The sequence below is a fragment of the Sinohyriopsis cumingii genome, chromosome 9 (assembly GCF_028554795.1).
Source record: "Sinohyriopsis cumingii isolate HCF-2022 chromosome 9, ASM2855479v2, whole genome shotgun sequence".
Lineage (NCBI taxonomy): Eukaryota > Metazoa > Mollusca > Bivalvia > Unionida > Unionidae > Sinohyriopsis > Sinohyriopsis cumingii.
In genome coordinates this window covers 93,845,099-93,950,684 of record NC_142969.1, presented here as the reverse complement: position 1 = coordinate 93,950,684, position 105,586 = coordinate 93,845,099, and the positions used below count along the sequence as shown (strand labels likewise).

The 105,586-nt window shown below is 36.9% G+C and overlaps 1 protein-coding gene across 2 annotated transcripts; it reads right to left on the bottom strand.

Moving 5' to 3' along the window:
- Positions 1-31,023: 31,023 nt before the first annotated feature.
- Positions 31,024-100,641, bottom strand: LOC149792268 (uncharacterized). Of its 2 annotated transcripts, none has more exons than XM_089970810.1 (3): positions 100,484-100,641; positions 38,418-39,302; positions 31,024-37,906 (listed from the first exon to the last, which is right to left on the bottom strand). In XM_089970810.1, exons 2-3 carry the CDS (start codon positions 39,285-39,287, stop codon positions 36,893-36,895), a joined length of 1,884 nt encoding a protein of 627 aa, XP_089826936.1. In that variant the 5' UTR covers positions 39,288-39,302; positions 100,484-100,641; the 3' UTR covers positions 31,024-36,892. The 2 variants fall into 2 exon arrangements, with proteins under 2 accessions (XP_089826936.1, XP_089826935.1); XM_089970809.1 differs by lacking the exon at positions 100,484-100,641 and adding an exon at positions 85,012-85,146.
- Between the last annotated feature and the right edge of the window lie 4,945 nt (positions 100,642-105,586).

Genomic DNA, 105,586 nt, shown 5'->3' with positions numbered 1-105,586 from the left:
GAACGCATTTACCGAGAGCTGGTCAAAATACAAGTGAAACGTAAAGAACAATTGCATCCGTTACGTCACCGGTGTTTGAACCACTGGTACCTGAATGCTATACAAGGACTGATTGAGTTGAAAGTGTTCCATTGGACAGACATTGATCAACGACCTCCTGGTTTTAAAAAGAATTGGTTTGGTATTGATAATTCTATCTACTACATTGTAAACTTACTTGATCCAATTCCAGAGGAAGAGTTAACGAACTACCAACATCTTTTACGCAATGTCGACTTAGTGAAAGAGGAAACTTCTGAACGAATTGTAATGTGTAAATTAGTGATTAAACGATTTAGATTCGACAATGAATTAAAACCATGTCTGTGCAAACAGTACATTTATTGTGTCAGACAAAAGAGGATTTAGTATGACCTATTCATGGATATTTTACAAGAGAATATTCGTGCTTTGCCTGTGGAGTTGAGAGAACACATTTACCGAGAGCTGGTCAAAATACAAGTCAAACGTAAAGAACAGTTGCATCCGTTACGTCACCAGATCTTTAACCACTGGTACCTGAATGGTATAAGAGAACTGATTCGTCAGAAATTGTTTCAGTGGTCAGACCTTGTTCAATACGTCCAGGGCCCCGATGATCCACGTGTTCATCATTTTGGTTACTTCGAGATTCACCTAGTGCAACGCATTGAGGAAGACAAGTTAAAGGATTACCAACATATTTTACGTGGAATCTACTTAGCGGAAGAGGACACTTCTAAACAAACTCTGACGTTTCGGTTACAGTATGCAAGATTTAGATTCCCCACTGGAGAACGAAGATCTCTGGCTAGAAAGTACGTGTATTGTTTCCGAAACAAAGAGACTATAAAAACAGGCTGCCATGCCACGACTTATGTCACATGTAATTGAACAGATTCCGTGGAAGGAACTCAATGACCATATTCAAACCGTGGATCATTACCATCGATTGTTAGAAGAACTGTATCCATTCAATTTGGGTCGACAAGTGGTGTGTGCCTTAGTGACTTGTTTTCTAGGATTTCGTTTACCAGCCGATTCCTTGTGGACTCTTTACGATCAGTACTTACCACCCAAATGGAAATAAATGGTCACGAAAGACTCCTTTTGCTCAAAGCCTTGAATTTTCATCTGGATACTTCTCGACCTCTACGGGAAAAAAAGATTCGTCAACTTTTAGCTACCCAAGACGTGTATGACGATGTGTGTGTGTAGTTTGTGACTTACACCCCCATTGGACAGATGTCCGTGCCTGGAAAGAATGGGATTTTGAGGCTTGAACCCAAGAAGTGGCGCAGTATGCACGAGAGTTGTTCAAGGAAAAAAGTTACTTTTCAACCAGTGTTAGTGACGGTGCCAGAAGAACCCGTCACCCAGGACAGGACTGTTGTGGACATGCCTGAAAGACCCTTTCGGGAGGACACTTGTGTGACCTTACACCCTATAGAACTGGTCAGAACATTACCCAAAACATGTTGTACAGACACTTGTTTCTATTCCACGTTGATGGTTATCATGTGCCTTTTATCGTTGTACTTAAGCCTTTGGCTTTTATGTATTTTTCTCTTTCGTGTTCATGTTTAAAACATTCAATAAACGTGTTCTGAAAAAAATATATAAACTCTTGTCTTGTCTGTTTTCGTGTCACAAGTGACATTCCTGACACTATGGCTACCTCTGCTGTCTCTGCTCCCTCTTCTTCTACTGTCAAAGTCATCGACGAACACTTAGATCGTGCCAGATGGGAGGCTTTGTATCTTCGCCATTCCTTTAACATGCTCATTGCTGGACCTAGCGGTTCAGGCGAAACCGAATTCGTCAAACGATTGATCGAACATAAACATCATTTGATCGATCGACCACCTCAGCGCATCGTGTGGTGTTACAAAGAGTGGCAACCGGCGTACAGCCTCTTGCGAGAAAGTCAAGGCGATTCCATCGTGTTTGTGGAAGGCATTCCTAAAGAAGACGACGGCATCGTCTCTGACTCCCGTCAAACCCATTTGGTCATTTTCGACGACATGTTGAGAGAAGACGAAGAAGAAATTAAACTATGGTTCACGCGCAAAGGGCATCGTCGTAATGCCAGTGTCGCTTACATCACTCAAAATTTGTTTCAAGAAAGTAAAGCCCATCGCACCATCAGTCTCAATGCGCATTACGTGGTCTTGTTTAAAAGCCCTCGAGATAAATCGCAAGTGCAAGTCTTAGCCAAACAGTTAGGAACGCCTTGGCTGACTCAGGCGTACGACGATGCCACTCAAACTCCACACGCCTATTTCCTCGTCGATTTGAAACCTACGACCCCCGATGATTTGCGATTTCGTACCCACTTGTTTCACCACTGGTGCCAAGACGGAGGGCCTGTCCTGTACACGTCTCCGTCCTCGACTTAACTTCATTCCACAAAAAAATCTATAAAAACCTCAGACACTTTTCGTCTGTCTCACACAACGTCAACATGACGTCCCTTCAGTCGCATCTTCCCGTCAAATTGATTCGTGCCTTGTATGGCATCAGTCGAGAAAAAAATCCACAAACACGAGCTCGTGTCTTAGAAGCTAGTCTCAAAGAAGTCTTACGATGGTTCACGGTGACAGCACGTCAATTACTACAAGGGATCATTCAGATTCCTCATCAAACCAAATGCTTTTTAGATCGAAACAAAGTCTCTTTGACCCAACTGGCCGATCCCCGCATCGACACTCAAACCAAAAAACAAATCATTTTGAAACCTGGAGGGAGCGGTACTCTAGGAGGGGTTATCATTCGCTCTCTCGTAAGATGGGATCCTAATGCCCCCAAAGTTCTCCCCAAGAAAAAAGTCAAACGAAGCTCCAAAAAGAAGAAAAGACCAGGACCCCAAGAACTTCTCCAGTGGCGGGACCCTCCTCTTACCAGACACCACCCCGGAAAAAGAAAAGAAGCCCCCAGAAAAAGAAACAGAGAAAAAGTCCCCAGAAAAAGAAAAGTCCACAGAAGAAAACTACTCGCAAGAGAGGCACTTCGGCCAGGACGCAACCTTACACTCGCAAACCACGACCTGCCACGACGGTGACTGCGTCTCCGGCAGCCTCAGTTCATCCACTTCTCCGTTGATGACACCAAGAACTGAAGAGTACTTGGAGACGTTGATCACACCAAGAACTTCTCCGTTGATGACCCCAAGAACTTCCCCAGTGGCAGGACCCTCCAATTTAGTGGCAGTGGCTGCTGCTCACAAAGTACCTTCTCCCAAAATCAAAGTCCAAGAAAGATCGGGCATGTTATAAAGTTTACTGGATTTGTCCAAGCAAGAACTGGCTCGATTTAGTCCGTTACGTACCCCTGCACGATGTGTCATGCCTGTCCTCAAACTGATACGACGTAAAGACAATCAGTGGCGACGCGTTCCAGTATAAAAAAGGTGTGTGACCAAGTAGGGTATCAGTGTTTTGGTGCTCCTGAAGATGTCACCCTCCAGAAAACATCCCTCTTCTAAACATCCCCAAGGAAAGAAAAGGAAATGACTGCCACCACGTTTAGTCAAACATGGGGACATGTTATCTGTCCTGTCCAAAGCTTCTCCACCCCTACGAAAAAAACTCATTCAATCAGCTTCCAAAGAGGTCATCGATACCGTGTGCGAATGTTGTTTGAACGTCTTGGAAGGTACGATCCCTTTGTCCAAACACCAGAAACAATGCTTAGGCAAACATCGTCACGTTCTTCGCCAAATGGTTCAAAAGAAAATCCCCCTTCGTCAAAAGAAGAACATGTTGGTCCAACGTGGAGGCATTTTACCCCTCTTGTTAGGCCCATTGCTGAAAGGAATCTTGGGAACCATGATGGGAGGACTGGTGGGAGCAAGATAAAAAGGCCCTCTGAAGTCCCAAGATCTCAGAATCGACCCCTGACAACCCCATGGAAGGACGAAAACTAGTTTTAGTGCCTTACAAACGATGGATGGAATACCATCGTTGGCAAGAACAAAGCACCCCGCATTTACCTCCCAATCCCCATTTGAGCGAGATGTCCCAGTTACAACACGAATTGCAGTCCTTGATGGATCGCCAAGATTTGTCCGAAACAGAAAAATCGCAAAAGTACGGTCAACTCTTGCAACGACTACAACTCTTTCACCAGAAAGCTTTAGACGAAACAGCTCTTCCCACACTGAAAGATTTTAAGACCTTGATGAAAAGTTCAGCACCATCACCAGTACCACCACTACCAGTGACCAAGACAGAAAAAGGAGAAGAAGAAGAAGGGTTTCAAACTCCACCAGAAAAAGTACGCAAGTTAACAACACCACCTACCTCCAGAATTGGATGGATTAAAAAGATGATGACCACCCATTCTTCATCACAAGAGAAAAAGAAAGTGAAGACAGAAGTGAAATAAGAACCGATATCCCCTGTTCTGACATCCTCCTCTTCGACACCTATTGCCGGTCGCACACGCAAAGCATTGTAATCCAAGAAAGCAATTCAAGAGAAAAAGAGTAGCATCTTCCAAGAGTGGGTGCCTTATTAACACACAAACACAAAATGGAAAAAGTGTTAGCCAGCATTTACTACGATCCCTCCCATCCTGCAGGTTACGCAGGAGTTCAAAAATTGTATCGTGCTGCCAAAACGCGACTGAAAAGTTTCCGTTTACCTCAAGTGCAACGATGGTTACAAGAACAAGCTACTTACACTTTACACAAACCCATTCGACGCAAGTTTTCCAGAAGTCGCACCCGAGTGGAAGGCATCGATCATCAATGGCAAGCCGATTTAGCCGATGTTTCTCATTTGGCCAGCCACAATCGCGGCTACAAATATTTGTTTTGTGTCATCGACGTCTTTTCCAAATTTGCCTGGGTCGTACCCTTGACTTCCAAATCGAGCAGCGAGTTAGTACGAGCCCTGCAACGAGTGTTGAAACAAAGCGGTTGTCACCCTCTTCGATGGCAAATGGACAAAGGCACCGAATTTCTGGACCAAGCTTTCCAAAAAGAATTAAAGAAACGTGACTTTCATTTTTTTACCACTGAGAATCCCGAAACCAAAGCCAGCATCGTGGAACGTTTTCAACGCACTTTGAAAGAACGTATGTGCAAATATTTTACGCATCACCACACTCTGAAGTACATCGACAACTTACCGCACCTGGTGCAAGCGTACAACCAATCTTACCATCGAAGCATCGGACGTGCCCCGCAAGACGTGACTCCCGAGAACGAAGTGCTGGTGTTTGAGCGCCTGTTTGGTACGTCCCCGACGAGGGCTGTCCCCAAGAAAAGTGGAGAGTTGGCCGTAGGAGATTGGGTGCGCATTGGCAAAACCAAACGCACTTTCGACAAAGGTTACTTACCTAACTGGACGACCGAATTGTTTCGTGTCACTGGACGAGTGCATGGCCGTCATCCTGCCGTCTATAAATTAGAAGACATGAACGGAGAAGTGCTCAAAGGAACGTTTTATTTGCCCGAGTTACAATGTGTCACCAAAAAAGAAGACGACGTGTACGACATCGAAAGCATTCTCGAACGCAGAACCCGTAAAGTGGGTAAACGACGTGTCAAAGAAGTCAAAGTACGTTGGAAAGGATATCCACCCAGTTTTTATTCTTGGATCGACGCTTCGCAAGTCATCGACTATAAAAAGAAGTTACCATCATGCCCTTTCACACAGACGCAGCTACGTCGACCACTCCTTCACCCAGTTCTCCTCTGCAAGATTTACAGAAACAACCCTTGTGGGTGTGGTGTGGATAACGTGTGCCTAAAACGCAAATCGTCTTTTTCTGCCAAATCTTCGTGGTGTATTGTGTCATCGGTGCAGCCATTGCCAATCTGAGTTTGCAACAAGGAGACAAACAATTGTGGACCATTTTATTGAGCAGTTGCATCGGTTACCTGCTTCCCAATCCCTCTCTGACATTCTCTTCCAACGGGAACCACGGGAACCTTGTGTCCAGTGCCAGTGTCAGTCACCACTCCAATAACAACCACAACCCTATTTTGGGCGGTAACCCCTCGGACAGCCACAGAACTCTGGAATTATGAGTCACCAAAACCAATTTTACTTAACCTTACCCAGTGACAGTTCCATGGAGGTGTTTCCCAACAACACGTTGTGCTGTTACACGGCCAAATTACCTCAGACCATCCCATTAGATCCCGAAGCCCATTGGGAAGTGGCTTTAGTAGAAATCATTCACCCGACCCAAGTCCTCAATGTCCTTCCCAATCAAAACTTTTTTGATGTGGAAGTTCATGACGAGCAAATGCAACAGTACTTGGATACCCATGGCAAATATAACATCAAAACCCCTGGCACACAAAATCAAAAGTACACCACCTATCACTTGTTCGTTCCCCCAGGCTATTATTTTAGTGGTCAACATTTGGTGAGCACCATAGCCTCCAGGCTTAATGTCGTGTTTCTGAAAGCTTTAGAAAGTGTCAAAAAAGTGTCACCCTGGAATACCACAAAGCAGCTCGTCGCTTCTTGATGAAATTTGACAGGAGTAAAATCGTGTCCATTTTATTTTGTCCTGAATTGTTTGACATGTTGGGTGGAGACATGGACATGAGAATGGCCATGCTCAAGAAAAACGAATTACCAATCATTTACGACAACGAGTCTTTTAGCAAGTTATTTCGTGTCCCGGTAGAACTGAACCAAGGACTGAATTTGATGTTTGTGTACTCCGATGTGGTGTAGTACAACGTGGTGGGACACACCTCTGTGCCGTTACTGCGTGTCATTACTTTCAAAGTGGATTCTGCCACGGTCGCTGACGAGGAAGGTGGAAACACTTACCACGTTCACCGCGAATTTGTACATCCTCACTATTTGCCTGTCAGCAAGTCATATTTGGACACGGTCAACATTGCTATAAAAGGAGATCTGGGACAAAATATTCCATTCACCAAAGGAAAAGTCACGGTGAAACTCCATTTTCGAAAACGGTTCTCTCACGACTCGTAAGTCATGTATCCAGTGTACCGAGGGGTTGCTCGACAGCGAGGACACGGTTTAGGAGATATGTTAAAATCGGCCTTTCGTTCGGTGGCCCCGGTGTTGAAACCGATGGTGACACGCGGATTGCACGCCTTGAAAGATGCGGCACTGACGCAAGGCAAAGAATTTCTCCAAAATGTCATCATCGACAAACAAAATCCTAAAGAAGCCTTCATGAGGGCAGGCTAAAATGTCTTGCTGCAAACGGGCAAAGACCTTTTGGGTCGACGAGACACACCTATAAATGCTCTGCACGCTACCGAGTCAGGCATTCAGCAAGGACAAGGCAGAAGGAGACGACGAAGAAAACACCCTTTCACCAGACTTCACACTTCTAAAGCTAGAAAGGCAAAGAAAAGAAGAACCGTCCGAGACTTAGACGTTTTCGATTATTGAGACACAGAGAAAAATGATGCACCGAGAGTCTTGCGCTTGTTCCAAGTCGGAACTGGATCTGTTTGCCATGCCCCCCACGATGATGACGATGCAAGAATCCCAGTGGGTGGAATTTCATCCCGTCTCCTCTTTGACGGATTCCGCTCCCATCGAGTTTGAAATCAAAGGACAGCCCGAAGATTACATCGATCTGAATAGCAGTTACCTGTATTTGAAAGTGAAAGTGATCAAAACGGACAACACCAATCCAGGAGGCGATGCTAGAGCAGCTCCTGTCAACAATTTCATGCATTCCTTGTTCAGCGAAGTGGACTTGTACTTGAATAGCAAACTGGTCAGCAGCAGCATGGATACTTACCCATATCGTGCCTACCTGGAAAATCTCTTGACTACGGAAAAGAAGCCAAGAATACTCATCTGGATGCTTGCGTGGTATGGAAACCTGACACGGCAGGTGTAGCCACGTTTAGCGACACAGCCCGGACAGAAGATGACAATCCTCACAATGTGGGGTTTAACGACTGTCGTAAGAAAATTCTGCAAGGGCGAAGTTTAGAACTGATGGATCGTTTGCATTTGGACATGTGGTTACAAGAAAAGTATTTGCTCAACGGGGTGGATATCCGTCTGAGACTGAATCGTAGCAGTGCCGCTTTCCATTTGATGGCCCATGCCAACGAATACAAAACTATCATTCAAGAAGCCCGACTTTACGTGCGTCGTGTGGAAGTGTTACCTAAAGTGGGAAACGACGTCAGTCAGACGTTGAGCAGAACGACCGCCAAGTATCCGCTACGACCCGTAGAAGTGAAAACGTTCACCATTCCCGCTGGACAGCGATCCATGATCGAAGATCATCTGTTCCAAGGACAGCTACCCAAGCGTTTGATTGTTGGTATCGTCAGGAATTCAGCCTTCAACGGAACCCACGATCAAAATCCTTTTGAGTTTCAACATTACAATGTGTCCAAGATCGAAGTCAGTCGCGACGGCAAGACCTTGTGTACCCGACCCTTTGAGCCTAACTTTGGTGTCGCGAAGAATTATTTGAGATCGTACTTGTCCCTGTACGAAGCCACGGGACAGTTAGGAACCAACACCAGTCACGGTATTTCGTACGACGATTATGCAGGAGGCTATGCTTTGTGGGGTTTTGATTTCACTCCAGACCAAGGCAGCGACGAGGGACATCTCCACCCTATAAAATCGGGTCAGATTCGTGTGGAACTTCAGTTTGCAAATCCACCTCCAGATCACACAGTGAACGTCCTCCTGTATGCAGAATTTAACAAGACCATAGAAATCAACAGTTTGAGAGAAGTCATTCTAGATTATTAGAAGCCATGGAAGACTGTTATCCCTCTTTACCTAGTGGAGAAATTTTGAAGATGGAATGTGAGGAGACTGTGGAAGAAGAAGAAGAAGAAGAAAAACATCCCAAGACGAAGAAGTTATCATGATGAAGTCAAGATGGCCAGAACAAGAAGCCCATTTAATCTCCTGTTTTGCTACATTCCTGACAGATATAATGAAAGAATTGATCAAGGAAGAGTGCTATGGATGTCACAACGATCATCCCAGTCAAATTCAACACGACAAATGTCTGATGTTGAGCCAAGAAGAAAAATTGGACGAATATCTGGACAAAGCTTGGCGTGTCATCGAGATAGAATTCGTGTTGAACGAGTGGTATAAAGGCTTGGATAAACATTCTTCTCCTCCATTAACGTCTCTGGAGCGCCGTCGCATCACATCTCTCTTTGACCAGAATAAAAAGTCGGAGCTAAACGCCTTTTACTTGTTAGACATTTTCAAGCAAAAGGTCAGGATCGAATTGATCACTTATCATTACCTGTGAAGAAAAAAACCACACAAATCAATGGATACCTGGGAACTTTATTATCTTTTGAACCACAGCTCGTACACAGCTTCTTGGAATCCTGTCGTCTTTGCTAAAGATGAACCCCCTCATCGCAAACCTCAAGACCATCTAGCTTATGTGATCAACACGGACGACAGTCATCTCCCAGGAACCCACTGGGTAGCCGTCTACTTTCCTCAAGAAGGATGTGTGGAATATTTCGATTCGTACGGATTGCCTCCTTTGGAAGACGATATCATTGACTTTATGAGAAGAAATGCTCAGACCACCCTATTCAATAATGTGAAATTACAAGGTACAGATTCCTTGGTGTGTGGACAATATTGTGTGTATTTTCTGCATCATCGCAGCCTGGGTTATTCCTTAGAACATTTAGTGACTCATTTTGATCCTCGTTCTTCTTCTAGAAACGATGTGAAAGTAGATCAATGGTTTTGTGACCATTATGCTTATCTTTTGTCTCAAGCTAGGAAACGTAGTGTCCATCAATGGCCTAATGACTTCCAACAGTGGAAATCACAATTTCATTCACAACGTTGTCAGCCTTGTCCAAAATAATGTGTGAGTTGGAAAAAAAATGTTTGTCATTTGAAACAAAATGTTTGATGTTATATTGTTTAATTATTGTTAAAAATGTTAGAGTTGCTTGTTAGTGTTAAGTGATTTTGAATAAAAAAATGTTGTGTTTTGAAAAGAAATGCCTTTGCGTTTTGTTTGACTATAGAAACCTTGATTCATGCTCTTTGATTTCTTACTATCCCTCTCATAACACTCATAGAACGTTTCGGCTCGAAAACCGTGGAGGGATGTTTTCCTTCACGTCCGCGCTTTGACTTTAAAGCCGGGGTAGCCTCCAGTCTATCCATCCATTGTCGACTCATCCTCCTACGAAGATGTGCTCCAAACTAGCTAAGCTAAACGAAGCCTACGGGAATTTGCACAGGGTCAGACACAGTCTGATACCGAAGCCAGAAGAGATAGAGAACGTGAGAATGCTAAAAGTCACTGAAGACCTGATAGAAGAGCTCTTCAGAGAAGAAGTGAACAGGGAGAAAGAAGAATGGACAGAGAAGTACAGACTTCAGAAACAGCAGAGAGAGCAGCAACAGCAGCAGCAGCAGCAACCTGAACCTGACAGAGGCTTTGTCGATTGTCGTATCGACACCAAAGAATTCTTCTTCTCTGTCCGAAGAAGCAGACCTGTCGCCAGAAAGTCTAAATGATTGCCATAGCAAACAAAAAAACAGCCCTTTTCAGGGCTACCCAATACTCTAGAAAAGAAATAGTAATCCATTTGCCAATGTGTGTATGTAGAGTATTGTGAATATAAACACTGACTCTTTTGTGGTGTGAGTGTATGTGTTTGTGTATATGATTGTGTGTTTGTAAGCACTCACGTACGTTTCTGTGGATAGTAGATTATGATCATGTTTTTTTGCTGTTTGACGTGAGTGGAGAGTAGATTTGGGATTTGATTTGATTGCTTTGCGTATGTGGATAGTATATTGAAGTGATTAATGAAAATTTTTAAATTAGTAATGGGTAAAATAAAAAAGTGAGTGAGTGTTTCTTTTAGGTCCGCGCATTTGTTTGGTCATGATCTAGGTAAGATCAATTTTGTTTTGGGGGGATGTTTTCCTTCACGTCCGCGCTTTTAGTATAAATTGAAACTCGCTCGGCAGTCTAGCTACCCTTGTTGATTGATCAGCACTTGAGAATGAGCAGAAGGCTAGCAAAACTGTTGGAACTTCATGTGCACCTGGAATATGCCAGGCACATACTAAATGAACTGGCCGCGGAAGCCATTGTAGAAGAGGGAAGGATGAAAGAGGAGGAGAGAAGAAACAAAGAAGAGGAGGAGAGAAAAAAAAAGAAGAGGAGGAAAAGGAGAGAGGAATGGCTGTACCACAACCACAAGAAGAAAATTTCAGAATCCCAGAAACAGAAAATTGGGATTCTGAAGCCACTTATCCCGCCTCTGCTCTCCCCCAAAAAAGAGTGAAAAGAGACTGGGGAAGAAGATGTGTGTGTGGTGCCAGGCCTGGAAGGTGCCATCATTAACCAGGTGCCATGGAGTTCAAAAAAACAGCCCTTTTCAGGGCAACCCAAACCATTAGAAAAGAAATAGTAATCGATTTGCCAATGTGTGTATGTAGAGTAGTGGAATATAAACACTGACTCTTTTTTCCTTGTGTGTGTGCGTGTGTGTGTGTGTGTGTGTGTGTGTGTGTGTGTGTGTGTGTGTGTGTGTGTGTGTGTGTGTGTGTGTTTGTAAGCGCTCACGTTCGTTTGTGTGGATAGTAGATTTGGGGTTTCATTTTAATGCTTTGCGTGTGTGGATAGTAGATTTGGGGTTTGTTTATTGCTGCTTCACGTATGTGAATAGCAGATCATATGAAATGAGAAAAGTAGGGGATGTTTTCCTTCACGTCCGCGCGTTTTAAGTTAGTTAGTTAGTTAGTTAGTTGGATTATAGTGGTTTTCGTTCTTTTGAACATGTACCACTTTTTTATTCACGCACTGCGTGATTTTTAATTACTCCTGGGGGAAGGAAAAGGAGCCTCATCCCCCAGGCTTTTATGTACTCAAAGAGTACTTTTTAATTTAGCCTCTCAGGTGTAGGACTAACTAGTCCTTAACAACCTGACTGAAAGGCTAATAGACATGAGTGGGAATAGTCACACCACACACTCGTGTTTCTTAGTTGGATTGAAATGCCCCAGGTGTCAAACCAAGCAGTATGTGACTCCCGCCACGATTGGTCGGCAGCGATGACGTCACATCAGGACACCTGATCTTGTGGCATTGACGAAGTGGCCCGCTCTTTTGATATCATCAATTGCCTTTCCCAGTCCGATATTCCGGTAGACAGAGCCTTCCTTTTTTCCACTTTGTTTAGGTGGTGCAGGTTCATCAGCTTCATCGCCGCTAGATGATGATACTTCCAGGGCCGCTGCCAGCGTGGAAGTCCCAGAAGACATAGAGCATATTTTTAACAACTGCCATACACTTGAAAAAGAAAGGGCTAAGTTTAAAGTTAAACAGCATAAAATTGGATCCCCTACAACATACCCAGAATTCTTGATGAACACAAACCCCAATATTAATCTAACATTCAAAAATATCATAAGTTTTATACACGAATCCAATCTACTCAAAAAAATCTAAGAAAGTAAATCAAAGACCAGTTAAAAATATAACAAATCACTGTTTGGGAATTATGACGGCCGGCTCGGTCTCGTGGGTTCACAGACTGACACAGCCGTTCATAGCCCGAATAATAAAAACCAGTTAAGGACGAATATTACAAAATCACTTTTTGGGAATTATGACGGCCTGCTAGGTCTCGTAGGTTCACAAACTGACACAGCCGTTCATACCCCGAATAATAAAAACCAATTAAGGCCACAAAAAATTAAAATAGGAAAATAGGAATTAATTAAAACAGGACTCCATAATAACATACAAACAACCATAAAACAAGTTTTCATTCCAAACCAATAAGATAGGGAATCAAAATAAATAAGGAATTCATGAATAAAAAAAAAAAGAAAAAGAAAAAAAAAAAAAAAAAAAAAAAAAATACTCCTAACCGTCTCCTTGTCTCTTAAACAACATCTGGCTGAACTTTTAAATCAAGCTTCCACAGCTATTTCTACTAACATACTCAGCCAAATCCAGGCAATGTTGGCAGACGACACTGAAGAATTTGAAACTTCCACGCGTTTTAAGTAATTATCTTGGTAATATAAATGTTGTGCCTTAGGGGATGTTTTCCTTCACGTCCGTGCTTCTCGTATAAGAACCCACAGTGTTCGTCGTTCGCACCATTCTGCGGAATAACGGAAAGAAAATGGTAGCTGTATCTGACCTGTTCAACAACTTGGTACATATATACTATTGGATAATGGATGGTATATATGTAGTGGAGAGACTAGAAAAAGAATGGAAGATAGCAGAGTACCTGGACTACGCTAAATGCCTAAACGTAGCGAAAGAAGTGGTAGCAGGAATGATAGAAGAGGAGGAAAAGAGATTGAGAGGTATGATGAATCATGTCTATGTCAGAGTGGGAAGCCTAAAGGAAGAACTTGACAATGCAAGGAAAGTCAGGTGCTTTCTTGAAAATATGTCGCATGGGACCGAGTGCTCTTTTGTGGAGAGAGGTCTGGACAGACTGAAGAAAGGAGAGGAGTTAATGAGAAAAGTGATGGAGGTAGAGGTAAAGAAGATTAAAAAGAGATGGAATAAAGAAAGAAAAGATCAGGAAAACAAAAAGAAACAGGCAGAGTTTGAGAGACTCAATCAGAATTGGATCAAAGTCTAGGAAAAGTTCAGAGCCATGGGCCATCCGGACTGGATGCCAGAGGAGGAGGAGGAGGAGAAGAAGAAGAAGAAAAAAGGAATGATGGAAAAAGTGAGAACTTGGTGGAAGAAGTGGAGGAAATAAAAGAAGAAGATAATGATAAAATCCAAAGGCCCTTTTCAGGGCCACCCACATCTCTCGAAAAGAGATAGACTTTCAATCGCCTTGCCCATTTTTTAATTTTTTTTTGTTTAAAAAATAAAAAAATAGAGACCCTCCCTGTTTCAATTTCCCATGTTAATTTCCCTTGTCCCTAGACAGACCCAAACTATAGTTCCATGTTAAATTCCCCTTGTCCCTAGACAGACCCACACTATAGTCCCATGTTCAATTCCCATTGTCCCTAGAGTGACCCAGCAATTTTCCCCATGTTAAATTTACATAGTCCCCAGAGTGACCCAGGGGTGTTTTTAATGGTAATTCCCATTGTCCCTAGGGTGACCCCATTCACTACTCACGGAGGCAGAACTAACTAAAGATACATTACATTCATGAATATAAATGATGCAAATTATATTTTTAAGAATCGTATACCAGGACTTACAAAAACATAGCTATACATAACACCTACCCTCTTACGGAAAAGAAAGATTTATGCAATAAAGCATTCTTTTTCGATATCAATCAAACACTCAAATGATAATAATAATTAAATTACACCAGAAGAGATATAATGAAGGTATAAAATGTATATAAAATAAATCAATTTAAATCGCGTATACAGGTGAAAGTCCATCTGCGATTAACTTTTCTTTTCCATTGATCTGCCGCAAATCGATCTTTTATGCTCGCAACATCAAACTCCATCAGGACAACCTCTGATTTTTATGTTTCAGAATGTAAGCGGCTTGCGATCACTTAATACAACAATCTGAGAAGGAGCATACATAATATAACCCCAAAGTGTTCTAAAGCCAAAATTAAAGCCAACACTCATTTTCAATACAGAAATTATTTATCTGGTGCTTATTTAAACTTTTTGAGAAATAGCATACTGAATCATTAACGCCATTTTTATTTTCCTGAATTAATACCAACATATTCATCACTTGCATCAATACAAGTTTTAAATGATTGATTGAAATGTGGACATAAAGAACTGGTGCACTCTTAAGAATGGCCTTTAATTTGTCAGACCAATAAAACGTGGTCTTCTTACTTAGCAAATTGGTCAGGTGCTCAGCAATTTTGGAGAACAAATAAGAGCAAACTTTCGGGAAATATATATATATATATATATATATATATATATATATATATATATATATATATATATATATATATATATATATATATATATATATATCCTTACCCAAAAATTGCATCAGTTGCTTTTTTATTAATAAACAAAGGGAATTCAAAGATAGCCTTGACCTTAGCATCTATAGGTTTAACTTTTCCATGTCCCACAATATGTCCTAAAAATGTAATGGGCAAGAGAGCCAAAATACTTTCACCATCTGAAAACTCCTTTCGTGTGTATTTTGGAAATACCTTAATTTCATGTCTGACTGAGTAGAGTGCAAAATAGTTCTTGCAACAACACAAGTCGTCGACATCTGATATTTAAAATTAGAAACATAATCGAGAAGATTAATTTCTGTAATTCATTTACAAGAAGTTTCTCTTATAACAACTTCAGACAGTCAGTCCAAAAATTAAACCGTAACAATTCTTGAACTGATTCCCTCACAGTAAACAACAGTAAATTAACACTGTCATCCCAATCTTCTACAGTATAAAAGCAATTGACCGAATAATATTTTTAAAGTTTAATATATATTTCTAAAGCCTCTTGCCTTTAAGGGTGATAAGCATAAGACTTGAATTGCAATATGTCTAATTCTTGTATAAGCTGCTGGAGAATTCCAGACATAAAATTTTACCCTTGATCAGATTGGACAGATTTGGGAACGCCAAATTAAGTATAAACCTTTATCAAAGCTTTTACTATTGTTTAAGTTTTAATATTCCTCAAAGGAATTGCCTCTGTGAATCTTGTAGACGCACACATTATGGTCAGCAAATAGTAGTTGTCCGACTTAGTCTTAGGTAAGGGACCGACACAGTCTACCATTATTCGGCTAAATGGTCCGTCAAATACTAGAATAGGTTGCAGATGAGCCTTAGGTATCCTCTGATTGGGTATTCCTATCATTTGATAAGTGTGACAAGATCTTCAATATTTACATCTTCAATATTTACAAGCATCACTTTTAATTTTTGGTCAATAAAAGTGATTAAATATCTTGTGACAAGTCTTTTTGATCCCTAAATGACCAGATAAAGGATTTTCATGGACCAGACTAAGAATTTCCTGTCTATATGGCTTTGGAACTACAAGTGTATTAGTTCAGAGACCACTAGTCAGTAGCAGGTACCTCAGGTGGCCTCCATTTTCCCATAAGGGCCCCATTTGCAACAAGTTAACAAACAGGTACTTATATGACTTCAGTTCGCTAATAGCCCCCTGAAACAAATAGGAGATCTCAGATCATTTTCCTGTTCAACGTTAAGTGATTTTTGTTTGTCACCCTGATTAGAATAAAGAGAATGAGTAGTTACATGTACATGTTTAGAGTTTTGGGTGAATTTCTGTTGGGATGATTGAGTTGTATTACGACATAGGACAACATTATATGCCAAGTAAGGATGTATTGCGACGTAGAGTTTTGGGGTTGCATATATTTTGGAAGATGTAACATTTATTCATTCCTATTCCTACTCCTATTTTAATTTCCGTCTGCAGAAGGATCTACTTTTGAGTTTAGATTTAATTTGAGACAAATCATGTATTTAAATTATTTATCGGAATTACAATGTGCTTATAGACTTCTATAATGAATTGCTACCTGTTACAGCCATTTAGAGTCAACGTAACTAACAATATATACCCTTTTTTTTAGCTTATTTCTCCTTAGCTTTCGACCTTATCACAATACCTTCATCAGAGGAATGACCTCTATACTAGAGTCACGTGATCAACTAAATGTTGACCACTTGACAAAATCCTTCTGTACAACGGCGGAAGTTCAAATCCGAAATCACGATGTTGGTGTAACCGGAGAGAGAACGGAAAATGGAGGAACTACTGAGGGAGGAAGGAGACAGATGTGAACTATCCATTTACCATATATTCATGGACTCTTTGAAAGATTACAACAGATCTTCCGAAAGCATGGAGCTAATGTGATCCGCAAACCCTTAACACCATCCGCTCAGTCTTGATATATCCAAAAGACCAAACTCTTTTGAATAAGAAGTACTTATATAAACTCCAGCGTGATAATTGTGGAAAGACTACATCGAGGAAACCGCTAGAAGCCTTGAAAGAAGACTTAAAGAGGACTTACACACGAGCAGAAAACATTGCAAAGAATCAAGGCTTATCATTTCTTGGGATAACATCAGAGTACTCGGTACAGAGAGCAATAAGAGAAGCTATTAAATCAGTCAGATGGAGCCAGTGTTGAACCGTTATTCTGGATTGCAACTTCCGCTCTTCAACAGAAGACTTTGCCACGTGGTCAACATTTAGTTGACCACGTGACTCAAGTCATTGAGAACGCATATCTTCCTCATCTATGTAAGCAATATCATTCCATTTAAAAGGTAAATCAGTAGACTCAAACGGAGCAGGCCGCATCAGGTTCTATTATCATCACTTTGTCAAAAAAACACAGTTCTGCTAATATAACATTTTTATTTATCAGTACTGTAACCAAATACCTCCACGCTTCCACGCATTAAAATATAAAGTCTGTGTTTGTTAACAATTTCAGGCATTCAAACACATAGAGAGACATAATTTGTTATTACAATGCCATTGTCGTGCTCACAATATTTATGAAAACATGGTTTATTACTGATTAATTCATTTAATTGTCTAATAATCCAACATCCAGAGAGACGTTTACAGGCATTACTTAATAATGGTGCTCATCGATGTGTGAAAATATTTTTTAATGTATGTTAAATTTAACCAATCATTTATTGTACTATATAGAGAATTTGGTTTTGTGTCGAAATATACATATTGAGAAAAAAAACAAGCGAACAAGTGACAATAAAACAAAAAATACAAAATAATGTACACTCACACTTCCTCTCTATCACACACACACACACACACACACACATAATGAATTCTTATTAATAATGTATCCTTTAAAAAGGCTTTGTACTGCTAAAATACAGAAACAATAGAGCACTTATAACAGAATATAACTTACCGGTCTAACAATAAACATACGACTATGAAATTAGGTACAAATACAAATTATTGATGGTAAAGTTGTTGTACTACCCACCACGTCGGCATCTTCGTGGAATCATGACACTTGGTGAAGGGATGCATCTTGATGACTATATTCTATTCAAAAATGTTGATCATAGTGACCTATCTTACACACTTCACTGACTTGAAGGAGATTTTTAGTCTCACTTTCTTTCCCAAACTCTGTTAATTATACCATCATGAAACTATATGACTGTTTACATCTCTATTAGTGCCACACTGTTACCAGAAAAGCATGTCATTATGACCTATATTTCACATTGCATCTCTATTAGTAGCACACTGTTACCAGAAAAGCGTGTCATTATGACCTATATTTCACATTGCATCTCTATTAGGACCACACCCATACCAGAAACGCGTGTCATTATGACCGATATTTCACACTAGGCTAGCATGGGTTCATTTGTTATATTTAGCTCATGACCAAATAGGATTTTACCACCTAGATATTATATACCTAGACTCATGAAAGTTAGTGAGGTTATACATCATGATGAGTAATATACTCTCATCACAGAAGAAGTTCACTGATATCAATAATAATAATAATAATAATAATAATAATAACTTTATTTAGCGAAGGTAACTGATTTAGTTTCAGGGTCTAATCTCCTTCTATTATACTTAGAGTATATACGGCATAATGTGATAAAATGTGGCCTAACACATAAGATTTGTTTTTCTGAAAACCAGTAGTTCAAACAACAGTGAGCTCATAAATATATGCATAATATATTGGATTAAAAAATCGGAGAACAATGCGTAAAAGCAAAGAAAAGCCGTATGTATTTATATTACTTTGAACTGTCAGACTATCTTAAGATTTCATCTATTTGAGACATTGATTACAAAAAAAAAGGAATGTCACTACTCTGCCTTATGTCACAGGAAATGTTGTTCCGTATCAATAGACCAGTATACTGAAAGTTTGTTTTAAATAATTCTTTCTTTGACTTTCGTATAATGTTATATTTGCATCTGACAGACCATAACGTCGGAATACTATAAGAATCTCTTTGGTTACATACATTGTTTAGGTGGACAGGAATCAGTTTTTCATGGCACTTTACTCAAAATCTGGACTTTTGAAAGAATATTCTTTCATGTATTGGTAAATGTTTATGTAATTCACTGCATCCTGAAAATTCAGTGACATACCCTCTTTTTGAGTTTTAACAGTTTAATTTCCTTGAATTAAAAGCATTATCCTAAATTACATCAGTATAGTCCAAATATGGCTGAATGTAACTTTTATAAAGTATGACAAACTGTTTATATCACTTTAAATAGGAATAAGTTATTTTATGGTATGAATTTGTCAATGAAAGTTAGAAATAATCTTACAAATATAACTCTTTAGATATGTCTGATATTATCCACACCGTAAAAGTTTCCTTTAATAGACATGTCAGAATTGTTATTGGATTATGCGCCTTTGTACAATTACTGAACAACGTTTTTAAGATTTTAAAAACGTATAATGTCAGATTAAAAAATTTCGGAAATAAATTAAAATTATTTGCATTATCTTTAAAAGCAACACCATGGAAAGGATGGTACAATTTAAATTGAACATTACTTTTGTATTGATATTTTTGCTCAGTTTGATACAAAATAAAAAATGTTTGTTAAAAATATTTCAGTTCCATTCTTATAGGTCAGGCAGTTTTAATGAAATATACAATGATATACGTAAAGATTACAGGATAGGGACCTGTGGTTTTCCACAATTAATATTTTTACTTTCATAAATGTGACCATTTCAATGTGCTTTTAGCACTCTATCAGTCCAGTAGTTAATCAACCACAGTAGCGCCAATCATTTCTCCATTATCCAATACATTCAGTCATTTATCAGTCATAAATGAAAGTGCTATTTCACACAAGTGATTTAGTTGAAGACATGACGGAATATCACGAGTAAGATTATAAGTGTTCAGATATATCATAAAAGAATCGTGTACATGTGTTACTTTTTTCTACCAATTTGGAAAGATGGCTCTATATATGTTTGTACTTATATGCATTATCGTTTGTTACAGCTTCATCGACAGTTTTCCACATCTGTTAAGTATATTGGATATTGGACCTACTACTTTGATTCCAATTAAAAGTTATAATTTCTACTAAGGCATGTGCAGACGCCTTTCATAGCCTTAGTTCAATTATATCAAGTCCTGAGACTTTTACAGTCATCCAGTTTTTAACATACTGTGATACAACTTTGGGAATTATTGCATGAATTTCAAATTTTATATTATTAGGGAGTTTTCAAATCGACTGACTTTGGTAAAACTATTGATTAAATTTATTTTTGAAGTATTTTTATGCTAGAATCATGATACTGAAAAACGTCACTGTGGACTACATTGCACATTGTATTGTTTTGTGATAAGATTTCGCGTATTGCTCAAAAAATAGATTTACAGCTTTCTGTATAAATACTGTTTTTCCAAGATTGATGAAATCTAATGATGGGATGTATCTTAATGAACACTGCAACCACATCTCAAATATAGGTCACTGTTACTGATTTGTGTCAGTCTCAATCACTGTTTATGCTTTAATCATCAAACTTGGTGATTGTATCCATCCATATTAGTACCACCTATTTACAGCAAAAGAGGGTCATTATGACCTACATTTAACATTATATTGGCTTTTAGTCTTGCAGCTAGCTCATGGAAACCTTGGACTTTTATCAACTGTTTAATACAGTTATGCTAGTCCGATAAATCAACCCCCCAGATTTGTGTTAGTATTGATGGACGATATGTCGATTTAATGTCACTTATTCAGTAAAATCTACACTTTTGCTGCATGCAATCTTTCCGGAACAAAGCTGCGTACAGTTTAGATACATACCGATAATTGGTGATAGCCATATCTAGCACGAAATTTAAAAAATGGCCACAGGCCAATTGGCTGAGCTATACTTCGTGGATTTACAAGTCACCAAACATAGGATTTGCTCCGGAAACATAATGCACATATCACAAAAAAGACCTTTTAGCCTATCGTAGAATTACAGCCGCGAGAAATGTCGTAGAGTGCAGCCAAAATTGACTGCAATTTTTTACAGCTTTTAATTAATCCTATCTTTATGTATAATCCTCTAAACCGCCAATTAATATCATCACGGGTGAAAGGCCGCTTTATAGGCCTAGAGACATGCGAGAGGATGCACCATGATAAGTACTATGCCCTCATTTGAAAGTTGGTTACTGTGATCCTTATTTAACATTACATGCACTCAAATCAGTTTGAAATTTTAATGTTCTTGGACACTCCTTAAAAAGAGTGATCTTATACATCGAAGTATCATGCTCATCCCAAGGAAAGTTTTTTAGTTTGCTTATTATTCACCCTATAACCTACAACTACTAACAAAACAATGAAATATCCAGAATATAATTTTACATGAAAAACAAATGGCGATAAGGCTCATCGATTTCTCGGTCAATATATAATATGTTTCAGCATCAGCATCAAATTGAAACCGACCACCTGAAACATCAAAAGTTTCAAGATTTTATTCCTGTAGAAATATTCATGCAAAATTTTGTAGCATCAACCCTTTTTATGTTTTCTGTTTGTCTCTTCTGTGTTTTGTATTTGCCTTTGAAAAAGACTCATTTAGAGTAGAAAGAGCTTATGCTACTTAGAAGCTAGTTTTGTACTGACCATTGTAAGTTTATTGCAATTTTATTAATCCATGACGCACGCGATCTGTTGCTGGAGCTGGTATAACGGTACAAATTTCTGTTCTGTCACTTGTATTATGTATTTTATTCTGGTACGAGTAATTTTATGTAATTTATTAAATATATGGTATTCCTTTCCACTTTGATTTTAATTGTCTTGCTCTAATTATCCATTTTTGTACACTTTAAATTGTTCATACAGTTTATTTAGTTAAGGTCTCTGTCACGGAATGGTGTAAATGTTATTCATTTAATACATGTACTCGGGTTTCGTTTTTTACGCTGTACAACGATACCCGAGGGTGATTATGTATATGGTCTATTGTATTTCGAAATCTTGAGTACGATTCGTCCTATGCCACACGTGCAAGGTGCTTTTGATACGGCAAAACGAAAAGTCTAAACGTATAAATACTTTACTGTATGTAAAGGGTCTTTACAAAACTAATGGTTTTGTCAACAAGCGGCCTGCTTAAAGCATTCGCACAACTCCAGCTGTAGGGGTAGGTAATTTTTTGGTCTTAAGTGATAACTAGTGTATTACCATATTTACCTTTGCATGTTTGTTATATAGTTTTCTTTATACAGCATAATGCGTGCATTTTTTTTATTCTTGTTGCGACGTAGTACAGGATTTATATTGATAATGTAAAGCTACATTTTTTTTAAAGAATTGTTTACTATAGTCTTATCGAGCAGGGTTAGGTTTTACTATTGAACCTGTCATTTTGTAGTTGCCATAATAATATAATCTTTATAACTTGCCATGTATGACGTTCTTACGTTATTATGTCTGTATCAAGTTTAGTACACTGTATCGGGTATATTTTCAGCTGTCTGAGGGTAGGAATATCCGGGGTGTCCGGTGTTGTCTGAGGGTAGGAATATCCGGGGTGTCCGGTGTTGTCTGAGGGTAGGAATATCCGGGGTGTCCGGTGTTGTCTGAGGGTAGGAATATCCGGGGTGTCCGGTGTTGTCCGAGTGTAGAAACGTCCGTTTGTCCGGAGCGTTTTAGGTGCCGGAGTGTCTAATGTCAAGAGTGAATAAGGTGACCCAGCTGTAGAGCCGTCAAAGGACCAGGGTGTCCGGAGGGTCTAATATTTGGAAGTGTCCGGAGGGTCTTAATGTTCCGAGTGATCATAGTATTCCGAGGGTCCGGAGTCTGTAGCAGTTGTGAAATTGATTCGTAGGAGCTGTGGAGCGGATATGGTGCACGGGTAACGGAGTGTATCTCCATACATGTATTTTATTAGCTGTTAGCTAATTTTCGGTTCGTAAGACCCAGTGTATCATTCAGGACTGGAAAGATAGATGGTATATCCGTTCTTGTGTTTAGCAACATAATTTCGCTACCTGAGCGAATACATTTTTACTATGAGTAAAAAGCTTACATCGTTTACTATTTGAGTGAACTATATTCATCTTTCCATTATTGAATCATTTATCCTGTTTTTTTTTTTGTTACTGAACTAATTTATTCGTATTTTTTTTTTCCATCTTTGAATCTGTGCGTTTTATGTTAAATAAGTCCAATATTTGGATTATAAATTCGCACACATCTTCATAATCTACTGCTCATATAAATCACCACATTAAACCATATCTGTGTCGTCAAAACGTGTTCTGTTGTCAATCCGAAATATCCCACCCTGTTATCTTGTTACAGTCTCTTGATTTCCCTTTTGTTGAAGTAGCAGGAAATACCAACTAACAAGAGCAGTTTCTTTAAGTCAGCATTTCCCATTGAACCTTGTATAAACCCAGATATAATCTACTATTGATTTCTAATTAATTATATTTATTTCTGTCCAGCCGTTCTTGTGGATTTTCCATATTAGGTCCAACATTACTGAGTGATAACCATTTAGTCACATATTGCCTATTCCTTCCATTCAAGTCCACACTGTTCTTCAAACTTTGCATGCCATTACAAGAATCTTAAGTTGGCATGGGATCATACCTGCATGGTTATGGAAGGCTGCACTCCACATGCCGGCATTGTAGAGAACATGAACTATGTGATATAAAACAGCCGCCTCATCTAAGAAAACAAAATTACATCACTCTTGAGGTCTCCACTACATATCACTACATATAGAAGTCTGAATGTTAGATTCTTACTGTATCAATAATGTATTTTTGGATAATTTAATTGCATTGAAGTTAATACATGTCGTTCATCAACTAGTCTATACTACATGGATAGTAGTATTGAAGGAAATAAAAATACCACATCTTAAGTATATAATTCAGTTATCTCCCTTACACCAGGCATAACATTTCAAGAAATAAAAATTAGTAAAGTATTATATTATACCTTAATCTTGATGCAAATGTAAATAGAAACAATTTAATAATTTCTCACATTAAAGTTTACAAGTTTAAAAACTGATATTTATTGTTTGGTTTAGGTTTTTTCTGCCTGAAATAAGCCCATTATTCTTGATTTCGTATGTAGAAGAAATTTACATTATATGTACCTATATTATCTAAATTAGTATCCCTTTTATATTAGATGGGAATGAACACAACTTCACCTGAAATATGGGTGCGTGTAAGGGATTTCATAACAGTTACCGTAGAAAAGTCCTTGGACCTATGGGGGTCATGCCCCATATATTTGTCCAAGGTAAGGTCATCAAACTTTCACTTCTCATTTTTTCTCATTGCTGCTTTTGCCTCCTTTAATTCCTTTGCCATTAGCTACTTTTCCGTTTTAGATACACCCTTTCCTCCTGTTTTTAAATCCATTTGACTCACTATACTTATTGTTTAAATTTGTCACTTTTCTGTATTTTATTCCCCAAATGTCACCCCCAATCCAACATAACCACTTAGAAGCTGTGAACTACTATATTTTGTGACTGATTGGATTACTGCATCAATTTTATTCACAACATAAAGGATGGAAGCTTTCTATTTGTGTTACAAAGAGGATTGGTAGGTAGACCTTTGTGTGAGGACTGGGGGTTAGTGACCTCATGTATCTGCAGACAGTATAAAGTGTTCAAAGCTTATACTTTATAATAAGGTTGGGTCATGTCCACCTGACTCTGATAAGTTCTGCATCTACCAAACAAATATAAAGTCCTTTATTTTAGACGAACTGGACTTTTCGAAGTAGGAGAGGTACATACTAGTTGGTACATTGACCTTTGACCTAGTTATTATATAATATGATATAATGTGATTTATTCCATATCACCCATGTGAAGTTCAGTAAGTGCTGATATGAATAAAACACAGCTCATTGTTCTCATTGTTCAAAGAATTCATTTTATTCCAAAAATGTAGTTTGGTACTACAGCACAAATATGAAAACAACAGCTGAAATAGTTCAAAGACCATTACTTACACATTAATATAAGACACAGATTGGTACCTCATAAAATTGTTTCTGACAAGCGAGAAAAAGTACACTTGTTACTTGTATAGTTCCAAGCTATATCACAGATTATTGACAAAATTAAGGCCGGCTATAGGTATAACGGTACCAATTGTGCAACCCCAAGTGGGCGGAGCTTACGGTGTAGGTAACATTGTATTCAGAAATAAACAACACTAGCTGTGATTGGTGCATTATGTAAGAGTTGTACTTTCTGTTAGGCTTAAAAAAAGTTGAGCCTCTTGGTAATATGTGAAATTATGTTAATTCATATCTTGATCACATTTTGCATTTTTTATGATTTTTTTAAAATGTGCTACTTATGACTGAAAATGTGTTGTGACTAGGTGACTCTTACCCTTGTCTAGTTCCAGTAGAGTTATCTCTGTTAAGCGCAATGGAGTACCTGGTTTTGTCCTTGTCAAATTAACAATCTAACATTGTTCTCTATGAGAGTCTGTGACATGCATGCTGATGTAGGACAAAAAGGATAATTATTTCACAAAACATTAGCATTGAGGTCTATGAAAAAACGATGGTACCGTTTTACCAGCCAGTGTACTGTAAAGGGTGTTATTCGCCATATGATCTGTATTCTTTCGAGCCGAGTCCTCTAGGCTCAATAAAAGAAAGCAAGTTCATAAAAAAGGAAAAAGGAAAAGATGAAAGATCAAAATACAACGAATAATACAATTGTGCGACGTTAAATTAAACATTCTAAGTAATTTGCTTCAACAACTAGTCTTGTTAGACGATTAAAACATACCATTAACAGCATGCAGTGCTTGATTGTTTTTCTCTATTTGTATACTATTTAATGTTTTTTAAAACTTGGGGGGGGGGATTTTTAATTATTTCGTTTTATAACATCAGTGGACGATATCTAAGAGTGACTACGGTTATTGTTTCGACTCAACGCATAGTGGTGAAAAGAATTCTCATTCAAATGTATATTATTCATAAAACGATATCGAGTGTATATTCCTATTCAATACATAATATCAACGAACAGAAATAATTGCTCACAGTCAGGTAGAAATGTTTGCAAAGAGAGTGACATCAGAATTTAATACAAATCAAAACTAAAGAAAGTAAGATTTGAGTGTTTTGTTAGAGCTAGTCTATTACCGATGACGTCAGTTCACGTGCAGTCTAACTTTAACGTGAGCGTGTATGAGATAGAAATTGCGTTTAAACTACCATGAGAGCAATACAATGAAGATATCATTTAAATCGTAAAACTTGTCCGGTGTGGTTGAGTGCAACAGTGCAATGGACGTTTATTACTGAAGCTACCTTTGACACGTGGAAGGGAATGTATGTTGTTGCAAACAAGTCGACTCAAAAGATGGTCGCATGTTGGCAGATAGATTCTCATGTCTTATGAGAGCAAAAGCAAAATTTTAAAAATTTCATGTCGATTAGTTGATCTGACAATTTAACTTTTCATCACTTCAACATACATATATGACGAGCAACACGACACCATCGATTGATGTTGCCGAGCAAGAGATGGAATCACTTCTTCTGACTGGTTTAAAGGCATATGGAGCTAAGAGACCACAAGGTCTATACACGTGAAAGAAACTCATCTGGGCTGATTAAAAAGATCTCATTATCAATACTTTGAACAGGCAATGCGGAAATTATATTTCTGCCTTAGACAGGTAAATAGGGTAAGACTTTATTGTGTGTGTTAGTAGCGAACCATATAAACGGTGGTTTAATATTTCAGTACGAACAATTTTGATGTAATCTATGGAATTCAAGTTAAGTTCAGTAGGTTCATTCTCTGTCTCACTCTCTCTCTCTCTCTCTCTCTCTCTCTCTCTCTCGTAGAAATTAAAAAAGTTACTAGGAAAGTTACTGCAGTAGATATACAGAAACAAAACTATTGTTATTAAATAACAAACTAATTACAGAATAAATAAAGTAGTTATTTTGGAAATATTTTGAAAATTGGCGCACTAACAAATTACGCGAAGGAACATTGTCAGAATTTTAAAAGCTTGTCATTCATATTTGAAAACAAAATATAATATAGCAAATAACATGCCTGTGTGTGAGAATTACCACATGCCAGACTATTCTTCCTATGAAACGAATTGTATATGAAATAAATAGTAAAGAATACACAACTTTTCTGGCATACTGAAAGAGTTCAAAACGTACAAGTTGTATCACCATGGCTGGAAAGTAAACTTCGATGCGGGCTACTGTGGACTTCGGGCCTTTGGAAGGTGTCGCTGTCGGACTCATGGAAATCTCAGTTTATGGCATGGATAGATTTATCTCAGCCAGAATTGCAGGGAACTCGATGGTAATGTATGCATTCGATATGCCGGAAATGTTTTGTTACTGCAGGATGAATTCTTACCGGTGATGTATAAATTGCTGCTGAAAATCGTCGCAGTGGTAAAATAGTATTGTTTCTCGAAATAACTGACAATTCTTGTGGGCGAAAGGTAGGAAAATCACAGAAGAGTTGTTCAGTCTTTGCAGAGTAACACCTTGCTTCATGGTATTCGTCCACCGCTTGTTATGAGATTTTTTTTCTCCACTTGGTATGAGAGGATTACTCATACAATTTTACGAAATGAGGAAATTGCTGATCAAAGAATCGTTGTATAAATGTTTTGCTGACGTAGAATATAGGAAGAAATGTATAATGCATCGGATTCTGCAATTCTTACATAAAAACTATAACTCTTATTTAAATAAAACATATATGAATTACAAGAATAAAGAAATTGCTTTTAATGCCATTTCCAACAAAGAATCAATCATGACAATTTTATCACAAAATAATGATACATGTGGGTGCATCTTTATGAGCACTGCTTTCTCATTTCAGTAGTTGGTCAATAGCGACTACATTTTATACTTTACTGACTGTGGTTAAATTTATGGTTGATGTTCATCTCGAGTTTGTTCATTACACTTGATTACTGGACGCATCGCTGCTACAACAGTGCTCTTAAAACCATAGAAAGTCACTGTGGTCCATTTTATGCTTTACTCAATGGCGTTACAAAGGGTGAGTTGGGAAGGTGCAATTGCCCCTTTGGCTAGGGGAATGGGATGCCGTCCGGAGATTTTAATGCAGCTGAAATTGTCAAAGTAAGTGCATTTCACGTGACCATAGTGTAACGTGGGCAATTCTTCTAAAATTATCTTTAGAATGCCGCGGAAGGAGTCTGGTAACGAATTTAACTGTTCTCCGTACCAAGGCAGGGACGCCACTAAACAATTTTGTCCCCTCCCGGCACCTTGGTTTGGGAGGGGGCATTAAAAATATTTGTTGCTGTAATTCTTTTTCCTATCATCCAACTTGAAAGATGTCACAGGTATATAATCATCAGAAGCACATTTTATTTCCAGTCCTGTACCTTTCATTTTTATCTAAGTGGTATTTTTCGACAATGTTCTAGTGTGTTTCCAATAAAGCACGTATTTTTTTAATTTATATAATTCAAGTTGAAACATGTTGATGTGCCACGGTCTTTCGCAGGAATAATTGTAAATATTTTTTTTATTTTATCTTTATCTGTATCCACTAATTGTGATCGCATAGCTAAATTAGTCAGAAATGGTACTGGTGTCCAAAGTCTGGTCCATATCACATTATTATGGAGGGGTCCATGATATGTAGCAGAGACAATGCTGGGGATGGTAATGTTTTTGGTGACCGTAAACCTTGTATCATTTGGAATTTTATGCCACTATTGTTTTCATTTGTCTGTCTCTTCCATTTTCTTAAGCTGACCTATATCCAATGGTTCTATGACTTAACACTGAAACTCATATTTACCTATTTGGTCTTAAAATTTTGATGCTACATTTTCTTCCTGTTTTAAACCATTTTTAAACTCTCTCTCTCTCTCTCTCTCTCTCTCTCGAGGTCGTGGGTTCGATCCCCGGCTGAGTCATACCAAAGACTTACAAAAATGGTACTAACAGCTGCCTCGCTTGGCGCTCAGCATTAAGAGGTTAGTGTTAGGACTGATCGGCCCGGTGTCAGGATAATGTGACTGGGTGGGACATCATGCTACATGTCTGCGGCATGATGCCCCAGTGCTAGACATCACTATAAACTGCCACACTGCAGACATCGTAGCGATATGACTGAAAAATTGTTAAAGCTACGTTAAAAATCAAAATCAAAATCAAAACTCTCTCTCTCGCGCTCTCTCTCTCTCTGCTTACTTGTACCCTGTTCAAGGCTCAGTGTCTATACCGTTATAGAATATTTTTCCAACATAATGCAAAATGATGTAAAATAAGTGTGTAATGATGTTATTATAATATTATGAAAAACAGTCTTATGCCGTATTTAGTCATTGGAACCACGAATATAAAAATGTTTGAAACCAATGCAATATCTTTCAAGGACGTTTATGGATGTTTTATCCAAAAAGAAACTGTGGATTGTGTGCTGTTTCTTTGTGTATATTGATAAATCATTATCTGTCAACATCACCAGAACATTGATCATCTGAAATTTTGTTGTATGCCTTTACTTTCCAGTCCGTTTAAAGTACCAAACGTCATTTCATGACGGCGTTGAGTATCTACAATTGCAATTTTTGTTACAACAACAAATGTCATCGCCATCAAAAATGTGCCATCTGTTAGTGTCTGTTCTTAAAACAAGATCACCAGTCATTCTTTACCGGTCATATATATAATTTTGTTATAGGGATTAGCACAAGAATATTGAATGTTTTCTATATGTGTTATTGTTAAAGCGATTAGCACAAGAATATCGAATGTTTTCTATATGTGTTATTGTTATAGCGATTAGCACAAGAATATTGAATGTTTTCTATATGTGTTATTGTTATAGCGATTAGCACAAGAATATTGAATGTTTTCTATATGTGTTATTGTTATAGCGATTAGCACAAGAATATTGAATGTTTTCTATATGTGTTATTGTTATAGCGATTAGCACAAGAATATTGAATGTTTTCTATATGTGTTATTGTTATAGCGATTAGCACAAGAATATCGAATGTTTTCTATATGTGTTATTGTTATAGCGATTAGCACAAGAATATTGAATGTTTTCTATATGTGTTATTGTTATTGCATCACTTGCACTAGCAGGCTGTCCTAAATGTACAATCTTATTACTATTCAAATTTAGATTTTGTAATGTTTTCGATGATGCTAGTTGAATTCCAGCACCATGGTGAACGTATTCTTCTCTCTCATTTTAATTTTTATAACTTTGTTTCAATAAACCTGATGACAAGCATGGGGTAATTTCCCATTGGATGCTGAGCCAGGTAGCTTCTATTACGACGCGAGTTCTTGTGAAATACGTCACGTAGGAGGAATGGGATCGGAGATCGTGTAGTCGAATATTGCGATGTAGAGCCATAGTGCATATATGAGACGAAGAAGTGGACAGTTCAATTATTCTTATTTTCCTATGTTCTTGTTTTAATATCAGCCTCCAGATGTATTTAATATTATGTCTAGATATAATTTGAAAGAAATCATTTGTTTGGACTATTCCATGTAGTTAGAGTGTGATCATTGACTCTGGACTAAAATATTATTTGGGGATTATTGTGAAATCATTCGAAGACGTTTGGACAATGCCATTGTGAAACATCAAGACCGTTGGCAATAAAAACATTCGAAGGTATTGGTACATCAGCACATTCGAGGACCCGAAATTAATTGAGAACACTCTATTCTTTTGGATTTGTGATTAAACGTTTTATATTATTCTGGATTCATAATACTGCAAGCTGCTCTTAAGTTTTTATTTATAATTTAGAGAATTCAATTATTTAAATTGTATGCATTCTGTTGGCTTTTCTTCTTTCTGTTATTTAACTTAAAAGCATATGGAGTCGTAATAATAATATAAACAGAACCAATATTCATTACACATAGGGTGTCCATTTACATCAGATGTTTTGCAACGAGCCAGATAAAGACCACAAAATAATATTAATGATGAATAGGATCAGAAAAAACATTTTATTAACCCAAACAGATATTAGTAAACCGAAAACGACAGGTGAAAACAAAATCAAATATAATAATATTGGCATACTGCACAAGCATGTATCTTATTGTGTTTATAGAAAAACATTACAACATTTGAAAAAAGGCCTTAAGTTAGCTTTCAATTTTATCCCAGAATGACTTGTTTTATTTTTTATTTCGTTTTTATCTGATGTTTGTCAATATAAAATTAGAAACTTTAAAGAAGATTGAAAAGACAGAATCAATTTGTATTGTACCTATTGATGTTGTAAATGAGTATCAATTATGAAAACTTTCTTGTATTTTCTCTCTTATGTTGTGGACTAAATTATTATATTTTACGTTCATCATTCTGTTATAAATTTGTATAGGATATTATTTGATTTGATCTAGTTTTAAGCTGATACTTCTGTGTACAATAATGAACATATATTGGGTCCTTGGTAGAATCACATATAAAATTGTATATATATATATATATATATATATATATATATATATATATATATATATATATATATATCTGCTTGTTACTGTAGATGAAGACAACCAGAATTCATACCAATGTATCCACCTTCAGTATGTAATATAATGTATCAGGTATGAAGTAATTAATTTTTATTTTAAATTTATTTCCGGTTTTGTACTTTTCCCAATTAAATTAGACTAGGAAACACTTGTTCCCACTAAATTTATAAATGTGTGACCTTACACTCTTTACCAGGTCCTGTCAATCATCCCACCCACTAAATATATGTGATCTTAAAACTCTTGACCAGCTCTTGTCAATTATCCAAACCACTAAATATGTGATCTTAAAACTCTCGACTAAATCCTGTCAATCATTGCCTATATCTATCTCCCGTCGGTACTTACTATTTTAGAAACAGTTTCGACTGTCGTGAATTGATTAAGTAGCTTTATGGTTGGTGGTGTTTCGTTAAATTTTGTGTCCTTTGAATTTGTTTTATTTAAACTAATTATCTGACCGATCGTCTGTTAAATTGTTAATTAAAAAAAACTTAAGTTCTTGTAAACTTATTACGTTGACTGTGACTGGTGGTATTTTTTATATTTTATTACTTCTAAAATCATGTTCTTTTAAACTTATCTAGTGACCTTTAAATTTTTAAATGTGAAATCCATTTTTATAATTTATAATTATTTCTCTAAGTTCTTGGTTGAGTTTTGTAAAATGGTTAAAATTCCAAACAAAATATCCTGCGCTTAAATAAATCATTTACATATATATTTTATTTTTTCCTAACGCAATAAGAATTTTCAAAATGTTTTAAGAAGAATCAGTATAATAAATCAATATGAAATTGTTTACAGAACTGCAGTATAAAACATTCAGTCTACCATAAGACAATATACTTATGAGTTACGGTTTGTTGTTGTTGTTGTTGTTGTTGGGTTTAACGCCATTCTTCAGCACATGATAGGCTATAAGCCGAGTCAAACTACAAAGATCATGATCAGCCATTGAATAATGCGCCTGCAGACCAGGGTATATGTTGCCTGTTATATTGAGTACACCTAACAAGCTGCACAGTCCCAGACCTGCCAGCGCATAATTCGAAGGCAGTTCTGGGTCTGTGCGATTTTCATTGGAAAACACTGATAAGTGAGTACGTACGGTATGTTTCGTAAACATGTTCTTGAAATGCCATTAAAATTATGCCATTTAGGACAGCATCATGATAAAAAGTATAAAATATATAGATGAATACAAATTGAATTATGTAAAACTAATATCATATCAAAATAAAATAATACTTAGGCTGGTAACAAATCGACATAATAAAACCAGCACAAATAATTAAATACCAACAACATGACCAGCATCAAGAATAAATATTAAACACCAAAAGGGCCTTTAGTACCAACACACAAAAAAGTATTAAACATCAAAACCAGCATCAGATGATCATTAGAATCAACAGCAGCAACCACTAAATTTGTATAAAACCTAAATGTTATAAGACCTCTGTTCACTGAACATATTTCTATGACATATAAAAGCTACCATTGTAATCATCTAAAAACCATTTTTCTGGACAAAAGAAACATATCACCTAAAACCCAGATGAATCAATTAAGTCACATGAACTTGCACATTTCAATAATGCGTCCATTCAACTTGGAACATAAGATATTGTTAATAGTTTGCATATGTTATTCTCCTAATTAAAAGTATCTGCCAAAAACATAAATTTGGTCTCTAACTGGGTCCTTGGTAGAATCAGATATAAAACTGTAGAGGGAATAAAGCATACTCAGTATAAAAGGGATGTATCAATGTTAAATGGTGATACTTCATTTCCTGCATCATTACAATAAATATCTGTTAATTCTTTAGGTTGAAGAAAATGCATGACATATGCAAAAATATCTCTAAATAAAAAAATAAATTTATCAGAAAATAAAGAAAATTAATCATTGTGTTAATTAGAATAATCTCTCGGTCAGTTTGTAACAGTTGCAAATATAAACATCAAAAATATAGATTAGGAAATGTCGGCATATTATTGCAGTCAAAACCTTGTAGAAGAACATAGTATCGATTGAGAAGAGATCGAATGTGAAGGACCGCTAATATTACCAGAAAAAGGAACAAACATTTTAATGTTCCAATTTATAAAAACCTGATTATTGGCTCAGTTGTACCTTATGCTGACTTTAAAACAGTAAATATATACTAAGGGTACAATACGGAACAAGGCACACCACAACCACCATGTAGTTATTCATATATTGGTGTTCGATGTGACGGTGAAAAAATGAATTAAGTACTATACTGTGGGAGTGCGCTTAGTAGTTTAAACGACGAAATGGAGATGAAGAAAATAGTTTGCTTGAAATATCCAAGTAGTACTAAAGTGTCAGATGAAAATAAAACTAATTTAACTGTTGCAACAGTTTCCCATAAATGTTTCATGGAATCAGCCGATGAAAAGATTAAAGTGCACTGCCGTATAGTCTACGACTTAAACGGTCTCCAAAAGGAACTAAAGTTCAAGCAGCGATCTTAAAGGATATGATGGACAATGAGATTTACAGCTATCGGAAAATCAACAACAAATGGAAAACAGCATGTATATGAAATAATATGGAAAACAGATATTATTTAGTACTGGCCAGCTACACTTTATTGACTCGTTACAACAACCTAATCGCAGTTTGGATGAACTGTCATTCAGTCTGTATAAGGGGCATTTTAGGAAGTAAATTTAATGACCAAGATAAACTTGAATTATTAACTAAGAAAAATCTTTATACATCGGATCATGTAATTATCGTTATGGTTCGGAAATGATTCAGTTTTGACCACTTTCTAAATTTAAGTGGATTTCAGGAGATAAATTGCTAGATTACGTTTCTGATTATTCTTAACAAATCTATCTATTAGAGGCTGATTTGGATTACCCTGGGGATCTACAAGATGCACATAACAGCTGTTCATTAGCTATTGAAGCACCGCTAATGAGTAATGGTTAAGTACTAAATTAGAAAAAGATCTAAAGAGTAAATGCATTGATTGTGATAAAATAGTACTAAATTTACTAAATAAACATAAATACATACCGGGTAGTTATTTACAGAAATTAAAACGTATACACAAGCATTTGCATGCAAGTAGCAAAGATGTTGATGGTAACAGGGATTTAAACAAGAAAAATTGATTACTAATTATAGTTAATTAAAAGCTAATCAAAGGTCAGAATTTGAGAGAGATCTTCATGCTATTCAGTAACTCAGTATTTGGGAAAACAATGGAGAACCTAAGAAAAAGCATTAATGTTGAGCAAGATTGGTCTAATGAAACTGATAAAAGTGTGCGACTAGTAGCAAATCCTGGATTTATCTCAAATTATTATAATAACAAAATGAACTTAAAGAAATAATGTTCTATTATTGTATACTGTATGATACAACTGATTATCAGAGTTATCATCCTTTACAGAGTACATTATATGATACAATTATCCTTTAATAGTACATTATATCATACAACTGATTATCAGAGCTATCATCCTTTACAGAGTACATTATATGTTACAATTATCCTTTACATAGTACATTATATCATACAACTGATTATCAGAGCTATCATCCTTTACAGAGTACATTATATGAAACTAGTGGTTATCAGAGTCATCATGTTATACACAATACAACAAATTAAAACGTTGTAGGAAAATTTACAGTTGAATGTATTCGAAAACAGTAATATAATTTACTGATTTTAAACCTAAAATGTATTCATTTAGTCGGTGAAAAACAAAATAATAAAGCCAAATGTGTTTCAAGACCAATTGTTAAAATAAATAATTGAATCATGCACGCTGGCGGAAAAAAATCACGATTTCAAAAAGTAGATTTGGAATACATTATGTATACTATTAAAAATGTTAGATATAACATGGGTTTACACAGGCTAAACAAAGCAAGTTTGTTGCCCTTGGATACAACACAGATTTATCAGAGAAGACTACTACTAATTCTTATGGAAACAAAAGAAAGTGTTTGCTAAGTAAGTAGTTTGTTAGAATCACTTTATGAGTAAGATAAATCTATGCAATTGTGACTTTATTTATAATATGAGTAACATTAATATATTTAGTTTCAACTTGCCATATAAGATTCTTTCTTGCTAGTAATATGAGTACCATTATTCTATGGAAAATAAATTGGACTCACAATTTAAACATACAGCAAATTTTGTGTTAACTCTATATATAATTACCAAGATAAAAGTTTTTAATTTAATGTTACATAAACTGAAATATGGCATCCTAAAAATTCATCATATTCTTTGATTCTGAAAAGTGTTTAAAAGCCTTTCATTGCTACAAGTACCTGTATAATGTGCTCTTAAAAGCAACTATCCTTATCTGTTAATAACAAATCCGAAAAAATGAAAACTATATACAGAAAATAAAAAATAAAAATATTAAAAACAAATATAAATTCATCCCCCAAAAAAATAATAAAACTTATGGGTATCTTAAATAAACAAAACCTAACAAACATAAAAGAATCTAAAAATGAAACGTCTTAAAATTCTTCAAAATATACGCGATTCCAAAATCCAAAATGACAGTATTCCATACTCCAGAAATAATAACTATATTTAGAAGAAGAAAAAGAAATTCCAAAACTTAGATTTATTTCATGGTGTTTATTGTAATCATGTCCTTACGTGTTGTCCAATGGTGTAAAGCACTTAGAGGTTCGAAACATTAGGTTCCATACAAAGTTCTCAATATTATAGTTATTATTATTATTATTATTATTATTATTATTATTATTTTAATAATTACCCAACAATCAAACAAATATAGAAACTCCAAAGATATAAAATCCATAAAACTGAAAATATAAAAAAAACCAAAATATAAAAATTGTAAATGTGAAAAATATTAACTCCAAAACTGAAAATGTATAATCTGAAAATGACAAATAAGCAATCCAAATGTGAAAAAACAACAATAATCCAACGACGAAAATTATTAAATCCAAAAATATGAAGTAGCGATAAAATATACATGTGCTATCACTCTTATTTTACAACTACTTGCACCTCAGACCCCACATTGTCTACCATTTCTACTAACCGGGATTGTCTAAAATTAAATTGGCTGCAAGTTTACCCATGTAAGGCATTCATACTATCCAAAAAAGATAGCCCAACAATATAATGAAGCAGTCATATGAACCAAATTCATACATGTAAAGCTGAAAGTGATTATATTGCGAGAAATTCAACTACAAGCACATTTTAAGGGTTTCACGTTGTACGAAAGAATATCGAAATAAAATCACATTCCAAATTATTGGATGTGAACATTATGCTGCTTCTTGAAGAAGATATCGATATCTTTGGCAATCGGACGTTCTCTTGGATTGAAGCTCCAGCACAATCGTATCATCTTTTGAACCGCACGATCGATTTTTATGTTGATAGGAAACTCGGGAACTTCTCCATATTCGCCGACGTGCTTTCGCAGTTGGGCATAAGTAAAGTCGTAAAAGGGTTCTTCTTCACAGATAACTTCATAAATGATCAGGGACAAGGAGTAGGCATCGGCACGCATCATACCTCTTGCCGACAACCGCTCTCCACGCAGTACTTCTGGGGCAGAATATCTTGGTGTGCCAACATTACGTGCAAGCTCTTCGGAACCAGACACAGACGTTTCTGTGTTAGCTTTAATCATGCTGAGGCCAAAATCAGTGATTTTAGCTACACATGTTTCCCCAGACACGAAGTCCAACAATACATTCTGAGATTTCAAATCACAGTGGGCAATGTCATGCTCGTGGAGATATTCAAGACCGCTGCAGGTTTGCCTAATTATCTCCAAACGCTCTTCCTCTGAGAAATCTATTTCCTCATTCATGTGCAGTGCATCAAACAAGCTCATTGGCATGTACTCCATGACAATGCTGAGGTTTGGGGTCTTGGTGCAAGCACCGATGAACTTAACAATGCATGGATGATCCAACCCACAAAAAATAGTGATCTCATCCATAAATTCTTGTAACCTTCTTTTGGACACCCGCTGAAGTCGAAGCTTTTTCACAGCTACAACTGATCCTTCCCATTGGGCAAAGTAGACATCACCGAACCCGCCTTGACCAATCTTTCGTCCCAATTCAATGTCCTCAAATTGGATCACAACTCCAGAATATTCCTCCAGAATTTCAGCTTTAGTTTTGGGAGGTTTGTTCTCATTTTGTTCTTGTGCCCACGTCATTTCTTCCAGCTTCCGATTAATCAGGCTCAAGGCAATCTCCAGAGCATATGGATCTGTGTCATAACCTTCCTCATAGTCCTCATCGTACTGGAATTTTAAAAAAAATGTAAATGAAAGCATGGTGAATATGATGCTTTTACGGAACCTTACAATGTTGATTTAGTCAGCATTCTAAATTAGTGTACATTTGTCTCTCTGACACAGTCTGTCCATGTTATTAAACAGGAACCATTCTAAAACCAGACACATGAATAATCTATGCATATCGCTGTCTCGCGACCACAGTAATCTTCCACTGATACAGCCACAGTTCTTTCGCTAATAAGACCAACACGTGCTAAAAATACTGGTTGCCAAAACCTGGTCATTGGTCTTTCCAGCTTTTCCACTTCATTTAAAAATGAAGTCATTAAATATATGATTAAGTGTACAAACACTTACTGTACTTCTTGAGTTGTCAAAGAAACAAATTATTGCAGCTGTATTTATGTCATTAGACCCTGACATTAAGCCAAGCAAAGCATTATTATTATTATTATTATTATTATTATTATTATTATTATTATTATTTGCTACCAATAGATAATTGTAAACATACCGTGTCATTCTGATAGTGCCTCATGATTTCCTGTGCAGCTTGGACCTTTTTACTCTTCCTTGATGAGGGCATGCTGCCACGTGGTTTGCCAACCCGTCCGTGGGATCGATTGAAAGAGTTATCAACATACACCTTGTTTTGTATGGAGACTCCAGATTCTGATTTTGCTCCGCTAAAAGAAAGGACAGCCGTCCCTAAAGGCTTCCCAACCCTGCCAAGTCTCCTGTTTAATTTATTATCCTTGTATAACCTTACATGGGGAGATATGGCTATGGAACTGTTTCCGATACCAGAATCTTTTTTGTTGGATCGGGAAGTGCCTCTCTTGGAAACAACCATAGAGCCTTTCTCCAGACCAGCTCTGCCAATTCGGCGATTGTAGGCATTGTCAGCATATGTTTCTGTTGAAGGTTGTACATCTTTGGTTCGTGAAGAGTCACTCTTAGAAACCACCATGGTACCATGCTCCATCCCAACTCTACCATGTCGACGGTTATAAGCATTATCTACATATTCTTTAGTGGAACCTCCACCACTCGAGTGCCTGGATGTGCTATCTGAGGTTCCTCTGCTATAAGAAGTCCTCCCACCACTGGAACTACCATTCGAAACAACCATGCTTCCATGTTCCATCCCAACTCTACCCAGGCTCCTGTTGTAGGAATTGTCCACGTAGGTTTTTGGACTGCTCACGCCAAATGATGAGGAAGCTCCACCACCAGAGGACCCAGATGCCCCACTGGATGAACCGACTCCACCAAAACTACTTCCACCACCAGAACTACTTCTTGAAACTACCATGCTACCATGATCCATCCCAACTCTACCCAGGCTCCTGTTGTACGAATTGTCTACGTATTGTTTTGACATTTTGACAGATTATACCTAGAGAAAGAAAGAAAGGCTGTAAGCACATGACCTTCGTGACCTTCATATTATACCTGCCTACTTTTAATTCTTATTATGTTTATTCTACTGATGAAGTCAGGTAAATATCATAAATCCTGTTCTGCAAGTCAGGTTGGTGTCGTCAAATATTGGTCTATCCTGTCCACAGTTTGGACCATGTTATATATTAGCCTATGTGGTGAAGTCTCATAAATTCAGACAAATTTAAAGCTATTTGGTTTGAAAAGGATTGTATTGTGCTAAAGACCTAATATCTAGATGGTATACAGTTGGAGTAGGAATGGATTTAAGAGCCATATGATCTACACAATGCATTCCACCTCTTTGAAGTATTGGAAAGGAATGCAGTAGTTTACTTGTCTAAGTTAATCAGTATCAGAAACAACATTTAGAACAATCTCCACGGCAAATCCCTATACAATTAACTATATGTACCCATTCCTTCTGTTCTAGACCTAGGTCCCGTGTTAATAACCATAAATTTGAAGCATATATAATCTGAGTTTCGTCTCATCTGTCAGCAGATTAAATATATAAGGAATTATATACTTATGATTTCTGAGAAAACAAATCATATTCCTAACAATTACATGAAGGTATTTCTCGATGAAAGGTCGTTCAAGTTTGCTAAGCCAGATAGTAAACAGTTATCCTATGCCAACACCAACTAGTTTCGGTGAATTCCAATATTTCAATAGGCAATGGACTCTGACACTACACCCAACCATAGAAGTCCAAATATTTAAATAATGGGGTGGGAAGCGTGTGATGAAACTCAGATTATAACATGTGCTATGCGTTCTCCTGTTAGATAAAGACACGAAAAGTTTGGTTCAAAACATTTTCAAAAATGTCACGGTAATATAAATTCTTGATCCTGACCTAAAAGAAACCCATATGCCAACTGTTTTGTGAATTCCATCTAACTGAAAACGACAATTATAGACAGGTGGGCATACATAGCCGATTAGTAATCGATTTAAAGCATCTTATAACCTCATATTATCATCATTCATATTGTAACGTGGCTCTAAACAACGATGAGTAAAACAGTAAGTAAATACTTCACCTGACATGCTAATTTTGATAGTTCCAGGTATGTACTTATTCTGATAGTCACTGATGTGTACTAATTCTAACAGTCTCAGGTATGTACTTATTATAACGGTTACAGGTATGTATTTATTCTGATAGTCACTGACATGTCGCTGATATGTACTGATTCTAAAGTCACATGTATGTATTTATTCTGATAGTGGCATGCATGTACCTATTCTGACAGTTATAGGTATGTCCGTATTCTGACAATCACTGGTATATAACAAATATATACATTAATAACACCGCTTCAGCTCTAGACTCATACGAATCTATATCAGATGGGATAAGGCAGGTCATTTACAATCGAAACTCTAACTCTAAAAAATAAATCAGTATCAGGTGGCTTAAACCCCAGTCATCATGCCATCCCGCACCAGGTAGGCATGATTAGTGCTTATCGTCAATAAGAAACAGCCATTTCTAGACTCAAAATTAGATAAATAAGGTGGTCAAAGCTCCCAAAACTATCCGCTGCACATTGCGTTATATCTAACCAAAATACTAGAACATTATGACTCAATTTAGTTACTGAAAGGTGGCAAATACCCAAGCCATTAGCCCTCACCGTCCCCATCGACCGCACAAAGAGGAACTAAAATTAATTACAAAAGTACAGGACCCTAATTATTAACAGACATCGCTTACCTGCTTTGACCCGGATGAATCATATCAAAGACTTTTAAAAAAATAGCACTAACAGCTAAAATCCAAATCACACACACACAGTCGGAAAAATCAACCCCACAAATATGTGTTGTTACTGATATACGATGTTGTGGGTCTGATGTCACCTGTTCACTAAAATGTGCAATTTTGCTCATGCAAATAGCAGCAGAGAGGGTGAACAGACCTTTCGCTAGAACGTCATTTTTGAAAAAATAAAGCTTCTTACCAAAAATGAAAATATAAAGTCAATAACGCCAAACCTAAGCTTCTAACAAACCGAGAGTTTCTCTAATTGGGTTAGTTTATTTTGTTACTAAAATTTTATTGTTGGTTTTCTTTATTTTTAAGTATGCGCGCATGTTTACCTGCCGGAAGCTGCTTCAATTAAATAATTATTATATCAACGGAATATATTATCAAAACTTATACGATTTATTGTTATAAAGTCATGTGGAGTAGATTCTATTTTTGAAAAGAAGTTTTTAAATCTGATTATTTCCATATCTCCGCTGCACCAAGTCTGATGAATATTTCTTAGTGTATGTGTGTCGCTTCCGTTAAATACAACTAAATTTTTGCAATTATCTCTGATCACGTTAGGTATTTGTGTATATCGCTGAGTAACATAAATCACATCAGTATTGTTATGTCTTCCTCGAGAAAATATCCGAGTTGGATTTGATTGTTTGTCCAGCATCACGTCATCGTATACAACTAAATTATCACTAAATCCATCGTCATCTACAGATGGGGCTTCATCAATATCGGTGATAAAATTAATAATATCATTACCATCTTCGTCCAACAAGTTTGCATTTTCATTAAAATCTTTAAGTACAATGTAGCATCTCTGATCATCTACAGATGGAACTACCACAACTACCTTATCCCACTTGAGCATCTCATTATCAATTTAATTAATAATTGCGTTTTTCTAGACCCGGATGGACCTCTTAAGCAGCAGGGAAGTTCTACAGACCAGACGGTTCCGCCAAAATAAAGCCTCCTACGAGAACTTTCTCCGTAGAAGCCTCAGAAAGCAGAAATAAAGCTTCCTACGAAAATTAATTTGCGTAAAATCCCCCCAGAGTGCAATTTTTGTGTGCAAATTCTATCATCACGGACAAGGAAAAAACATAACTTTTCGGGGGGGGGGGAATTTATTCTGGTGTCAGTGGAGTTTGCAAAGATTTGGCTGCGGATCCTAATTTTACCTCGCATTAAAACAATATAGTTGAAAATAATATGAGTCGGAAAGCTAGTAGAGTTGGAGAACCTCATTCTGCCAGATTAGCGCGAGAAGAATTAGCGGCAGTAAAGAAGCTCATCCCGGCAAAACAATTATTTAAGAAAAAAGTTCGTGATTACGAAGATTCTCAATATCATCTTGGTGAGATATCGTCAAAGTTGTTGAGTCCAGTCACTGGAGCAATCGAACAGGTCGCATACGGTGACGAAAAGAAAGATAAGGAACTTAGGAAGCGGGGGCTTATTCCTATGACGAGAGACATCGAGCAACACACTCGATTGTTGCCGGAACGAATAGTACAAACACGAGCACAAGCACGAGCACAAGCACAAGCATAACGAGAACAAGCACGAGCACAACGAGAACAAGAACAACTAGAACAAGCACAACGAGAACAAGAACTAGCACAAGCACAACTAGAACAAGAACAAGCACAAGCACCAGAAGATAGGATGGAGCGGTATTTGGAGGAATTAAGGGAAGAACAACAAGCGCAACAGGCACAACGAGAACGAATAAAAGAGGAGGAGGAAGAACAACTAAAAGAGGAGGAAGAAGAAGAACAACTAAAAGAGGAAGATGAAAAACAACTAAAAAAAGAAGAAAAAGAGGCGAAGAAAACCGATCCTATCGCGAATATAAAGGATAAATTTAAGGACGTTGGCTTTTTAACCATAAAAATGGAAATAGACAAAATTGATTTTAAGGATACTGAAGATCTTGCGTATTTTGCAAAACGTAGCTTCGATAATAGAAATAAATATTTGACTAACGAAGGACAAAATTATTATAATTCACGAGAAAAATGGTTCAAAGCAATATACCGAATAAAGTATAATTTAGCCCAGGCCAGGGGGGCACCATTTTACCAGTTTGAAACTTATGCAAAAGAGGCGATTACGGGAGAATTGGAGGAAACTTCTAGAATTTATAGGACAAAACCCGAGGATGATTTTACACTACCCGGGCTTAAAAAATTAAGTGAAGGCAACCTATTTGAAATTGCCAAATACGGTTACAGCGAAAGGGGTAAATATTTGGCCCCCAGATTTAAATATACCGCCGAGGAATGGGTTCCAGCTGTGTTTTTTGCTGTGAGGGGGGATAATGTCGATCCATATCTTCCAAGTTACCAAAAATTCAAAAAGGCGGTGAGAGAATTAGGCGAAGAAAAAGAAGAACCAGAAGAAGAGGAAGATATATTTCAGGGGTGGGAAAGTAGTCCAGAACCAAAGACAGGAACCGGATATACCATTTGCCCTGACAGCGTTGTCAACGACGTGTCTCGCCTCGAAGTATTAATCGGAGGAAAACGAGCCGGAAATAACTCCCGTGAAATAATCAACGAGGCCTCAGATATTTGTCAGCGATTATTCCGTGGTGGCATCATCGACTCTCACATTTACAAAGAACTTGTCGATGAGCTCATCGATTAAAATAACACAATTGAAATAACATGATTGTTCACAAACATCAGCGCAGACCCAAGCAGGTCCGCGTAGTTAACTCTCGATTACCCGTATACAAATATATTCACGGCAATGGACTCGGCGATATCATTGGAAGTCTCGTTACACGAGTAATACCTAAAATCGGACCCACGATCAAACAGTTCGCGTCAAAAGCAATAGGAAAAATCGGCGAGACTGTCGTTTCTGGTATCGGTAATTTGGCCAGCAAAGGCTTCAATGTTGTCAAAAGTAAAATATCAAATTTAATGCGTAAAAAACAGCCCGTCAAATTACCTAGCACTAGAGAAATGCCACCAGAAATTAGCAAAACCATAAACGACGCGGCAAATAAAAAAATAAACGACCTAGCAAGGGAAGTTGCTAAGACAAATCTAGCGCAGGAAGTTGCTAAGACAAATCTAGCAAATGAAGTTGCTAATACAAGTTTTATTTCAGGCAGTGGTCTTCGTTTTAGATGATATTCTTAATAATAAATGTTCGCACAAGTGTCAAATGAAGTATTTGACATGGACGAGCCTGTAGGCAGGGATACATCAGTACGAGATTTCCAGTATTTCTCATATTCTGCAGTTGAACCAAATACAAATAATCGCTTGGAAATTCAAGTCCACGATACAACACGATATTTTCTTCCATCTGAGGCATATTTCGAAGTTATCGGGGAAATCGTTAAAACGGATAATACCGCCTATGGAGAAGAATTTAGAGTTGGATTTGTTAACAACGGTATTATGGCATTATTCAAGAACGCTACTTACATGATCGACGGAAGAGAGATTGAGTCAATTACCAATGATGTTGACTTAGCAACAACGATAATAGGCCTAGCGAGATACTCGGATGATTTTACTAGATCAGCTGGCCCTAGCATGATGTTTGCCAAGGATAATACTGATCGTCCTGAAAGTAGGCCGTTCCTTATCAGACAACCCAACAATCGCGACGCTCCTAATCCTGCTCCCGCTGCTATCGAAAATATGATCATTAAAACTTACCCTGATTATAATCTCGGATTTACCACGCGAAAGTCTATGCTATCACCAGGTAGAAGAAGATTTTCTTGTGCTATTCCGTTATCTCATATATTCGGATTTTGCAGGCATTTCAGGAAAATTATCTACGGAGCAAAACATACCGTTTCGTTTGTTAGAAAGGAAAATAGCAACGATGCTATCTGGCGAGAAGGTGCCGTCGATTATGATACCGGTGTGATAGGTCCCAATGACGCCGCGAATAATAACGGCCAGGTAATATTACTAAGATTTACCTTGTGGATGCCAGCGATAACTCCGTCAATAATCGAGGAAGAAAAATTATTATCATTCATGAATCAAGGTGGTAAATCTGTCATGTCATGGCTGACAACAACAACAGATTCCACAACTACCAATATTAACGGTGATTATACCTGGCGCATTGCATCGCAGCAAGGTACCTCTGCACCTAGGCATATCTTTATCGCGTTTTTGCGTACCGAAAGATATCATCAACTATACAGTCACATGATATTTGATCGCATTGGAGCAACAAATGTGTCGTTGAGAGTAAACGGCCAACAAGAACCATCCGAGGAAATATCAATTGATTTTGAAAATCATTCGACGGCCCGTGCGTATCATCGATTGCTAAGTTTCATGGGTCGCGATCAAAATATCGATACCGGATTGCAAATATCACAGTTGGATTTTAATAAATTTTATCCTATCTATTACTTTTCCTTGGAACATCTCGACTTGGTAAAACAATCAGTTGTCGATATCCATTTCAAAGCCAGAATTAACACAGGCGGAATTAATCACAAGGTAGTCGCGGTGATCCTCAGCGATAGAACAATGATATTGGAAGGCATCAGTGGTAGAATGAGAGTCATCGATGCTCCTGTAGAGAAAATGTGACAAATTCTAAATTTAGATTAAGCGGTTATTAATATGCCATACGAGCACGTCAGCGTAACTCTGACCCCAGGTCAGATAAAAAAGCTCCAAACAGCAACAGCAAAGCGAAGTGGTATGAAATTAACCTTGAAAAACGATCAAATTCACGGTGGGCCTAACAAACTATCGCTAACTAGAGGTCAACGTGAACGATTTACCAGAGCCAAATCAGCGAATTCCGGTGTTCATGTGAGTCTCTCCATAGGCGCAATCAGAGATATGGTCAAAACAGGCGGATTTCTTCCTTTAATATTACCTTTATTAGGCGGTCTAGTATCAGCCTTGGGTGGATTCGCAGGCAAAAAAATAATAGAAAAAGTTACAGGAGGACGATACGGTAAAAAAAAATATCATCGGGGATCCGGCCTAAGATTAGGACGACCTCCCATGTACGGATCCGGCCTAAGATTAACACGCCCCTATCAAATTTAGATCTAATCAACGAAGCAAAGAAAAAAAAAATAAGGTTTTTCAGAGGCGTGTTTATGCGAGATCAACTACCAGAAAAACCAAACCCTACCGAAACAGGAATAATTAACCTCGATGAAAATACCGGCCCTGGTACGCACTGGGTTGCCTACGCGATTAATCCTCGCGAGGTTATTTATTTTGACTCGTATGGATTAGCACCACCAAACGAATTTATCAAATACGTGTCTTTGTTGAAACTTCCGATTTGGTATTCGACGCTTCCTACGCAGACATTAACAGATCCACCAATATGCGGCCCAGAGTCAATTAACGTCCTCGATGCAATTTCAAAATCATCCGGTCCTTATCACAAAATTTTATTTGAATATACCGTAGATAAATATCATGGTTGACATTTACGGCAGATCCCTCTTCAGGAAGGAAAAGGAAAAGGAAATAGATGGCGTCGATGTATCAAAATTCGCAACCAAGAGCGATATTAACAATCTCCTATCGTTGTCAGAGATAGATCCTGGCGAAATTGCTATTTTTCAAAATACCGAAGGGCGATTACAAACTAGCAATGTCAAAATAGCTGATATTATCAAGCGAGATGAATATAACGAACGCATCGAGCAGTTTACTCGCTTGTCAGATTCGGTAACAAAATCCATCGCTGACGTCACTGATCTTATCGCGAAGTTACCATCGAAGGCCAATATCGAAGATGTAGAAAAATCCGACAAAGAACTATCAGCGGCGTTGCTTCTAAAGGTCGATAAGGCAGCCTACGACGATGCTCAAGACAAATTGACAAAACGACTCAACAAGCTAAATAATGATCTTAAAAAACTCGACGATGCCTTGAGTAAACTTAGCAAAAAAGTTGACGAGAATATAAAAAAATCCACTGACACTTCATTCGTCGCGGATCAACTAGTAAAGAAAAAAGTTGATCAAGAATTGCACGATGACCTCAGCGATAAGGTAGGAAAAATCAGCGAGGATATCACCAAGATTTTTGCTGATGTTACCGAAATAAAAACCACAATGGAACAGAAAGGCGATAAAGTACTATATGACGATCTTAGCAGGAAAACAAAGAAAATAAACGAGGATATTGCCAAAATCAACAAAGATATTGAAGCGGTACGTGGATTATCGCGTCAAGGTGCCTACGACGATCTTACCGAGAAAACAAAATCCATCAACGAGGATATCGCCCAAATCAACAAAGATATTGAAGCTGTACGTGTATTAACATATCAAAAAGTCGATAAAACATCACATAACGACCTCAGCGAGAAAACAAGAAAAATCGACGAGGATATTACTAAAATCAGCGTAGATATTGACGTGATGCGTGAATTAGTGAGTCAAAAAGTCGATAAAACATCACACGACGAGAAAACAAAAAAAATTAGCGATGATATTAACGCGGTACGCCAAATCGTAAACGAAAAAGTCGATAAAACATCACACGATGACCTCCACGAGAAAACAAAAAAAATCAGCGAGGATGTTACTAAAATATCCGAGGAAACCTCCACGGTGCGCCAAATCGCAAATGAAAAAGTTGATAAAACATTACACGACGACCTCTACGAGAAAACAAAATCCATCAACGACGATATTGCTAAAATTAAAGAACATATTAACGTTGAACTCGAACTAGCACGTCAAAATGCCGATAAAAAATCTAACGACATCATCAATGAAATAAAAAGAGTCGTCGAGCTTGTTAACAGTATCGACGATAGAAACACCTTGACATACAACCTGGCGAATAAAAAAGTCGATACATCAGTGTACGACGGAGAAATTCGGGATTTGCGCGCGAAACTTCTTGACGCAGACGCAAAAATTTACAACAAGGTCGATTTCCAATTTTTCATCACAAGAGTTACCGAAATCGAAACAAAAATATCACCGTTGAATCTTCCAAAATTGACTCGGTTTTATGTGCCGGATCAGGTGGTAACAAAGAATCTTCCTTGTTGTTTAACATTTGTGTTGCGGTCAGAGAATATCACCTGGACACCCGAGAACGACACTTTTAACTTTACTTCGCCAATTCAGGGTGTATACCGAGTATATATTATTTCGGGGGCAACAAAATTTAACGTGACGGCCGATCATCATGAAATTTATGAATACCATCCTGGATTTTTCGTTATTTCCATAGGCGAAAATAACACTGAAACTTTTAAACTAACGCCACCGGATAGAACCACCACCGGACCAGTGTATTATTTTGTAATTTTCGAATATTTATCCACGTGGACTGCGGTTAGTCAATATAAACCAGCTGTTGATCAATCCGAACAAAACGAAGACGATCAACCCGGACCAGTCGCAGTTGCCGAGGTAGAAAAACCCCAACCAGCTAAAGTTGGAAAACCAATTGTCAGGGCTCCAATTTCAATTGGCTAGATAAATAACTAATAAATGACCGCATCGGATTACCGTTACAATCAGGCGCGATCATGGCAGGATTCGCTAAAAAAACTCCTTGACGATTATCAGATAAAAATAAAGAAATACCAGCGTAGATTAGTTACCATTGATGTTGCTGTGTACGCCGTATCCGCGGTAGTTGCCGGCGCGGGAATAATTTTATCCGCGGTAACAACAATCGCGCCAATCGTAGCAACAATAATAATCTCGTCAACAACGACAATCGCTGGTGTTCTCAATATCATTGCGAAAAAGATATCCTCATGCACGAGTGAGAAATTATCTTTGTACAAGAATAAACTATCCCAGGTCAACGACGCGTATTCAAAATTATCATCGCTGCTTTCGGAGAGTCTCAACGATGGCGTTATCTCCGATCTAGAATTTTCTTCGATGATCAGCATCTACTCGGAGATTGAACAAATGAATATTAATAATGTCCGAACTAACTCAGATCGTGACAAACACGACTCCGCCGACAACAACGTTAATATCGCTAAGTTCAACCAATCCAGAATTTAACGTCGATTTTCCAACACCAATTAGCGTCAAGGAAGTGGCATTAATACAACTACGCGTTTACAACAGCTGGCCTAATATCAGATCAAAATCATTCGGTAGATTATTGTCAAATAATTCACTTGTTATCGCTAATAAAAAACGCGCCGATGGAACTCCCGATTGGTTCACTGTTAGTATACCAACAGGCAGTTACGAAATTGAGCAGCTGGATAAGGAGTTTACCAACAGGATATCGAATATAACAGGCGATGCTACTCCAGGAATAAAGATATCTGCGCATGAACCAACGCTATCGTCGATCATAGAAGTGAAATCGCCGTATATGGTAGATATTTATCATTCGTCGATTAGGACCGTATTGGGTTGGCCTGAAATTCCACCTGGGGAGATAATAACACCAGAACCAAAAAAAGAAGATTTTATCAGCGACAAAAAAGACTATCACGGAACCAGCTTAAACTACATCGACAAATATAAAAAAACAGAAGGAAGCCTCGATTTTTCTTCAGGATCCGTGTATATGCTGGATTTGTTCGAGGATAGTATTAAATTATTGTTTGGTGAAATTATTAACGAATACGAGAAACAAAAAAATTTATTAGATCATTTTTTCCAGGAGTGCATATTTAACGTACAAACCTCATGTAACGAAATTACCATAACAGTAGAGCGAATAAATAAATTAGCCGCTCATATGGAACTCATTAACAAACTAGCGACGGAAAATATACAAAACAGCGCGGTTTTTGGTATTGGTTATATTATTACGGCATTCATGCAAAGACATAACTTAACCGAGAGGACACTGCTAAATTACAAATTTCCCGGTTATAACGTTGATGGAATGAGAAAGTTTGTCACTGATACCACTGATAAGTTATTTCCTAAATTGCATGATGCGTGGACTCAGAAAAAATTACAAGCAGAATCGGTCCTGAAGCATGACAACGACGGAGTTGGGCAAGGACGTCATATTTCGCCTGGTATCGTTAATATAACGGAAGTAATTGCGGTTTATCTTCATGCGGATGTTGTCGAGGGCAGCTACAATGTTGATCCGGCCGTGTCGAAGGCGCAGCAGGGATTTATCTTGTATTCGTTTTCTCCTAGCGTCTCTCCGGGATATTTGATAATAAAAGAGCCAGTGAATCCGTTTTATCTGCGATGTCATAATCGATTATTATCAAGGATAAATTTCAAACTAACGAATCAAAATGGACATTTACTTGATATACGCGGAGAAACATTAAGTATCAGTCTCCTGGTAAGATCGTGAGAATCGTAGATTCTTGAATCTGTCTGCCAGGGAAAAATGACCCAAAAAAATAAATAAAAACCAGGGAAAATTTCAAAATTAATATATTTGGTTTTTTTTGTGGAAATCTTCAAGAATCAGAGATTTTTGCTTTTTCATCAACAAGCCTTTTCAGCTGCCTGACACGCGAGCTTGTAATTTTTCTCGATTCGTATGCTTCTGATAAAATCAATCTAGCTTTTTCCACTAGCGTAGATAATTTAACGAAATCCTCGATTTGACCATCGCTGACTGTAGCTAGCGATTGATACATCGCGATTTGGATTTTCTTTATTAATTTGTATTCTGATGGTAGCGTGTATTTATATTCGAGTTTTCCTTGAGCAATCGTCTCGAATTCGGATCGAATTTTATTCGTGTCTAGATCCGATGGGAGATTTATTTTTTTCCTCAGATCATCGATGGCTTCGATGATATTGTTTATGGTTTCCTCATTCATTATATTTTTTGTGAATATTTAATTATTCTTCAAAATCCTCGTCCTCACTCTCCGAATCGAATATTATCGGAATATAGGAAAATTTGATCCAAGTGCCGAGATTATATGAAAATGTTGCTTTATATTTATTTTCTGCCGCTCGCCACACTGATACCGTATTAATATCATAATATTTCGCAGCTGCATTCATCGACTCGAACATTAGTTCCTCGCCTGTTGCTTGATTTATCGATTTGACGGCTTTAGCTAGTCGCAAACCACCGGTATTACCGGATCTACAATTTTCACTCTGAGTCACCGCGCGTAGATTAGATAATTTATTGTTAAGTTTATTTCCGTCGATGTGATCGATAACAAGTCCAATCTCTATTGGTCCGTGAAAACACTCGTATACGAATCTATGATTGTAATAATTTGTTTCTCTTCTTTTTTTGTTTTTGTGGGCGGTGAACATAAGATACCCCGAATTACGAATATTACCGACGGGATACTTTGTTCTGGCATTTCTGACGGTACCATCCGATGACGCCTCGTATCCCTCAATGGTTGGGTGTGATTTGAACTCGTATGTGATTGTTGCTGTAGGAATCGTTGATTTCAGATCCATTATATAATAATTATATGTCTAAATCATAATTTGCCTTGAATCGATTAATATAATCTTCTTCGCATGTTATTATCGAGGAAGATTTCTTTTCGTAATATCTCCGTAACTCACGATAATTTTTCCCTCCACAGGACAAACACAACCGTGTCTTTCCTCGCGTGCCAACTTGACAAATTAAGCATCGCTGTGGTCCTTTACTGCCTCGTCGAATCGCATATACGTGAGCGCCACAATAATCACCTCTGCAGGATTTGTCACATGATTTTGTTGATCCGATTGGTATCCATTTGCATTGCATTATATAATTTAAACATTTGTCTAAAATATAATAATGGATGCATTTGATCTTGATGAGGCAGAATATATTATACCCGAGATTGATCGTGCCAAAAAAGAATTTTTCGACGATGGAGCGATTCACACTTGGTCGACATGGAAAACTAACTCTGTTGATGCTACGATGAATATAGAGCGAGCGAAGAAAATAATCGAGCACATAAAAAACTCGCATAAGGAGGAGCGATTTATCTTCGGGATAAAATTTATCGCACAAATGCCGGACGACACTTGGATCATTCGCGATAAACGGGATCCAGTACGTGGCGGTAAGAAAAATGTTGTTCTCGATAAAAATTCGAAGCCAGGATTGTTATTAGGAATTGACGGTCCCTATTATGCTAGGGCGTACCCTTCTAGCGCTGTTGTTTATGGAATTTATCGGCTGAATAATAATCCTGACATGAAAAATCTATCTGCGATGAAAGAATCACCAATGATAAATTGTGTTGCTGAGCGTGTTATCGAGCACATGAAAAACGCTCGACGTGGATCTGGTCTAACCCAGTTGAGGTTGAGTAAAATTAACTCATGGGCAATGACTGTTGTTGATGGTGCATCGATTGACGATGTTGCTGTGTTGAGTAAAAAACTTAAATTTCCAATCACGGTAAAAACGCTATCGGGAGAAATATTATATTCGTCGCCGTACAGATCTCGAGGAGTACCAATCGAGATTGTTGATCATAATTCACATGCGTGGTCGCAGTCGGTAATGATATTTCCGCGGGATCGTGCTGTTAAATTTTATCCCGTGGGAAATTCTGCAAAGGACAATTCCGATGCCATGTTCAGATATATCAAAATATTAGCCGCGTCCGATCCAATATCAGTTTGGTTATTTTCGAGCGAAGAAAAATATGATCAGTTTATCTTACCACGCGGAGATATTTACCGTGATGAAAAATTACATGAATCGATGAAAAATATCGCGGTGAAATATTCGTCAAATCCTGATCAGTTACTGACAAATTGCTTTACGGTTCCATCTGTTGCTGCTCACGCCGCCAGAGAGAGAAACTCATGGAAACCCACGAGGAATGAATTTCTCGCTGATATTCAACTTAGCTGTATCGAATACGGCCATGGCGGATTGTGGAATACCAAGTATTATTTCGAAGATATGATCTCCGTTGACATGAGCGCGTGCTATCCTGGAAGTTTCCTTGGATATGGCGATTGTGCGGATTATTTTGCTAAATTTGGCCATCCCACCAACGAGATGACAAGAGTTGCAATTAACGGACCGTTGCCTGATTTTGTCATGACAGGATTCGCTTATGTTACTTCATTCGAGTTTGCTGAAAATTTACATAAAATTTGTTATATTTGGTTCGGTCGGCATTTATCGCAGCGTCGTTGGGTCCCTACGGTGTTGTTGAGATATATGCTGGATTCGTCAATGTTAATATCGTTGACGGTGAGCGAGGCGATTATATCATACAGGAAACAAACTGAGGTGTGGTTGCCGACAGACTGTGAAAACGCGAAAGATATAGGAAGAAAAATAATTGGCAAATTTACTCAAGGAGGATCCGTTGATCATAAACATCGTCACGCTAGGTTGTTTATCAATGATGCCGAGATGGATTTTATTATCGCCGATACGGTATCGCGAGGAATATTCTGCAACAGAGAGAATATTATCATTGATGGAGTAAAGTTAGGTACTGTAATTAGCTACCTCGATGGAGAATCAGCGCAGTATACGCATTTGCGGTCGTCGATGCTAGCTTATGTTAGTATAAATTTGCTGTCGATGATAAACAAATTTTCTGATATCGCGGTAAGGGTTGCGACGGATTCGTTTTATATCGATAAGAAATACCAATACAGGCTAGAAAATTTAATCGCCGATGGCTCTTGGGGGACATGGAGGATAAAAAACGAAGATATCCTAGATTATTGTGAGGACGCCGATGTCGAAGATTGCGATAAATTTCATCGAGATAAATATGAAGAATCTTCGACGGCTGCATCTGCATTTGACCCAATTTCGCGTAACAAATTCGTCTACATGAATGGTCCTGGTGGTAGCGGTAAAACAACGCGAGCGATAAATTTATTTTCAAATTCTGATATGATCGTGTTGACTCCAACTCACAGATTAGCGCGAGAAATAAGGCAACGCGAGGTTAGTTCTTGTACATATCACAGTTATTTCAAATACAGCGGTGGATTGTGGGATTCGGCTCGCATGGGAAATAAATATATTAACAAGATCATAATATTTGATGAAATTTGCACAGTAAATTTAATCACGCTAAAATCATTCCTGGCCTGGCTGGAGGGAAAAAATACAGCCGTGATAATGTGCGGTGATCATGGCCAGCCCGATCCTATTGATGGTGAATCTCCTCACGAATGGCTCAGAAACTTCGTTGACTATTACGAGGAAATCGACGCCGATTACAGATCCGATGATATTTTACTGACCGAATTTAAGAAAATAATTCGATTACAACCGAATAAATTTCAATGTGACGTGATGAGAAGAATAATCGACGAGACTCCGATGGATATTTTTCTAAATTTGTGGCGTCCAGATCATTTGATTGTTGCTAGTAGGAAAATTGTTCGTGATGTTATTCAGGAAATGTTATTTAAGTTGCATTGCGAGAAATTTCCAACGTTGCAGGTGCCGTTATGTTACAGGCCCGCTGATACCAGAAAACAAAATATTAGTGTTACTTTACCCTGCGGAGAGGAAAAGATATTAGTACTGAACGATATTATTCTTGTTGATATTAATCTTGTCAATGACGCGATAAACGCAGAAAGATCGCCATGGAAACTAGGATATGCAACAACGATACATTCGTCGCAGGGATTGACCGTAGATGGTAAAGTTTGGATCGTCGATGATAGAATTTCCTGGTCAAATTTAGTGTATCTGGCCGTGTCGAGAGTAAGAAAATTATCTCAGTTAGGTAGAATTCGAGTAAATCACATTAATGACGCTGGCGGTAGTTGAGTATCTTTCGGTATTATTTGTAATTCCTCCTTGGTAAATCCGCGTTGTGGCGCTAGCGAATCTAGGAAATAAATTGCTGGTCTCCCTGACGATCTTGTTACGGAGGATATTTTGTGTGTTGTAACGCTCCAGTTTGGATCGGTTGCTCTTTTTCTCCCTCCTTCGGCTTCTCCTTCCTTATATAAATATTTGACCGTGACGCTACCTAGCACAGGTGGAATAGTAGAATCTCGCTTTAGTGGTATATTCGGTTTTGCAATTGCAATTGCAGGCTTCATTGCTATTGTTCTTGTTGTCTCGTTATTTAGCGCGTTAATCACATTAGGCAATCTCGATACCCAATCATGAGATCGATTATCTTGGATGAATTCACGCGCGTACTGATATCCGAATAATCTTTCCGCGAGAGTTTTATTGAATCTTTCAACGATAGCTTGATTGTGATGAACACCAACTATACCACGTCGGATTTTAACATTATTCTTTTTCATCAATGCAGTAACCGCGCCAAGGAATTCTCGTCCTGGATCAATCTGGAGAAGCTTCGGCCAGGTCAACGGAGATCGTGAGTAAATTTTCTCAAACGCCTTTGCAATTTCTGTTGCTGTTTTATTCGATAATGGTTCCGCTTCCTTGTATCTGCTAGCAATATCAACAACCGTCAACACGTATTTGTATGTGACTCCGTCAACGGTATCATGAGGAAGAAACATTAAATCAGCCTGATGAACTTCATTAGGTACGCTGACAGAGAAACTCGCATATGGTATTTTTTTAGGCGGAGGAAGATATATTTGCCAGACCGACTGTTTCGATAGCCACGATTCAGCAACGGATTGTTTTACTTTTGCTGCCTTGGCGAGTTTGACTATTGCTGATTTTCCTCGCCAAAAACCTCGCGGAGAATAATATATCTGCTCCATTATAATTTACCAGCACCAAGTACTAATTTACCTTTCATCGCGCCTTTTACCAGCCAAGTCGCTAATTTCTCTTTGAAATTTTTATTAGGAATTGCGTCTATTGCGTGAATTAGCCTAATATCAGCGAGATGTCGTTGTTGTAAATCCCCGCTACGATACGCAAGATCGTGATAGTAACACGCGCTATCGATGGCGTTTACTGGATCTTCGCCAGGATTTGGTTGATTATTATTGTTGAGTCTTATATCAAGCCTCGTGCCGGGTCCGCAGTAATTGTATCCTGGTAGATGCTTCTCTCCGGGATATTTCGCCCAAGGAGCTCCAGGTAGATTTGTCAAGGAGGCTGCGATATCTCCTCCGGTTCTATTTTTTTTTTTTACAAATTTAAACTTGCTTGTCTTGCAAACTTCGCATTCACCCTTGATTGCGTTTCTGTTGTTGCGTGTGACGATTTCGATTGGATTTATCGTAGCAGTGCGAGTGCGACACTTAATACAATATAGATCCATGTATTCTAGTAACATGAATGTAATTGATTTTTCCGCCACGAAGAAACGCGAGCAAATAAAACACAACGCGGTGTTACCAAATTCGATAAGAATGATAATTATTGGCCCATCTGGTTCTGGAAAGACACAGTTGTTGCTAAATTTAATAATGCGATGGCTAAAATGGGACAAATTGTATTTGGTTGCACCATCCGTTGATGATCAGCGTTGTTATCAGGTGCTAAAAGAATTCAGCGACAATACCGACGAAGGCACGATAGAATTTATCACAGACATCAATGAAGCTCCATCCGTGGAAAATCTAGATGGCGACGTTAATAATCTTGTCGTTTTCGATGATGTCATGCTGGATAAGCAGACCAACCCGGCTAGGATATTTTCGCGTGGCCGACACAAGAATACCGATGTGATTTACGTGACGCAGCGATATACGCAGATTCCAAAGGTAATTAGGGACAATTGCAATATCTTATCAGTTTTCAATGGCGTCGATACCCACACGCTGAGAAATATTCATCAGACCTGGTGTAACGGCGATATGGACATAAACAAATTTAAAAATTTCTTCAGCCGCGCTCAAGCAACACCGCACGGTTTTATTACGATTAATCTTCATGATCCGCGTAGTAGATATCGAATCGGTCTTGATCAAATTTATTCATAAATTTGCAGCCAAATCTTTGCAAACTCCACTGACACCAGAATAAATTCCCCCCCCCCCCCCGAAAAGTTATGTTTTTTCCTTGTCCGTGATGATAGAATTTGCACACAAAAATTGCACTCGGTGGGGAATTTACGCAAATTAATTTTCGTAGGAAGGTTTATTTTTGAAATCTGAGGCTTCTACGGAGAAAGTTCTCGTAGGAGGCTTTATTTGGTCTGGAACGTCTGGTCTGTAGAACTTCCCTGCTGCTACCTCTTATTATCATTCTGATAAAATAAAAGAAATTGGTAGCGCTGGATGATGTTTGACTGGTTCATGTTTTCGTGTCGCTGTGAAATCAATAACATCCATGTTATACAAATATAATAAATAATATGGATCTATATTGTGTCCGATGTAGACCATCCACCCCCACAAGTGGATTAACAACAATAATAACAAAAAATAAAAAGCGTGTACTTACAGGTAAATGTGTAAAATGTTGTACAAACAAATATAAATTTAGCTCTCTGACACAGTTAGGACACAAAGTGTCTGGTGGTGATATCGCTGCTTCGTTAGGAAAATTACCAGGAGCTCCATGGGCTAAATACCCAGGAGATAAACATCTTCCAGGATATAATTATTGCAGTCCTGGATCTCGACTTGATATTCGACATCACGAGCGAGATCAACCAAGATCTGGTGAATATTTTTTTAAACTATTGATAAAGCATGTCATATTCATGATGTATCTTATAAAAGTAACAATCTGCAACAAAGACATATTGCAGATGTGAAGCTGATTTATGTATTAAATTCCATTAAAAAAATCTTTCAAAGAATCATTATCTAATTGGTTGATAAGATCTGCGATGAAAGGTAAATTATTATTCGGAGCCGCTAATTAATCAACTGATTATTAAAATAATGGAATTCATGTATTATTGCCCAATGGGATATTGGAAAGGTAGAGCAGCTATTAGTAAACTCGCTGATGCAGCAAATGTTACACGTTATGTTGCTGCAAAATGGTAAGCACGACAGGCAACATGGCAAATTTACCTATCACCACCTCAAACAATTCCACATGCACATTTTGATGTCGGCACTCCAAATGAAGTTCATCAAGCAAATAAATTATTTTTTTCACATGATAATATTAAAAGTGGAAGACTCGATTAAAATACGAATACGTGTTAACTGTGGTTAACGTTGCATGTAGATATAAGGAAGCAGAGCAGTTATCAACTAAAACAGAAACTAAAATTTCTTCTACTTTTGAACGAATTTATCAACGAGCACCCTTACGATGGCCACAACTATTACAAGTTGAACCTTGCAAGGAATTTCTTGGTGCAGTATCGTCGCTGATGAATAAACATAACGTCAAAATCCGACGAAGACATACTGCAATTCATCGTAATCAGGAAATTGTTGATCGATTTAATCGAACACTTGCTGAACGGTTATTTGGATATCAATATGCGAAGGAAATAATTCAGAAAGATACGAGATTTCGCGAGTGGGTTGCAAGATTTCCAAGTGTGATAGGTGCGCTAAATAATGAAATTACTCCAATAACTGCTATGAAACCTATTAATGCGATCACAGAAAAATAACAACATGTAACAATGCAACAACATGAATTTTAAAACAACCAGTACTAGGTAATGTTAATGTAAAATATTTACATGAACCCGGTGAACTTGAAGGTGAATAAAAAAGAGCGACTGATCCTATTTGGAGTACCAAAACACATAAAATTTCCAGCGTGGTTACATCTACGGGTAAACCTGCAATCTACGGATTAGATTCAACTGCTCCTCAACGTGGATTTGTACGCGAGCAATTACAAGTAATTCCCGAAGACACACAAATACCACAGCATTCAATCCTCTGAACTAGCGTCAGGGTGCCAGCACCCTTACGTCGATTACATGCAAGACAGGTCAGCATCACATTTTCACGTGTATGACCAAGACTACAATTAATTCAGCCTACGGTAAATTGTCTTGGATTATTTTTTGAAGATTGCCACAACATTACTATGTTACAGATCGCACAATGATTATTCTGTCGTTGTTTCGATATCATGATAAATTCATCATCGAGATCAAAGTTTTTCTTCTTTTGGTCACATTTTATAACTAATAGTTTTATCTATATCACTGCCAACACCTTCGGTGTTGCCAGCAGTTTCTGATAAGTCTATGACAATTCTCTGTAGCTGAGATATTCTTCTGACTCGAGACACTGCGATATAAACTAAATTTGACCATTCGATTAGATCATTGACTATTCAAACATTTGTATCAGAGATGGTTAATCCTTGTGATGAATGAATTGTCATTGTGTATCCTAGCGTCCGTGGAGTTTTTTTCCATGGTTAACGCGCTCTCAACAACATTAACAGAACTAAGACAATATCATTTGATACAAGATTTTGTTTTTTTCTGATGATCCTGGTTTATCAACGTCAACATTCTGTCGTCGTGTATCTGTTGGTCGATAACATAATGTTACGGATAGGTTTGAAAAAATTTATTTATGTAACACAAATAATTGTTGTTGAAGTGTATCGAGAACTACATTTGTACTGACCACTATCAAACCATTTGGTCTCCATAAATTCCAAAAATTGTTAATAGGAGTTTCTGAAATTATCTTAACACTGAATTTTATTCGGTTGTAGTCTGATTAATATCTTAAACTCTCTTAATTCTGGATCAAGTGCTATATGATCATCATTTATTTCTTCATGATAATCTACAAAATTCCTCAGCCATCTATGTGGAGACAGTCCAACAAAAGGCGGTTGTTGACCATGATCGCCACACATTATTACAGCAGTATCTTTGGTCACTAACCAAACAATAAATATTTTTAATATTTCTAATGAAACAGTGGATATTTCATCCCAAACAACTATCCATGGGATAAATTTTTCTCCCCTTAGTTCAAGAGTCCGTTTATCTCCCTTCCATCGAAAGAATTTATGATACGTGCATGATTTAATATTTCTTTCTCTCATTTCTCTTGCGAGTCTGTGTAGGTTCTGGTACAACTATTTCGGATCAACTGTTCAAGAATAATTCAATCACACGAGTTGTTTTATCAAAACTCCAGACCCACTGAGATAAACTGTTTTACAGCTAGCTACAGGATCATATACAGATGGTACAGATGACAATTTTGATATTTGATTTTTTGGGGTAATAAATACCCTTGATTTCAACGTCGGCGGATTCAGAATAATTAAGTATATTTTCTTGTTTTATCCTCCATTCATACCATGAAGCACAAGTGCCGATATGTAACTGTTCTAGCAATCCTGTTTTCTTGTTGATATAAAATGAATCCGTAGCGACTCTGACAGCAGACTTTATCATCGATAAGAGATTTATTGAAACTTATGCGAGGACTGAAGATCTTAAAGGGGACAAACATGCAAAACTGAAATTCGCGCAAACCTCATATATAATTTGCTATATGTATAAGGTTAATTTTCAGAAAATTTGTACCTTTTACTCTTACTCGTTACGAAGGAATTTATGAAAAACCGATCATCTCTCCCGATCCGTCTTGAATAGAACAACGCGCTTCCCTCTCCCCGTAAAAATAGCACGTGTGACGTCATTTGAGACACTGCGTAAATACTGGCATTGTTGATAATGAATTATGGAGAACTCGCCCTGGGAAAACTCATCCCAGGTGTTAGAAGTCGCCCCGCTGCGCCTTGAGAAGTCGCCTCAAGGATCATATATACTTATTCTGAGATGTCGCCACGTGGTTGTTAAGGCTTTATTTATTGTTGTTTTTCTTCAACTTAATAACTTATTAAATCTATAAAAATTTGCAACTTTTCACCTTTTCCATTTGATCAACTCCGCTTCTGTACTTAACGAAAAGGAAGTGGTATCTATCCCTTTTGCTCAGCTCTTCAAATCATTAAATGCATTTTAATTGGAAAAATAAAGCGGGTTTAAGCATGATGTGACATCTGCAGTTTTATACATGAAAGGGCTCCAACCTAATAACTAAAATCATTCGGAGACGACTTCATGGCATGGACCTCCTGAACCCGAAATCGACTGAATTCTTGCTGACCGTCAATAATTCAAAGGGTTATAGTATCATCTCTCTGACTGAACAATTTAATGTGATTTTTCACTGAAATTTGCTAACCACTGACGAATGATACTTGAACTCGATACAATGCATCATTGATGCCTATTTAGGAAATGCGGTCGCTACTGAGTTCAACATCATGGCTAATGCACAGAATTCGGACTGTTTCTGAAAGCTCACATGTACTATGCCCATCAGTGCTTGTAATTTTAGTATTTCTCAATAAAACAAACTATTTAAAGTTGAACAAGAAGTTTCAAAAATATTTCACTACTAAATTGCCGATGCATAATAAACATGATTACGTTATTTTATTATATATAACAATACCATGATCACGCGTACTAACGGGATTTTGTTACTTTAAATGCATATTTGAACTGCTCAACGTACTTGGGACATAATGAGAAGATCATCTTTAAAAACAAATTTACATGTCACTTTAAATCCTGGACTAAACTGAATAACATTTCATATGGTCCGAATCAGCTTGAAAGTTTGGAGAATCAGCCAGATATATGGGTCGAATCAGTCAGCGATTTGTACCGAATCAGCCTGGTCCGAGTCTGCAAGTAATTACCACGTTAATGAATAATGTTAGTATAATAGATCTATCAATCAAGAAAGTTAAAAGTAGCATTTGTTTACAAAACTGTATCGTGGTGCTCCGGTGTGTGTAGTTATGAAAAAAACTAACGAGTTTATACACATACTTTCAATTATAGATGATTTCTTTTTCTATTATCGACATTACACAAACAAGATGAATCCAGAATGGGAAGGAAGGGTTTATTATACAACGAGTGGAAAACAGTCTAGAACGTAAGTGTGGAAGAAAATGCATATTCATCCGATGCAGTTACACACAAAATCAAACGTGCATAATAAATTGATGTTGGAAACATTGAATTAAAAAGCGTAAGCACTTCTTTAATGTTATTTCATTTGGTAGATAATTTCTTACTTTTCGAATATGGAGGGGATAAATGATTAAACTGCGGTGACTCACCATCAATATAACTCACAATTGTACCTAATTTAGTTCCATTTGGCAAGAAAACTGTTTCTCGACTTACAAACGTATTTCTGTTCGTTGTATCAGCAATTATAAAATCTAATTCAGCATCATCTATAATCAGTCTTGTGCAATGGCATTTATGATCATATGCTCCTCCCTGGGTGAATTTACTGAAATTTTTCTACCAAGATCTTTTGTGATTTTATTCTCACAATAGTTATATCAGGATTTTCATCATCAGAATATTTTTATGCTGTGGTAACCAAATGTCTTTCTGCGGATGATGTGATATAATTGATCAACTCACTGTTAACAATAATAATATTTTTACATCGACCATATATCGTAATAAAACTATTGGTAAATATGCTAAGCTGTAAATAGCTTAATACAATATATGTAAATATTGTTTTAGTTTAAAAATACAATTTATTAAATAATGAACTATGAAAATAGTAATGCTATTATTTCTGAAATAATATAAAATTTAAAATATGACGTTAAAAAAAAATATATCTTGAAATAAATCCTGAAAAAATAATTTGTGATTTTGAATCAGTACAACAACAATTTGAAAATAAATACCACTATCCACAGAATACAGATTAATGAAGCTGATTCAGCAAGCTATGTTTCAATTTTTGGCTGCGGTGGAGGAAACGGATTCGTCTCGCTTTCATGCGCGATCGAAAAAATTAGGTCAGAATTGCCTCACGAATACGAAAGGAAAAAGATTATAAACACACGTGTTAGACAATTAGGAAAGATTATGTCAGATCGTGAAAACGAAAGTGCTGTCAGTGACTGTAGCGATTGTGTCTAAGAGAATCAGTATTTTAAAAATTCTGGATTTTGTCTGCATTTTTTATCCTATGATATTGTCATCAATCTGAGGATTTAGATATTATTTTAATTTGATCAAATTCAATTAAATAATGCGCATAATTCATGATCTGAATATCACATGTAATCATAAGAATATGTTCTAGCTGCATTTCAATAACTGATCCTGCGTCAATAAAAAAAATATTCGCTACCGTATTAGTCAATAATTAAATTTACATTAAATTGTTCTGCCCCGACTTGGGGGGGTGTCATTATTGTTCAGATGGCGTTTTCAAGCACATCTTTTCGTATATAAAAGCTCTCACATTATATAATACCTCTTGATTAAATAATTAATTGTAAAACACTTTTCATGATCAAAAATCGATTGACTACAATCGTTGATATTATATTAACAATTCGCGGCGAAATATGTCTGCCGCCATGGTACGGATCATTGTTGTGACTAGGTATATCCGCGGGGAGGGCTATATTTTTCCATGACTCGGTGATTTCAGGGAAAAACTCATTGATAAGATCGTTGAATGATTTTCTTTTAGTTCATTGATGTTAGATATTGGTTTTACAAATTTTTATAATTCCTCTTCGGTTATTTTATAAGGATTAAAAAACAATTGTTTTAATGTAATTGGTTTAGGATCTCGAAAAAAATATGCTGGGACTAAAATTTTTATCAACACTAGCAAGTACTGTTTCGACGTTAATTTTAATAAATTCGAGATCTGATCTAAGCTGTTTTAGATGCTGTACTGACTCGATGATCTGTTGTTTTACATCATCATAGTACTGAGATAGAGAAGAAAACAAATTTCGTCAAGATTTAAGCTGTACCAAAAATGTTACATTAAGATATTCTTCGTCGATATTCGGATTATGCTTATTTTCATGGTCAATATTATATATAACACTTCTCAATTTAGGAAGCCTCATACCATCAGACGCAATAAAATATTCCTCATTATGATGTTTCCAAGGAAACCAAGTTCAATTTTCTGGATGTTTCATAAATACATTTTTGTCTGCGAGAAATTCAGTCAACTTTGGTTCTGGTGTTCCATAATACTCTGGTGGGACTTCAGGCCAGCCTAGCACGGACCGGATCGATGATTGATAAATATCTACAACGTAATCGGGCGAATATATTTCAATCGCGGATGAAAATGTCGGTTCTTGGACTGTTGTAGCTATTTTGGATTCTCTTCCCATTACAGATTTTATTCTGCGTTGGAGTTCATCACTGATTTTTTCTATTTGATAACGACCTGTATGTATGCCGAGAGACAACTTACCATTCTGGAGTTCCATCGGGTTGATTTTTATTTGCAAATAAAACGAATTATTTGCTGGTAATCCACCGAATGACTTTGATCTGATATTTGTCCAGTTATGATATACTCGTAATTGTGCAAGCACTATTTCTTTTGCTGCAATTGCACTTGGAACGTTAATATTAAATTCTGGATTAGTTGAACTTAACCGATATCATCGTAGTTTTTGACGGAGTTGTGTTAACGACAATTTGTTGCAGTAATTCCTTTGGCGTTGATATTCTTATTATTATTATTATTATTATTATTATTATTATTATTATTATTATTTTCTAAATCCTGATTATTCGGATCTTGTATAGTGCCTTCACGGTAGATTTCAATCATCTCTGCAAACCCGGCGTCTGAAATTATTCCACCATTAAGGCGTGAAGATATTAACAAAGACAATTTAGAATACGCTGTTGCTGCTGTATGTAGCTTTTTATCTATTCATGCTATTCTGTATTTGTTCATGTTGATATTTTTGCGTTGATATTCAGAATACCAGCAATTGTTGTTGCAGATAAAACACAAATTAATATAACTGCTGGTGATGCCATTATTATTGTTGATCACAATACGCTGGTTCCAGCAATAGCAGCAGACGCCGAATAAACAATTATATCAATAGCAATTATGCGCCTATTGTATTATATATATATATATATATATATATATATATATATATATATATATATATATATATATATATATATATATGATATCCACACAAAACATTGCCATTAAAGTACTTGATTATATCTGTAGTGTTGTTCCGCAACATCACTTGAATGTTTATCAGAAGGTGGGAATTTTGCGACTAATTCAACACACAATAATAAATAAAGTCGAGCTTTATTTCTTCTTTCTGGTTCCACAGTACATATTTCCTCATCATTTAGATCTAACATCACTAACATAGATCCAGGAGATCCACCTGACGGAGTCAGTGGATAACGCCGTGAAATTGTGGTAGATATTATAAACGTTACAACACCAAGTACTGCAAGCCTGTATATACCGGTAACCTCAGCGCGATGTTTAATAGTTTTCTTGAGTGGTGACCATAATGCTTGGTCAGACGCTACTGTATATACCACGTTTATAATCTGCTTCTGGGGAATTTTAATCAGATTAATTTTTTTAATGATATCGAGAATTTCTCTAAGAACATATTTTAGTTGTTTGTTTTTTTAAATAGCATCTGTATCACTGTTTTAATATCGCCGAATTTGTGTTAACATCAACGAGTTTCACGCCAACAGTCAACGGACTTCCAAAGAATTCCTCTGCGATTTAATTAATGTTTCTAACATTTATACGAAGATTTGAAAACATATTTACTTTAACGTCGTACTCAGCTTGTAGCGTAGATTATTTAGTATCTACTGTATTAGAGTTATTGTCTACATATTATTTTGCTGCAGCGTCTTCATCAGATGTTGGATCTCTAAAACCAAATATTTTATTTCCGTTTATGCTGATTTCACCTTTCATTGTATCACCGGCAGATCGTAAACGATTGGCAACATTGTTTGCAATTTCATTTCTAATAGTTGCGAGTGATATATTTGAGTCTCTGATTCTACCGCCGTCAGTAAATACTGAAATGTTATCCGTAGTAGCACCGAGAACTCTACGAACCATATCATTTCATTTGATATTACTCGTCTTTAAAACACCGTAAGTTTCTTGAAAAACAACAACTGCATATCGGTCAACTCCAGAGAGGCGCATAGCATCAGCAAGTTCATCTTGAGTCGCGTAATTTTACAAATCAATATCATCGTTTATTTTTTCCTTGTCCTTGATAGAAGTAGACCTTCTGTAAATATCAGCCATTATATTTACTGCTAGTGTATAAATTAACAATTTTATCTGGAGGAAGAACAGATCTTGAAACAGCATTTAATACATTAATTACTTCACGACCGCATATTAGCGGATCGGCTTTTGTTTGTGTTGGTAATGTTGAATACCAGACTGGAGTTTTTCTTGTGTTTTTATTGTGTTTACTTGATTGATAAATTCTTTTGGTGGAGCCAACGCATACGAATTAAAATAAACACGTGGATCAATTGCGTATGCCACCCAGTGAGTGCCAGGACCAGAACAGTTATCAAGATTAATGATACCGGTTTAAATACTATTTGGTCGTTTTGGTAATTCATCACGCATAAAACATCTGTGAAAACATTATATTTAATTTTTAGCAGCAACAAGTAAATCAAAATTTGACATTGGAAAGATTAACGAAGTGTTCCTGGAAGTCTCAGACCTTTTCCGTATCGACAAAATTCGACATGGGAAAGATTAACGAAGTGTTCCTGATAATCTTAGACCTTTTCCTCTTTTTAAAATTCTTTTCCTGTTGCTTTCTTTAATGCCATTCCAGCAGCGATTGCAACAACACCAAGCGCAGCTGCTTTTTCTACAGTTGGGGCATCAGCAGCTATTAATGCTGGTATAGCTGCAAGAAGTGGAAATATGCCACCTGTTTTAATCGAGTCTTTAATCGCACTTGCAGAAAGATTGAGTTTAACGCTGGTTTTTGATGTTTGGAGTTATTGAAATGCCTGAGTTGAGGTTCTGACAATGATAGTTTATTTTGACCACCTACGAGTTGATGTCGCTTTAATGATATTTTCATTCCACAGATCTTTGCTGAATTTGATTGAAGGTTTTTAATCTGACCAGGAGTCTTACTGACACTAACGTGATGATATGACATTATAAATATCGTCAGTGATTGAATTACATGATTTAATTACATGTTTGGAAAACATTACATGTTTTCTACTGGAGTGTCAGTGACTCTCATTTGTCCACCAACACCTTCAAGTAACATGGCTTTGTCGCTGAGTGTAACCGCGATTTCTCTATAAGCACCATGAACAATTGGTGAACCAACTACAGCAACAGGAGGTTGTGTTACAGGAGACCGGAAATGAATATCAACGACGGATTGTCTAGATCAATCAAGATGCATCAACGAAAAGGAATAGATCTGATACAGACTTGCAAAATCAAATTGTGATATTGGCAACTCCGTATCTATGTTTTGATCGCGTCCCATAAATGTCATTAATCGATTATATGCACGCGCTACATGATTTTGGTTAAAATTCAACAATATATCCCCAGCTGGTTCTTAATGTCCGCTTATCCGTAAAGGAACTTCACTTACTCCAAGTTTGTCAAATATCATATGACTATGATTTTGTGAATTTAATCGCGCAATATCCTGAAAAGCAACAAATTTATGTCGTGGTGCAGAAACACCTTGCTATGATGCTATATGCCATGTAAATAGAAAACATTAACGCTAGTTTTAACACTGTCTGTGGTCACTGTCAACCATGATAACAATGATTTACCACCCTGATCCATAAAAGAGAGTCATATTTGTTCTTCGGCGATCGTTGGAGTCATCACCGGCATCCACAACGAAAGTTTTGTAAGTATTACCTACCCAAAATCACGAACAGGTCGCCACATTGCATCATCGTCGGTAACAATTCTTACAAGTGTAACTGTGTGTCTCTCCCCAAAGATAACTTTTCTAACGTTTCTACAAAATCCAAAGATATGGAATAGTGGAATTGCGCATGAAACTCTTCCACGAACTTCTTTTAAGATTGATTATCGTGATAAAAATCCTATGTTGTGATCTGAATTAGCACCATGACCCACCGGACACACATCAGCCGCTGTCGGCAGCGTTTCTTGGTCGTTTCATATTATACGGTCTGCTGTCAGGGTGGTCAGTACCATCTTTGAAGAACATCAATGTCGGGCAGGCAGATTTTGTATAATCATCTGAATATCTTGCTAGACCTATTATCGTCGTGGCAACGTCGACGTCCTTCTGAATTGATTCAATATTTCTTCCGTGGATAATATACGTGGCAATGTCAAATAACGCCATCATACCGATGTTGACAAAACCAATTCCAACATCAGCTGCGTATTCATGTCATCTGTTTTTATAACTTCACCTACTACTTCATTGAATGCTTCAGCAAGTAAGAAATATCTGCTTTTATCTTGAACTTGTAATTCAACTCGTCCACGTTGATTTGGTTGTCGTGCGTCTTAAGAATAATACTGATAATCGCGCACAGATTCATTATTGAGAACTGGCGCATCCATGTAAAATGCTGAATCGGATACAGGTTTGAACATTTTGTTATAATTGTTATCGTTTAACACGAAGACTAGAAGTTATTTTTTCTTCTGCTTCACCAGCCAACTCTTATAGTTTTTAATTTGCAACTTGGTTTATTATCTTACTGACATTTGCAGACATAACTACAGTGTTGGCCAGTTTCACTGGTGGTTGAGATTTTCGTTGTATTAATCGTGTTAGTCTATCCTTGATCGCCGAAAATACTTTACCGGCAACATTAACAACTGCGCTGTGAATTTTTTTCACGAACAAAATCAATGGATTTCATTCCTATTTGTTTAGCAATCGGTATTGCTTTTGGAGCTATCCTCGCATATAAACCATGAACATCACAGAGTCCATCCCCGTAAGTTGTTTTATAAGTAGGCAATCGCGAATTTAGAACTGTGACCATGATCGATCCACGTTGAGCATTGTGTATAATTATCTTATGTGTTATTCATTTATCGAATCACTGTAATAATAATCAACGATTTCATCAATGAGAGATCGATAAACATTGATATCCATGATACCGCCTGTAAATAACCTTCGACAAATATCAGAGATTTCAATAAATATTTCTGGAGAATTATTTCCAGCACGTTTTCTTCCAATCAGAATTTCTAATCTATCTACGTCAGAAAGAAAACTCTCAGGACATGTTCCTAATCCACTTCCTTGAATAGAAATAACCCTTCCAAAAAAAACAGAAGGTATGTCAGATTCTACATCATGAAATTTTTCAGCAGCAGCAGATGATGATGCCAATGAGTTATAAAAATCTGAATTTTTTTTATCTCTTACTTTTTGTTGAAATTTAATAAAGTCTGGGTCGTTCCTATTGGCAGATTGTTTATTCTTAGCAGAAAGATATATCTCGAAAACCCAATTTTCAGGTTTTCGAGTTTCAATAAATTTAGGTTTCAAAGTTTTTTCTATTTTATCCAATCCATATGCGGCAACATCTATTACTTTGTTCGGATCATCGATTTCGGCAAGACCTTCAGGAATAAATTTATTTCTAAAACTCGACGATTTTTTTTGGATGTCGAGGAGATTTTTGTTGTCGTCGTTCTATGTGTTGCTGCGGTGGAGGAAATGTATAGGAAGGTTCTTGCTAGGAAGGTTACGGCGGTGAAGAATTTTGCATAGCATTTTGTTCCAGTGCCTCATTATAAAGTCTTTTTATTTCTTTAACAAAACTTTTATATTTTAGATCATTATATCTAGCTTGTCTTTTGTCGTAATATACGCGATATACCCACCTGATGAAATTATCACCAGTTATAGTAGCATAATCAGGTTTTAACAAATTTAGTCTTTTCAAAAATACCCTCCAATGTCGTCTAGGTCAAATATTTTTCTTTAATATTTTTAAGTTCTTCAATAAAGTCGTCTCTAATAGTTTTAATCAATTCAGTATTTTCTTTTTTTACTTTAGGTTTGGGTGTAAGATCTTTCTTAATTTCACTAATACCTTCAAATATTTCTTCACCTACAGGACGACGCTGAGCAGCAATTTTTTCAATTGGAAGATCTCTTAAAATATTTTTTGTTTGTTTAGTTCTTCTTGCTATCTTTTCAGTCTGCTCATCAGTTTGTTTTAACGTTGGAAGAAGACCTCCAGTATCTCCTGCAACTCTCTCAGCAACTTTTGTAACAGGTTTAAATAATTGTTCTGTACTTCTACATATTCAACTTGCGCTTCTTGACGTTCTTGCATTTTCTGTTTGACAGAATCACGGACGAGAAGAAATTTTTTTGATTGCTTCTGATCTCTCTCGAGCTAATCTAGCTGTATAAGACTCCATAGCTGGTACCATTATGTTATCAGCAATGATTTAATTGTCACACGAATTTATACCAATATATTGACACGATCCTCGATCACGATATCGTACCGGACTTGATAAAATATTCGGTTGATATAATAATGATTTAATTATAGCAGCAGAGAGGGTGCGACCTCAATGAAACGTTCGGCGGGTAAACATGCGCGCATACTTTTTAAAAATCACTAACGACAAAAATCAAGTAACAAAATAAACTAACCCAATTAGAGAAACTCTCGGTTAGTTAGACGCTTCGGTTTGGTGTTACTGACCTTATATTTTCAAATTTCGTAGGAAGCTTTATTTTTTCAAAATTTACGTTCTAGCAAGAGGTCTGTTCACCCTCTCTGCTGCAAACCCAAGATTTGCTCAGGAAATATAATCTACATGTCACCAAAAGAACCCTTCAGCCGACAGTAGCTGCACAGCCACGAGAAATAAGCGTATAACGTACACCAATGTGTGCAGCCAAATTTAGATGCAGATAATTGCATTTTTTAATGAATATGTGATATTAGGCCCTCACCCAAAAATCAATATAATCATGGATGAAGGGCTGATTTATCGGCCAAAGACACACACACACGTTTCGACACTGAACCGGTCTAAAATGTATAGCCTATGATGCCTTAGCCATTTCAAATTTCTTACGTCTTCTTCTATAAAAGAAAGGAACAGAGCCTACTCATTTTAAATTGTGCAAGACGGCCTTATAGTCTGGACCCATTGGGATTTGTTTTAGAACCCTGAAGTTGGGGTGTGGTCTCGTTGATGCATGTGCGGTTCTCCTGTTTCCTCCCTTCCTTGCCTCGGCCGGACATCACAATTAATCAGTGTGCTTTGAACACATCAACGCATGTCGGGGGAGGCTTTAATTCCACACCAAACGATTGAAAGTCATAAACCAACTTTGTGGGAATATACAAGAAGTACTTGTCCAGGGGGCAAACACATCTGTAAGATCGTATCCTATCGTCACAGGTTCTGACATTTACGGGTTTGTACTTATTCTATCATTTATAGGTATATAATTATTATGACAGTAACAGGTATGTACCACATACACTTGATTCCGGGGTAAACTAATGTGTACACTCACCAGTTAACACACAGGCACTTGATTCAGAGGTACATTAATCTGTACACTCTCCAATGAACACACAGACACTTGAGTCAGGGGTGAACTAATGTGTACACTCTTCAATTAAAACAGTACGTACTGATCCTGACAGTTATATGTATGTACTTATTCTGACAGTCACGGGGGTGTTTGGAGGGTTAGTTCTGTTTCCTCTCCGCTCGATCAATTAATAAACAACATTTGTAGGAATAAACAAGACGTACACGCATAGTGGGTGCATACGTCTTTAATTTAAGATCGTATCTTATCTTCATAGTTACAGGTAGGTTCTTATTCTCAGTCAAGGTATGTGTATCTATGTTATTTGTAACTCCTGGTACATGAATTGATGTAATTTTTATATTTTTTCTTCTTGGTTGTAGTTTGTACAAAATATCTTTAGCTGAATTTTGCATACGTGACCGGGATCTCTTAAGAGCATTGTATTTACATAGGCCAGTGCTGAATCAATGCCTTCCAGGGCCCTAAGCACTGAAAATGTTATGGTCCCCTAAGCAGGCCCGGCACTGGGATGTGCGGAGCCCAAGGCAGCAAGCGATGAGCGCGGGGCCCCAAGCAAAATAATTGCAATGCGGAGTAGTGCAGGGACCCAAGGCGGTTGCCTCGTTCGCCTTGACCAAGGGCTGGCCATGCCCCTACCCCCTACAAAATGTGAAATGTTAAAACAAATATTAAAAGCGTAAAAGATGGGAAAAGACCAGTGTTGCCATCATTTCGAATCAAACTACTAGTACACGCAGATCGAAATGGTCATATTTAGTTTATTCAATTTTATCATCAACAATTAATTTGAATTGTTTCTGGTGCCCTAAGCACGTACTTAGTGTGCTTAATGGTTAATCCGTCAACAAATAGATCTATACATAGATGTTTATGTAGGTGTTGATAATTATTAATATTATCTTAATAATGAGACCGAATGGCGCATATGGCTTAGTTTCTTATTGGCTGATGGAGTTTCGACGATTTTAGGAGGATTCATTAACTTCCCATTCTTTGGACTATGTGACACGAATAGTCCTATTCGACGCCAAATCAGTAGCCACAATAGACGGTGTATATAAAGGGAGAATTGAGCAATCAGTTTGATTCCGATAATGGAGTCATTCATATTTCTTGTGTTTCTATTGTAATTCTGCAGACGTGTTTCATGCTGTACTTAGACTATTCAGTGGAAATAGAAAGTGCTCATTATTTGGACTATAATATTATTCTGGAACTTTTATAACTTATTCAAAGGAATTCTGAACAGCGCCATCTTGACAACGTCACGGTTATTGGACAAGCAATAGATTTCCAGTTTTTAAATTTATAATGAATTTTTTTATTCATTTAGGACTTTCATAGACCTTCAAGAATTAGTTTGGATTCACTTCATAATATTGTAAGTTCCTGCCACAATTTCATTTATAACTTTGATAATTAAATTCTTTGTTAAGTTTTAAAAAATATTGTTGGCTTGTTTCTATTACTTAATGTATGACCACAGACGTTACATAACTTATTCTGACAGTTGAAGATATATACCTATTCTGACAGTGACAGGTATGTACTTACTCGGACAGTCACAGGTATGTACTTATTCTGACAGTGACATGTATGTCCTTATTCTGACATTCACGGGTATGTACTTATTATGACAGTCACAGGTATGTACTTATTCTGACAGTGACAGGGATGTACTTATTCTGACAGTGACAGATATGTACTTATTCGGATAGTCAGAGATATATACTTTTTCTGTCTGTCACGGGTATATACATTTTCTGACAGTAACGGGTATGTACTTATTCTGACAGTCACATGTATATACTTATTCTGACAGTGACAGGTATGTACTCATTCTGACAGTCACAAATATATACTTATTCCGACAGTAACAGGTATATACTTATTCTGACAGTGACAGGTATGTATTTATTCTGACAGTGACAGATATGTACTTATTCTGACAGTGACATGTATGTACTTATTCTGACAGTCTGAGGTATGTACTTATTCTGACAGTGACATGTATGTCCTTATTCTGACAGTCACGGGTATTTACTTATGACCATCACTGGTATGTACTTATTTTGACAGTGACAGGTATGTACTTATTCTGATAGTGACATATATGTACTTATTCGGACAGTCACATATTTATACTTTTTCTGACTGTCACAGATATATACTTAATCTGACACTCACGGGTATGTACTTATTCTGACAGTCACAGGTATGTAATTATTCTAACAGTGACAGGTATGTACTCATTCTGATAGTCACATATATATACTTATTCCGACAGTCACGGGTATATACTTATTCTGACAGTGACAGGTATGTTCTTATTCTGACAGTGACAGATATGTACTTATTCTGACAGTGACATGTAAGTACTTATTCTGAAAGTCAGCGGTATGTACTTATTATGACAGTCACAGGTATGTACTTATTCGGACAGTGACAGGTATGTACTTATTCGGACAGTCACATGTATGTACTTATTCAGACAGTCACAGATATATACTTTTCTGATAGTCACGGGTATATACTTATTATGACAGTAACACGTATGTACTTATTCTGACAGTCACAGATATCTACTTATTCGGACAGTCACGGGTATATACTTATTTAGATAGTAACACGAATGTACTTATTCTGACAGTCACATATATATACTTATTCTGATAGTCACGGGTATAGACTTATTCTGATACTCACAGCTATATACTTACTCTGACAATCACAAATATGTACTTATTCTGACAGTCACAAATATGTACTTATTCTGACAGTCACATATATATACTTATTCTGACAGTCACAGGTATATACTTATTCTGATACTCACAGCTATATACTTACTCTGACAGTCACAAATATGTACTTATTCTGACAGTGGCAGTTTTGTACTTATTCTGACAGTCACAAGTATGCACTTATTTTGACAGTCATATGTATGTACTTATTCTGACAGGTACAGATATATACTTATTCTGACAGTCACGGGTATAGACTTATTCTGACAGTGACATGTATATACTTATTCTGACAGCGACAGGTATCTACTTATTATGACAGTCACATATATATACTTATTCTGACAGTCACAGCTCTATACTTATTCTGACAGTCACAAGTATGTACTTATTCTGACAGTGACAGGTATGTACGTATTCTAACAGTCACAGGTATATACTTATTCTGACAGTCACAGGTATGTACTTATTCTGACAGGTACAGGTATGTACTTGCTCTGATAGTTAAATTCATGTACTTATTCTGACAGTCACAGATATATTCTTATTCTGACAGGCACATGTATATAAATCATCTGACAGTCACAGGTATGTACCTATTCTGATAGTTAAATTAATGTACTTATTCTGACAGTCACAGATATATTCTTATTCTGATAGTCACAGCTATACACTTATTCTGACAGTCACAGGTATGTACTTATTCTGATAGTGACAGGTATGGACTTATTCTGACAGTCACAGGTATGCACTTATTTTGACAGTGACAGGTATGGACTTATTCTGACAGTCACAAGTATGCACTTATTTTGACAGTGACAGGTATGTACTAATTCTGACAGTTAGATTAATGTACTTATTCTGACAAGTTTCATGTCTGTACTTGTACAGAGACATAGCTTAATGTTACGTGCTGACGATCATCCGTTAGATATTGATTATTGATTTTGTATTTTATATCGTATCCATTAGTTGAACTATTGTTAAAAGCAAGGATATCTGTAAAATGTAACTTGTGTTTAAACAACGTTGTGAAAAGAACTACGCAAAGCATCGGTCAGCAAGTAAATAAACCTGAACAATGTTTGAATACTTCCAGATGCTCGCTCTCTCTCTCTCTCTCTCTCTCTCTCTCTCTCTCTATATATATATATATATATATATATATATATATATATATATATATATATATATATATGCACCTATGTATGTTTTTAGGTAGGTATATAATTATCTATGTAGGTTGCACAGACACAATCACCCCAAGCCCGCCATAAAATAGTGCATTCAGTTTTCATAAATGCACTGAAATAGTCTTTTGTCAATGTTTTAATACATGTCCGACTATATTGATTTACATGAATGTTTGCATTTTGTCAGTGTATGTACTATGTTAATTCATGCACAGCTCTTTAAATTTACTTATACCTGCGAGGATTCCATATAATGCATGTTTGTAATTCCTTTTGTGTATAAATACTCCTGAATGTTACTGAAATTGTTTTAAACAATATGCAGTACAACTACAACAGAGCTTGTGTTTTCTATGTTGTACGCGTATATGCGTATTAAAGTTTAATGAAAATTTGTTTCACAATTTACATAAATTTCAATCGGTAAGCCGACACCCGAAAAGAACGTTGCGAATTTGCAGAATATTGTGTCACAAAAGTAACGCGGTTTAAGAAAGGAGGACTCAATAATGAATATCTATACACGCTTGGATTAATAGATTTCGTCAGAGACAGTGTTTTGATAATCGTTCTTGCTTTAAATTGGGCTCCCTTTCTCAATTCTAAATATTTCAGAATAATGCATAAGCTTAGTAAAGTTGCTCCAAACTGAAAATCTGTTCTTGATGTAATTCCCATTACCACCCACCCCACATCAAAACTTTTGATCCAGTTCTTATTTCCAAAATCATCAGTCCATCAAATCAAGTCTTTGATGCTTTTACAGAAAAGTTTTACTCCAGCAAAAGTATCATTATAGGGGTTTTGCCTTTTTTTAATTCCTGATATAAGTCACAGCCACTATACCCCATGTCTTTGACTTATTTTGGCAAGCATTCCAAATAATATGTACAACCCGTGGATTAATAATAATTCACGAAAGTGATGTGACCACAAAACAACCAGCCAATGTTCAGAGTAATGCAAGAGTGACACTACGGTAAATACACCACTGACATTGCAGACACGTCTTTAAGACTGTATATATGTCCATGAGGCTGTACACGGTATAATTATACGCAGTGGCAAGCAGTTTTAGTACAGAGCCTTTCGATTGATAATCAGACCTTAATCAGTTCTGTGCTGTGATAGAATAGCAAGTTCCTACCAGGACAGAAAATAATTAAAACAGCTCATTTTAGCGTGGTAACTCAGAGAGAACAAATTATTTTGATTTAATTAAGCAATGTATTAATAATAATCGGCATGTTTAGAAATGAGAGAAAAATACCGGCAATATTTACTGGCGATCACGCGTGTAAATTTCTGGTATCTCGACTGGTGATCGTTACAAATCCTGTATATGATGCTCTTAACAGACCTGGCAACTGGAAAATTACATGTCAAAAATACCATCAATGACACATGATAAACGATGAATGGCCCAACATTAGTTTACTGGAAAAATTGGTGGAATCATTTGGTAAAAATGTTTAATGCATTTACGAAAGGAAGAACCGAAGAAGTTGAAACTTTATGGAGAGAAATATATCGAACTGTACGTACCTCAGCAAGTAATGCAATTACAAGCACGACAAAAATTGCCAAGACAAGCACAACAAGAATTACCAAGCCAACAAGAAGAATGTTTACAACAACAACGGCTACAACAACAAAAGCACCAAAAAAAATAAAAATTTCTAATACGTGTCGCACGTATACCTCAAAACGAAAAGTTAGATGTGATGCTACGATGAAAAACACAAGAATACAAAAAACGTACAGAAATGGATAGGTAAGAACCTAGATCCGAATTTGACGCAGATGAAGGTCTATGCAAAGAGATAGATTTCCCTGAATAAAAAGTGAAAACAATGAGAGGTAAAATTACGGTATTGCGAATTAAATCCAAAAATAATCCAAGAATTAAAACACAAGTCCTATCAATGAAAAATCCTAAGTGAATCACGGTTCAAATCTCGATGAGAATCCAAAACTGAAGGCAATGATGTCTGTAATAGTCAGCGTTGTACTGATGTGTCAACAGTCTCTTGTTGAATCACAGAAAATAGTACTCCAGTTTGTTTTTGAATTCCTTATAAATATCTGTAAATGTCTTTGTCCAAGAATTAACAGAACACTTTTATTTTCAGGGAAAGTAATCACTTGAAATTCAATAATTTGAAGAACTTACAAATTCAGCCCCGAACTCGGCACAAAATTAAACAACTTGACATCTCAAGTGTTAAGGCGCGACTGATAAAATTCTTAACATAACATTAGTTATAAGACTAACTAAAACGCAAAACAGATTCCCGGATGGGGTCAAGAGTTTATACTTCTAGAACAATAAAAGCTTGTTTATCAATTAACAAATGCTTGATGTCACGTAGTCTATGTATGACCTTGACTCAACTTAATGATTCTTACTCTGAGAAAGATAATACAAAATAAAAAATGTTGTTTACCAAACCAGTCACTGAGTGTGAAACAAGGTCAGCAACTAGATACAATGTTTCTATTATTAGTTGTTTACATCGAAAATAAAAATTAAAAATTAAAAATCAGTCAGGACGAAAAGAACTTAAAACTATTCTGAACAATATCAAATCCAGTAATAAATATTACATTACAATAGCATGTAATGGAATGTTTGTTTAAAAAAATTAAAACAAACAAACAGACAATTAAATTACATATACATAACAGTACTGTGGCTGAAATTTCTTAGGATATTGTACTTGTGAAAATTTTGCATGATCTAAGCACACTGCTAACAATAATGACTGTTTCCTTTTGCTAAAACTCAGACTGAATTAGTCTAAAGTACACTATCTTTAGAAGTTATTGAAATAAGGAAAATGAATTATGCCAGGCTATATAATACCAGCTTCTGAAAGTGCAATAAATGAAGTGAAAAAAATTAAGTGGATCTAGCAGTTTTCGGGAGGTGCACATATAAAATAAGGCCTAGCTGTATACTCTATAATCCATATTACACCCATCAAACACAGACCAAAATAAGAGAAATTAAATGTTCTTTGTAGGATGCCTAACATATACAATTTTTTTTAATAGCCAGTATAAACAGTGTGGAAACCCTTTAAAATTGTAACCCTTATGCAAAACACGAAAATGATGAGCGTCACTTCATTTTTTTTTTTATCGCGAGCTGGTTACAAGATCAGAGATTGCAAGCGGTTTGATCGATTCGAGACTGATTTCCGCAATTAGTAACTCGACAAAGACGGTCCCAGTTACATTATTATTAACGGTAACAATGCCAGCTCCGATTAGTGAAATTATTAATGAAGCCGCTCAACTAACAACTATCAGATTCGGGGATTGAAAATGTGGCAATGGAGAGTGGATTAGAATTGCATTTCCTAAGGTATTAGACAAAGCTAATAATGTACAAACAGTGGCTTAATTCAAAGGCATATCAAGTTCCACTCATGACATGGGCGTGTCTTTGTTTGTTGACGGCTTGAAGCAAGAGAGAATTTCAGTATTACTCAAAGGGACCCCAGTGAACTAAAAATAGAATTACAAGTGCAGGATAGTCGAGAGCTGTTCTTTCATGCGAGGAATTCTTGGAAAGTGAGAGAAAATTTGTACGTGACAATGGTATCAATTACGTGCGATTTTCGCGAATTTTTTCATTGTGGACAAGTCCGTGCTCCTATGATAATAAGTATAACTTTTTGAGCCAATCATATTTCGGCGTTGACGTTAGTGTCGCATAATTTGCCTATTTTGAAAATAGAGATGCATGTATACCATGTGTTGTGCAGTGAAGAAGACAATGCATAATTCTTGCATGGAACAGGATTCTTAAAGTTGAATCGAGTTAATGACAAGTAAAAAACTTACTTTTGTATCTACCACTGTTCTGTAATTCAAGAAGGGATGCACCATAGAGTTTAAAACATTGTCCATATAACTCTTGTCACCGGTTTTCACATGTGCACGAACTTGTCCACAATGAATAAATTCGCGAAAATCGCACGTTCCGGAGCCCGTAACTTTAGCTTGGTACAACGCAGAAAAGTCAATGATGGCTTGATGGATAGCAAAATATCTCAAGAGTAAAACAACCGTATAGTATGGTCGTGTGCCTTTAAAGACGGAAATAGCAGAAGGAAATCGAGGGTCATGGGTGGAGCGAAGTATTTGGAAGTTCCGTACCGTCTCTCTTATATATTATAATAGAGAGGGTCCTATGTCAGAACGGGTCATGGGGTAATCTAAGGTATTTTTGTCACTCTGTATGATTTTTTCCTTTAGATGATAGTTTTTTTTTTTCTTAACATCAAGCTCGCGTCGAACACCTGTGCCAATGGTATACCCACGGTGTTCACTACTTTGATTCCAAGAAAAATGATGCCACTCCATACACCAGTTGGTTTGATAATATATCTCCCAAATGTCGGTGTTATGTTTAATCAATACAACACTGAAACTTTAATATTATATATTTCAAAGTTTTGAAATGATTTAATCTGGGACCGTTTTATTTTTATAGGCACAACTAAGAGACTTACCATTTTCTTTACGACTTCCATTGCATAACCTTACAAGAAGAGTTACATATACATGGTTTAATGCTAGAACTAAGTTTGTGAAGAATAAATGTACCTGCGCACAATATGAGACATGTCTGCGCAAGTACATTAGACGAAGCGTCTTGGTATTAGTGACCCCATTATACTGTTACCTTAACTTGAAAATCCAAGTAAATCAGTTAATCATTACTTTTTCCCGAAAAATTAGCTATTATTTGATACACATGTTTAAAACGTGCATATATATGAGCTGCCCCTCTCCGTCATATAAACAATTGTTTTCACTCTACTATACAATCAAGACTGTATAATGTACACAGGGGCTCTTATCGTTCCTTAAAATTAACCTATCATACATGTACTATATAATAACTACAAGGGAGGACACTTCTCTCCTTTCTCGCGCGACTCATTTAAGAATAAACGCTAATAACTTTGGTACCGATGTATGACGGATCAATTTTAAGCAACGACACGAGCGCGTGTGATAATGAACAAATTTTATTGCTTTTGCAACACAACATTTATACGGCGGCCTTTTTTTGTGTTAACTACGTGTGTGTGTGTGTGAATCTAACATGTATATATGTACAATGTACATGTATGTGTGTAGGTATATATGTAGCTATGTATGTTGCATGCATAACCCACTAAATGATTGTGCGACCGCTCCGGTGGCCTAGTGGTTAGAGCGTCCGCCTCGGATGCGGGAGTTCGTGGGTTCAATCCCCGGCCGAGTCATATCAAAGACTTACAAAAATGGTACTAACAGCTGCCTCGCTTGGCTCTCAGCATTAAGGGGCTAGTGTTAGGGCTGGTCGGCCTGGTGTCAGGCTAATGTGACTGGGTGAGACATCATGCTACATGTCTGCGGCATGATGCCCCAGTTCTAGACATTACTATTGTAGCGATATGCCTGAAAAATTGTTAAAGCTACGTTAAAAATCCAAATCACATCACATCACTTCACTAAATGATTGTGTATTTATGAATGCATATTGATACACGCAATGAGGTCTTAATACTAAGCCTGTCGAACAACTCGTGCCACCTGAATGGTTCTTAAATGCGCAAATACTTCAAATAATATTCCACTCGGCTGCACGAAACACGTCCAAACACATAATTTAAAAAATATATTATATATTTCTGCTGGAGTTGACTAGCTACAAAAACCATGTCCGTGGTCCCTCGTCCTCTTCTAAAGCCACAATGGCTCTCTGGCAGTAGCCCTTGTATGATGTGAGCACAAGACGATTCATCAGAATTTCTGGCAAGTATATTGCCAGCTACTGACAACAAGAAGATGGATTATCTGTTGCCTTTCATCTTGCACAAGAGACCGATGGAGGTATCCTTGTACTCTTGGGGTATAGTTCTCCGAATTTTCATAGTCTGCATGAATTTAGTCTATGACCTTGAACTAAGTAACAGAAAGAAGAAAAACCAATAAGAATTCAGTCCAAAACCATCTTAAAGATTTAGAAGAATAGTGTTCCTAATGAATTCCAGGCCCTGAACTGATCGATGTACCAATAGTCTTGAATGTGCTAACGTGCCAACAGTCTTGACATATCGAAACTGCATTGTTCAGAACCCGTTTGAATGAATTCATAATAATCCCTAAATTTTGCTTTACTCTAGGCCGCATTATGAGCACTTTGTAACTCCAGTGATTATCCCAAACAAAAAATTCCTTTCAAGTTAAATCTAAACACAGCCTTAAATATATCTGTAGACTGGTTTCAACGCGTGAGAAATGCTTGGAAACAGGAATAATAATAATAGTCCAATTCCCTTTTTATATACACTCCACGGCTACATTACGACTCTAAGTTGCAATTCACCCCTACGTGACATTTCACAATTCATCGCCTTGTGACATATTCACAATACATCCCCACGTGACATACGTCGCAATACTCATTCACCCAGTAAGAATATTATTTCAAATTGTAATTATGTCCTTGTTTACAAACTTTTACGGTCATAATTTAGAACTCAGCTTTCAAGGAAAAAAACTTCTATCTAAAATAGAATCTACAGTCAAAGACCAAAAGTCAAACACAATACAGATATGCATCATAGTACCATGTGTGATTCTCTGGCTTTGTTGACTTCTGTTGGTATAGTATCTGATCCAGGTGTTTTGCCATTAGACAGCAGATCAATTGCTTTCACAGTTTCGGTCAGTGTTGGAGGATCAGCAAGTGTCATGTTGATTTACACTTGGGACAGACCATCATTTGCCTCCTCTCCGATAGACGACTGTTGATTTAGGATGCTGTTGAAGTGTTCTGCCCATCTTTGTGGTATCTTATATTTGTCACTGATCAGCTTGGCTCTGTTAGCACTCAGTAATTAATGGAGATGTTCCTTTGGACTGGCCCGTAGACTGTCTTCAAAGCGTCGGAGATTTAATTCATGTCATTCCTCTCTACGTGGGACTGAACATCTGCCGTATTGCGTCTTGCAATGGCGGCGAAATAATGCAGCGATTAACCGCATTGGCACAGAATGAAGAAAATCCATGAAAACTGACAGCTTTTGATTGAAAAGATATATAATAAACTGAAAATCTATTTTTTCTGAGTTGATGTCCTCTGAGTAGTATTATAACATATGCCACAAAGTATGCCTCGAACCCCTAATAAAAAGAATTATTCCTATCTCAATTAACTCGAATTACGAAACACTAATGCGTTAAATATCGTGAGAATTTACTATGTTAAGAAACCAGGTAGAATTCATTTTAGGAAATGTGAATGTTGTACATTATGACATCTGATCCCAAAAATTGTCTACTTATTCGATTTGAGAACTAGCTTCCCAACATGGACTCCACAAAATCGAGCAAATAATAACTAAAAAACAAAGCCATAACCAGATACGTCATTACAAATAGAAAATAACCTATGTTTATTAGAGTGTATTTACTTATTTGTGTCTTGTGTAACTATGTGTCAAAGTCTAAAATACTGTACTGATTTCCATGAATGTTTGTAATTTATCCATGTATTTACTCTCAAGTCATGTACTGTTGTGTGTAAATGTATGTATTACTGTCAGGTTTGATTATAATTTGTGTTGTGCATCAATCATCCTGAATGTTATTAGACTTATCTTTTAAACAGTTTGTAATAATATCTCAACAGAGCTTGTCTTTTTATTTGTTGTAAGCATGCACCGATTTGAAACTAAAGATTACCTGAACATAATCTTGAAAATAGGAAGGAACTCCCTTTCCAGTCAGACAAAATGAAAGTAGTGACACGACCAAACAATAACATATCAGTGTTTCCGTTAAAGCTATGTTCGGTCTTGTTAACAAAGTATGGTGTGACGAGCGGCACCAATTACATTAGGGTCAAGTTTTCAGTCTAAGGGACATGTTCTTAAAACAATAGGGGTAGTTTTGCGACCTTCGCGCAGCAGGGGGGGGGGGCTATTACGGGCATGGTGACGAATACCCCTTCATTTCTCTACAAGCGGAGTACTGAAAACTATTAATTCCATATGACAAAAGCTTTAGTGAGTGCATCAAAAACGAATAAACCCCCATAATGAATAATATTGCACAAATGAAAATATACCAGCACATACCACAATCTGCCGACAGAGCCAACGTTAAACTTTGGGACTGAAAATTTACTCTTTGGACTGGGATATTATTTTGAACCGGGATAATTTATTTTTTACCGCAATATAATGTATCTACAAATCAGAGCAAGAATCTTTTCAGGCTATCTTGGGGCCGCAAACTTGTTCTCACAAAAATTCAAACCCATCTCCCACCCATCCCCAAATATTAAGAGCCCAGTCATTTGATTCAACATTTGATTTAAATAAATCTAAATCTACAGCCATAGGCATTATGCATTTGTGCAATCAGAGTTTTACTCATTTAAATTTACAGTCATGGCGTTATGAATTTGTGCAATGAGTGTTTTACTCATTTAAATATACAGCCATCGGCGTTATGCATTTGTGCAATCAGTGTTTTACTTATTGAACTCTACATTCACAGGTTTAGGAATTTGTGTAATCGGTATTGTTCCCATTAAACTGTACAAGCATAGGCGTTAGGCATTTGTGAAATCGGTACTGTACACATTGACATTTACAAGCACATGTGTTAGGAATTTCTGTAATTGGTGTTGTATCCATTGAACACAGGAATAGAGCGTTTATGAAATAAATAAATCGGCCAAGAGGTGCAGTGGCATAATCAGTTGTACGTCTTGCTTCAAAGGAAGCTGATGGCACTCAATAAATTTCGTTGACCAATTTCCCTCCAAATTGTCGGTGTTATTACAACTTGATACAGCTCTATAACTTCATCATACTTATAACTATAAACCTTGTATATGAGGTCATCATTTTAGTAGGCTCAACATACAACCTTACTCTTCTGTTTACGCATGGCAATATTTTTTTAGGAAGAGTTACATTTACGTGGTTGCCTATCAGAACTAATTTTGTGAAGAATAAATGTATCTATACACTATTTGAGACATATCAGCGCATGTGCATTACATGAAATACTAGTCTGGTTCCCTGCTTAGTATGCTCCCTGCATTGCCCTCCGCTTTAGTATAGCGGAGGGCAACGCATGGAGCATACTAAGCAGGGAACCAGACTAATGAAACACCTTCATCTAGTCCATTTGATATTGTATTACGTTAAATGGAAAATTTGAAGATGTATGGGAATCATAATTTAAAATATCTTTCCGAAAGGATATCTATTATTTGATATACATATTTATGTCCAAGTTGCAACTGATTTGAGCATACATTTCAGTCAAAATCTTTTATTGTACAAAATGTTAATGCATTTTCACCTCTGGGTGTAAGGTGTTTAAAAAATTAATAAAGCTGTATCACTTATGGAATCTATGCTGCTTTCATCGATATCTTCAAAATGTCAAATTATAAAATTCGATATCTTTGGCATTTCTGTTTAATGTAATATGTGTGATGCCTTACGACGTACATTCATATGATTCCGAGTATTTGTGGACACTGAACTCTTAATAGATAGATAGATAGATACTGTACAGGCAATGTATTAACGGATCTAAAAATAGCTGTCCTCGCTAAAACATAATATTGTCTATTATTTGGACCCATTTCCGAATCAAGCTTGGGTCTGATACCTGTGCATGAAGCAATGATGGAGCAATCAAACTTACCCAGCAGCTAACTATCAGACTCCACAGAACTGAATTTGACGCTCACAACAGTATAGAGATGTTCTACTGCACAAATGCGTACAAACTAAAATAACCGATATGCGGAATTTAACCATGTCAACAACCAAGACTGTGTTTATTGTAAACTGATACATGTGAGTTTGCTGTACTCATGCTACACATAACACGTGACATGTTTCACTGGTGGTTATTTCAACCAATCAGACGCATCGAATCACGTGCTTTCTGTAATATTTCATATCACAAATGCATGCAAACGACAAGAACATGTGCATCAGTTACATGTAGTATTCCTACTAAAAACAAACATAAATGACAAGAAAAATAATAGGTGATAATATCATTTATTTATCAGCCAAAAACAAGTCATTATACAAGAACTTGAATTTACATTAAGGAATTGAATTTCTAATATAAATTGTAGTAGTATTCCAAAAGTGTGGACTAAATTCAGCGATCGAAATAGATAGGGCCAGATCGTGCTATAAATAAATACTGTCGCGGGAAAAGAAGAAAGGCAAGTAAAAGATATAACCTTATTAGCCCATGGGTGAAATACGAGCCCGATCATATATTAACGGTTCTGGTGAGCTAAGACAGATAATCAGGTAATAAAACATTAACCAATTCGTACGTCATGTAACCTTTGTGCAATGCAATACGTACTCAAACTGCTAAGCAATTTAATATCGAAATCTTTTCAACTCTTTTCAACCGATGGTGTAAAAATATCAGCTTTAAGAATTAATATTTAACTTTTATATTTCGCCTTGTACAGTTCTGAGCCCATAAGGGACCAGCCGCCTAAAATTTGTCTTTGGAATGTTGTTATAACGTATTGCACTAGTTTCTTAATTATGTTGACCCTGGGTTTTTCTAGAACGGATTGTTTTTTTTAGAAAGAGGTGGATCATTTTGCGGAAAATGGAGAGCTTTCTCTAAATTTCATTGAAGATTATACTTTCTAAATTGAAAACAGATGGCTTGACTCAACGCTGCCCCACCCCACCCCCTTAAAGGGTCAAAAGAAGACCAGAAAGGTCTTTGAGGTCGGCGGAGATTTAATTTCGACCCCGCGATGAAACCAATGCCTAATGATATTCAGCATTGAAAGCTGAATGCAACAGCTGTTAAAAATTCATCATAATTTTCAACATCTCCTTTGGATTCACTATTTAGTGTTGAATAATGAAGAATTTTTATTTATCATGGATTTCGTTTTGCAGGTGTGGAACCTAGTACTAATAATAGTACCCTTACTCGTACCTCGTGGACAGGGTACTAACATGAAACTATACGTGTCAATGGAGCAAGCCGGGTGTGATTCACACCCGGCGCTCTTTTAGCCTAATATCAACAATTTTGACCATGTTCCTTGAATATAATGAAATAAATTGAGCAGTCCTCTTATTTAATATCGGAATTATCGCAAATCATTTGTAAAATCTCGTTTACCTTTCTTATCCGATATTTTCGTTTAGATCGTCCGCCATATTAGTTCAAATAATGACTACTTCCATTCTCAGCCTCTTTTGTTTGTGTGCCATATAAGGACATTAATGCCTTATTTGGAAACGTAAACAGATCGTAGTAAAAAATATGGCGCGGTTTGAGTTGGAAATTCTACGCATTAAAAGTAAATATTATGTACTGGTGACTTTGAAATTTTACCAAGAAGCCATTATTCGCCACTTGATTGATAAAAAGGATGCATTTGTCCTGCTACCCATTGGATTTGGAAAGTTATTGACCTACATACTCGTGCCATTACTCTTAGATGAGGTAAGTAAATCAACAGCTGGTAAATTGTTAAACTGCAACACAATCTGAGAATAAATTACATTAATTTAGATTGATTTTGTTAAGTTATTGTTCATAAATATTGTGATATTTGCCAAGATACAAATAATCACATATGTCACTGGATTATAAAAAGACATTACATACACAAAAAAATGTAAAAATAGTGTAATTAAGATCCTTATGATAAAAATGATAAAACAACAATTCACTTGCACATATTTTTTAAAATACATAATGTGAATATACTAACATATTATGTTTTCACAGTTACAACCTAGACAGGTGCATGCAGTTGTGGATGTAAATTTTCGGAGGAGTCATGGTATAACACCAGTGGCCATAACATAAGAAACATCAATAAAAGGTAGGTGTGTGTGTGTGTGTGTGTGTGTGTGTGTGTGTGTGTTACATGAGACACAACTTTGTCTAAAACAAATGCAAAAATCTACAGAAACCAAAACCAGCTTTGCTTGCACAACCAGGTCCAGCTACCTTGTGTACTTGCTTATAAGTCGAATCAACTGCAAACAGTGAAGCACCTGGTCTTCCATAGCATAATGTGCCTGTAGACAAGGATTTATGTTGCTTGTTCTACTGATCACTCTTAACAAACTGAGCAGACCCATTATGCAATGGCAGATATGAGTTTGTGCAGTTGGCAGTTGGGCTCAGCTTATAAGTGAGTATTGACAGTGCCATACAAACTGCCTGTTTCTACTCTGCTGTTTTAGTAAGGGTTAGAGATAAGTGATTTCAATTAATTTAACATTTATGCCTGATCCAAAGCCAAGATCTGGTCCAGGCTAGCTTTGGTAAGATAAACAACAGAACTCTGCCTGTTGACAGTATCTGGTATCAAATATCAAGAATGCTGTGATTAATATTCTAGTCAACTGTCATTAGTAACAGGGAATCATAGAATCCTATATGCACTAAGTGAAAGTATGCTATCTATCTATCTGGCTGTCTGTCTATCTATATGTATGGGAATCTGGATACTATAAAGATAATTAATGTTCCTAAAATTTCATTAATGTCATAATACTGTATGCACATGTATGGCAGGCAATTAATGAAGTTATATTTCAGGGACCAAAATGATGAGAAATTAAGCTAGAAAATTACTGTTTGGACTGATCTTTTCACACCGAACTCATGTACTCCATAATTTTGTCAGTACTAGTTTATAATTGGATGTATTCATTACTTATTCACCATTTTGATGTTTCCTATTATCTATTCACAAAAAAAGAATTCATTTTATTGTCTTTTTAGACATCAGTTACAACCAAGTCAGTGCATTATATACCTCACCAGAAGCAGCCATTCAACGGAAGTGGATGACAATTATTAAAGAACAGTTTAAGGACAACATCTGTATTCTGGTTTTTGATGAGGCCCATTGTATTTCATCTTGGTATGAAATATACAATGTGCACAAATGAAATAAACTAAGGGAGGGAAAGATTTAAATATGAATTTGAAGAAGTTATTATTTTTCAAAATTGAACTGCAATTAGATAAATTCCATTACCTTATTCATTCAGATCCCATTCGCAAATCACAAATTTATCTACACTGCCAAAATGACCCTTCTCTCTCCAAGTAACTAGAGCCACGTAACTCTATGTATGCAGAGTTTTAAACCTTTGCGTAGTTTGTAAATTTGAGGAATAGATTTATGTTTCCTGATATCAGGGCTAAAGTAATAAAGAAGTGTGTGTGTGTGTGTGTGTGTGTGTGTGTGTGTCTATTAAATAAAAGAACAGCTATAATTATAATTTCCTATAGAGCACTATGTTATTTCTTACAGTGAGATTAATATATACTCACACACTATATACTTATATAATAACTATCAATAATGGACCTTGCCACACTATAAAAAAGAAAAGATTATTGTGAGGGCAGAGATATTATAGATACATTTTATCACACATCATCACCATATTCCATAGCTTTTTCATTAGCAGGCTTGAGTCATGAAGATAACATAGTAGCATATCTTATAATAATTGGCCATAAGTTGCTCTAAAATGTCAGACATCAGTAATGGTATCACGGTACTAATTGTTTTTCCATATACCTCAATGCTAATGTTTTGTGAAATAAATATACTTTCTGTCCTACTTGGGCATGCATGTCACACACTGTCATATAGAACAATGCTAGATTGTCAATTTGACAATGACATAACCAGGTACTCCATTGCATTTAAGAGAGATAACTCTACTGGAACTAGACAGGGGTAAGAGTTATCTAGTCACAACAAGCACATTTTCAGCCATGTGTACCATATTTTAAAAAAAATCATAAAAAATACAAAATATGATCTAGATAGAAATTAACACAAACTCACATGTTGCCAAGAGGCTCAACATATTTTTAAGCCAAACAGAAAGTACAACTCATACATAATGCACCAATCACAGCTAGTGTTGTTCTTTAATTCTGAATACAATGTTCCATACACCTTAAGCTCCGCCCACCTGGACTTGCGCAATTGGTACCGTTATACCTAATAGCTAATTTATTGACCTGGCTACAAGAAATATGTATTTCATTTGGTACTGATAAATTCTATAATTCAATTTATTAATACCTATCATTTTAGATAGTTTTTCTTTGAATGAATTGGAGATTTTGAGAAACAATTCCATATATGCTTCAAAAAGATTATGCTTGCTCTCTCTCTCTCTCTCTCTCGTTCCTTATATAGTCATAAGGCTATTGTATGCTTCTCCATTTTATATGCAAGAAATATTTGCTTTCGAGTAACATAATCAGGTAACATAAAAGAAGATTTGGTACTATTGAGAATACAGTTATGTATGTAAGAAAATGATTAACATTGAAAACATTGGAAGTTATTATATATGTAGAACTGATTTTAAAGAAGTAAGTGATGACCATTTACTCTACAATTTGTTCTGACTGTAGGGGCCTCGATTTTAGACCAGGATACAGGTAGGTGTCAGTTGTACTGTTTGATGTTCCTGATCTTGTTCTGACAGCTACTGCGAGCAAGGAAATACAAAGAGACATTTATGATGTTCTTGGGTTTCATAGCGAAACAACACTTGTGGTGTCAGACTTACCCGACAGGTTTGAAAACTTCATAAAATTTCAGGCACAACACTCTTTCAGTTTCCTCCATATAGGAACTGAAACAGGTATAGACCTGAGACAAAAACATTGCCACCTGTATAGCAGATTTGTATTTGTGTCTTTTTGGATTTTTAACATAGCCTTAATAATCTTAGTCATATCGCTACCATGTTTACAGTATGGCAGTTTGTAGTGATGTCTAGCATTAGGCATCATGCCACAGACATGTTAGCATCATATCCTGCCCAGTCACATTATCCTGACACCAGGCAAATCAGTCCTAACACTAACTTATTAATGCTGAGCGTCAAGCAAGGCAGCTGTTAGTACTATTCTTAAGTCTTTGGTATGACTGGCCGGGGTTTCAACCCACGACCTCCCACATCCAAGGCGGATGCTCTAACCACTAGGCCACCGGGGTGGTCAGCAGATTTATGTAAATGAAGTCTTGGCAAATTTGGTCACAAACAAGTTGATTTACTACATTTATGCCATTCTTGTCACATACTTTTGTGAACCATACTTGATATTCATAGAGAAATGTTCCAAATGTTTGAATTTTTTAACCAATCGTTTGCATACATCTAGCAGCAATTGACTTGATTTCATGTTATTTGATAACCAGTATGCTTTATGTATAGAGCTCAGAACAGCTTGACATATGTCAGCAATGTGTACAAGGGTTTAATAATTGATAAGGCAAGTATAAAATCCCACAGCAACAACCCAACATTTTAAACTTGTTACTATATGCATGTCATATCAATAATTAATTCTTAATTTAGACGGGCAGAAATATTGGCACAAATGTGCACACATGCATTTAATTAATTAATGCCTAGTAAGTTTCACTCAATGTGATTATGCTGAAGCTGGATACAACTATGAGCAATTATATAAATGGTATTATGTAGGCACCTACATAAAAACTGAAAATCCAGTCAGTGATAAAGATTTGTGTCATAACTTTCGTACAAATAAAGAAGAATCCCAACATTGAATGTAAAAACTAAAAAACTAACTAGCAATCATGGTTAAATGTTTCCTTACCAATATGGACAAACTGCATACATATGTATTTAGTTACCAGTATGTGCTAAAATTTACACTTTTAAAGAACTTGCCTTCATATATATTGAAACTGTATGTGTATTCATAATCTATCTGCAACTAAATATGAAGTTTTACTTAAGTTCACAATTTATTGTTGATCATTAAAAAGTTATTGCTATGAATATGTGAATGTTAATAGGATGCGAAATTTTGGCACTTAAAGAGTAACCTAAACCATGTTGGATACATGGATTTAAAGTTGTATCTAATTATTCTCGATATAGTATTGAGATAAAGAATAAATGAAAGCTGAATGAATACTATTAGCCTATTATGTGTCTGGTTCAACCAGTGTAGTATAGGACATATTATTGTTTTCAATTGCAGTATATTATCTTTGATTTAACTATAACAATCGTATCATGTCAGTAATTACATTTTGAGTACATTTCTCTTTTTCAGACCGAACATCTTTATGGATTTGATGGAGTGTACTGAGAGGTATGAAATCGAGCTTAAATGGTTATTAGATCTGCTATTTAAATGTGACCTTCGAAAGAAGATTATTGTTTACATCCGGTCAATAAATATGTGATCCCGTAACGAGATATAAAACTTTTTATTTAAATTGTCCGGCATTTTCTTGTAAAACAACATGTGTGATTGAATTATTTCATGGACTTGATACAGTTCTGTTAACACCTACACACAGGCTTGCCAGAGAAATGAACGAACGAGGAGTCAAATCTCATATTTATCACAGCTTCTTTCGGTGGAACTGTGATACATGGACTCCTGAACAAATGAGTGAAAGATATATTCCAAGGATTATTATTTGGGATGAAATATGTACAGTGCCGCTGGAACACTAAAAATATTTCTTGATTACCTGTTGACAAAATATACTGCTGTAATGTGCGGCGGTCATGGTTAACCACCACCTTATGTTGGATTGTCTCCACACGAATGGTTAAAGAATTTTGTTGATTATTATGAGGAAACAAATGATGATCATAGAGCACATGATCCAGAATTAAGAGAGTTTAAGAAATTAATCAGACTAGAACCAAATAAAATTCAGTGTGACATAATGAGTGAGATAATTTCAGAAACTCCTATTAACAATTTTTGGAATTTATGGAGACCAGATGATTTGATAGTTGCAAGTACAAAGATAGTTCGTGATACACTTCAACAACAATTATTTATGCTACATAAAGAAACAATTTCAAATCTACCTGTACCATTGTGTAATCGACCAACAGATACTCGACGGCAAAATATCGACGTTGAAATTCCAGGTTGTGGTAGTAAACAAAATCTTGTGTTAAATGATATTGTTTTAGTTCCTGTTAGTGTTGTTCAGAACGCGTTAAGGATGGACAAAATTCAATGGACACTAGGATACGATATAACGATTCATTCGTCAAAAGGATTAACTATTTCGGATACTAATATTTGGATTGTTGATGACCGTACTGAATGGTCAAATTTAGTTTATCTAGCAGTGCCTCAAGTCAGAAGAATATCTCAGCTGCGGAGGGTTATCATAGACTTCACAGAAAATAATAATCAAACTGCTAGCAGTGGCGGCGATGTAATAAGAAATACATTAACAACTGGCTATAAGCAGTTTGACGAAAAAAGATAATCGCGACTTTGATCTCGACGCTGAATTTATCATCACATTGAAACGACAACAGAATAATCATTGTGTGAGCTGTAATACAGTAATGTTGTGGCAGTATTCAAATAATAATCCAAGACAGTTTATCGTAGATAGAAGTAATAGTAGTCTTGGTCACACACGCGAAAATATGATGCTGACCTGTCTTGACTGTAATTGACGTCGAGGCGTCAGTTCACAAAAGTGAACGCGGTGGTAATTGTGTGTCTTCAGGAATTACTTGTAAGTGTTTACATACAAATCCACGTTGAGGAGCAGCTGAATCTAGTCCGTCGATTGCAGGTCTACCTGTGGATCTTACCACGCTGGAAACTGTTTGTGTCGTAACACTCCAAATTGGATCAGTTGCTCTTTTTTGCCACCTTCTATTTCACCAGGTTTATATAAATACTTCGCAGTCACATTACCTAGTACTGTTTGTTTTGAGAAGTAGTCCTGTCGTTGTACAGGTATATTTTTGTGATCGCATTAATAGGTTTCATAGAAATTGCACGAGTAATTTCATTATTTAACACAGTTATTACACTTGGTAGTCTTGCAACCAATTCATGAGATCTCACATCTTTTTGAACTTTGTTCGGGGATCTTTCCTGCGCATGCTGATATCTAAATAACCGCTCAGCAAGTGTTCGATTAAATCATTCAACAATTGCCTGATCGCGATGAATTGCGGTATGTCCTCGTCTGATTTTGACGTTATGTTTCTTCATCAAAGACATTCCTTGCAAAGATCATCCTGTAGCAACTAAGGCCATCGTAGACCACTACGTTGATAAATTCGTTTAAACGCAGATGCAACTTCAGTTGCTGTTTTAGGTGATATTGGTTCTGCTTCTCTATACGTACTTGCAACGTCAACGACAGTCAACGCGTATTTGTATGTGCGTGATTGACGTCTACAAATTTTAATAATATCATGTGGTAAAAACAAAATGTCTGCTTTATAAATTTCCTTTGGAGAGCTGACATCAAAATGTGCATGCTGAATTTGTTTAGGTGGTGGTAGTTAATTTGCAATGTTGTCTGCCGTGCTAACCGATTTGCAGCAACAGAACGTGTGACATTTGCTGCATCAGCAAGTTTACCAATCGCTGATCTACCCCTCGAATATCCTTTTGGGCTATATTAAATCGATTCTATTATTATCATAATAATCGACCGACTAATTACCAGCCCCTAGGACTAGTTTACCTTTCATCGCAGATTTTACTAAGAAGCTAGCATGTTTTTCCCTGAGAGACTTTTTTAATGGAATTTAATTAGTGAATCAACTTCACATCTGCAATATGTCGTTGTTGTAAATCCTTATTTTTATACGCTACATCATGAACGTGACATACTTGATCAGTCGCATTTATTCGATACTCTCCAGGTCTTGGTTGATCTCGCTCATCAAGTCGGATATCAAGTCGGGTTCTAGGACCACAATAATTATATCCAGGAAGATGTTTTTGCCCTGGATACTAAGCCCAAGGAGCTCCTGGTAATTGTCCTAATGACGCAGCGATATCAACACCTGTTTTACCTGACTTGTCAAGGGAGATAAATTTGTATTTGCTTGTACCACATTTCACATGCTTACATGTAAGTGCACGCTTTTTATTATTATTTTTAATTATTGTTGTTAATCTACTTGTGGAGGTGGATGCTCTGCATCGAAAACAATATAAATCCATATTATTTATTACATATGTACAACATGGATATCATTGATTTCTCAGCGACGCGAAAGCAAGAGCTAGTCAAGAAACATCCAGCGCTACCAAATTCTATCAGAGCAATTATCATAGGTCCAGCTGGGTCTGGTAAGACACAATTGTTGCTTAATCTGATAATGAGATGGCTCAAGTGGGATAAGTTACATTTAGTGGCACCATCTGTAGATGATCAGAGATGCTACGATGTGTTTAAAGATTTTAATGAAAATGTAAAATTATTGGATGAGGACGGCTATGATATTATTAATTTTATCACCGATATTGATGAAGCCCCATCTGTACATGACCTCGATCGATTTATTAATAATCTCGTAGTATACGATGATGTGATGCTGGACAAACAAGCAAATCCACCTCGAAAATGTTCTCGAGGCACGCAAAAAACACAGACGTGATTTATGTTACTCAGCGATATACACAAATACCTAAAGGGATCAGAGACAACTATAATATTTTAGTTGTGTTTAATGGAGTCGATACACATACTCTGCGATATATTCATCAGACTTAGATATGATTAAGTTCAGAAACTTCTTTTCCCGTGCACAAGCTACCCCCACACGGATTTATCACGATAAATTTACATAAAATCCTTGATATTGTGTTGGTCTTGATAAACATTTTGGTTGAGAGACAGCAGCAGGGAGGGTGACGACCAACAATGAGTGCCCGGGTGGGTAAACAAACACACAAAAACACAAGCGTCAAAAATAAAGTAACAAAATGAGCTAACCCAATTAGAGAAAATCTCGATCGGTTAGAGGTTTTGGTTTGGCGTTATTGACCTTGTATATTTCATTTTCGTAGGAAGCTTTATTTTCCTGAATGAACTTGTCTAAAAAGTGGTATGTTCACCCTCCCTGCTGCTGAAGATGAAAAATTAAAAATATGGAAATATATGTATGAATAATATACATAATGCCAGATATGCCTCCTAAATGATAAAAGTATTTCACAAAGTCATACCGCCAGTGTGGCGATATCATTTTTCTTCCACAGATATATATATATATATATATATATATATATATATATATATATATATATATATATATATATATATATATATATGTCTGTCTGTGTGTGTGTCAATCTAACATGTATATATGCACAATGTACATGTATGTGTGTAGGTATATATGTAGCTATGTATCTTACATGCATACCCCTCAGAAACATTGTGTATTTATGAATGCATATTGTTACACGCAATGAGGTCTTACTACCAAGCCTGTCGAACAACTCCTGCCAACAGAATGGTTCTTAAATGCACAAATACTTCAAATAATATTCCACTCGGCAGCACGAAACACGTCCAAACACCTAGTACAAAAAATATATTATATATTTATAATGAGATATTGAAACAGATGAGTGGGAGAAAATTTCATCGCCACAGCAGCAAAATAACTTTTGGAACTACTTTGTTTCCCATTTAGAAAATATATATGACCTTATGTATCTTATAAAATTTCCATATCAAGCTTTTTCATCTCTCTCTCTCTCTCTCTCTCTCTCTCTCTCTCTCTCTCTCTCCATAACAGGATTGACAGATCAGAATATGTTTCAACTGGAGACCCTCTAGTTTGCATTCAGGAGTCAATGAGAAGCCATAAAGAAATGCCTAGAAGCAAACTCCAAACAGTACAAAGTAGACTTCCAGTATTACCATTTTATAATTGGTTTTCTATATGAATCTTAATACTCAACCACAAACGGTATAAATTTTTTAGAGAAACGTCTTGATTTAATATAGTACTACACTTCCCAAAGGAGCCATTTTAACTCGCATCGCTGTGTTGCATGTCAGACTCAGATGTGGCATTCAGTGAACAGTTGTCAGCAAATAGAATATGACGAACAGCCACTTCTTGTAGTATCCTCAGATTGAAGAGCATGCCGTCAGTCTGGTATCTAATGTCGATCCCAGTGTTATAGTCACGAAAGGCATCAGTTAGCATGGCAGAGAGCAAGGACGGTTGTGGTAAATAGACAGCCCTGTTAGACTCCTCTCGTGACTGAGAATGGATCAGATGACTCACTGTCATCCACGACACGGAAGAGCATGTCATCATGGAATCGCCGAATCTCAGTCATGAATTTTTCTAGGCAGACAAATTTTGCCATCACCTTCCAAAGGCCTCACGACTGACTGTGTCACACGTTTTTTCAGGTCGATGAATGTCGTGTGCAGGTTGGAGTTCTGTTCCTGGCATTTCTGCTGGAACTGACTAGCTACAAACACCATGTCCGTGGTCTCTCGTCCTCTTCTAAAGCCACACTGGCTCTCTGGCAGTAGCCCTTGTATGATGTGAGCACAAGACGATTCATCAGAATTTCTGGCAAGTATATTGCCAGCTACTGACAGCAAGGAGATGCCCCGATATTTGTCAAAGGATTAACTGTTGCCTTTCTTCTTGCACAAGTGGACGATGGAGGTATCCTTGTACTCTTGGGGTATAGTTCCCCGAGTTTTCATAGTCTGCATGAGTTTAGTCTATGATTTTAAACTAAGTAACAGAAAGAAGCAAAACCAATAAGAATTAAATCCAAAACCATCTTAAAGATTTAGAAGAATAATGTTTCGAATGAATTCCAGGCCCTGAATGGATTGATGTACCAATAGTCTTGAATGTGCTAAAGTGCCAACAGTCTTGATATATCACAATGATATTGTTCAGAACTCGTTTGAATGAATTCATAATAATCCCTAAATTTTGTTTTACTCTAGGCCGCATTATGAGCACTTTGTAACTCCAGTGATTATCCCAAACAAAAAATTCCTTTCAAGTTAAATCTAGACACAACCTTAAATATATCTGTAGACTGGTTTCAACGCGTGAGCAAAGCTAGGAAATAGGAATAATAATAATAGTCCAATTCTCTTTTTATATACATCTCCACGACTACATTACGACTCTAAGTTGCAATTCACCCCTACGTAACATTTCACAATTCATCGCCACGTGACATATTTCAAAATACATCCCCACGTCACATACGTCGCAATACTCATTCATCCAATAAGAATATTATTTCAAACTGTAATCATGTTCTTGTTTACAAACTTTTACGGTCACAATTAATAACTCAACTCTCACGGAAAAAACTTCTATCTAAAATAGAATCTACAGTCATAGACCAAAAGTCAAACACAATACAGATATGCATCACAGTGCCATATGTGATCCTCTGGCTTTGTTGACTTCTGTTGGTATAGTATCTGATTTAGGTGTTTTGCCATTAGACAGCAGATCAATTGCTTTCACAGTTTCGGTCAGTGTTGGAGGATCAGCAAGTGTCATGTTGATTTACACTTGGGACAGACGATCACTTGCCTCCTCTCTGATAGACGACTGTTGATTTAGGATGCTGCTGAAGTGTTCTGCCCATCTTTGCAGTATCTTGTATTTGTCACTGATCAGCTTGGCTCTGTTAGCACTCAATAATTAATGGAGATGTTCTTTAAGACTGGCCCGTAAATTGTCTTCAAAGCGTCGGAGATTTTCTTCATGTCATTTCTCTCTGCGTGGGACTGAACATTGCCGTATTGCGTCTTGCGATGGCGGCGAAATAATGCAGCGATTAATCGCATTGTCACAGAATGAAGACATTCCATGCAAATTGACGGTTTTTGCTTGAAAAGATATGTAATACACTGAAAATCTACTTTTTCTGAGTTGATGTCCTCTGAGTAGTATTATAACATATGCCACAAAGTATCCCTCGAACCCTAATACAAAGAATTATTCCTATTCTCAAATATCTCGATTTACGAAACACTATTGCCTTAAATATCGTGAGAATTTACTATGTTAAGAAACCAGGTAGAATTCAATTTTAGGAAATGTGAATGTTGTTCATTATGACGTCTGATCCCAAAAATTGTCTACTTATTCGATTTGAGAAATCGCTTCCCAACATGGACTCCACAAAATCGAGCAAATAATAACTAAAAAACAAAGCCATAACCAGATACGTCATTACAAATAGAAAATAACCTATGTTTATTAGAGTGTATTTACTTATTTGTGTCTTGTGTAACTATGTGTCAAAGTCTAAAATACTGTACTGATTTCCATGAATGTTTGTAATTTATCTATGTATTTACTCTCAAGTCATGTACTGTTGTGTGTAAATGTATGTATTACTGTCAGGTTTGATTATAATTTGTGTTGTGCATCAATCATCCTGAATGTTATTAGACTTATCTTTTAAACAGTTTGTAATAATATCTCAACAGAGCTTGTCTTTTTATTTGTTGTAAGCATGCACCGATTTGAAACTAAAGATTACCTGAACTTAATCTTGAAGATAAGAAGGAACACCCTTTCCAGTCAGACAAAATGAAAGTAGTGACACGACCAAGCAATAACATTTCAGTGTTTCAGTTAAAGCTATGTTCGGTGTTGTTAACGAAGTATGATGTGACCAGCGGCACCAATTACAATAGGGTCATGTTTTCAATATAAGGGACACGTTCTTAAAACAATTGGGTTAGTTTTGTGACCATATCACAGCAGATGGTATGCTATTACGGGCAGGGTGAGGATTACCCCTTCATTTCTCTATAAGCGAAGTACTTAAAACTATTAATTCCATATGACAAAAGCTTTACTGAGTGCAACAAAAAAGAAGAAACCCCCATAATGAATAATATTGCACAACTGAAAATATACCAGTACATACCACAGTCTGCCGACAGAGCCAACTTGAAACTTTGGGATTAACAATGTACGATTTGGACTGGGACTTTATTTTGAACCGGGATAATTTACTTTTTTACCGCAATATAATTTATCTACAAATCAGGTAAGAGTTTTGTTCAGGCTATCTTGGGGCCGCAAACTTGATCTCACAAAAACTCAAACCCCATCTCCCACCCCACCCCACCCCCAAAAATTAAGAGCCCAGTCATTTGATTCTACTTTTGCTTTAAATAAATCTTAATCTACAGGTTATGCATTTGTGCAATCAGTGTTTTATTCATTGAAATCTACAATCACAGGTTTAGGAATTTGTGTAATTGGTTATGTTTCCATTAAACTGTACTAGCATAGGCGTTAGGCATTTGCGTAATCGGTGTTGTACACATTGAAATCTAGAAGCATATGTGTTAGGAATTTCTGTAATTGGTGTTGTATCCGTTGACCTCTGTAGGAATAGAGCGTTTATGAAATAAATAAATCAGCCAAGAGGTGCAACGGCATAATCAGTTGTACGTTTTGCTTCGAAGGTAGCTGATGCCACTCCATAAATGTGGTTGACCAATTTCCCTCCAAATTGTCGGTGCTATTACAATTTGATACAGCTCTATAACTTTATCATACTTTTAACTATAAACCTTGTATACCAGGTCATCATTTTTAATAGGTTCGACATAGAACTTTACTCTTCTGTTTACGACTTGCATTGCAATATTTTTAGGAAGAGTTACATTTACTTGGTTTACTACCAGAACTAATTTTGTGAAGAATAAATTTATCTATGCACTATTTGAGACATATCAGCGCATGTGCATTACATGAAACACCTTCATATAGTCCCCTTGATATTGTATTACGTTTAGGTGTGGGGAAAATTCATAAAGCTGTATCACTTATGGGATCTGCTTCATTCTCTGTTTTCTTCAAAATGTCAAATTATAAAAATCTATATCTTTTGCATTTCTGTAAAATGTAATATGTGTGATGCCTTACGACGTACGAGTATTTGTGGACACTGAACTCTAGATAGATAGATAGATAGATACTGAACAGGCAATCCATCACGGATTTAAAAGGAGCCCCGAGTGGCTGAGTGGTCTAAAGCGCTGTCCGTTACGGATCACTGCCATCTCACCTCTGTCTGCGGTGGTTCGAGTCTCGGATTCAGCCAATGTGGGTATGTGAGAAAGCTTGCCAGTAGCTTCTCGTGGATCGGTGGTTCTTTCCGGGGTTTTCCCGGGTTCTTCCTCCACCATAATTACTGGCCGCCATGTACAGCCTATCGTGTGCTGAAAAATGGCGTTAAACCCTACAACAACAACGGACCTAAAAATTTATACCTGCGGATGAAACAATGATGGAGCAATCAGACTTACGCAGCAGCTGACTATCAGATTCCACAGAACTGAATTTGACGCTCACAACGGTATAGATATGTTCTATTGTACAAATGCGTACAAACTAAAATAACCGGTATGCGGAATTTAACGATATCAACAACCAAGAATGTGTTTATTGTAAACTGATACTTGGGAGTGTGCTGTGTACTCATGCTACTCATAACACAGGACAGGTTTCACTGGTAGTTATTTCAATAATCAGACGCATCGAATCACGTGCTTTCTGTAATATTTCATATCACAAATGCATGCAAACGACACGAGCATGTGCATCAGTTACACGTACTATTCCTATTAAAAACAAACATAAATTACAAGGAAAATAAGAGGTAATAATATCATTTATTTATCAGCCAAAAACTAGTTATTACACAAGAACTTGAATTTACATTAAGAAGTTGAATTTCTAATATCAATTGTAATAGTATTCCAAAAGTGTGGACCCAATTCAGCGTTAGATGTATCGAAATAGATAGGGCCATATCGTGGTATAAATAAATACTGTCGGGGAAAAGAAGAAAAGCCAGTAAAAGATATAACCTTATTAGCCCATGGGTGAAATACGAGCCCGATCATGTATTAACGGTTTTGGTGAGTTAAGACATATAATCAGGTAATAAGCAATTTAATATCGAAATCTTTTCAACCGACGGTGTAAAAATATCAGCTTTAAGAATTAATATTGAACTTTTATAGTTCGCCTTGTACCGGTCTGAACCCATAAGGGACCAGCCGCCTAAAATTTTCTTTGGCATGTTGTTAGTATTACACTAGTTTCTTAATTATGTTGACCCTGGGTTTTTCAAGAACGGATTGTTTTTGAGAAAGAGGTGGATCATTTTGCGGAAAATGGAGAGCTTTCTCTGCATTTCATTGAAGATTAGTAGTAAATGGGGATACCCTACGTACAATGGGAATTAGCATTACAAACCACCCTGGGACACTCTACGTACAATGGGAATTTAACATGGCGAAAAATCGTGGGTCAGATTACGTACAATGGGAATTAACATGGGAATAAATCGTGGGTTACTTTACGTACAAGGGAAATTTAACATGGCGAAAAATCGTGGGTCACTCTACGTACAAGGGGAATTTAACATGGGGAATAGAGTCTGGGCTTGTTTAGGGACAAGGGGAATTGAATATGGGATTTTTTTTTTTTTTTTAAAAATTTTTTTTAAAAAGGGGTAGGCAATGGAAAGGCTATCTCTTTTCGAGAAATATGGCTGGCCCTGAAAAGGGCCTTTGGGTTTTCTTCTTCTTCTGCTTCTAATTTCTTCTTTTTCTCCACCAAGTTCTTATTTTATCTCCAACACTCTTTCTCTTCTTCTCTTTCTTTTTCTCCTGCTCTTCTTTCTTCTTCTCTTCCTCCTCTTCTTTCTTCCTCTTCTCATTTTCTTCTTCTTTTTCAATCTTTTCGTTCCATTTGCTTATTCTTATTCTTTCCTCTTCATCCTCCTTCTCCTCCTTTATCTCTTTCATGACACCACTAATCTTGTCCTTTACCTTTTTTAAGTTATTAATTTCCATCTTTACACGATGGGGACTATAGGAATAATGGTCTTCAACCAGTCTTATCAACATCTGCTCCATCATTCCTAAGTTGTCTAAAACGTCTTGTAATGTTTGTATTTTGTCCATTTGGTTAGAAGCCATCTTCTTTTTTTATTCTTTGCAGAATGGTTTGAACGACGAATACTGTGGGTTCTTATACTTAAAGCGCGTACGTGAAGGAAAACATCCCCCTAAAACGTAAAATTGATCTTACCTAGATCATGACCAAACAACGCGCGGACGTGAAGGAAAACATCCCCTACTTTTTCATTTCATATAATAAAACCCAAACTATACTTTCTCATTTCATAAAATAAAAACCCAAACTATACTCTCCACATACGCTAAGAAACAATAAACAAAATCCATAATCTACTATCCTCACAATCGTACGTGAGCGCTTACAAAACCCAAACTATACTCTCCACATACGCTAAGAACAATAAACAAATCCATAATCTACTATCCACACAATCGTACGTGAGCGCTTACAAAACCCAAACTATACTCTCCACATACGCTAAGAAACAATAAACAAATCCAGGATCTACTATTCACACAATCGTACGTGAGCGGGTACAAACACAAACACACAAACACAAACACACAAACACATACGCTAAGAAACAATAAACAAAATCCATAATCTACTATCCACACAATCGTACGTGAGCGGTTACAAAACCCAAACTATACTCTCCACATACGCTAAGAACAATAAACAAATCCATAATCTACTATCCACACAATCGTACGTGAGCGCTTACAAAACCCTAACTATACTCTCCACATACGCTAAGAAACAATAAACAAAATCCATAATCTACTATCCACACAATCGTACGTGAGCGCTTACAGAACCCTAACTATACTCTTCACCTACGCTAAGAAACAATAAAGAAACCCATAATCTACTATTCCCACAAACATACCTTAGCTCTTACAAGCACCAACACACAAACACATACCCTCACACTATCTTAAAAAAGAGTTAGTGTTTATATTCACACTACTCTACCTACACATTGGCAAATTGATGGTTATTTCTTTTCTAGAGTATTGGGTAGCCCTGAAAAGGGCTGTTTTTTTTTTGTTTGGAACTTCATGGACACCTGGTTAATGGTGGCACCTTCCAGGCCTGGCGCCGCATACACATCTTGTCCCCCAGTTACTTTTTACCTTTTTGGGGGAGAGCAGAGGCAGGATATGTCGCTTCAGAATCCCAATTTTCGCTCTCTGGGATTCTGAAATTTCTTCTTCTTCTCTCCTTTTCCTCCTCCTCATCTTCTTTGTATCTTCTCTCCTCCTCTTTGTATCTTCTTTCCTCTTCTTCTTTATATCTTCTCTCCTCCTCTTCTTTGTTTCTTCTTTCCTCCTCCTCTCTTATCCTTCCCTCCTCCACAATGGCTTCCGCGGCCAGTTCATTTAATATGCGCCTGGCATATTCCAGATGCACATGAAGTTCCAACAGTTTCTCCAGTCTCGTGTTCATTTTTGGTGTTGATCAATCAACAAGGGTAGCTGGACTGCCGAACGAGTTTCAATTTATAGTGAAAGCGCGGACGTGATGGAAAACATCCCCCTAAAAACATAAAATTGATCTTACCTAGATCATAACCAAAAAACAACAACAACGCGCGGATCTAAAAGAAACACTCACTCACTTTTTTATGCTACCCATCACTATTTTAAAATTTTTTATAAATCACTTCAATAGACTATCCACATACGCAAAGCAATCCAATCTAACCCCAAATTTACACCTCAAACACCAAAAAAAAAAGACATCATTTTAATCTACTATCCATACCAACTTACTTAACCACTTACAAACACAAACACACAAACACATACCCTCACATTTTTTAAAAAAGAGTTAGTGTTTATTTTCACACTACTCTACCTACACACATTGGCAAATCGATTGTTATTTCTTTTCTAGAGTATTGGGTAGCCCTGAAAAGGGCTGGTTTTTTTTTGTTTTTGTTTTGCTATGGCATTCTTTTTAGTTTCTAAGAATGCGATGTCCTCTGAGGATAGACTTTCTGGCGATAGGTCTGCTTCTTCGGAAAGAGAAGAAGAACTCTTTGGTGTCGATACGACAATCGACAAAGCCTCTGTCAGCTTCAGGTTGCTGCTGCTGCTCTTGTTGTTGTTGTTGCTGCTGTCTCTGAAGTCTGTACTTCTCTGTCCATTCTTCTTTTTCCCTGTTCATTTCTTCTCTGAAGCGCTCTTCTATCAGGTCTTCAGTGATTTTTAACATTCTCACATTCTCTATTTCTTCTGGCTTCGGTATCAGACTGTGTCTGACCCTATGCAAATTCACGTAGGCTTCGTTGAGTTTAGCTAGTTTGGAGCACATCTTCTTAGGAGGATGAGTCGACAATGGATGGTTAGACTGGAAACAACCCGGTTCTTAAAGTCAAAGCGCGGACGTGAAGGAAAACATCCCCCACACGGTTTTTGAGTCGCAACGTTTAGTGAGTGTCATGAGAGGGATAGTAAGAAATGAAAGAGCATCAATCCAACATTCTTATAGCTAAACAAAAGACAAAGGCATTTTTTTCAAAACAACATTTTTTATTCAAAAATCACTTAACACTAAACAACAACTCTAACATTTTTTAACAATAATCCAACAATATAACATCAAACAATTTTTTCAAAACACAACATTTTTTATTCAAAAATCACTTAACACTAAACAACAACTCTAACATTTTTTAACAACAATGCAACACTAAAAGTTTCTCCACTAGGTAAAGAGGGATAACAGTCTTCCATGGTTTCTAGTAATCTAGGATGACTTCTCTCAAACTGTTGATTTCTATGGTATTATCGAATTCTGCATACAGGATGACGTTCACCGTTTCATCAGGGTCTCGGTCTTTAAACTGAATTTCCTCACGAATCTGGCCGGATTTTATAGGGTGGAAATGTCCCTCGTCGCTGCCTTGGTCTGGAGTGAAATCGAAAGCCCACAAAGCGTAGCCTCCTGCATAATCCTCGTACGTAATACCGTGACTGGTATTGGTTCCTAACTGTCCGGTGGCTTCGTACAAGGACAAGTACGATCTCAAGTAATTCTTCTTTTTAAAGTCAGGTTCGAAAGGTCGGGTACACAAGGTCTTGCCATCGCGACTGACTTCGATTTTGGACACGCCAAAGTGTCGAAAGTAGAAAGGATTTTTTTCGGCAGCTCCGTTGAAGGCTGTATTCTCGACGATACCAACGATCAAACGTTTGGGTAACTGTCCTTGGAACAGATGATCTTCGATCATGGATCGCTGTCCCTTGGGAATGGTGAAGGTTTTCACTTCCACGCGTCGTATGGGATACTTGGCAGTCGTTCTGCTCAACGTCTGACTGATGTCGTTTCCCACTTTAGGTAACACTTCCACACGGCGTACGTAGAGTCTGGCTTCTAGGATTTTGGTTTTGTAACCGTCACTATCAGCCATCAAATGGAAAGCGGCACTGCTACGATTCAGTCTCAGGCGGACATCCACCCCGTTCAGCAAA

Coding starts and splice junctions, on each gene's coding strand:
- LOC149792268 (XM_089970810.1), bottom strand. CDS start 39,287: ATGTCAAAACAATACGTAGACAATTCGTACAACAGGAGCCTGGGTAGA. Junction 37,907..38,417: donor GGCACTATCAGAATGACACG/GTATGTTTACAA, acceptor TTAAAATTCCAG/TACGATGAGGACTATGAGGA.